The sequence below is a fragment of the Myotis daubentonii genome, chromosome X (genome assembly GCF_963259705.1).
Source record: "Myotis daubentonii chromosome X, mMyoDau2.1, whole genome shotgun sequence".
Lineage (NCBI taxonomy): Eukaryota > Metazoa > Chordata > Mammalia > Chiroptera > Vespertilionidae > Myotis > Myotis daubentonii.
Window position 1 is genome coordinate 59,340,136 of NC_081861.1, and position 129,201 is coordinate 59,469,336.

General features: G+C 40.8%; 1 protein-coding gene and 1 pseudogene across 7 annotated transcripts; both read left to right on the plus strand.

Annotated features, from left to right (window-relative positions):
- The first annotated feature begins 34,742 nt into the window (after window positions 1-34,742).
- SYTL4 (synaptotagmin like 4) lies at window positions 34,743-117,554 on the plus strand. Of its 7 annotated transcripts, none has more exons than XM_059680530.1 (17): window positions 34,743-34,896; window positions 68,740-68,919; window positions 70,027-70,242; window positions 70,376-70,485; window positions 70,712-70,814; window positions 84,696-84,797; window positions 85,308-85,383; window positions 90,754-90,844; window positions 90,960-91,067; window positions 91,574-91,674; window positions 92,810-92,988; window positions 93,207-93,309; window positions 106,456-106,617; window positions 110,573-110,681; window positions 112,884-112,983; window positions 113,825-114,033; window positions 115,982-117,554. In XM_059680530.1, the coding sequence occupies exons 2-17, from the start codon at window positions 68,810-68,812 to the stop codon at window positions 116,155-116,157; spliced, it is 2,055 nt and encodes a 684-aa protein (XP_059536513.1). In that variant the 5' UTR covers window positions 34,743-34,896; window positions 68,740-68,809; the 3' UTR covers window positions 116,158-117,554. The 7 variants fall into 7 exon arrangements, with proteins under 7 accessions (XP_059536513.1, XP_059536514.1, XP_059536510.1 ...); XM_059680531.1 differs by having other exon boundaries at window positions 91,577-91,674; XM_059680527.1 differs by having other exon boundaries at window positions 90,960-91,063; window positions 91,567-91,674.
- Window positions 101,009-102,280, plus strand: LOC132224248 (heterogeneous nuclear ribonucleoprotein A1-like; annotated as a pseudogene).
- Window positions 117,555-129,201: the final 11,647 nt, after the last annotated feature.

The following is a 129,201-nucleotide window of genomic DNA, read 5'->3' on the forward strand; positions in this document are numbered from 1 at the left end:
CCTGCTCTGTGTGTGACGGGGTAGAGCCATAACCTCCCCATCAGCCCTGCCCTGAGTGTGAGAGTGGCGGCGCCCCAACCCCCTGATCCGCCCTGCTCTGTGGGTGATAGAGGGCAGCACCCCAACCCCCTGATGGGCCCTGCTCTGTGCGTGACAGGGTACAGAGCCCCAACCCCCCTGATGGGCCCTGCTCTGTGTGTGACAGGGGGTTGCTCCACAACCTCCCCATCGACCCTGCCTTGAGTGTGACAGGGGGCGGCGCCCCAACTCCCCAATCAGCCCTGCTCTGAGCCCGACCAGGGGCTGCACCTAGGGATTGGGCCTGCCCTCTGCCACCCGGGAGCAGGCCTAAGCCAGCAGGTCGTTATCTCCCGAGGGGTCCCAGACTGCTAGAGGGCACAGGCCAGGCTGAGGGACCCCCCCTCCCCCCCCCCCCGAGTGCACAAATTTTTGTGCACCGGGCCTCTAGTATATATATAGATAGATATATAGATAGATAATTACTGGGTCATACAGTAACTCTATGTTTAACTTTTAAAAAATTTATATTTTTTATTGATTTCAGAGAGGGAGAGAGAGAGATAAAAACATCAATGGTGAGAGAAAAATCATTGATTGGCTACCTCCTGCACACCCCACCCTGGGGATCAAGCCATGTGCCCTGACCAGGAATTGAACCAGTGACATCCTAGTTCATAGGTCAATGTTCAACCACTGAGCCACGCCCGCCAGACATCTATGTTTAACTTTTTGAGGAACTGTCAGACTGTTTCCCATAGTGGCTGCACCATTTTATATACCCATCACCAGTGTATAAAGGTTTCAATTTATCTACATCCTCACCAGCACTTGATATTATCTGTTTGTTTGTTTTTTATTGTAGGTATCTCAGTGTGTGTGAAGTAGTAGCTCTTCATGATTTTGATTGGGATTTCCCTAATGACTAATGATATTGAATATTTATTCATGTGTTTGTTGACTATTTGTGTATCTTTTTGGAGAAATGTGTATTCATATTTTGTACCTATTTTTTAAGTTGTCTTTTTGTTGGTGAGTTGGAAGAGTTCTTTATATATTCTAGATACATGTCTTTTGTCAGAGTTAAGACTTGCAAATATTTTCTCTCATTCCATGGATTGTCTTTTTATTTTCTCAATATTGTCCTTTGAAGCACAAAGTTTTTACTTTTGATGAATTTTTATTTGTCTATTTTTTATTCCTTTTAGTGTCATATCCAAGAGATCATAACATGATCCTAGGTAATGAATATTTATGTCTATGTCTTCTTTGAACTTAAAAGTTTTAGTTCTTACATTTATATATTTGATTTATTTTGATAAATGGTATGAGGTAAGAAGTTGACTTCATGTTTTTGCATGTGGATATCCAATTGTACTATTACCATTACGTTTCCCAATACGTTTCCTTGACATTTGTTGGTTAAGTTTGTCTTTATGCCAGTATAATACTGCCTTGATTTTAAAGGTTAGTAATGAGTTTTAAAATCAGGAAATATGAGTCCTCCAAATTTGTTCTTTTCTAAGATTATTTTGGCTATGCTGAGTTTCTTGAATTTCCATATGAATTTCAGAATCAGCTTATCAATTTCTTCAAAGAAGGCACCTGGGATTTTGATAGAAATTGTATTGAATTTGTAGATCAATTTGGGAAGTGTTGATATATTAACAATATTAAGTCTTCTGATCCATGAACATGGATTGTTGCATTGGTTTCTTATTAGGTGTAACAAATTTCCACAAACATAGTGGCATAAAACAATGCAAATTTATTATCTTATAGTTCTGCAGGTCAGAAATTTGTAATGGGTTTAACTGGGTGAAAATAAAGATGTCTGTGTGTGGGAAATCTATTTCCTTGACTTTTTCAGATTCTAGAAGCCACCTCTATTCCTCATGGCTTTTGGCTCATGCCATCTTAAAAGCCAATAGTGTAGCATGTTTTAATTTCTCTAACTCTTATCCTTCTGCCTCCCTCTTAAAAGAAACAACAAATAACCAAGTGTTGCTCACTGGTTAGAGTATCGGCCTGTGCACCAAAGGATTGCAAGCTTGATTCCCGGTCAAGGGCATGTACCTTGGTTGCAGGTCAGATCCCAGACCTGGTTGGGCCCTGTGCTGGAAGTAGCCAATCAATGCATCTGTGTCTCGCTCACATCGATGTTTCTCTTTTCCCTTCCCTTTCCTTCCCTTTCCTTCCCTTTCCTTCCCTTTCCTTCCCTTCCCTTCCCTTCCCTTCCCTTCCCTTCCCTTCCCTTCCCTTTCCTTTTTCTTTCTTTCTTTCCTTCTCTCTCTCTCTCTCTCTCTCTCTCTCTCTCTCTCTAATAAATAAACAAAACTTCAGATCACATTGGGCCCATCCAAGGTAACTAGGATAATCTTCCCATCACAAGATCCTTAACAAATCACATCTGCAAAGTCTCTTTTGCTTTTTTTAATTTTTTAAAATTAAGTTTTTAAGAGAAAGGAAGGGAGAGAGGGAGAAAGGGAGAGAGATTTGTTGTTCCAGCTATTTGGTTGATTCTTTTATATGTCCTGACCTGGGATCGAATCCACAACCTTGGTGTATTAGGACAATGCTCTAACCAACTAAGCTACCTGGTGGCCATGTCAGCAAGGTGTCTTTTTCCATGTAAGGTAACATATTTACTGTTTTTTTGGATTAAGATGTTGACATCTTCGGAAGCCATTATTGTCTACCACAGATACTTTTCCATTTATTTAGATTGTATTTAATGTCTTTTCAAAATGTGTTATAGTTTTCAGAGAATAGGTTTTGCAATTCTTCTGTTAAATTCATTCCTAAATATTCTCTTGGTTGTTTTTGTAAATAGAATTGTTTTCTTAGTTTCAATTTCGAATAGTTCATTGCAGAAATACAATTGATTTTTGTATTTACAGAAATGCAATTGATTTTGTATATTGCTCTTGTATCCTGAAACCTTGGTGAGCCCATTTATTAGTTCTAGTAGTTCTTTTGTGGAACATCTGTAAGAAGAGGATGGGTGATGAACCATCAGAAAATTCAAGGTCCAGACACTGCTATAAAGTTTTGGGAGTCATTTGGTCAGGTAAGACACATATTGTTGCAAAAGCTGGGAATGATAAAGTGCAAGACTATCCAACCTCGGGTGTAAGGCTCTGTAAGGATTTAGGGATTTGGGAGTACTTTTATTTCCCACCTGGCATACTGCCTTTATCCCTTATAACACCTGGTAAAGAAAGGACATGTGTGGGCCTGGGAATGAGAGGTATCTCCATTGGTTAGAGCATTGTCCCATATGCCAAGGATGCGGGTTTGATCCCCGTCGAGGTAAATATGGGAGGCAACTTATCAATGTCTCTCTCATTTTTAAAAATCAATAAAAAAAATTTAAAGCAAGCTTCCTTTGAGAATATTAAAGCCCTGGGCATCTCTCAAGCAAGGCTACTATTTGAGTTAAATGTGTTTGTGACTCCAGAGTTAAGGGTCAGACACTGTGGTAGTGGCAACAGAAGGGAAAAGTAACCTTAAGATTTTGGTCTGCCAAAGGAGTCTGGGCCATCCACCAAAGTTCTTAACACGTCTGAGTTTAGCAAACTGATTATACTGCCCCCACTTACTGAACGTGAGGGTTGTAAATATGCCTTGGTTTGTGTAGACGCTGTGTCTGGTTTAATTCAAACTTTTCCAGTAATCAAGCAAACCAAGCTGCCACCATTACGGGATTAGAGAAGCTGAGTACCATATATGGTTACCCTTGTTCAAATAGACAGTAATTGGATGGAGGGGTATCACACAGGTTATGATATATAAGACTGGGCAAAAGAACAGGACACTGAATGAAGGTTCCATCTCCCCTCTAACCCACAAGCAGCAGGGTTGGTAGAAAGGAAAAATGGACTATTAAGGCAGCAGATTACATTACTAACAAGTAAAACATTACAAAATTACCACCGCAGGCTTTAATATATTTGAATAATCACCCAATAGGTCCTGTTGCTGCATATGCCAGACTGGGGACCCAAGTGGAGACACCCAACACCATGAAGGCATATGAAGGTGTGGAAGTTGCAAGACACAGTCATGGCTCTGATTCTCATTGTGGATCAATGTGTCATGCTGCTGAGAATGCCTAAAATCAGGAACATGGCAATGCTTTTGCTCTTACCACTTCTAATCAACACTGTATTGCAGATTCCAGCTAGGCCAATTCGAATAGACAAAGAAACAAAAAGTATACAGTTTAAAATAAAGAACTAAAACACTCTATTTGTAGGTGGAATAAGCTTGCAAATGTCTACAGAGTCCTGTAACAGAGGCAAGTCTTCACATGTTAACATCATGCCATCAATGTCATGAGTCCATTTTACTGATATGGAGAAGGAGAACAGGGACAGGTCTCAGGCTCCCATCCCATAAATCTCCTTGAAGATGAAGTACCTTGGGAGGAACACTTTTGTAAAAGCATCAGAGTAAAACAATAACTGTCTGCAAGTGACAGAAGACTTCAAAATGGCCATAAATACCTGGTTAGAGTTCACATATACACACAAAATGAGTCAATTGTCTTAGTTATGCTTTCCAATCTTAGCTTGACCACACATAACATTCCATTCTCAAGACTTCTTTTCTACAAACCTTCAGCAACTTCCACAAACCCTTTGCAATGTTCATATACAATTTAGCTTTCATCCTATATTTTTCCTTTTTATTTTGAAACAATAATTTTATTTTAGGGCAAAATTACTTTCTTTTCTTTACCAACCTCCTTCCCCTCATGTCCTTTATATATTTCCTTATTAGAAAAATACATTTTATTTTCCTTTTCCTCAACAAAAATGTATCTCCCTGTCAAGTGAAGGTTGTGCCAATTAAATGCCAGCAGGAATCCCCAATTTGCAATGAGGCAAAAAAGGAAACTTTACTCAGTGTAAACAGCTCAATTGTGAAAAAGCATGGCTGTGAGGCAGACCTGGGGCAAGGCAGCCCTGGAATAAGGCCCCTCTCCAGCTAGACAGTTCTTCTCTAGCCAGATGCATTCTTCAGTCTTTGGTGGAAAGGGAAAGTGTGCTCTGCTGTCTGAGCCAGATGGGAATTGACTTATATAAACTGAAGTTCCTGCCACTAGTCTCTGATTTGTCCATCCTCATGCACATGAGGACTCCAAATCCTTGCAGTTTGATTGGTTTAAAAAACACTGTCCTGATTGGTCAGAATGGGGCCACTCTGATTGGTTGGTGAAGATGCTAATTGGTCAGAGCTGCACTGCTCGGATTGGATGGGAAAAGCCTCAGTTCTATTGGTTGAAACAGAATTCCAGGAACTGCTTTATAATTACTGGCTCAGATGGCAGAAAAACAGTGTAGAAAGGCAGCTTTGCAATGTGGGCTTGTAATAAAATACCTTTTATTTCAAGCCATTTTTATCTTTGAATCTAAAGTATGCCTTCTATCCTAGACCTATTTTTTTTTTAATCCAGTCTGACAATCTCTGCCTTTCGATTAGATTGCTTAATACATTCACATTTAAAGTTATTAATGATATAGTTGGATTTATATCTGCCATTTGAAATTTTGTGTTCTCCAAATCTTGTGTTTTTTGTTTTTCTATTTTTCTTCCACTGTTTTCTTTTGTATTATGTGAATATTTCTAAAGGAATATTTTAATTCCTTTAATGAATTTTCTCTATATTCTTTGAGTTATTTTTCTCCATGATTGCACTAGAAGTTATCATATACATCTTAACTGATCAGAATCTATTTCAAACTTTTACTAAAAATTTGAGTGAGAATAGAAGCGTTACCCCTATATAACCCTATCTACTCTTCCCCCTTTATTATGTGATTCTTGTTGTATTATTACATATATACTGGTATGTTACCAACTCAGAGTACATTATTATAATTACTTTATATAATTTTATGTCTATTAAAGAAGCTGAGGAGAGCAAGCATGTATTTGTAGAATTTATGATATTAACCTTTTTATTTACCATTTCTTGTGGTCTTCACTTACTCTTGTAGATTTGAGTTACAGTTTATTGTCATTTCCTAACTCCAGTACCACTTTTCTCTCACCTACTTCTTTATGCTGTTATTATATATATTATATTACTGTATGTAATAGGCTAAACAATACAATTATATATTAATTGTTTTATATATTTCTTTTTATATAAGTCAATTATATAATAATTGTTTGATATATTTCTTTTTATATAACAAAGAAAGAAAGAAGAAATAAACAATTATACCATCTTTTAAAATGCATAATTGACTTAACCAGTAATGTTTTCTTTGAGTGGTTTTGAATTATCATCTGTTTTTATTGGCTTTTAGCTTGATGAACTTTCTTTAATATTTCTTAATTAATTAATTAACTAATTAATTAATGTCTGGGAGGGACTAGGTGTAATGGATTATGGAAAACTCTCAATTTTGTATTTATATATTTACTAGAGGCCCAGTGCACAAAATTCGTGCATTGGGGGGGGAGGGCTCAACCTGGCCTGCACCCTCTCACAATTTGGGACCCCTCAGGGGATGTCCGACTGCCAATTTAGGCCCAATCCCACAGGCAGGACCAGGCCTAAACCAGCAGTTGGACATCCCTCTCACAATCCGGGACCTGCTAGCTCCTAACCACTCGCCTGCCTGATCACCCCTAACCACTCACCTGCCTGCCTGATGCCCTTAACTGCTTGCCTGCCTGCCTAATCACCCCTAACCACTCTGCCTGCCTGCCTCATCGCCCCTAACCACTTGCCTTCCTGCCTGATCTCCCCTAATTGCCTCTTCCTCGGCCCTTGCCACAGCGGCTTCATCCAGAAGGATGTCTGGAATGATGTCTGGAAGGTCATTTGGCTGTACAGTCTAATTAGCATATTACACTTTTATTATTATAGATATTTGACTTGTTAAATGGTTGGTGGCACAAAAATAGCACCAGGTGTTAGACTGGTGGAGTCAGACCAGACCTCAGTACTTAAGTTCTGGCTAAGAAATAATTCAGAGCTAAGACTCAAACTATAAGAGAAAGTTTATTTAGAAAGTCATAGAGGTAGAAGAAGTGAGCTGTAGAAGGAATGGGTTCAGGAAACAAGTTACAGAAGCAAAAGAAGGGCCCTTATTGCTTAGGAGAGAGAAAGGTAAAGGTAATGTGCCTGAGGGGAAGAAGAGTGGGACAGGAAAGGTATGGGCATGCTCCAAGGAGGGAGAGTACCTCTTAAATATTTCTTTTTTTATTTTTTAAAATATATTTTATTGATTCTCCACAGAGAGGAAGGGAGAGGGATAGAGAGTCAGAAACACCGATGAGAGAGAAACATTGATCAGCTGCCTCCTGCACACTCCCCACTGGGAACGCGCCTGCAACCAAGGCACACGCCCCTGACTGGAATCAAACCCGGGACCCTTGTGTCCGCAGGTCAACGCTCCATCCACTGAGCCAAACCGGTCAGGGCTTAAATATTTCTTTTTTAAAAAATATATATTTTATTGATTTTTTAAAGAGAGGAAGGGAGAGGGATGGAGAGTTAGAAACATTGATGAGAGAGAAACATCAATCAGTTGCCTCCTGCACACTCCCCACTGGGTATGTGCCCGCAACCAAGGTACATGCCCTTGACTGGAATTGAACCTGGGAACCTTGAGTCCGCAGGCCAATGCTCTATCCACTGAGCCAAACCAGTTAGGGCTTTAATATTTCTTATAAGCTGCATCTACAGCTCTAAATTCTCCCAGTTCAAATTATCTTGGAATGTCTTTGTTTCATCATCATTTGAAAGATAGTTTTGCTGAGATATGTGATTCTTCTTGGGAGGATTTTTTTTTTCTTTCATTCAGCACTTGGAAATGTCATCCCACAGCATTTTGGCCTTCATTGTTTGATACTGGAAGTCAGCTCTTAATCTTATTGGGATTTCCTCATAAGTGATGAATTGTTTTTCTCTTGCAGCTTTTATGATTTCTCTCTCTCTCTCTCTCTCTCTCTCTCTCTCTCTCTCTCTCTCAGCATTTTTACTACATGAATTTTAGTGTAGGGTATTTTGTTTTGATTTTTTTTGCATTTATTCTATTGGAGTTCCCAGAGTCTTGGATATGTATATTAATGTTTTCATTAAATTTGGAAGGTTTCAGTCATTATTTCTTTTAATTTTGTCTGTTTTTTTAATCATATCCTCCCAGTATTTCCATTTTGTGTGTGTTGGTGTGTTTAGTGGTATCCCGCATTTCTCTTAGGCTCAGTATATTTTGCTCTATTCTTCAGATTAATATAATTGCTATCAACTAATCTTCAGGTTTTTTCATTCTTTCTTCTTCCAGTACAAACCTACTGTTGAACCCCTCTAGTGATTTTATTTTCATTTAGAATATTGTACTTTCAACTTCAGAATTTTTATTTGGTTGTTTTTGTATAATTTTGTATATTTAGTGATAGTCTCTATTTGATGCAATGTCATCATCACAACTTCATTTCTTTAAGTATGATTTACTTTTAATTTATTTAAATATATTTATGATGGTTAATTTGAAGTTTTTTTCCTGTTAAATTCAACATTTGATCAGTCTTTCAGGCACTCTCTTTTGCCTACATTTTCTTGTAGGCACTCTTTCCTGTTTTTATGCATGCCGTATAAATTTTTGTTGAAAACTGGACATTTTAGGTAAAATATTGTAGCATATCTAGATACTGATTATTCTCTCCTATACCTGTGGCTTATTTAATTTATTTTTTGATGTTTGTTTATCTGTTCAGATACTTGACTAGACTATTTTAGTGTATTTTCCATGCAGTGTGAAGCCTTTGACGTTACTCCTCAGAAAGTGCAGACTTGAGCATATATTTCAGCAGGGTTGCCTTTGAGTATATCTCTCCCTGTTTTCTCTGTTGTGTTGTCTACTTCTGTTGGTATTACACTCAGCTTTTAGGCTCCAATAATTTCTGGCTGATTGCTCTATTATTTTAGACAATGCCCTGGGCCTTCAATTGTTCCAGTTTGATCAAATTAAATTTGGGCCATTTTGTAGAGATAGTTTTTGAGGCACATGTTTTAGGTTGGTTCTGATCCCTATAGGGTTAGTATTAGCTTTCTATTTTCCTGGTTCTTTCTGATAAGTTTTTTGGTCTACAGCTTACCTTGTTGCTCTTTTTGGAGTTACTCTTCTTAATTGCTTACTACCAAAATGTGCATTGTTTCAAAGAACACCCTTACTCTTGAACTTCCCCACATATGGTTTCAAATTCAGTCAGTTCCTATGAAGAGAACTTTGGAATTCTCTTTATTATGTAACTAGTGGCCTGGTGTACGAAATTCATGCACATTAAAGGGGGATTAATTAGAGGAAATATTTTAATATTGCTATTTGCCCTTTCTCTATAATAGAAGTGTCAGAGATGAAATAAAATTAGTAAAATGTATATGAAAATCTTCCTCCTGTCAGAGTCTGGGGCACACCATGGGACCCAGAGCAAAGACCCTGCCCACCCACGTACACCTCAAAATAGCACGAGACCCAGATCTGGCCAGCCCCACCCCCATTGGGCTAGATCCAGACCCCACCGGTCCCACCCTTGTCAAGCCCCACTGGGCAGGGTTGCAGCCTCAGGTCCCTTGGCCTGGCGCTGGGCATGGGGCACAGCCTGAGGTCCCCTGTCAAGCCTCTCCAGGTGGTGGTGTGGCCTGAGGTCCCCCAGCCCAGCACTGGGGTGGGGGGCACAGCCTGAGGTCCCCTGCCCGGTGCCAGGGTGGGGTCACGGCCTAAGGTCCCCTGACCCGGTGCCAGGGGTGCACCTTGAGGTCCCCTGTCAGTCCCCACCAGGAAGGGGGCACGGCCTGAGGTCCCCCGGCCCAGCATTGGGGGGGGGGGGGTTGCGGCCTCAGGTCCCCCGGCCTGGCGCCAGGGCAGGGGGGCATGGCCTGAGGTCCCCCATCAAGCCCCACTGGGTGGGGGCTGCAGCCTGAGGTCCTCTGGCCAGGTGCCAGGGCAGGGGGCACAGCCTGAGGTCCCCCTTCAAGCCCCACCAGGGTGGGGGGCATGGTCTGAGGTCCCCCGTCAAGCCCCGCCAGGCAGGGAGCACAGCCTGAGGTCTCCCGGCCTGGCACCAGGGTGGGGGGCACAGCATGAGGTCTCCCATAAAGCCCCACCAGAGTCGGGGGGCATAGCCTGAGGTGCCCTGTTAAGCCCCATGGGGGCAGGGTGGGGGCGCAGCCTCAGGTCCCTGCTGATTGCTAGTTAAGGCTCATTACAGGAACTTGGCCTCCACTGTGGGTGCAGCCATCTTGTATTACAGAAACCCCATTTCTGCTGTGGGCACAGCCATCTTGTGTTACGAACCACCACCCCGTCCCCCCTACCTAAGCTGTGGGTGCTGCCATATTTGTGGCAGAGTGACAGTCAATTTGCATATTCTCTCTTTATTATATAGGATGCCTCTCCCTTGGGAAAAATCTCTGAGCCATTCTTTGGGCACACTGGATGCAGCAGCCTCTGGTCTTCTTTTGCTTCTATCATGGAGCCTTTACTTTTTTTAAATTTAAATTCTTTATTGTTTAAAGTATTACATAAGTCTCCTTTTTCCCCCATTGACCACTCCCTGGCCACCCCACCCCCCAGCACATGCCCTTACCGCCTTTCCACCCCCCCCACCCCGTCTGTGTCCATTGGTTATGCTCATATGCATGCATACAAGTCCTTTGGTTGATCTTTTACCCCCTCTCCCGCCACCTTCCCTCATAGGTTGGACAGTCTGTTCTATGCTTCTATGACTCTGGTTCTATTTTTGCTCATCAGTTTATGTTGTTTAGAGTGAGCTGGAGCAAGGGCAGTTGGTGCCGCAATATTCTGGTCTGCCATACCGGGTGCACAGCCTCTGCCCTGTGAGTGGGAGTGGGGTGAAGGAGCAGTGACCCAACTTTTTGGCCATATTCGCCAGATACTTAGTTTCTTCAACTTGGAATAAGAGGGAATGAGAAGTGCTGGTGGCTTGCCTCTCCCAATGAGATATGGTAACCTTGATTTAGAGCTGAGGGGTGAGAGAAACCTTTCTTTTTGTCCACATCCTCCTGGAGGGGAGCTTCCATTAAACCAATCTGGGAGGTGGGGAGGGAGGGAATTGGCTTTGCTGAACTGCTACATATTCTTGCTGATCTAATTGAATTTTAGTAGATATTCTTGAAGAAATGTTTCTGTATTTGCTGTTTGCCCTATGACAATTTCCAGGGACTTTAAATATTGTGGGGGTTTTTTAATGATTTCATCAGTTATGATTGTTTTACTTTGGAGTAGATCTACAATGTCCTCATATGTTATTATAAATGTGGAATTTATTTACCCCCACCTTTAACAACATGCTGCTCTTTCTGAGAAATTTTATTGTTTGGTGGATCTGATAGCACTCAGTTCATGAAGACAGGTTTGGACTGTATAGACATTTTGTGTCCGATCTATCAGGGCCCAGTAGTAAACCAGTAGCTAGTTTTCAAATGGAGAATTATTATCAAAAGAGGAGAGCATGGTCTTACTCATAATCCATAATGATGTTAACAGTGATTTTCTATCGGGGCTTGTCAGAGGTTTCATACTGCTTCTCTGCCTGCTACAAACATGACATTTTGAATAGCATTGGGTCTGCTGGGTCATAAGACCCAAGTGGCAAATCAGTTTCCACTGCAATTAGGACCTGCTCCAAAGCTGTTCCTGCTCTGAGATTCACTCAAAAGTGTAGCCTTATAAGGTTCCTGATAAATGGGACAGAACAGTATATCAAAATACAGTATGATAAATATTACCTTCAAAATCCAAAGAGGCTCACCAATCATTGTGCTTCTTTCTTCACGGTAATGATGCAATGCAGGGGTTTATATCCTATTTTATAAGGAATATTCAGATATGCCCCATACCACTTAGACACATCAACAATCTGGCAGGTCCTTGGACTTCTCCAAGTTTCATCCCCCCTCCTTTGGCATAGTGTGTATTGCTAAGGTATTTGTTTATTTGCTGTTTCCTATTCACTGGGTTCACTTAGCATAATGTCATAAATGTAATGAACCAGTGTGATGTTCTTTGAGATATAAAGACAATCAAGTATCCTCTGGACTATGTATGACAGTGAGCAGAAAAGTTAACATAGCTCTGGGGCAACAATAAAGGTATACTGCTATCCTGCTGTCCCTGCCCTGTAAATGTAAACTGTTTCTGATTTTGTTTATTGATAGAAATGATAAAGAATGCATTTTTCCAGATCAATAACTGCATAACAATAGAGATGTCACATATGGACCCTAAGCTGCAATTGGCCTCACTTGATTAAATTTCTGATAATTTTTCACAAACCATCTGACTTACAATGGCCAAACAGGTGTGTTAAATGAGGATCTGGTAGAAATTGCCTTTATAGCATCTTTCAATTTTTGATATGGCATTGATCTCTGCAGTTCCTCCAGGGACATAATATTGATTTTGGTTTAACTATCATGGTAAGTGTGGAGGAAGTTCCGGGGGCTCTCCACTTGTATTTTCCTCCTGTAATAGTTCTCACTCCATGGGTCAGAGAATCAATTTGGGTGTTCTGCCAGTGAATAAGTATATCTATTCCCACTATGTATTCTGAATCTTGGGAAATAACCATAGGCTGCATCCTTAGTCCCACCATAAAACATATTCAAGCCCAGACTCCATATAGCATCTAAAGTCCATATATTCCCTATTATCAGTGGATAATAGTAGTTATTTTGGTTGTTTAGGAAAAAGCATACCTTCACAGCCAGTATCTAACAATCTCCAGAAGGTCTGGGTATTTCCTTTTCTCAAGGACAGTTAACCTGATAAATTACCACAAGACCCTTGGAGGAAGATTCATGATACACATCTGTAGCTGCATTGCAGGGATCCTTCCTTGGTCAGGGGACTCTGTATCTGTGATCTGGCTTATGATTGTGAACTGGCATAGAAGCCATGAATTTTCTTTATGGTGACCAAAAGAAGTTAGGTTTCTTCCCAACAGACCTGTAATTTTCCCTCTTATATATGTCAAAAAGAACTTTGGTAGACTAACCGTATATTTCATTTCTAGGACTCCTATGATAAATTAGCTATTATCACAGATCCTTGAGGATCAAAATCCTCAGATTACCATTCAGTCCCTGTGTGTTATTGTGTTAATTATTGCCATTTTGTGATTAGACTGCCACCTGATATTTATAACTTTGTGATCCCATTAGGCCCCACCATTTGAAATCGGGGAATGCAATTTCACTGCAGTATTCCCCATCATCATCTCTGGACTTTAGAGTATGGCTAATACAGAGCTTGTCAAGGTTACAGGTGCTCCTCTTATCAATGCATATTTTAATGAATTTTTAATCAATCAAAAGTGTATAAAAAACTTATAGAAAAGTGGCAAATACAACTTTTTTCTTGGAATCTTTATAGAGTAAGTTGCCAACCTGCTGCCCCTCTACCCCGGAATACTATTTCCACAGATACTTAAGGGTGTACTTCTGATAAACAAAGACATCCTCCTCCATAACCACAAGACAATCATCAGTTTTAGGAGATTAACACTGATACATTATTACCATTGAATCCTTGGACCCCACTCAAGTTGTGTCAGTTGTTCATCAGAGCAAAGGGACTCAGGACAGAATTATGCATTATGTTAAATTGTAATGACATTTTAGTTTAGAATAATTCTTCAGTCTTTCCTTAAATTTCATGATCTTGAAACTTTAAAAAAATTCCCATTATGTTATGGACTATTCCTCAATTTCTATTATTCTGATATTTCCTCATGATTAGATTCATGTTATGTATCTCTGGTGACTTTGTCATTTGTCAACTGATTAAGGTAAACTGCATTTCCCCAAATTCCCTTTTATGTGTGTTTCTTGTTGAGATGGGCCACAAAAGAGATTCTTATGGGAGGTTCAGAGGGTGGAAATGAAGCAGCAACCATTTTGTAGTTACACACATTGTTGCTCATCTGTTGGCTTACCTTGTTGGTGTGGGGAACCACCTGGGCCTGCAAGTTTTCCACCTTAACCTAGATTATCCTTAAGCGTCCCCCAGGCCAGGTGTAGGTTTAGCGTTGTGACCCAGCTTCTGTGGGATACCCACACCACTATCAGCAGAGGCAACAATAACTGCTAGCTTGTGCTTGTGGGTTCCAGCTCGTCTTTGTTATCCTCTGTTTTTACATCTTTCTTACCTTCCCAGATGCCTGACCTGCGGACTGCAAGCTCCAGCATCAGATGCAAAGACAAGAGTCTTGCATATACTGCTTAACCACCTCCCACAATGTATAAAGGCAAATCTGTAACAAATTCCTTGTGGTTCTGTTTCTTTCATTGAACCATGACTAATAGAGCATCTTTAGCAGAAATATCACAGCAGTGATGCTGCATTCTTCTTATCACATCCTATCAGGTGGTAAATGATCTCTATTTGTTCTGTTACTAATGATGTTCACTTTGATTACTTGATCAACCAGCCTTCTCCATCGTAAAGTTACTCTTTTTATCTCTTGTAATAAATAAGTACTTTGTGAGGAGATACTTCAAAATGATGTAAATAACCCATTATTCACCAAAATTTAGTTTTATTTATTTACTTATCACTATGGACACATGTTTTCCAATTTTATTCAATAATTTGTTACTATCATTACTATGATGCTCAAATTGCCACTGACCAAAGGAAGTTAGGTTTCTTCCCAACAGACCTGTAATTTTCCTCTTATATATGTCAAACAGAACTTTAGTAGACTAAAGTATTCCTTTTAAACTGGCATAGTTGTCCTTTTGACATGCCACCATCATTCTCCATGCATTTCTTCGCTTCCTTGCTTTCTGGTACAAAAAAGTGCTCTAGGCCCATCTTATAATTTTCCTGGTCCAGCTCTGTAATAGGCCACTTCAGCAAGCAGCTCCGATTTCCTTTAGCAGATAATGGAATTTAGAAAATAAGATCTGAGTTCTGTGTGTGATAATTGCTATTGGATGTTATTGCTTCTAGGTCCTCTTAGTGGACAGAGCTAGAAAATATAGAGGTGTGTGTGTGTGTGTGTGTGTGTGTAGCTGTTTATCTAAATATGTATATATACATATACACACATTTACATCTACATTTATTTTAATTTTTTAAATTAGAGAGAGAGAGAGAGAGAGAGAGAGAGAGAGAGAGAGAGAGAGAGGGAAAGAGAAAAGGAGAGGAGAGAGAAAGAGGTGAGAGAGAAATACCAATTGGTTGGTTGTCTCTTCTGTGTTGGAGATGAAAGTTCTTTGTTTGCGCAAAGGACAGAACTGGTTTCTGAGTAACAAAAATGGTAGACTGTGCTAATTATTCTTTGCCCTACCCCCATCCAATTTCTATTCTTCCTAGCTCTCTTCTCTGTCCTAGGTTTACCCCTGCAGACTGTATATTCTTGGTTCCCTTGTCTGTTGGTTTATAGTTGGGCTTGATAAGGAGGTAGAAATGGTAAGAGAACTACTAATGGGAAGAGAGGGGGTCAGAGTACTTTTCCCCAGTCCCTTCCTGCTCTGGCACTGCGTCTGTGGCAGTAGCTGCATACCTGCTCAAGTAGAGCACCTACTGGGCTCTTCCTCCTTCATGGTTGTAGTATTCACTGGGCTCTGAAACTCTGTTGCTTTCCTTGACCCCTTAGCTCTAGGGATGGTAATGGTTTTCTACTCATACTTCACTAACCTTGTTATTTCCTATAACCCTGAACACTCACTATAAATAGTATTTTCACAAACTCTATTCATCTGAATCACTTGGAGTGAAGTATTTTCCTGCTGAGGCCCTGCTGATAAAGTCCGTTCATATCTTCATCCTTTGCCTTATCTCTCCATGATTTTAAAGAACAATAATGCTGGAACTGGAAAACTCCCCATTTGGGTGTTTTTCTGTACACTTTCTGGGCTGTTCTACAGTACTTGGAGATAGAGCACCAGGGAAATAAAAATGACTCATTGAGGAAGGTTACCTTTTAAAAAGAAGTTTAAAAATGTACACAAATAATGCATGGTCATGTAAAATATAGCAAACCACAAAGAGAAAATAAAATCCCATTACTTATCAGTAATCCCACTCTACATAAATAACCATTGTTAATATTTCTAAGTTGCATACTTCTTTAAAATATCCACAGTTCCTGAAGCAATGCCAGCTTGAAGTCTTGGGCTTCTAGAATTTTCACAATTGGCCCCATCTGTGGTAATGTGCACAAAGCAGGAGTAATTGAAGAAAAAAAGAAGCACAGGGGAGGAGGAAGCGGACCTTGGGTAGTTTCAGAGTTCAGTCCCTTTCTGGACTGTCATATTTGATGCACTGGATGGACCCCACCCACACTAAGTCCTGTTGTGCTGGGCTGGGCTTGTGTGCTCTCTGGGAGGGGCTGTCTTCTCCAGTTCTCACACTCAGAGGAATCTAAGCCAGAAGCATAGGTAAATAAGCCACAGTTGCATAGCTGGCTGCCCTGCACAAAGCTCCTTGGAATACTAAATGTAAACCTCGAGAGCCCAAGGCAGCTCAGAGAGAGAAGTTAAGACCCAATTAATTCTCCAGCAGTTCTGAAAAGGTTAATCCTAAATGGACTGAAGATACTTATGTATTTCCACAGGGCAGAATGTAATCTTATTGTGGGTAATAAATTCAGTCTTTGGAACTTATTTTTTAGATGCCAAGGTCATTTTGTTTTCCCTCAGAATCCTAAGAGCCAAAAATGTCTGCCATTTGATTCCTATGTCTCCTCAAAAGAGATTATACTATTATGTATGTGTAGAACATATTGTCCTTATCCTCTGTATTTGATTTTTCATTTTCCAGTGTTATGCTGAACTCAAATAATAAACCATTTTGACATAAATTTTATAAATTAAGCTGGGAAATAAATCCTAGAGAGGGGGAATCTGACAAGCAGAGATTTACATAGAGTGGAGGCTACTCTGAGCTGGCCGATCGGTGCCAGTATACAGTTTTTCTTCCTGAGGGATGTCCCATCTGATTATTTGTCTCACTAATTCAGAGAAATCAAAGCATGAACTTTCTACCAGTTTCTTCTCCTAGATAGTTACCAGTAGCAACAGAAGGATGGAATTTTGGATCATCCTTCAAGCTTGTTCTTTCTTTCTTGTTATATTATCCTTCAAGCACCTAGTGTCACTCTAATAAGATCCTGTTGTGAGGCTGCTTCTTAAAAAACATAAAGAAAGATATGTAAAGAAAGATATGTATGGATGGAACTGGAGAGCATTATGCTAAGTGAAATAAGCCAGTCAATGAAGGAAAAATACCACATGATCTCACTCATTCATGGATAATAGAGACCATTATAAACTTTTGAACAATAATAGATACAGAGGCAGAGCTGCCTCAAACAGATTGTCAAACTGCAGCGGGAAGGCCAGGGAGGGTTGGGGGGCAAGAGGGAGGGGGGATAAGAGATCAACCGAAGGACTTGTATGCATGCATATAAGCATAACCAATGGACATAAGACACTGGGGGGTAGGGGAGGCTAGGGGACTGTCAAGGGCAGGGGGGAAAAAAGGACACATATGTAATACCCTTTGTAATACTTTAAGCAATAAAAAAAAGAAAGATATGTGAAAATTTTGTTACAGGTCAATCATAGGACTTAGAGTACAGAGGAAAACAATATTCGTATTTTAAAAAGAAGACTGCTTTACACTTTAATTCTATTAGTCAAATGCTTTTCTTTTTGGAAATCTTGTTGCACCTTTTCAGTTCATGCTGAGGTGAGATAGTTTCAGATTTACTGAGCTTCAAAAGAAAGGTATCTGGGAAGGGTAGACTTCAATAGAGTTGTTTGTTAGCTCAAGATGAGTGCTAGGACTCAACAAATATGCTGAAGCTTCTTACTAACTGCCTGTACATTTCATTACAGTTAATTTTTGTTAGGCTTTATTCTCACATGCCTTCTTTGGCTACACATTAAGAATAGCCCCATGATTATCAAATAGAAGTTCAAGAAGAACCACAAAGAGACTTTTAGGAGAGGAGGCAGAGATTAAACCCAGGTGAAGAGATGTGCAGACAGTTCCTCCATGTAAGTCTGAAGAAGAAAATTTTAAACTGAATTATCAAAAAGAAATGGCAACAGCAAGATAGGTGGGAATGTGATTTCAAGGTCCCTGAAGACGATGCCTGTAATATTAGAGTAGGTATAAACAGAGTGCGGGAAGGGGACTAATGCAGGTTATGGTGTGCAATGGTCAGACTATGTGCCACAGCATCAACACAAACTGTTCTTTGCATTGAGGCAACTGTTGATGATTGAATAATTGAGGCATTGTAAGGTAGGCACAAGTCTATTACAATGACTACCACTCATTCCTATGAAGCATTACATATGGTGCCAGAGCAGTCTTTAATGGTGTTCTTAATAACAACGGAAAAATTGCATGATTCATGCTTTCATCTGATTCTGGCCCATGCAATAGTCACTGCTTGTAAAGGAAGGGTTCATTTAGTAATGGTATAACAGGTTACATAAAAAGAACTTCTATGATTGTCTTCTGGAGTATTGAGATTGTTTTCCACTCTGCAGAATAGGGGAAGGGGAATATTGAAGAGAAAGAATTCCAAGGGGATATAAACGATGAAAGCACTTTTGGAAAGTGGAAAAGGCAGACTGAATCCTAGGTTTTGGCTAGGGAGTGTGTCTGGTCTTGAGAAGGGAACTTGAAGTTGAATACAGTATTACAATGGCCTATGTGTGGGATATTTCACATCTATCATAGCCTGTTGTCATAATGAAACTTTATAATTTTGCAGGTAAGTTACAAAGGAATAGTGAGGTAAATATCCCAGTCAAGCCCTAACCAGTTTGGCTCAGTGGGTAGAGCGTCAGCCTGCGGACTCAAGGGTCCCAGGTTCGATCAAGGGCATGTACATTGGTTGCGGGCACATCCCCAGTAGGGAGTGTGCAGGAGGCAGCTGATCGATGTTTCTCTCTCATCGATGTTTCTAACTCTATCCCTCTCCCTTCATCTCTGTAAAAAAATCAATAAAATATATTTTAAAAATATCCCAGTCAAATTTTCAACTACATGTGATTAATTTAATGAATTCATATCTTTTGATTCCCAGCACAGGCATGATCCTATTAGACTATAGTGCCCCCGAATGGAAATGTACCAAAAGAAAATGGGTCCTACTCAAGTGTGAAGAAGCAAACAAAGGATCAACTCGACTTAGTGTGGATGCCAAAGTACTTTTTGTTTTTTAAGTTTGAAAGAGGCAAACAAAGTGTTGAAAGTATTAGAAGACATGTTCTGCCTTGAGAACTTGATTTTTATGTGCCTTGAACACTAAATCATCCTAGCATGGTGTAATAGAAAGACCTTGTATTTAAGTACTTATTTCTTCACTTAGTGTTAATGTTACAACAGTTTTCTCATCTGTAAAATGGAAAGAAAAACAGTGTTTAACTTATAGTGCTATTGTGAGAATTAAAAGAGATAATTCACGCAAAACACTTTTTACAGTGTTTGGCATATAAAAATAGCTCAAAAATGTTCATTAATATTTCCTTTTCTACGTATGCTTAGCTTGAGTAAAAAAATAATGGCTCTACAGAGTTATCTGAGTTCACATTTGTAGAATGGTCCATCTCTCTGTAATTGAGCATTTTCCCAAATATGGGTTTTAGCATATATTCAACTGTTTTTTGCTCATCTAGCAAAACCCCTGCCCACAAGAACTTTATCTTTATGACTCCTTTTTCCTCTTCCTTATTATCTTAGACCCAGAAGACAGGACTGAATTTCACAGGCAGCTCTGTAATTCAGCATGAAAATTCACCATAGTTGAGGGGTTTTGCTTGCCCTCAGGCAGGGTTTCTTAGCCTCTGCACTATTAATGTTTTCAGCTGGATACTTCTTTGTTATGTGTGCATGCGAGTGTGTGTGTGTGTGTGTGTGTGTGTGTGTGTGTGTGTGTTGCGGGGGGGGGGGGGGAGGGGCGCACTATGCTGTGCACTACAGGAGGTTTAGTAGCATCCCTGGCCTCTACAATCTAGTTGCCAGTAGCACCCCACTCTTTCCCTGAGTTGTCACAACCAAAAGTGTCTCCGGACATTGCCAAATGTCCCCTAAGGAAAGGAGCAACATTGCTCCTGGTTAAGAAGCAGTCCTAGGAGGAACAAATCTGCTAGCTATTTAGCATAAAAACATCCTGAAGGGGTATAGTAACGGAATCTTTAGGACCTGCTGTGTGCCAGGCCAGTTCAGCCAAGGGTTTGGTGAGCCTGAGCAGGGGTGGGGGTGGGGTGGGGAGTGGGGGGGTGAGGGGGCGGGGCGGGGGGAGGGTGCATAGAAGGATGTAGAAAAGACAGACAAAGAGAATAAGCTGGGTCTACTAGGTGGATCTTCCTGAGCCTGGCTGAGGCCACAGGGAGAGATCCAGACAGCAAGCTGAGCCTTTATTTTATAGCCAGAGGTAAACAAGGTAGTGGTCACCATAGTTACAAAAGTTCTTGTGAGTTTCACTTGTTTTGGCAGCACTTGCTACATCTCCCTCAGCCCATTAGCTACCCAGATAAGATCTAGGGAGAGTCATAAGGTCAAGCCTAATTATGCTAAGAGGGCTGTGCCCTCTAAGCTGGGACTTTTTGTGGCTTTGCCAACAGGTCAGTCGAGACTTAACCCTATAGCCGCTCTCTACACTACTGAAAATTTAAAGAATGAGGACGAGTGAGGAAAAGAAGAGTTCAGGCAGAGGAACTGACAGGATTTTGAAAGAGAACCTACTTTATACGCCAGGCCTTGTGGACACAGAGATTAATGGCAAAGATCCTGTTCTGGACATTTCAGTGGGAGGGCCAACCATGTGAACAATGAGAATGCAGTAGAGTTAAGTGCAATATCACAAATATATAAATGGTGCTAATGGACAATGGGAACACAGAGGAGGGGCACTGATCTTAGTGTGGTGCAGAGAAGCCTTTCCAGAAAAGATCACATCTGAGTTGGAGAATGAGTAAGGATTAGCCTGGAGAAGATAAGGGTAGGATAGATGAGACATAGAGAATTTGGAGTTTGGAGGGAAGTGCAAATAATTTAGATTGGCTGGGAGGGGAGTGCTAAAGAGCAAGGAGTTGTGAAAGAGACAGATTGTAAGATAGATAGGAAGCAGATCATGAAAGTCCTTCTAAGCGACATGAAAAAATTCTAAGAATTACAAGAGCTATTGAGTTCCTCCATAATCCTATTTGGATTTAGGGATGATTACTTCAGCAACAGTATAGAAAATAGATTAGAAGTAGGGTGACTAGTCAGGAGGCTATTATTGTAGTCCAGGTGATAGATGATTACATCTTGAGTTAGGGTAGTGGCAGTGAGAAAGCATTCAAGATCTATTTAGGTGATGAGAACAATAGGATATAGGGATTAGTTAGGTTTGGGGACAGTTTATAGCTTGTGCTACTTGTAGTGCTATTCATTAAGGATGAAATACATTGGAGTCAGAGAGGTTTGAAGGGAAGATTAAATTTGGAAAAGCTGAATTTGAGGTGGTTGTAATCGTTAAGGGGGGGGGCTATCTGATAGGCATTAAGTATATGAGTCTGAAGATCAGGAGAAAATTTAGAGTAGTAATACAAGATTGAGAGTCATCAGGGCAAATTGAAGCCTTGCAAATGGATGAAATCATCCAAAAAGATTCTGTATACTGCAAAGAGATGAAGGCTAAGGATAGTCCTATGGCTTGGTCTTCAATTATTTTGTGCCACATACTCTGAGATGTTTTCCTTGATTACCATATATAAAATATCACTCCTACCACTCTCTATTCCTTTACTGTGTTTTTTTTTTTGGTAACATGTCATCATCCCAGATTATGTTATGCAGTGTAACCTATTAGCTTTTTGGTTACTCTCAGATGTTTGTAATAGTTTAATTCATAGGCATTAAAATGTTCAACCATTTAAAATCAAATTTTTTTTATCTCATTCAATTTAAAGCTTCTCCTCTAGCTGCCAACCTCCAGTGCGGCTTGACCAGAGATCCCACAGATCTCTAGTAAAGGAAAGTGACTTGGTCTGTTCTTTCACTCTCCTTGCTTTACCTCCTCCCCTACTTGCTCTGCTGCTTCTGGCTCCTCCAACATTCAGGGGCGGGGTGGATAGGGAGAGGGAGTCTTAAAGGGACAGTGAGAGATTTAATTGACTGGGGCCAGTGTAATCTAGCTATCAATACCCTTCATATTTCTATACACCAATAGTGAACTTTCAGAAAGAGAGATTATAAAAACAATCCCATTTACCATCGCACCAAAAAAATTAAGCTACCTAGGAATAAACTTAAATAAGGAGGTAAAAGACCTCTACTCAGAAAACTACAGGATGTTGAAAAAAGAGATAGAGGAAGACATAAACAGATGGAAGAACATACCGTGTTCATGGATTGGTAGAATCAACATCATTAAAATGTCCATACTACCCAAAGCAATCTATAAATTCAACGCACTTCCCGTTAAAATGCCAATGGCATACTTCACAGATCTAGAACGAACTCTCCAAAAATTCATCTGGAATAAAAAAAGACCCCGAATAGCTGCAGCAATAAAAGTAGGTGGGATCTCAATACCAGATATCAAGATGTATTACAAAGCCACTGTTCTCAAAACTGCCTGGTACTGGCACAAGAACAGGCATATAGATCAATGGAATAGAATAGAGAGCCCAGAAATCGGCCCAAACCAATATGCTCAATTAATATTTGACAAAGGAGGCAAGAACATACAATGGGGCCAAGATAGTCTTTTCAATAAATGGTGTTGGGAAAATTGGACAGATATATGCAAGAAAATGAAACTGGATCACCAACTTACACCATACACAAAAATAAACTCAAAATGGATAAAGGACTTAAATGTACGACAGGAAACCATAAAAATTCTAGAAGAATCCAAAGGCAACAAAATCTCAGACATATGCCGAAGCAATTTCTTCACTGATACAGCTCCTAGGGCACTTGAAACTAAAGAGAAAATGAACAAATGGGACTACATCAAAATAAAAAGCTTCTGCACAGCAAAAGAAACCATCAACAAAACAACGAGAAGACCCACTGCGTGGGAAAACATATTTGCCAATGTCATATCTGATAAGGGCCTAATCTCCAAAATTTATAGGGAAATCATACAACTTAACAAAAAGAAGATAAACAATCCAATCAAAAAATGGGCAAAGGACCTAAATAGACACCTTTCAAAAGAAGACATTCAGAAAGCCAAGAGACATATGAAAACATGCTCAAAGTCACTAATCATCTGAGAGATGCAAATCAAAACAACAATGAGGTACCATCTCACACCTGTCAGACTGGCTATCATCAACAAATCACCAAAGACAAGTGCTGGAGAGGATGTGGAGAAAAAGGAACACTTGTGCACTGCTGGTGGGAATGCAGACTGGTGCAGCCACTATGGAACACAGTATGGAGTTTCCTCAAAAAACTGAAAATGGAACTCCCATTTGACCCTGTGATCCCACTTCTAGGAATATATCCCAAGAAACCAGAAACACCAATCAGAAAGGATATATGCACCCATATGTTCATAGCAGCACAATTCACCATAGCTAAGATCTGGAAACAGTCTAAGTGCCCATCAGTAGATGAATGGATTAGAAAACTGTGGTACATCTATATGATGGAATACTATGCTGCTGTAAAAAAGAAGGAACTCTTACCATTTGCAACGGCATGGATGGAGCTGGAGAGCATTATGCTAAGTGAAATAAGCCAGTCAATGAAGGAAAAATACCACATGATCTCACTCATTCATGGATAATAGAGACCATTATAAACTTTTGAACAATAGATACAGAGGCAGAGCTGCCTCAAACAGATTGTCAAACTGCAGCGGGAAGGCTGGGGAGGGTTGGGGGGCAGGAGGGAGGGGGGTAAGAGATCAACCGAAGGACTTGTATGCATGCATGTAAGCATAACCAATGGACATAAGAAACTGGGGGGTAGGGGCGGCCAGGGGATTGTTAAGGGTGTGTGTGGGGGGGGGAAAGGACACATATGTAATACCCTTTGTAATACTTTTAGCAATAAAAAAAAATAAAAAAAAATACCCTTCATGAGGGGGATGCCCAAATACTGCTTTTTGTGTGTGATATATTTTTGTGGTTTCTTCAGGGACCCCACTCACTCCCTATCCCCCTACTGGGGGCCTCTTCCCTGTACCATTCCTAATGTACCATCTGACAGTCTTCCCCCTTGGCTCTTACCAATACAACTTTCTTCTCATGGGATCCTCATTCTTCTGTTGGAGTTGCCAGGTACAGTCAGAGAAAACTACCTGGCCCATAGAAAATCTGGTACCTTAGAAGTTTAGACCTTTGCTCTGCCATTGTGAACAACTTCAACAAGCCTTCCGCCTTAGATTTCTTCAGGTTAAAGTCAAGCAAAAGTGTCTATCTTCTGTAGACACCAAAAGACACATGTGAGATTCTCCCATATCTTCCTGCTTCACTGGCAACACAGGCAAGAAACCTATCATTTTTTTCTGTAGTGCAGCAAGACTCCAGCCTGGGAGTAGGAAGCCAGTCTCCCCTCTTGTAAGGTTTAATTGGGGACTTTTTGCTTGGTTTGATCATGGGAACAATAGCACTCTATACTCTCATGAATTCTCATAAAAAATCCTTTCCCTTCCTCCAGCTGATCTCTAGAATTCTCTTATATAGACTGGAGTTGAATGGTGAGGAATGTTCATTGAAATACTAGTTTGGCTACCTCTTAGCAAGTACTAGTTGCTATATTTATTTATTTTTGACAGGCAACATAGAGAACTAATGAAGAACCTAAACTTTGGAGTCATAACTTCGGGCTTCAATTCCTGACTTAACCATTTGGCCTCTCTGTGTTTCAGTTTCTTTATTTGTAAAATGGGGATAATAATCGTATTTAGAATTTTTATGATAATAGTATCATAGAATTTTTGTGAAGACTAAATGTGTGTGTATCTTAGATTAATACCTTAAAACAGTATGTAGAATAATAGTGTTATATGTTTGCTATTATGTCAGTAGTGCTATTACTTATTTTTCATTGACTTAGAATGTAAGCTCTATGCATTCAAGGTCTTTTTTTTTTATTGACTGCTACATTTCCAGCTTTTAAAAACAGTGCATATAATAGGCATTAGTAAATGTTAGTGCCCTCAGACTTCTTCTGAATAAATTAATGAGGCATTTGAGCTTTAGAAGTTAGGTATGGGCAGGGAAAGTAGGGTCTGAGAAGATTAAGAAAGATAGCCAGGAAGCTTTGACATTTCAGAAATCACAGGAGAGGAGACTTTAACAAGGAAGGAATGGGAAACAGTGTCAAACATTGCTAGAGTGTTAAAGAAAAAATAAAATATGGTCATTGTGCTTTGTAATAAGGGGCCCCTATCTTTTTGTTTTCATATCCTGGCAAGTAAGGGTTTTCTTCCCCCCAGAGATTCTTTTATTAGAATGAATTACCACTCAGAATGAATCTTTGAATAGGTCTTAAAAGTTTTAACCATGCATTATTAACCTCCAAAGAACAAATCAGTCCTGCACTTACTTAGTTTTGGCCATAACCACAAAGGACCCATTCTTAATATGATTCAGTCCATTTTCCCTGCCCCAGGCTCTCATCCTGAATCAAACAGCAAAGATTGCTATTGACATGTCCATGCCAGTTCCCCACCTAAGAATTTTCTTCCCCCTTCTCCCACCCACTTTGCTTTTCAAGAGTATAAGTAGAATATATACAGAACTGTTATAGCTTAATAATAAAAGGACAATTTAAAATGTACAAAAAATTTGAATAGGCATTTCTTTAAAGGAGATACTAATGGCTAAACATATGTGAAAAGACAGTCAACATCATTAGTTGTTAGGGAAATGCAAATCAAAACTACAATGAGATACCATTTCACACCCACTGGGATGTATATAATAAAAACAAAACAAAAACAAAAGAAATGTTACCAAAGATATAGATAAATTGGAACCCTCATACATTGCTGATGAAAATGTAAAATGGTGCAGCCACTATGGTAAGCAGTCTGGCAATTCATCAAAAGGTTAAACATAGAGTTACTATATGACCCAGCTATTCCACTTCTAGGTACACACACAAGACATTTGAAAACATAGGTAAAAAAAAACAAAACCTGACACATGAATATTTATATCAGCATTATTCACAATAGTGAAAATGAGCAAACAACCCAAATGAATAAGCAAAATGTGGCATATTCATATAGTGGACTATTATCCTATATAATAAAAGCCCAATATGCTGAATGCCCGGTCAACCAGTCGGCCATTCAACCAATCAAAGCGTAATATGCTAATGATATGCTAAGGCCGCTCAACTGCTCACTATGACGTGCACTGACCACCAGGGGGCAGACGCTCCAACTGATAGGTTAGCTTGCTGCTGGGGTCCCTCCCCATCTGGCTAATGTCCCGTGTCTCTCCAGGCCCGATCATACACTGGTGGGATCCCTCAGCCTGACCTGCACCCTCTCGCAATCCGGGACCCCTTGGGGGATGTCGGAGATCCAGTTTCGGCCCAATCCCGCAGGCCAGGCTGAGGGACCCCATTGGTGCACGAATTCATGCACTGGCCCTCTAGTTTAGTCATAAAAAGAATGAAAAATGATTTGAATGATGTCACTAAAAATGATGGAGTAAAGGTCTCTTTGAAAGGCAGTAACTAATTACCTTGCTAAACATATTCTTTAACCTGGCTCACAAGGCCTCTGAAGTTCTAATCCTTACCCATCTGTTATAGGTGAAATTATGTGCCTTTCTAAAATTCATATGTTAAAGTCCTAAACCCAAGTACCTCAGGATGTGTCCTAATTTGAAAATAAGGTAATTACAGATGTAATTAGCTAAGATGAGATCATTAGGCTGGGCCCTAATACAATATGATTGCTATCTTTATAAAAAGGGGAAATTTGGACATTGGGACACATACACAGGGCAAATGCCATGTGGAGATGAAGGTAGAGAAGAGGGTGATGCTTCTATAATCCTAGAAATCACAAAGATTGCCAACAGACAATTAGAATCTAGAAGAGAACATGTTTGCAGGATTGTTTTGTTCTTTGGAAGTTTATAGTGCAGAGCTAAAAACTTTAATGATTTTCCTCATACCCCTCAGAAACAGCTAACTCTGCAGACACTTTGATCTCAGACTTCTAGCCTCCAGAACTGTGATACAGTAAATTTCTGTTGTTTATGCCACTAATACACCATCTTTATAGTCTCATCTGTGATTATTTTTTTCCTTATATGTTATGCTCCACCACCACCACCATCTTCCTTATATACTTCCTTTGGATAGGCCTTGTTCTAGCCTTTTGTTCTTGCTTATACTATTCTTCTGCCTGCAATGCCCTTTTGGTCAGCTAATTCCTATTTCTATTTTAAAATTACTTTTACAAGGGACCCTTCACTGACCACTTCCCACCAGGCTGGTGTAAGTAAATGGCCTTGCTAGGTACTCCCACATATTCTGTACATCTCCCCAGTTCTTCACTTTACACATTGTATTATAATTGTATGTTTATGGTTTGTCTGTCTCCACCTACCCCATGTAATAAATAGTGAACACTGTGAGGAAAGAGTCACTAAAATCCCAGTGTCTATCAAAGTATACTTTCCACATAGTATATGCTCAACACATCTTTGAATGAAAGGACTTTTAAAAATTTTCAGTGTCTATTCATCTGATTTCTTCCCATAGCACCTACTAAAGTGCTTTGCATATAATGGATGCTCAGTACATCTTGATGAATGGTTCTAAACTGAGAACATGTGGCAATAGCTGAAGACATTTTTGGTTGTCACTATTGGCATCTAGTGAGTAGATGTCATAGATTCTGCTAACCATCCTACAATGCACAGGATAGCCCCCAACATGTTAATAGTGTGGAGGTGGATAAACCCTGATCTTGACTGAATAAGAGACTAAATCTACTTTTTACCCCCTGAACTCACTAGACCACTAGTACACTAAGTATGCTTGGTCAAGAAGCCTTCTATTTTTTGTTCATTTTTTTTTCAAAAGTAAACTATTACTCAACAAGAAAGGGAGAGAAAGTGTCCCAGCATCCAGAAGTAAGATTTGGCAATTGAAAAGTACTTGATCAATAAGAGAACACATAAGATTACAATATTATTATGCTTGGAATGCTTTATAGCAGTGAAAATGAATTAGAGCTACATCTATCAACAGGGATAAAACTCATAAACATAATGTTGAGTGAGGAAAGTAAATTGCAGAAAGTACAAACAGTTATATTATTTATGTAAAGTAGTACATATTGTTTAGGAATAGATGCATATGTAGTAAATATATAAAGACACACATGGAAATGATCAAGATCAAATCTGGGAGAGTGAAAACCTTGGGATGGAGGTGTATACAGAAAGCTTGGATTGCAGTGGTAATGCCTTATTTCTTAAGCTGGGTAGTGGGAATATGTTGTTATATTATCCATTATACATGTATATATTTTTGAAATATATAATACTTTTCAAAAAAGAGCAATTGCTCAATATTGAGGCATCTTGTCACCTGGGGCTGAGGAAAAACTCCATCTTAACACTTTGTACTAGCCAGAACTCCTTCAAAGTGGTAAAACTGAAACATTCATTGAATCTAATCATTTACTATGGGACAGGAGTTTACATACTATAGATAGTATACTAATCCATAAGTTCCTGTTTACATTATTGCACAGGATGATATCTGGGTTTGCTTGCATTGAAGCCTTAACAATATGTGGCATAAGAATTTGAGCACAGAATCCTTGTGGCAAACATAGAGCATCAAACAGAAATGGACGGCAGTTTGCAAAGCATAGCCAGAATCTGTGGAAACAGGCCATTGAATAATTTTGTTTTGGTTCATTGTTTATGTTTGTCTCTGTATTTGCAGCTGGTTTAGTGATACTGTCTTAGAATAAATGAATCAGGTACACATCCTCTTTAAGGAGGTGGATCTTGGAGAATGAGAAATTGCACAGGTATAAAGAAGTAAAAAGTTGAAATAATAGCTGTGGAAATAGAAGATTGAACTGAATGTTTTCTGAAATCTCTTCTGGCTAAGGTATTTCCAACTCCTGCCAAGCACCGCCTACAAAGAAGGAGCAGAGAAGTGCTTGGTCTGAATTCCTGCAGACCAGGTTAAGAAGGTGAAAACAAGACAAAAAATCATCAAAGAAATAGCAATTCTAAACGACTTATTAGAACAGATGGAATTAATTGACATCTTCAGAATGTTTCACCCCAAAGCTACAGAATATACATTATTCTCAAGTACACATGGAACATTTTCAAAGATAGACCACATATTAGGGCACAGGCTAAGTCTGTACAAATTCAATAAGACTGAAATTATATCAAGCATCTTCTCAGATCACAATGATATGAAATTAGAAATCAACTATAATAAAAACAATAAAAAACAATCAAACACATGAAGGCTAAATAGCATGTTATTAAACAATGAATGGGTTAAAAAAGAGATCAAAGAAGAAATTTAAAAAAAAACATTCTGGAAACAAATGAAAATGAAAACACAACAATCCAAGATCTATGGGACACAATGAAAGCAAGTCCTGAGAGGGAAGTTCATAGCACTACAGGCCTACCTCAAAAAACAAGAAAAACTGGTAATAAGTTATCTAACCCTACAACTTAAAGAACTAGAAAGAGAGCAACAAGAAAAGCCCAAAGTAGGAGGAAGGAAATAATAAAGATCAGAGCAGAAATAAATGACATAGAGACCAGCAAACCATACAAAAGATCAATAGAACCAAGAGCTGGTTCTTTGAAAGGATAAACAAGATTGATGAACCTCTAGCCAGGCTCACCAAAAAACAAAGAGAGAGAACTCAAACAAAATCAGAAATGAAAGAGGTAAAGTAACAACCAACCCCACAGAAATACAAAGGATTGTAAAAAAAAATACTATGAACAACTCTATTCCAACAAACTGGACAATCTAGACAAAAATGGAGATATTCATAGAAAAATACAACCTTCTAAAACACAATCAGGAAGAATAAAAAACCTGAATAGGCTGATAACTACTGGCAAAATTGAAGCAGTAAACAAAACACTTCCAGCAAACAAAAGCCCTAGTCCAGACGGCTTCACAGGAGAGTTTTACCAAACATTCAAAGAAGAACTAACACTGGTCCTCCTCAGACTATTTCAAAAAAATCAAAAGGAAGGAACACTTCCAAGCTCTTTCTATGAATCCAGCATTACCCTAATCCCAAAACCAGATAAAGAAACTACAAAGAAAGAGAATTATAGGCCAGTATTCCTGATGAACATAGATACTAAAATCCACAAAAAATATTAGCAAATCGCATCCAGCATTACATTAGAAAGATCATACACCATGACCAAGTGGGATTTATTCTGGGGATCAAAGGCTGGTGCAATATCCACAAATCAATAAACGTAATGCATTACATAAAAATTGAAAGACAAAAACCATGTGATCATATCAATTGAAGCAGAAAAGCATTTGACAAATTCAAATACCCTTTTTTGATAAAAACGTTCAGCAAAGTGGGAATAAAGGGATCATACCTCAACATAATAAAAGCCCTATATGACAAACCTATAGCCAACATCATCCTCAATGAGCAAATACTAAATCCGTTTTCCCCTAAGAACAAGAACAAGACAGGGATGCCCACTTCCACCACTCCTGTTCAACATAGTACTGGAAATGCTAGCCATAGCAATCAGACAAGAAGAAGAAATAAAAGGCATCCAAATTGGAAAAGAAGTAAAACTGTCATTATTCACAGATGACATGATATTGTACATAGAAAACCCTAAAGACTCCATAAAAAAAAACTACTAGATTTAACAAATGAATTCAGCAATGTAGCAGGATACAAAATTAACACCCAGAAATCTAGGGTGTTTTTATACACCAATAATGAACTTACAGAAAGGGCAACTAAAAAAAAAAATCCATTTACCATCGCAACAAAAAAATTAAGATACCTAGGAATAAACTTAAGTAAGGAGGTAAATGACCTGTACTCAGAAAACTACAGGACATTAAAAAAGAGATAGAAGAAGATATAAACAAGTGGAAGAATATCCCATGTTTATGGATTGGTTGAATCAACATCATTAAAATGTCCATACTACCCAAAGCAATCTATACATTCAACGCAACTCCATTAAAATACCAACAGCATGTTTCACAAACTTGGAACAAACTCTTCAAAAATTTATATACTATATAATAAAAGGCTAATATGCAAATTGTCCCCTCAAGCAGGAGTTCGACTGGGAGTTCGACCAGGGGGCAGGGCCGGTGGCCAATGAACCGCAGCCCCTCCCCCCCATAGGCCCCGCCCCTGATCGGCCCACCCCACCCTGATCAGGGGTGGGGCTGGCTGGCCAACCACTTGTGGCCCCTCTTCCTGGCCAGCCCAGCCCAATTGGCTCCAATCGGGGTGGGCCAGCCAGACCCCACCTGTGCACAAATTTGTGCATCAGGCCTCTAGTGAAATAATGAAAAAACAACCCGAATAGCTGCAGCATTCCTGAGAAAAAAGAACAAAGTTGGAGAGATCACAATACCAGATATCAAACTATATAACAAAGCCATCGTTCTCAAAACTTCCTGGTACTGGCACAAGAACAGACATATAGACCAATGGCAGAGAATAGAGAACCCAGAAATCGACCCAAGCCATTATGCTCAATTAATATTTGACAAAGGAGGCAAAAGCAGACAATAGAGTCAAGACAGTCTTGTCAATAAATGGTGCTGGGAAAATTGGTCAAATACATGCAAAAAAATGAAACTAGACCACCAACTCACACCATACACAAAAATAAACTCAAAATGGATAAAGGACTTAAACGTAAGATGGGAAACCATAAAAATCTTAGAAGAATCCACAGGCAGCAAAATATCAGAGATATGTAATAGTAATATCTTTACCAATATAGCTCCTAGGGCAATGGAAACTAAGGAGAAAAAAAGCAAATGGGACTACATCAAAATAAAAAGCTTCTGTGCAGCAAAAGAAACCATCAACAAAACAACAAGAGAGTCCACTCCATGGGAGAACCTATTTGCCAATGTTATATCTGCTAAGAGTTTAATCTCCAACATTTATAGGGAACTCATACAACTTAACAAAAGGAAGATAAACAACCCAATCCAAAAAATGGGCAAAGAACCTAAATAGACACTTTTCAAAAGTGGACATATCGAAGGCCAAGAGACATTTGAAAAAATGCTCAAAGTCACTAATCATCTGAGAGATGCAAATCAAAACAACAATGAGGTATCATCTCACACCTGTCTGAATGGCTATCATCAAGAAATCAACAAAGGACAAGTGCTGGCAAGGCTGTGGAGAAACAGGAACCCTAGTACACTGCTGGTGGGAATTCAGACTGGTGCAGCCACTGTGGAAAACAGTATGGAGTTTCACCAAAATATTAAAAATGGAACTCCCATTTGACCCAGTGATCCCACTTCTAGGAATATATCTCAAGAAATCAGAAACACCAATCAGAAAGGATATATGCACCCCTATGTTCATAGCAGCACAATTTACCATAGCTAAGATTTGGAAACAGCCTAAGTGCCCATCAACAGATAAGTGGATTAAAAAATGGTGGTACATCTACACAATGGAATACTATTCTGCTGTAAAAAAGAAAGAACTCTTACCATTTGCAACATCATGGATGGATCTGGAGAGCATTATGCTAAGTAAAATAAGCCAGTTGGAGAAAGATAAATACCACATGATCTCACTCATTTATGGAATATAATGAGCAACATAAACTGATGAACAAGAATAGATACAGAGACATAGAAGCATTGAATAGACCATCAAACCTCAGAGGGAAGGCAGGGAAGTGAGAGGGAGGGGATAAGAGATCAACCAAAGGACTTGTATGCATGCATATAAGCATAATCCATGGACACAGATAGTAGGGGGGTGAGGGCATATGCTGGGGGGTGGGAGTGGCCAGGGAGAGGTCAATGGTGGAAAAAGGAGACATTGGTAATACTTTCAACAATAAATAATTTAAAAAAATTTTTTTGAAGAAAAAAAATAGGCGGAAACATGCAATGCCTAGTGTTGAGCAGAGAAGCCTTGAGGATGGAGTTGGGAAAGCTAGACAAAACAAAAGGTTTTTCTTTTTGAAATGGCTTCTTTGCACTTCAGGCTGTAGGCAGGGTATTGAAGAATTCAAGTATGTAAGAAAATACTTGGTAGACCCTGGGAGCTGAATTTTACTGTTTTGTCTTCTAGAAATAAAATGATTTTTTTCTTTCTCTATTAAAGAGTTTCAAAAAACATGTTTTATATTATCAAAGCTATACATGTTCATTATAAGAAAGTTGACAAATACAGAAAAGTAGGAGGAAAAGGAAAAATTCATTTAGTTCCAGCACCTAAGATGGCCACTATTAATATTTTGCATAATTCTTTCTAGCCTTTTTTTCATGAATATCTCCCCATTTCCATTAATTGTGATTATATTTTGTATTAAATGTTGTATCCTACTTTCAATTAATATTAGGCACAAGCATTTTCTTGAACTATGTGTGAACACAGTATTCCCCATTATCTGCCAATTTGCGTTCTATGATTTCAGTTACCTGAGGTCAACTGCAGTTGGAAAATATTAAATGGAAAATTCCAATAATAAACAATTCATAAGTTTTAAATTGTGTGCCATTCTGAGTAGTGTGATGAAATCTCATGCTTTCCTGCTCCAATCCATCCAGGATGTGAATCATCCCTTTGTTTAGTGTATCCATACTGTAAATACTATCTGGCCATTATTAATGTCTGGCTGTCTAGATTATCAGATCAACTGTCACAGTACTGCAGTGCTTGTGTTCAAGTAACCCTTATTGTACTTAATAATGGCCACAAAATGCAAGAGTAGTGATGCTGGCAATTTAAATATACCAAAGAGAAGCCATAAAGTGCTTCCTTTAAATGAAAAGGTATGTATAGGAAAAAAAATCATAGTATATATAGGGTTCAGTACTATTTGTGGTTTCTGGCATCCCCTGGGTGCATTAGAATATATCTCTCATGGACAAGGAGGGACTACTGTGCCAGTTTTACTGGCTATATAATATTCTGGGTCCCGTGGTGTGCCCAGACTCTGACAGGAGGAAGATTTTCAAACCTTTGCCAATCTCATTATTATTCCAATTCGCTCTTCTTTTATTATGCTGAGTTGAATGTACCAGTTGTGTCCCTGTGTGAATTTAGTCTTATGTCCTTTGCTCAAAATGTTTCTATTTTAGACAGACATTTTTCTTTGCCATAAAAGACGGAAAGTCAAATGATCAGAATGGTATCATATTTTATTTCCCCACATTATATGGTCTACTTTAGAGTCTTCATCTTCCTAAAAGAACACGACAAAAGTTTGATAACTTTTGGCTTAGTTGAGTGGCAGAGGCAGGTAATTTATCATCTGAGAGAGTGATCACAGATGGAAGTGAGAGCGGGGTCAGGTCTAGTCTTAGACCCTTATCTTTAGTCCTCAAGCGCCCTTTCCTAACCCGGGAGGACATCCGTCCAGTGCTTTAAGGCTTTGGCTCCAAGAGCTCTCCTTGGAGTGGCGCGATCCCCCACTAAGGAGCCCGGAGCCCTGTGCGGCCCCTTTAAGAGTCCAGCTCCTCCCCGCTCCAGGGAAAGTTGCAGCTTTTTCCGCCTCCCAGGAGGGTGAGAAGGGCCGGCCGCCTGAGCGAGATTGCAGTCTTCCCGGAGCTGTAGACCCTGTTCTGAAACGGACACTGGGACGTCTCGCCCTCTCGTGGCACCTGTTGCAGGTGACAGGTAGGTCCGCGGCCAGAGGCCGCCACTTCGCCGGGCCCCCACTCCTCCCGGGCCCCCAACCTCTTTTCGCTGCGCCCCCACCCCCATCTGAGGGACCTGCGCCCTTCCCAGTCTTTCCTGTCCCTTCCCCTGCCTGCCTCTCTGGACCTCACGCCCCAAGCCTTCACTCCTGTCTGCTTGGGGTGATCCCTCCCCGCCAGTTGGCTTTCTCCGGGGCCCCTTCCTTTCCCGGACGTCGCCAAGGCGGGCTGTGCCCCTCTGTGTACCCTGTCTCGCCTCGCGCGGAGTGGCTGGCTTTTCCCGCCTGCGGGAGCTGGGGCACGTCCCTGGGGCGGGGGTGGGGCCGAGTTCCTAGCGGGAGCTGCGCCCTCAGAGGCGTCGAGTCACCTTTCGCTGGGTCCTCTGGCAGCACCCAGCCTTTCCGCGTGGTCTCAGCCCCGCGCTTCTTCCGGACGGGCGGACGGGCCGGGCTGGGCCGGGCCGACGTCTGGTAGCGTCTGCGGCCGGCCTCAGGTAAAGGCTGCTGGCCCCAGTCCTGCCTTAGTGGGCTTCCTCAGTGCTTGGGGCCCGGACGCAGCTGTGTGCTCTGGAGCTGAACTGCTTTTTCTCACCACCCTTCAAGCAGGCTTCAAGGATTTGCTCCTGGAGGAGGGTCCCCAGAACTCCCAGAAAAGGCACAGAACACTTCTGTCTTCTGTGATGGTTTGTAAAGGGGTAGATGAACGCCTTCAGACCTTAATGTAGAGTGAAATGGTTGATTTTTTGGTGGGGAAATCATTTGATTAGAACAAGTGATTGAACAAATGATCTGTTTCTGATTAACTAACCTCTTCTTCCCCCAGTACCCTGCTTCTTCAGAACCAGAGGACCTAGCATTCTAGAATACAGCCTTTACCAGGGTTGGCCCTAGACCTTGAACATTTGTGGCAGAAATTAGTCTTCAGTACATCCTAGACCTCCTAGTTTTAATTGGCTTCTTTTCTGCTTTTTCAGGTTCCCACCTCCACCCTTCAATAAGTCCATTAATATTGTGGTATTATTGACCTAATGTGTTTACCTGCTGGTTTGTGGAGAGAACAATGTCTGATGCAAAGAATTGGGGCCCTGAGGAAGTATTTTGTTGTAGTTGACTTTTTTTTTTTTTTTTTAGCATCTGCTGGAATTCCTAGCAGGAAAAGACCACCAATTTGGTGTTTGAGACTTTTCCTGGCAGGGGGTGGACATTTCTGGTAACACAGCTTCCAGGTAATAGCTCTAGGTCAGAGTATGTTGAGGGATAATTGGTCTGTGAGCATATGTAGCATTCTGGATGATACTCTCTGAGCTTTTCCCCTTAAAGGCTGCTACTAATAATGGTTGTTAGAACCACCGAGCCAGGCACTTTGATAAATTCTTGACATAATTATCTCATATAATCCTCATAACTCTATGCAGTAGGCACTACAATTATAACTGTGTTGTGATGAAAAGGAGACTCAAAGGTTAAGTGCCTTGCCCCAAGTCACCCAATAGATGAGGGGCAGAGCTGGGTCATCTGACTGAACTGCTGTGTTCCTATCCCCTGTCATACCACCTCTGCTGTATTAGATGTTAGAAACACTAAATAGCTCACAAGTGAGGACAAGTGATTAAAAATTTCCCAAGCTGAAGCATACATAAGTTTTGGTCCTTGATTCCACCCTGGATGCACTGTGGAGACTTTGGACCATTTACCTCACTGGTGTCTTACTCACTTCACCATTTCACTTCCAATAGGGGTCCAGCCACCACATTGCCACCATAAGCACACAGCCCTGAATGTACCTAGCTGAACGAAACATCTGGGGCTCTTAGCTCAATAGTAATTGTCCTGAAGTTAGGAATGGGTAACTCTGGATTCTAGGGATATGTGTTCTTGACTCAACTTCTTCCTTTTTTTGCTGGCTAGGGGAGAAATGAGGATGTGGTATGTGAAAAGGATTCCCCAACAGCCAGTCCAGAGAGCCTGAGGGGGAGTGTTTGCTTGTTTTATGGTGGGATGGGAGGGGTACTTTAGGCAGGGACAGTCCAGTAGAAAATGTACTCCTTGATCTCACCTTTGGGCCTTTGTTCAAACTTCTCCTTTTTTCCCCCCTGAAAAGCTAACTTGCTACCCATACCACTCCCCTGCCATTAAATCCTATTCATCTTTCAAGATTTAGCTCTAAAGTCGCTCATTTTGTTTACACCTCAGGAAAGCCCTTAATCCCTGTCTTAATTGTTTTTTTCACCTGGAACATTGTAACCTCTTTAAGGGCAAGATCTGGATCATAGAGCTCCCTTTGTTTTAGGCACAAGAAATTAACAAATATCTGTGCTAGGAACTGGGGATACCAAGCCTTCAAGAGCCTGAGGTTTAGTGATGGTGGGGTTGAAGTACAAAAGAGGCACTTAAAATCCGACAGCTAGGAGTTTGTACTTAAATGTCATCTCCGTGGAACCTTCCCTAATTATGTTTAAACTTGCAACCCTTCCCTGAACATCCCATGTGCCCCTTCCTTACCTTATTACTATAATATATCATAGTGTGTATTTCATCCATTTTTCTTATTGTCTGTTCCTCTCCCCTCTCCATAATGTAAGTTCCATGTGGTTAGGGTTTTCTGTTTGTTTTATTCACCAGTGAACCACAGCATCCATAAGGGGGCCTGGCACATAGGTGCTTACTAATATTGTTAAATGAATTAATGCATGACATTACTGTTCTAGGAATCAGCACTTTTTTTTGTGGCCTCCGGGAACTGAAATCGAGGGAACCCTGGCTGTCACCCTACAGCTGTAAGGTTGCCCTGGGCCAGTTCTCACTGTTTTCCTTCTGAGTTTTGCTTTGAGATTGCATTCCTGATAACAACTTTGACCTAGTTGGAAGTACTTCCTCTCTCTTTTTTAAGGCATGAGTCTCTGAATGGAAACTTCAGAAGTTTAAAGTGGAAATGTAAAGATACTGTGCTTCAGGTGGATAGGGAGGGAGGCTGCACTGAGAGGATGGGGTGTGGATTGTCAGATGTCTTGAGGCATTGTAGGCATTTGGTGAGCTCAGTAGAAGCTGGAGAAAGTTACTGTGCAATAGGGAAGTGAACAGCTGAAAATAATAAAAGATGCCACAAATTAGGCATCTGGTCTCAAGTCAGTCACCTTTAGCCTTTTAGGCCTGAGGTAGTTACTGGATTATGAATGTATGGAAAAGCCATTGCTGAGCATTGTATAGTACTTGACTAGTTTTTTAAAATTGATTTTTAGAGAGGGAAGGAGGAAAGACACACACACACACACACACACACACACACACACAGAGAGAGAGAGAGAGAGAGAGAGAGAGAGAGAGAGAGAGAGAGAGAGAGAGAGAGATATCAAGAGATCAGTTGGTTGTGTCCCATATATGCCCTGACCAGGGATGTAACCTGCAACCTAGGTATGTGCCCTGATCGGGAAATCACACCCGTGACCTTCTGGTGTACAGGACGATGCTCCAACTAACTGAGTCACACTGGCCAGGGCAGTACTTGACTAATTTTATGTTAGAATTATACTGTGAGGAAACCATAGGAAACATAAAAGAATAAAAGTACTATTCTGTTTAAATGTGCTTTGAAATATTCAGAAAAAAGGGGCTAGAATCCCTTAAAAGACAAGCTTGCAAGGAATTTGGCCCTTGATATGGTGGTAAATATGTGATTCTTCACCATTTGATGTATGTTAACTTATTTGATACTCAAATTTGTACAGAAAACTTCTGCTTGCCCCCCCCCATTCTACTAAATTTAGCTCCCCAACATTTGAACATTGGATTGGCACAGGACTCAGTTCATGGACTTTTCACCATCCAAAATCTTCCTAGAAGCATTCATCCAGCCCTATGGCTTTAAATACCATGTATATATACACTCATCACTCAGAAATTTATGTCTCTCACCTAAGCCTTTTTTCGAAGCTACAGCCTCATGTATCCAATGGCCTTTTCGACGTCTCAAATGTAACATGGCCAAAACAGTACTCCTGATTCCTCTTACATCCCCAGCCCCTTCCCTCAACTTCCCCTATCTCAGTAAAATGGCACCAGCATCCATTCAGTTGCTCAAACTAAGAATCTGGGGTTACCTTTCATTCCTGTCTTTCTCTCAACCTCCCAACATCCAATTCATCAGCAAGTCCTGTTGACTGAACTTCTAAGTGTGTCATATATTCTGTCATATGTATCCATCTAATTTGCCTGTCACTCTAGTCTGAAGCATCACAATGCTGAAATAAATATCTTTGCACAATGCTCAAGGAGGGATATAGATATAAGATGCACACACATACAAATATTTATGTAGGATAACTTTCTATTAGGAGAATTGTTATGTCAAAGGATATATATTTTTAAAAATGTGAGTGGGCACTGCTGAAGTGACATCTAAGAAGGCTTATATTGTCACCATGGAAAGTGGCTTTTCTTATGTCCTTGCTAAGGATGGACTTTTTAATTTTTGCCCATCTGATAGGTGAAAAATAGTATATAACTGATTTATTTTGCATTTTTCTGATCACTATGGTTATATTTTAATGTATGTTAACTATTTGTATTTTTCCTGAGACTTGCTTCTTAATATCCTTTGCACATTTTTCTTTTGGCTTATATGTTTAATTTATTTGCAAGATCTCTGTGTTTATTAGGGATATTTACCCATTGCCTGTTATATAGTACAAGCTTTTTTTTCTCTCTAGTCTGTCATATGTCATACTTTGTTCATGATGTGTGTCACTCTTGTAATCAGATAAAACACACTATAAAACATTTAAAAACATGTTCATTAGATTTGGCAATTAGGAGGTCAATGACGACATCAGTGCAGCAGGAGGAGAGAAAGGCAGATTGTAGAGAGTTGGGGAGTGAGAACTGAGGACTGGTAAGGAATATGGTATACACTTTGAAGGGGCTTGGCTATTATGGGAAGGAGAGAGTGTTTCTTATAGACAGTCAAGAAGATGTTGTTAATTTTGTTTTGTTTTAAATATAGAAGAGGGGTGAGCCCACTTATGTGTAGATGGCACAAACCTTGATGATGTGAGGTTGTTGAGAAAGCAAGAGGATGGGGGCTCCGGATTGAAAGAGGTGAAAAGACTGGCCTTAGAGGAAGAGAGGTGGCTCTTCCATTGAGACAGGAGGGAAAGAGGGTGGTATTGGTGAGGCTGTGGAGAAGGAAGGAGCTGTAGAAGGACAGGATTTTGAGAGAGGTCCCATCTGATGAGAGTGGTGAAGAGTTGGAAAGGCATTTGAGAGGGATGGAAAGAGGAGCCCATTAGAGGCATATCATCCAGATTGCCACATCATAGCAACCCAAGAAAGTTTTGGATAACTTGAATGTGTTTCTGCCCCAAGTCACAGAACCCTATATCCATTCTCTCCAGCACTCACCAGCCTAAGTGTAGAAACAGAGTCTAGACAGTCTAGTTTGGGGGATTTTTCTGGGTGGCTGTGACAGAAATTTAAGAAGGCATGAGATTGTACACTGCTGGCAGAATAGTTGAAATGATGGACCACTGTGGCTTTCATATCTGTGACTATCTAAATCTACCTTGAACTTAAGTAATTCTTAAGACCTGGGAAATTTCCATGGCATCTACACTGTTTCTTGTTTGTAGTTCTATCAATTCAGGTATCAGAATAGCTTTAGTATCAATGTCTTTAAACTACTGCTTGCAACTTTTAAGAAAACATGAGTTGATTTACTGAGGGCCTACAATATGCCAGTTTCTAGGCTAGGTGCTTAAGATGTAGTGGAGAAGAAGATAGATGATGGCTTTTTTTTTTTAAAAAATTATTGTTATTACATATGTGTCCTTATCCCCACATTATCCCCCCATCCCCCCCACTCATGCCCTCATCCCCCTGTTGTCTGTGTCCATTGGTTAGGCCTATATGTTTGCATATAAGTCCTTTGGTTGAGCTTTTAAATCAGAGGTTCTCAACCTGTGGGTCGCGACCCCTTTGGGGGTTGAACGACCCTTTCACAGGGGTTGCCTAAGACCATTGGAAAACACATATATAATTACATATTGTTTTTGTGATTAATCACTATGCTTTAATTATGTTCAATTTATAACAATGAAAATACATCCTGCATATCAGATATTTTTTTGCATATCTGATATTTACATTACAATTCATAATAGTAGCAAAATTATAGTTATGAAGTAGCAACGAAAATAATTTTATGGTTGGGGGTCACCACAACATGAGGAACTGTATTAAAGGGTCACGGCATTAGGAAGGTTGAGAACCACTGTTTTAAATGGAACATATTTTAGCAGGGGAAATATGTGTTAAACAATGTATCACATAATCAATAATTTAATCACAATTGTGATAGTTCTCTGAAGTTCAGTTTTTTTTAGAAATCAATTGTTACATTACTTACTCTAACAGGTTTTACCAATTTACATTTTATTTATTAATTTATTATTGACACTATTACAGATGTCCCCTGCCCCCTCACCCCCCTTTGCCCATCTCTACATAGTCCCCCCTCCTACACTGAACATTGCCCACCTCTACGCAGTCTGTCACCACATTGTTGTCTGTGTCCATGTGCTATGCATATATGCATATACTTTCTTTGGTTAACCTCTTCCCACCACCACCCTTCCCTCTGAGATCTGTTAGTCTTTTCCATGCTTCCATGTCTCTGGACCTATTTAGTTTGTCAGTTTATTTTGTTCATTAGATTCCACATATAAGTGAGATTATATGGTATTTGTCTTTCTCTGGCTGACTTATTTCACTTAGAATAATAATCTCCAGGTCTATCCATGCTGTTGCAAATGGTATGAGTTCCTTTTTTTTTTTTTTTACAGCTGTGTAGTATTCCATTGTGTAAATATACCACAGCTTTTTTATCCATTCCTCTACTGATGGACACTTGGGATCAATGTCACCAATTTATACTTGCAAACAAAGTATTAGAGTACCTCCTACATCTTCCTTCTTTAAAATTGAATATTGTCTTTTTAAAAATTTGCTGAATTGATAGGTAAATAAAAAAATGTTATTACTATTAAGAGTTAAACTTTTACTTTTTTATATCTATTGGTCATTTGATCTTCCTCCTTCAAGAATTATCTGTTCATTCTCTTTGTGTATTGGATACATATCTCTCCTTGTTTTTAGTGTATCTCTCTTTCCATGTTTGAAATCATTAATCACCCTTCTCTTTCTCCTCCCTTAGCTTTGGAAACACTAAAATAGATTTCACCCAGTCTCTTAGGCCATTCCCTTTCTAGCTCCTTTGAACTTCTTTCTTAATTATTTTGGAAATGTTGGTGTGCTTATGGAATGACTATATTTTTATTACTTGACCCCAAAAAGATAACATAAATCTTCTGTTCTCCTCTCCACATTCCACTCCCTAGAGGTAACAATATTAAATGTGTATTTCTTTCCATTTATATATGACTATATAAACATTTCTTTCCTTCCTTCCTTCCTTCCTTCCTTCCTTCCTTCCTTCCTTCCTTCCTTCCTTCCTGCCAGTATGCACATAAATGTTAAAAAAATACAAATGGAATAATAATATATGTTTTACAGTGTATTGTTTCCTTAATATTTATGACAAGTTTTCAATGTCAGTATATATAGAACTACATCTGTCTTTTTAACAGTGACATAGTATTCCATTATATGTATGTACCATACTTTTTTAATCAGTTCCCTATTGGTAGATGTTTAAATTATTGTGGTTTTTTTTTTCTGGTTCAAACATTGAGCATTCTTATGATATATATTTGTGAATCTACTTGAATATCAGTAGGATAAGTTTTTCAAGATGGAATGGCTCCATCAAAAACTGGTCAGTGGTGCTAAAGATTCAGAGAGGTCTAGGAAGATAAAGACTGATTATTGTCCATTGGATTTAGAAGGTTCTTGGTGACCTTAGAGTAATTTCAGGGGAGTAGGGGGGATGGAATTCTAGACTTTGGTAGGTTGAGAAATGATTGGGATATGAAGGAGTAGAGGCAGTGAACATGGATCATTCCTTAGAGAAATTTGGCTCTGAAGAGCAGAGAGAGGGTGGTAGTAGGGGAAGGGTTGAGATCGGGGGAAGTTTTTTTCCCCCCTTTTTTTAAGTTTAGAAGGGACTTACTAGTAGATGTCTTTAAAAGCTGATGGTAAGGAAGGGATAATTGATAGAGCAAAAACCTCACAGGGCAGAGTCCTTATGCCAGATGGAAAAGGATCCAGAATGAGGTGGAGGGATTACCCTTAAATAAAAGGAAGGTCATTAGTGTTGGGGAAAACAAAAGTGAATATAGACAAAAACAAGTTTATAGATTTGACAGAAGGAACTTACCTGAGAGCATTTTTATTTCTTGATGATATAAGAGAAAAGCTCATCCTTTTAGAGCAGTGGTTGGAGTGGAGCAAAGTTTGGGTTGGAGATTTGAGTTACTTGAGGAAGGTTTGAAATAGTTATCATGGTGACCAGGAGAGCAAATTAGGATCAGGGAAGCATACTTTGAGTGTCAGGCAGTGTTGAGGTGAGCCTAGTGTCTAAGAATTGATATTGATAATAATCCACCAGATTGTGATTATTTTCTGCAGTAGATCTCAGGAGTCCTAGTCATAAAAGCACAACAGTTGGGCTCTTCTAGGGCTATATTTTTTTAATCAGATATTTGCAATGAAAATATGGGTTATTGAGGATATTGACAAGAGTGCAGTTGAAACAACAGAATGCAAACTGTCTAGGAAAGGAAGAGAAGACAGGAAGGAGCTGACAGGGTAAATGTAGAAGGGTCTATGGAAAGACGAACCCTCCCCTATGGGGTCTAAGAACCAGTGGGAGCAGTTTAGAAGGATAGGGGATTGTAATTGGAGTGAAGTATTTGAATTAATGATATCAAAAGTGGAGACATTCTGGGTTATAAACTCCTAGGTGTGGCTGGGTATGATATATGGTATTTTTGATATCAGCTTATTCATTCAACAAATATTTATTGTGTGCACAGTATGTGGCAGACAGTGCTCTTGGCACTGAAGGTATAGAGATGAATAAAACAAAGTCCCTTCTCTCACACAGCTTACTACCTAGTGCAGGAAATTATTCATTTTTATAAAATAAAAGGGAATCTTCACTGATATGCTGATTATTGAATGTGTAGTTCTGTTTAGAAATAATAATAATAATGTCAAGGTCAAATATTTACATATATGGGGCTAGGAGTTCCAGCTTGACATTTTGAGTTCCTTACTTTATTGTACCTTACATTAACTGAATTATGAAAATTCCTACTTCCTCCTCCTTTAAAACATTTAAAGGTACTTTCATATGTTATGTCAGAATTGAAGATAAAACAAATATATACACATGTAATTTATAATTTTAGTACTTTAGTATTTTCTAATGTTAGGACATTGCTTCTAGCTATTGACCAGATGTTGACAATGCATGTACTAATCTTGTTCTAGGGATTTGATGTAATGTGTAAAGTAATTTTGGTTAAGAAGGCAGTTTAGTAGGGAAAGAGGGCTTACCGTATGTTAATATTTTACCTTTATTTTTTATGTTCTAATATATATCAACTCCTTTGTGTATGTATACTCATGTATGTATTTATTAATATTTTATTTGAAATAAACTAGTATTTATTTTATGTCTTATTGGCCTTAAATAACACGTTAAAATTATCTGCCATGTATACAGTTCAATTTAAGTTCAACTACAGGTTGGTTGATTGTGTTTAAGGTTTCTGTGGCCATAGCTAGATCACAGCATCCCTAAAATTAAAAAAGAAACCAAATGCGTGAAATCACAGTTATGTGTGAACATGGGTTGGATTAGTCACGAACCATCATGATTTCTCGTTTAAGGGGACTGTGTGGGTGATTTCTAGGTGACGTGGCCTGCAAGAAAGAATTAGATGGTAGCTACAGTTCAGTTTAGAAATCCCCGCCATCTGTGATCCTGGCAAGGAGAAGAGGGTCTTCTCTGTGGGGGCTGCGGGTTTATCAAAGCTTGTTGACTAAGGAAAGATAATGGTGTTTCACAGTGATGAGGCTTATCATTGAAAAATGACATGTCAGGTGTCACCAGACTTGAAAAAATATTTTATGCATATAAATGACCTGGATTTTTAAACAGTCTGTTCTTTTAGTTGGGGATTTTTTATCTTTTTAAGCTTTGACGCTATTAAGGAAAGGGACTTTGGCAGAGGAGAGGATGAACCTGCCATCCTTCACCTACCGACTTCATGGGGCCCTTGTCAATCCACTTGGCTCATGTGAGAGGAAGCTTCAAGTGTAAGTCTTGCAAGCTGAAACACCAAATGGGATTTGTCTTAATATGCATTTACCCTGCCGGAGGGGGGGGGGAGGCATGTATTTGCATTCATGGTTCCCTTCTTATAATATTTTCTACTTCTATGTACCATGTTTATGGAAATATGCGTCTAGGATTGGTGGTAGGTTTAAGGTATCTGGAATTGCTGAGGAGCAGGAAAAAATGTGAAATATGAAAATAAGGCCACATTTCCATGTATTCAAGTAACCACTCTGCAGGAGAAATTTATAAACATACACATACACACACACACACACACATAGGTGGGGCAAAAGTAGGTTTATAGTTGTTCGTATGAAAATAATACAATAATTAATAAATAATAATACAACAATAAATTCTGTTTCACATACAACTGTAAACCTATTTTTGCATATATATATATATATATATATATATATATATATATATATATATATTCCCTCTGGGATTCACTGTAGAGAAGTATATATTATTTTCAGTGGGAATTTCTTCAAGCCATTTTTTAACAGAATTTGGTGGTATGGAAAGGTAACTTGAAATATTGGGGGGATCACTTTATAAAGTATGATTATCTAACCACTATGATGTATAACCAAAACTAATAGAAAATAAGATTGAATATCAACTGTAATTGAAAAATTAAGTTAAAAAAGGTAGCCTTGTGGATTCAATCTATAGGAACTTGTACACTCTTATGATTCTGAGGACTAACAAAGGAGTTTATATTTTAGTTACTCCCCCACCCCCATATTCTCCTATCATCCTTGAGAAGGAATTTCCTGGATGAGGAGAATGGATCCTTTCCCATGCGTAGAGTTAATCTGAACCTGCTATACATGGGAAGGTCAGAGAACTGAGAAAGTAAGCTGGACCAAGGGCCTCTCAAATGTTCATCTGTTATTAGCTGAGGACTTTTAAAAAAAAACGATGCCTCTAGTTCTAGGTAGGATGTCCCCTTTCCCAAATATCACCATGTATGAACAATATTATCAGAATACAAAGACACTGTTTACCATAGTGGTTAAGAGCTCAGACTCTGGAACTAGACTGACTGGGTTCAAAAACTAGAATATCGTCACAGGGCATATGACCTTGGGCAAGTTACTTGCTCTATGTGTTCCTCACTTTCCTCAATTGTAAGACATGATAATATAGTACCTACCTCATAATATGATTGTGAGAACTAAATGATTTCATATATGTAAAGTGCTTAGAAATTTCTTGGTACATAGTGAACATTATGGAAACGTTATCTGCTTTCTTCTTACCCTCCCCCACCCCTCCTCTTCCTTTTCCATCCCCATCATCATCACTATTATTTTAAAAGGAGCTAAAACTGCAAAATACCTCAGTATATGCAAACTCCACTTTTGTAGAGCCTGTGTTGAAAAGGATTGTGGGGGCAAAAGAAAGTGAAAAACCAAAATCAGAATTTTGTAAAATTGAGAGCTAGTTACAAACATTTTGTTGTTTGAGGGGAAAAAAACTTGGCTACCATAATACTTTTGAGAATGGACCCTGTGTGGGCAGGCCTAGGTATGTTGTCTGAGGCATGGGTGTGCTCCATGGGTCAGCTTGCTAGAGTCTAAAACTCAGATGACCACTGGGAAGCCTCATTTGCCCTTTGGTTTTAGAGCCTGAATTCTGACTCTACTTTGTGTTCCTACACTTGTTTTTTTTTTCTTCTTTTTGATCCTATTTTTAAAATTTATGCTATTTTGTTATGTTTTATGTATTTTAGTAAGTCACTTTAAATCCTGTCTGGAACAGTGTATAAATAAGTACCTTTTAAACTGATCATATCTAATTACTAACATTTGCTTAATATTTATGCTTGTCAGCCTGCTTCTGTACAGAGAGGTACGGTAGCTTTCCATCTGGGCAAGAATACTGATTAGATTTCTCAAATTTCATAGTAAGATGTCAAAAGAGCCATATGCTAATATATTTTCCAAAGCATATGGTTAATATAATAATTCAAATTAAATAGCTACCAACATTGGGTGCTTATTCTAGACCAGGCTCTATTTTATGCCTTTAATGATGATGTATACTTGAATCATCATAGCCTTAGGCAGGAGCTCTTGTTATTAACCACTGTTTTTACAGCTGTGGAAGATGAGACTCAGGGAGGTGGAATAACTTGCCCATGGTCACACAGCTAAAAAGTCGTGAAGCTATGATTTGAACCCAGGCACCCTGACCACAGATCCAGTGTTCACCTGCGCTAGTCCATGCTATACTACTCTTAATAAGAAATCCAGCACATCAGAACTCTAAGTCTTAGTAGAAACGGCTTTTCTGTGTTAGAAAACATTCACAGGTTCTGCACATTTTAACTCTGTGTTATGTCTTCAATATGCCCCTTTCCATCTCTGCTACCAATGTCCAGTACTTGGGGCTTTCACCATCTTTCCCTCACATGTACAGCCACTCCAAATCTATATTCTGCATAACTGTCACAGTGATCTAACAAGTCCTTGCCTTATCTAAAATACTTCAATGGTTCCCATTGTCTAAGGCTGATTAGCCATGTTGCTGAGCATAGCCTATCAAGATCTTCTGACCATGTGATATGATTCCCACCTGTCTCTCCCACATCCTGCCTTACAATTTACTATGCAGTATCACTGCACTGCTTGCCCACACCATGTTGCATTGTGACTCCATACTTTTATAAATGCTGTGCACGCTACCTGGTTAACCTACTGGTACACATTATTTACAATCAGTTCATATGCTATTGCTGGTATCTCTTTCTAGTCCCCTTCCTCCAAGTTGGAGTAGGTGCCCTACTTTGATATTCTCATAATACCTTGTACTCATGTTTCTTTGATTGCCATGCTCTTTTTATGATTATTTAAGTATCTCCTTTGATAGACTGTGTGCTCTTTGTGGGCAGGGTTTATTCATTATTCCTTTTGCTGCTGTTGTTAATCCTCACCTGAGGATATTTTTCCATTGATTTTTTTAAGAAAGAGGGGATGGGAGGGAGGGAGGGGGAGAGAGAGAGAGAGAGAGAGAGAGAGAGAGAGAGAGAGAGAGAGACATTGATGAGAGAGAGACACATCGATTGGCTGCCTCCTGCACGTGTGCCGATCAGGGCTGGGGATCAAACCTGCAACCCAGGTACATGCCCTTGACTGGGAATTGAACCCGGGACCCTCCAGTGTGTGGGTCGATGTTCTAACCACTGAGAACACTAGCCAGGGCTATATATTATTCTTTTATCCTTAGCCAACTAGCGCAACACTTAGCACATAGTTGGCCCTTCTAACTAATGAGCATTGTGTAAACAGTGCAAAATACAGAACTTCAGGTCAGTGAAAGAAGTAGGGTTTTGAAGGCCTGAAACCACATGCAGAGATAACTGCAAGGACAGCAGAGGGAGGTTTTACAGAAGAATCTTTGAGGCCAGATGCATTTACATTATTTAATCCAGGAGCTGGAAGTGGCTTGGGATGATGGAAGGGGGTCCGTATCCAAAGAGAACTTGGCTAGATCTGAGAAACCAGATAGTAGCTTTGTAATTAGAATCTACATTAAATTTGTCTGAGTGACCTTCATTAGAAATCTAAGATAGACACATTTTAATAAACATATTTAGAATTGTTTTTTGGAAGGACACCACCTTAATATTTAAATGAAGAATTGACAAAATAACCAACATAGTTTTCAATGTCAATTTTATTGACTATAGCAATGTTGCATGCTTACTCAGCTGTCACCAACCAAAAAGATATCAGTCCTGGCCTGTATACTCAGTGGTTAGAGTATCAGCCCACACATCAAAGGGTCGCTGAGTCCCTGGTTCAATTCCCAGTCAAGGGCACATACCTGGGTTGCAGGTTTGATCCTTAGCCGCAGCTGGGGGCATGTGTGGAAGGCAGCCATCCGTGTGTCTCTCTCATATTTATTTCTTTCTCTCTCTCTCTCTCTCTCTCTCTCTCTCTCTCTCTCTCTCTCTCTCGTATCCTTGGGTGAGGATTAACAATAAATAAATAAATAAACAAATAGATGAATAAATAAATAAGATGTTATTAGTGGATACCTTTGTGCATAGGTGACTGGATCCAAACAAGGGTATTCAGGGAATATTGCATCCCTGGAAACTTTCTTTTCTTTTTCTAAATTTTTAAACATTTTAAATTTTTTTTATTGAATTTATTGGGGTAACATTGGTTAATAAAATGATATCAGTTTCAGGTATACAATTCTACAATACATCATCTGTATTTGTACTGCGTGTTCACTACTCAAAGTCAAGTCTTCTTCCATTACCATTTATCCCCCTTCTCCGTCTCCTACCTTCTCCCAACCCCCTTTCCCTCTAATAATCATCATACTGTTGTGTGTGCTTATGAGGTGTTTTTTTTTTTCCTGAGTGACCTTCACCCTTTTCGCCTAGCCACCAACACCCCTCCCCTCTGACAGCTGTCATTCTGTTCTCTGTATCTATGAGTGTTTCTATTTTTTGTTTGTTAGTTTATTTTGTTCATTAGATTCCACATATGAATGAAATCATATGGTATTTGTCTTTCTCTTACTGACTTATTTCATTTAGCATAATAATCCCCAGGTCCATCCATGCTGTAGCAAAAGGTAAAATTTCCTTCTTTTTTTAATGGCTGAGTAGCATTCCATTGTGTAAATGTACCACAGCTTTTTTATCTACTCATCTAGGGATGGGCACTTGGACTGCTTCCAAATCTTGGTTGTTATACATAGCTATGTAATGAATGTAGGGGTGCATATATTCTTTTTAATCAGTGTTTTGAGTTTCTTCAGAGATATTTCCAGAAGTGGAATTGCTGGTTCATAAGGCAGTTCCATTTTCAATTTTTTGAGGTAACTCCATACTGCTTTCCATAGTGGCTGCACCAATCTGCATTTCCAACAGTGCACAAGAGTTCCCTTTTCTCCCCATCCTCGTTGACACTTGTTGCTTGTTGATTTATTGATGATAGCCATTCTGACATATGTGAAGTGATATTTCATTGTGATTTTAATTTGATGATTAGTGACATTGAGCATATTTTCCTGTCTATTGGCCATCTGTATGTCTTCTTTGGAAAAGTGTTTATTCATGTCCTTTGCCCATTTTTTAAAAATATTTTTTATTGATTTCAGAGAGGAAGGGAGAGGAAGAGAGAGATAGAAACATCAATGATGAAATTCATTGATCGGCTGCCTTCTGCACACCCACCACTGGGGATCGAGCCCGCAACCTGGACATGTGCCATTGACTGGAATTGAACTCAGGACTCTTCAGTTTGCAGGCTGACACTCTATCTATACACTAAGCCAAGCCAGCTAGGGCTCCGTTGCTCATTTTTAATTGGATTGTTTGTTTTTGGTGTTGAGCTCTCTGAGTTCTTTATAAATTTTGGATATTAACCCCTTATCAGATGCATCATTGGCGAATATGTTCCCCCATTCAGTAGGTTGTCTTTTCCTGTTGTTGATGGTTTCCTATGTTGTGCAAAACCTTTTTAGTCTGATGTAGTCTCATTTGTTTGTTTTTTCTTTTGTTCCCCTTGCCCGAAGTGATATATAAAAATGTCAGAGATTTTACTGCCTACGTTTTCTTCTAGGATGTTTATGTCCTAGAAACTTTTTTTCTACATGGAAACTGTTTTTTTTTTAAGTTTGGCAGACACATAGTTTGTATTTTGTCTTGGTTTTCCATGCTTTAAAATCCACTCTTTTTTAGGGTAAAGGAGGAATAAATGGTGATGGAAGGAGGCTTGAATTGGGGTGGTAAATACACAGTGCAATATATAGGTGATGTATTGTAGAATTGTACACTTGAAACCTATATAATTTTATTAACCAATAGACCCCCCCCCAATAAATTCAAAATTAAAGAAAAAATTGGTTTTCAAATAATTAGTTTTTCCCCCAAAGGGAGCTGGATTTTACTAGCCTTTAGTGCTATGCTTTACCCATGTTTTGGAAACTCAGATACATAATAGGTATTAATTCTGACAGTACTTTAGATTGGTCTGCTTCAGATCCTGCAATTGCCTTGGTCACAATTAGTTAATAGAGTCCACTTTGGAATGTACCTTATGGCAGCACAAATCCTTATTCATTATCCTGCTCTACTTGCATTAGGGCAACTCCATTACAGTCATCAGAATGATTTATTCTTTCCTAATTGACATACATTATAACTTTAGGCAAGCAGAATCATGATAACATATGGCAATTTGTAAGAATGGTTTGTTTCCTTTCACCTTCCTTTAAGCAAAGGGTTTCCCAACTTTTTGATCACTCTCCCTTACCTCCAAAAATTTTGATCAACCCAAATATACATAGGTTTATTTTTAAACTATATATTTATCGCTGTGGTAATAGTATATATTATAAAGCATTCACAAAAATGAAATAAAAAGGATGAAAGATGAAATGAATACTATATACAATTAATTTTAATATTCATTAATATTATAATAACTTTGGGGTCTCATTTCAATTACAGCAGTGACATTGCATGCTTCATTTAAACAATACCTTGGTTTATGATAGAGCTCTTTGAAGGTCTGATTCTAAGTTCTGTTTATTTTTATACTTTATTCTAATGACTGTCGTAGCTGAGAAAGATACCTTGCAAAACATATCCTCCTATCTAATAAAAGAGAAACATGGTAATTAGCGTATGACTGCTACGCTTCCCATTGGCTAATCAGGGCAATATGCAAATTAACTGCCAGCCAAGATGGTGGCCGGCAGCCCCGCAGCTTAAAACGAACATGAGGCTTGCTTGCTTCAGTGACAGAGGACTCCAACGTTCCCCGCCTGCCACTGCAGGCCTCTGAGCTGCAACTCTAAGCAACTATGTTACAAATATAGAAGCTAAACAAAACCCCAGAAACCTGCTTTAGTCCACTCGGCTTCAGCCAGCAGGATCGCAGTATTGTTTCAAATACAGAAGGTAAACAAAGGCCAGAAACCTGCTTTCAGCAGCAGAGGCCTAAGAGCTGGAGCCAAGCCTCAAAGCTAAAGCTGGCCCAGAATAAAAAAAGAAAAAAGGAAAAAAAGGAGTGGTTGCGAGCTTCAGTCACCTGCCAGCCTGAAAACAGCCCTCAGCCCCTCACCTAGACTGGCCAGGCACCCCAGTGGGGACCCCCACCCTGAAGGGTGTGTAACCAGCTGCAAACAGCCATCATCCCCTCACCCAGGCTGGCCAGGCACCCCAGTGAGGACCCCCACCCTGATCCAGGACACCCTTCAGGGCAAACCAGCCGGCCCCCACCTGTGCACCAGGCCTCTATCCTATATAGTAAAAGGGTAATATGCCTCCCAGCACCGGGATCAGTGGAGCAGAGAGGCCTCCTGGCACCGGGATCAGCGTGACAAGGGGCAGCGCCCAAACCCCCTGATCGCCCTGCGGCTCTGTGTGTGACAGGGGGTGGGGTCACAACCTCCCTATCCGCCCAGCTCTGTGCATGACAGAGTACAGAGCCCCAACCCCCCTGATGGGCCCTGCTCTGTGCATAGCAGGGGGCAGCACCCCAACTCCCTGATTGGCCCTGCTCTGTGTGTGACAGGGTGTGGCACCGCAACCTCCCCATCGACCCTGCCTTGAGTGTGACAGGCAGCGGTGCCCCAACCCCCCAATCAGCCCTACCCTGAGCGTGACTGAGGGTGGCATCGCAACCTCCCAATCCGCCCTGCTCTGTGCATGACAGGGGGCGGCGCCCCAACTCCCCAGTCAGCCCCGCTCTGAGCCCGACCAGGGGCTGCACCTAGGGATTGGGCCTGCCCTCTGCAGCAGGCCTAAGCCAGCAGGGCATTATCTCCTGAAGGGTCCCAGACTGCGAGAGGGCACAGGCCGGGCTGAAGGATGCCCCCTCCCCCCCGAGTGCACAAATTTTTGTGCACCAGGCCTCTAGTACATCTATAAATAAAAGAAATGCATTTTTGGATGTACTCACTAAATAAAATTGTACTCATATTATAGTTCCAGGAAATAATTAGACATTTTGGTGCTGTTCCATCTTCCTGCTCTTTCACATTTTAAACAAATGGTTGAAAACTCTCTGAAATTGCTCATTTGGAAGAATGGGAAAATAAAACACATATTTAGGCAACAAAATTAAGTAATAATGGAAACTTTTTTTTAGATTATCCAGGTAAGTGAGATCATACAGTATTTGTCTTTCTTTGTCTGATTTATTTCACTCAGCATAAAAAACCAAGGTCACAGATATGGAAAACAGATTGGTGATTGCCAGAGGTAGAGGATGGGTGTAGGCAAAATGGGTGAAGGGAATAAAAAAGTACAAACTCCAGTTATAAGCCAGGGGATGTAATGTACAGCATGGCTACTATAGTTAAGTTATACTGTATTGCATATCTGAAAGTTGTAAATCTTAGAAATTCTCATCACAAGAAAACCATTTTATAATTATGTATAGTGACAGATAATAACGACTTTTTGTGGTGATCATTTTGCAATCTATACAAATATTGAATCATTAGGGTGTATACCTGGAACTAATATAATGTTTGTTAATTATATCTCAATTAAAATAATAATGGAAATATTTTCAAATCTACTCTGCTTTAGTTATTATCTATGGAAGAAAACCCATCTTTGACATAAAACAACATTTTATTTGTTGAACTGCCTTATAGGTATTCTGAGATTATAAAACTTCTGATTACAATAATGATTAGTTACATTTAATCTGAGTTTAAAAAACAATTAATTGAGGTATAATTTACATACAATAAACTGTGTATAATGAAAGTATACAATTTTATAAATTTTGTCATCTGTATATACCACGAAACCATCACCAACATCAAGGTAGTGAAAATATCCATCCCCTTCAAAAGGTTCCTTGAGCCATTCCTTTCCTTCCTGGCCCTCTGTACTATATCCTCCTGCAACCATTGATCTGCTTTCTGTCACTGTAAATTAGTTTGAATTTTCTAGAGTTTTATATAAATGAAATTATGTAGTATGTGTTCTTTTTGTCTTTTTTTTCAGTCAGCATAATTATTTTGAGATACAGCCATTATTGCTGTGTGTCAGTAGTTCACTCCCTTCTGTTGCTGAGAAGTATTCCATTGTATTGAAATACAACAAATATACCACAGTGGTTTTTTACATCCATTTACCACTTGATGGGCATTTAAGTTGTTTCCAGTTTTGGGCTATTACAAATAATGCTATTATTAGTGTTTATATGCAAGTCTTTGCATAGACATGTGCTTTTGCTGTCCTTGAGTAAATTCCTAAAAGTGAGAAGGCTGAGTCATATGAGAGATGTATGTTTAACTTTTTTTAGAAAGTACCAAACTGCTTTTCAGTATGGTTGTAGCATTTTTACATTTCCACTGCAGTGTCTGAGAGTTCCAGTTGCTCTAAATCCTGGCTAATATTTGGTATATTTTAAAATTTAGCCATTCTAATAAAGTGTAGAAATATCTCATTGTGGTTTTAGTTTGCTTTTCTCTAATGATTAGTGATGTTGATGATTAGTGATGTTGACCATCTTTTTTATGTGATTATTTTGCTATTAACATATCTTTTGTTGATGTAATTGTTCAAATCTTTTGTCCACTTTTAAAATCTGCTTTTTTAAAGTTATAGAGTTTTTATTGTTGTTAATCCTCACTGGAGGATATTTTTTCCATTAATTTTTTTAGAGAAGTAGAAGGGGAGAGAGAGAGAGAGAGAGAGAGAGAGAGAGAGAGAGAGAGATGAGAGAGAGAGAGAGAGAGAGAGAGAGAGAGAGAGAGAGAGAGAGAGAGAGGTGAGAGAGACGGAGAGAGATGTGAGAAAGATATGAGAGACACATTGATTGGTTACCTCCTGCATGTGCCTGACCAGGACCGGGGATCAGGGATTGAATCTGCACCTCAGGTATGTGCACTTGGTGCAGAATCAAACCTGCAACCTTTCAGTGTGCAGGGCAATACTCTAACCATTGAGCTACTGGCCACTGTGTAAATTAATAGAGTTTCTAGAGTTCTTTATATATTCTGCATATAGGTCCTTATCAGATATACTATTTGCAAATATTTTCTTCGACCTTATGGCTTATCTTTTTATTTATTTTTATCATCTTTCAAAGAGTACAAGTTTTTAATTTTAATTAAGTCCAATTTATCCAGTTCTGGATCATGTTTTAAGTGACATATTAGGAAGTGTTTACATTTATTTGCATATGGATATCCATTTTTTCTAGCACCATTTGAAAATACTGTCATTTCTCCACACTACTGAATTCCCTTGTACCTTTATGAAAAATGAAGTGACTATAAACATGATGATTTACTTCTGGATTCTATTCTGTTCCATTGATTTATTTGTCTATCTGTATGTCAATACCATACTCACTTGACAACTGTAGATTTAGAAAAATCTTAAAATTAGGTTTTGTAAATTTTCAAACTTGGTTCTACATATGTTTTGAATCTCAAAATATGTTATTTAAATATCCTTTAAGATATAATAGACTGCTTAGAACAAAAAATGCTTTTATACATATAATTAACATTCCATGTGTTCTTCATTCTTTTTTGTAGACCCATATTTCTACCTGGTGTTATTTTTCTTTTGCCCGAAGTACTTCCTTTAATATTTTTATAGTATGGGTCTGCTGGTAATTAACTATTTCAACTTTTGCATGTTTGAAAAGTCTGTATTTTACCTTGGTTTTTAAATATTTCACTGGCCTTAGAATTCTAGGTCGATAGTTGTTTTTTCCTTTCAGTATTTTAGAGGTGTTCCACTGTCTTCTCATTTGCATTGTTTTCAGTGATAAATTTGCTTTATTCAGTATCTTTGTTCCACTTTATGTAACGTCCTCCTCCCCTGGGGTTCCTTTTATGTTTTTCTCATTATCTTTGGTTTTAAGCAATTTGACTATTATGTGCCATATGGTGTAGTTTCCTTTATAGTTTTGTGCATGAAGTTGATTGAGCTGCTGGATCTGTGAGTTTATAATGTTCATCAAATTTAGAAAAATTTTGGCCATTATTTACTCAAATATTTTTTCAGTCTCCCCATTTCCTTTGGTGACTCAATTACATGCACATTATGCAGCTTAAAGTTGTTACACAGCTCATTAGTGCTCTGATCTCTTTTTTCAGTCTTTTTTCTTTCTGTTTTATGGATAGTTTTTACAGGGTGTTCCCAAAAATGTGTACACACTTTGAATAATTATTAATTCCATTAGGTTAAATCTGAAAAGAAGCATCAATTGAACTGTTACGTGTGTATACATTTTTTGAGACACCTATATTGCTATGTCTCCAAATTCACTAATCTTTCCTACTATTATGTGTAATCTGATGTTAATCTCATCCTGTGTATTTTTTTAATTAAAATTTTTTCTTGTTAATCCTAACCCAAGGATATTTTTCCATTGATTTTTTTAGAGAGAGTGTAAAGGAGGGGGATAGACACACAGAGAGAAACATCTGTGTGACAGAGACACATCGATGGTTGCCTCCTGCATGAGCCCCGAACAGGGCCAGGGATCAAGCCTGGAAAGGAGGTATGTGCCCTTGACTAGAATTAAACCCAGGACCCGTAATCCACGAGCTGGCACTCTATCCACTGACCCACCCAGCCAGGGCTCATTCTGTGTATTTTTCCTCAGTTTTTAATCTCTGTGTCTGATTTGGGGCTTTTAGAATATTTTTCATGTCTTTATTATTTTGAAATATGGAATGCAGTAATAATATTTTAATGACTTTGTTTGCTAATTCTAACATTTGTGTCAGTTACTGGTCAGTTTTTTATTACTTTTTCTCCTCATCATGGACTGTACTTTTCTGCATACCTGTTAATTTTTTATTGGGTACCAGATATTTTACCTCACTGGGTGCTATATATTTTTATATTACTATACATATTCTTGAGCTCTGTTCTGGGATGCACTTGACTTACCTGGAAACAGATTGATCCTTTCACGCTTTGCTGTTTAGATTTGTTAAGTAGGACCAGAGCAGTGCAGTTTAGGGCTAATTATTTCCCATTACCTAGGCAAGACCCTTCTGAGTACTCTGCCCAGTGCCCTGTGAATCATGAGGTTTTCCAGTTTGGCTGGTGGAAAGGCACTAATCTTGGACCTGTGTGACAGGCTCTGTTTTTTGAGTCATTTTAACTGGTTCTTTCCCTGGTACAGGGTAATATCCTCACAGGCATGCCATGCACTGATCAGTACTTTGCTGAATACTTGAGGGAGACCTCTGCAGCTCTCTGAAGATTTCTTTGTGTGGCTGTCATTCTCCTATGAACTGTAGCCACCTGAGTTTTCCTATACTCTCAGCTCTGTCACCTCAACTCATGGAGTTCTCCAGGCTCTGCCAACACTCCTCCCTGCATAATGGCCTGTAAACTGTCTCAAGACAGTGAGCCTGGAAAATTAAGAGGGCTCACCCTATTTGTTTTCTGTTTCTCAGGGATCACATTCCTTTATTGTCTGATGTCCAGTGTCTTGGAAGCCACCAGTTTCATGTATTTTATCCATTTTGTGGGGAGAGGGGGAAAAGTCTTGTTCCCTGCAGGGTGGAAATCCATTCTTTTTTGCTCCATTGTGGCCAGAAGTAGAAGTCCATTGACATTTTATAATCCCAAATTTTCATGACCAGTCATAATTTGTAGTCCAATTTCAATTTTAATCTTTCAAAATTGTGGACACCATCAGGCTTCTTGACATGGCTTGACCAGTTCTAAATATCTATATTCAAATGTATACAAAATCTGACACCCAGCAGTATTTATCTTCACACATCACTCATCAGTTTGTATGTAAAACATAGTATCATTTGCTTAACAATAACAGTTTAATTCAGGGCTTCTTGGTTAAATGAATATCCTTTGAAAGACTCTAGTTCAAATTTTCATGTTCAGTGAGGTGTACATTTTACCAAAATTATCCATTGTCCTTTGTCCTTGGCCCAAACAGTAAAATGCTTTTATCACATCACTGTTGTGGGATATAACTGATAATTCAGTAGAATTTATATGCAAAACAATCACATAATTACTACTTCTAAGTTTAGCAGAGTAATTTAATACATCTTCAGTTGTTTTACTCTTGAGCATGGGTCACTTTTACTGAAATTCTTCTGTTATCTCTAAAATTGTCTAAAGCTTAGATTTTCACTTAAAAAAATTCCCGAAACTTTAGATGGTGTCTAGATGCAGTTACTCACAATTCATCTGTATTCTTTAAAAGGAAATAAATGTCATTATGCAAGACCCAGTTAAGTCTTAAAGTGCAAATGCACATATAAAAGCTGACAAAATAAAAATATCAGTAGCTAACATTTAGCTTTCTCTGTATTCACATTACTCTAAGAACTTTACATATTTTTTTAAATATATTTTATTGATTTTTTACAGAGAGGAAGGGAGAGGGATAGTGAATTAGAAACATCGATGAGAGAGAAACATCGATCAGCTGCCTCCTGCACACCCCCAACTGGGGATGTACCCACAACCAAGGTACATGCCCTTGACCGGAATCGAACCTGGGACCCTTCAGTCCGCAGGCCGACACTCTATCCACGGAGCCAAACCTGGTAGGGCAGAACTTTACATATTTTTAAAACGCATTTAATTTTTATAACAAGCCCATGTTATTATTTTTATCTTATAAATGAGAAATTTGAGGCATTGGAAGGTTTAGTAATTTGCCTAAGGTCACACAGTTAGTAAATGGCAAAGTTGGGGTTCAAATTCAAGCAGTCTGGCTCCAGAGTCCATGCTCATAACACCTGAGGAAAACAAAGCCACCTTTCCCTCAGCTCTATTACCGCTCTTCAGATTCTGTGAGTTTTAAGTTTAAACATATAAATAAAAATACACATCTGGGTAGACATTCAGAAAACATTAATTGAATTCATGCTGTATTTCAGACACTCTGCTAAATAAGCTCCTGGGAGTATGAAGTCCAGATACAGTGGCTGCCCTCAAGGAGGTCACATCTGGTAGAAGATTCTAGTTTGAGATAAATATCACCATTTTCACATGTATATGTGTACTGCATGTTTGGAAAAGGGGGGTACCCATGTGTGCAACAAATTAAACACAGCAAAATCTGTATTATTTGCTACCCAGTGCAAGAACATTATTTGGTGGTGTTTTGTTTTTTGTTTTTTTAGAGGTAGGGAGAGGGAGAGAGAAACACTAATGTGAGAGAGAAACATCAATCGGTTGCCTCCTGTATGCGTCCCTACTAGGGATCAAACCCGCAACCTGGTATGTACCCTGACCTGGAATTGAACCTGCAACCCTTTGGTGCATGGGACAATGCTCCAACCAACTGAGCCATACCAGCCAGGGCTATTTGGTGTTTTTCTGATTCAGATCAGTTTCCATTTTGAGAGCACCAACAATTATTTCAAAGTTAAGTACTATTCTTAAAAGGAATTCCATATTCTATATATTCTATATTCTGTATCTAATATTTTTTATATTCTAGGTCCTTGCCCAAGGTCATATAACTAATAAATAGAAGAGCTAGGATTTGAACCCAAGTCTGTTTTACACTTCTGTATTCATTAATTCACGTTTCCGATCAGTTTGGCTCAGCTTTTCATTTTAAAAACTGGTCTTCAGAATTTAAAATAATTTGAGATATCTCTCCCCACCCCTTCATGAAAACTAGCTGTGTTAGTGTTAGTGTTAATGCTCATTTATTATTATTATCTCCTAATCTATAGGATTAGGTTATAAATGGGACATATCCACTTGAATATATAATTCTACATATTTTCATTGTATCAAGCTTATTGTTTTGTTCAACTTGTTTATATATTTGCAACTTTTTATCTGGTTGTATGATCAGTAATTAAGTAGGGTATGTTAACCTCCCATTCTGATGGTATATTTTTCAGTTCCCCCTTTCTTTTGTAAGTATTTGCATTAAAATATTATCCTGAAGTTTTAGAAATAGATGTATGTAATTTTCTAACTAAACAAACCACCTTTTCTAAAGTATCTTTTTGTGGGCATGAAATCCCACAAGGATGCAATATTGAGATATTTCATCTGAATCTTGTCACCCTACCATTAACATGGAACAAATTGTCCATCAGAGCTCAGGTTCGGACACGTGTAATTTGAGCTGTGGTTTTCTCAGTAGATAATCCTTGCCCTTTTATATTTTTCTGTTTTTTTTTTAATTTATTGAATTTGTTGGGGTAACATTGGTCAATAAAATTATAGTTTCCAGGTGTGCGATTCTATAATACATCATCTGTATATTATATTGTGTGTTCACACACCCCAACTCAAGTCTTCTTCCATCACCATGTATCCCCTCTTTACCCTCTTCTATCTGCTCCTACGCCCCTTTCCCTCTGGTAATCACCATACTGTTGTCTGTGTCTATGAGTTTTATACACACACACACACACACACACATATTGTTTAAAGTATTACGCATGACTCCTTTTTCCCCGATTGACTCCCCCCCCAAGACAAGCCCCCACTGCCCCAGTATCCGTGTCTATTGGTTATGCTAATATGCATGCATATGAGGTTTTTGTGTGTGTATTTTTTTGCTTAATCCCTTCACCCTTCTACCCCAGCCCCCAACTCCCATCTCTCTGACAGCTGTCAGTGTATTCTCTGTATCTATGAGTCTGTTTCTATTATGTTTGTTTATTTTATTCATAATCCTTGCCCTTTTTACTATACACCTGTGATTAAATTTCAGTGAAGGGCCTTAACAAGTTTTCTTGGGCTTTAGTTTTTCTACTAAACTCTAGTGTCAATCAATTGGGAAAATATGAATGATCACAAGTTTTCTCATTTCAAATCTGCCTGGTTTTCTTATTTGTGCTTCCCTTCTTATTCTGAGTTATATATTTTTAAATGTGATGTACCATTTACCATAAAAATATATCACATAACTCACTGCATGTGAAAGCATTATTATTTTTTAATGTTTTTATTGATTTTAGAGAGAGAGGAAAGGAGAGGGAGAGAGAGAAAAACATCAATGTAAGAGAGAAACATTGATAGGCTGCCTCCTGCACAGCCCCTGTTGGAAATAAAGCCAGCAACTCAGGCATATGCCCTGATCTGGAATCAATTCGCCAACCTTCTGGTGCATGGGATGATGCTCAGCCAACCAAGCCATACTGGCCAGAGTGAAAGCATTATTTTCTATATTTTCCTTTTTTAATTTCTAGAAAATATTCTATCCTGTGGTAAAGGGGTGATGAGGGTGGTGAGGCAGGCAGCAGGTTTCTTTTTGAAGATGTTAATGATAGATTTAGTACAATTATGATTTGTGTTTAAATTTCCAAAATGTATTGGAATTATATTATATGGGATTAAAAATTATATTATATGGGATTAAAAATATATTTTATTATCGAATTCATATTTAATTTCCTTGAGGTCAAAGACTCTGGTCTGTAAGAAAATGATTTCTTTGAAATTACCAAGACTTGCATTATAACCTAATACAATGGTCATTTGGGGGGAATAAATGTTCCATATGTGCTTGATAAGAATGCAGTTCTCCAACTAGATATAGAATTCTACATATGCCCATTAAATCAAGCTTATTTTGTTCAGCTTTTCTATTGCTGGGACTCCTCACACGGGGCACCACCTTGCCAGGGCTGACCAGTAGCCCCTGAGCGATGGATGAACAGATTACTCTGACACAGTTTCACTGTGAAAGAGAAGGCTAAAGGGTTGCCTGGCTCAAGGGACCAAGCAGTCTCAATTGCCTGCCTCATTAGGCTTTTATTGTACCAGCAGTTTAAGATGAAGTTTATCTTTTAGATACAATCAGCAGGGTAAGTAATATTGGGAGGACACATATGTTTGCAATGTCCTTTAAGCAAGGACACCCAAAGATTAGGTATAAGGATTCCAGTAAACACCCAGCAGTCTGCTAGTGCACAGACTTGTTTGGAAAGGTCAAGGAATAATTAGGAGCACCACCTTCGACACTCCCTTAAGTCTCCCCTAAGTTGAAATTCCGATAAACAGGGCAGGTGGCCTTCCACACACTTTCCTTTTCTAAGAATGTCCTCCTTACAAACTTTCCACCCAAGTCTTGTGTGCTCCCCAACAGACTATAGCAGGAGTGGGCAACCTTTTTGTGAGTGCGTGTCAAAACCAGCAAAATCTCTGACTCAAAATTCTTCTGCGTGCCAACCCTAATTTTTTGAGACCATGTTATGCCTACTTGATATCTCTTAAGGTGTACGTATGTGAAGAACCTTGAAGAAATAATAAAATTCATTTGAGTGACAAAAACACAGTATATGATGAAAAATACATTTATTTTTTAATGTATACATGTACACTGATAGTCCAACAGAAAACTTTATGACTCTGTTTGATATTATCAGTGGGACTTTTGCTGCTACATCACTGATGACAGAGATTTTACATCAGGTTTATATTTCGTGACCTTCAGAGATATGCATGAACTACTACTTTCATTCGTCAGGCTACTCCTATTACGAGACTTAACAAAATTCATCACTGAGAACAAAGATTCACAAGCGTTTGTAGATGAAAACATGGAGAGTAACGCTGTTGCAAAGTTTTTTAAACAGAAAAACTTTTCTGGAATGGCATTCCAAGTCCTCAATAGTTCGTTTTCAACACTTCTCTCTGGTACTCCTGTCTCTAATCGCTTTTTTTCAATGTTTTCCAAGTCAACTCTAAGGTCAATAAACTTCTGCTTCCAAATTGAGATACTCTGAAATTCAATCAACTGCATTTCAAAGTCAGCCATGTCTATCCATGAAAACACTTGTAAGTTTAGTTCCTCCAGCTTCATGCTGTCTCATGAATTTTGCTGTCGCTTCGTTCTCTGAATTTCGCAAATCTTGAGAAGAACTGCTCAATAGTTGACTCGATGGTGTTTAAAAACAGCTTTTGAAGGCTTTGACAGTCTTTTCTGTCATCTTTTGGGAGGTCTTTGATGTGCCTCTTGAGATTTGGGAAATATCTAAATCTCTCACCATCCACATCCCTCTTAAAGACTTCCAGTTTCTTTTCAAAAGCCTTTATGTAACCAAACATAACATCAAGTGTCTTGCCAGTTCCTTGTAATTTAACATTTAAGTCATTCAAATTGTAAATGGAAGATTATAAGAAGAAAGGGTTTCGCGTGCCAGCAAAAGTTACTGGCGTGCCATGTTTGGCACGCGTGCCAGGGGTTGCCCACCCCTGGTCTATAGGCTTACTAATTTTTTATCTGATTGTACTAGCAATACAGTCATGCAATGCATAATGTTTCAGTGAATGACAGACTGCGGTGGTATACCATAGCCTAGGTGTGTAATAGACTCTCCATGTAGGTTTGTGTAAGTACACTATATGATGTTCAAATAATGACAAAATCGCCTAGTGACACATTTCTCAGAATGTATCCATCATTAAGTGATGCATACTATAACTGAAAGAGGTATGTTTATCTCCCATTTTGATGGTCGATTTTTCAATTTCTCTCTCTAGTTGTACATAGTCTTCTTTTATATATTTGGAGGTGTTCTATTAGTGCATATGAGTTTATTTACTCTATGTAGTGATCTTCTTTATCCTTTGTAATGCCTTTGTCTCAAAGTTTTATTTTTTAGATATTAATATATCTAACTCAATTTTCTTTTGGTTAGCATTTACCTTATATATATTTTCCCATCTTTTTTCCTTTTAATCTTTCCTTGTCCTTATGTTTTAGATGTGTTTCTTATAAAATGGCACCATAGCTGACTTTTAAAATTGTATAGAGTGTGTTAATCTCTGTATTTTATAGGGTAAATTTTGGTAACTTATGCTTTTCAAGTTTATTTGTATATTGAAATTTGTTTTTACCTTCTCACTTTTTGCTTTCTATTTGTCTAATTTTTTCTATGCTTTCCTTTTTCTGCTTGCCTTCAATATTGTGTTTTCTTCTCCCCACTACTGATTCTGTAAGATCTCTTCTCAAGTTAGTTGGCTGTAAAAGGATTAATGTTGGAAATCTCAGCAACCCATAGTTGAAGGTAGGGCTGGGGATGGGACGTGGATTTTCTGAAAGATTTGCAAGTGATGGGGTGATGGGGGAGAAGAGACAGGGAGATGATGGAGGTAATGGATGACTGAAGCTAATATATATATATATATATATATAGCAATTGTGAGATAAGGATGTCTGATAGGACTTGAGGAATGGGAAGTGTGAGGAGTGTGAGATGAAGCCTTAAAATAGAACCTGGCCCATCTGGTGTGGCTCAGTGGTTGGGTGTCGACCTATGAAGCAGGAGGTCACTGTTTGATTCCCGTTCAGGGCACATACCCAGGTTGTGGACTCGGTCCGGTCCCTGGTGTGGGGCGAGTGGGAGGCAGCTGATCGGTGATTCTCTCTCTTCATTGATGTTTCTATCTCTCCCTCTCCCTTCCTCTCTGAAATCAATAAAATAAAATAAGGAATTAGGTAAGGGAACTGAACTAAAAGCTAGTAAAAAGATAATGAGGGTCCAGCTGAGTTTGGAGATCAGGAAATTGATGATACCTGTGTAATCCAGGAGCTGCTGATTTGTTGACCAGTGCTTCTGCCATAATCACACATATGATAATTCATTTCCACAATGCATTTGATTGCTCTGTTCAATATTTTATAATTGCTTTGGCCATTATCCTGCCTGATTCAAGCCAGTAAAGCACTAGCTCTAGAATCGGAATGCCTGGGCTTGAATCCCAGCAACTTCACTTACTTGCTGTTTATTTATGGGAAAATTAACCTAAGCTCTCCTGAGTCCTCATTTATAAAATGAAGATTATAGTACCTCACTCTCGGAGTTGCTATGAAGATTAAATTAGTTAACATGTGTAAAGTACTTGCTTCTTGAAATATCGTAAATTCTCAATAAATGGAACTGTTGGGGTGATGACAACAATGATGATCAGTAATAGTGGTGCATGTGCAATGCTTTGTGCCAAGTTTTGTGTTAGGTTCTGGTCCAGATACATAGAATAAAATTGACAAAGTCCTTGTTCTCATGAAGAGTTTATATTTTCCTTGGGGATAAGAACTAAGATGATTTCCTCAAAACTATCTAAGAAAGGGCCTAGGAAAGAGGCTGTTGTATAGTTCAATAAAGACTAAGAAATAGCCAAGTTGAGGAAATGTTAAGGTTTCAGGAACTTGTATAGCTTTGCTGTCTTTTATATTTCTACTAGGGGCTCAGTGCACGAATTCGTGAACCTTGAAAGGAACTGTGGGCCACGAGGCTGTGGTAGGAACAGGAGCGGGTCTCGGCCCATCCTCCGAGCCCATGTCTGGCCCCCAGTCACCTGTCTGCTGGCAGCCCTGCTCCTGCTGCTGCTCCCATGCTCTGACGGTGCTGGCCCCACTCACACCCGCTGAAGGCGCAAAGCCATTGGGGCCAGCACTAGCAGTGGGTGTGAGTGACAGCTGCTGCCCTGATCGCCCCTCCACAGCAGGGGGAGATGGAGAAGCCCTCAGGGGTGATCAGGGTCGGTAGCTGTTGCTCACACCCACTGATGGTTCCAAGTGATCAGGACTGGTGTCAGGCACCGGCAGTGGGTGCAAGCTGTGGCTCCGGTGCCGGCTGTGGGTGCGATTGGGGCCGGGGCTGGCAGTGGGTGTGAGCGGGGCCATTGCTGGCAGCAAGAGCGAGAGGTGGCTGCCAGCCCTGATCTCCCTCAGGAGCAGGGGGAGATGGAGAAGCCCTGAGGGGTCATTGGGGCCGACAGCAGCCGGCTGACGGCACCGAGCGACTGGCGCTCCATCTTGGTCTGATGCCTCAGCTCACCTATTATCCCACTGTGGCTGACACCTGCCATGCTCCACGCACACCCTCTGGTGGTCAGTGCATGTCATAGCAACCGGTTCCGGTTGTTCCACCATTCAGTCTATTTGCATAATAGCCTTTTATTATATAGGATTATCCAGTAGGTAATTAGTAAAAAAACACACCTTAAGTTTAAAAGGGTTTGTTGTCTAGTTTTAAGGGAGAGCAGAGAAGGTAAGTATGAACCTCATATCTCCCTCCTGGGCTCTGACTCACATGACTACCAAATATATATTTTCAGATATAGTCTCTCTTTGTAACGTTCAACTCTGTGCCTTCAACATCCTGTGTCTAATTACCTGAATATGCTGTATGCAGCACAAACTCAATATGACTAAAACTATGCTTCTTGCCTTACTTCTAAACCCATTTCTTCTCTTATAGCATATACAAATGTTTAGATAAATACTTTACCAAAAAAAGATCATTCAATATTTTCCTGCAACTACTTCTTTTCCACTCAGGGATGTATTTTCATATAGACCTACCACATTTTTTTAAAATATATATTTTTATTGATTTTTTTACAGAGAGGAAGGGAGAGGGAGAGAGAGTTAGAAACATCAATGAGAGAGAAACATAGATCACCCGCCCCCTGCACACTCCCCACTGGGGATGTGCCCGCAACCAAGGCACATGCCCTTGACCAGAATCGAACCCGGGACCCTTCAGTCCCCAGGTCGGCGCTCTATCCACTGAGCCAAACTGGCCAGGGCTAGACCTACCACATTTTATTTATTTTATTTTTTATTTTTTTTAATATATTTTATTAATTTTTTTTTACAGAGAGGAAGGGAGAGAGATAGAGAGTTAGAAACATCGATGAGAGAGAAACATCGATCAGCTGCCTCCTGCACATCTCTCACTGGGGATATGCCTGCAACCCAGGTACATGCCCTTGACCGGAATTGAACCCGGGACCCCCCAGTCCGCAGGCCGACGCTCTATCCACTGAGCCAAACTGGTTTCGGCTAGACCTACCACATTTTAAATGGCACATAGTATGTTGTTATATGGAAGTAGTATTTGGTTTAATGATCCATTTGTTATAGAACTTTTTTCTCTTGCAAATAATGTTGCAGTAACATTCTTGTACATATACCCTTGCATTCACATTTGTGTGAATATTTCTATTAGGTAGAGTCTTAGAAGTGGTATTGCTTGACTAAGAAGTATGCATATTTTACAATGTGTTATGTACTACCAAATTGCACTTCAGTCTGTCCTAAAATCAGTCTTTTATATTATAGCTAATTGATCTCTGTAAAATCACTTTGATCATGTGACTTCCCAATATAAGAAACAAAGCAGCAACAAAGATGTTTGATGGATTCCTATTGTCTATATAATGAATTTTAAAATTCTTAATTTTTAAGAGTATTTGAGATTTATATAATCTCACCCTGACCTATCTCTCCTACCATTGTCCCCTACTGGCAAACATATACTCTGTTGTATAAGACAAAATTCACCTCTTCTGTAAAGCCTTCCATGTATGCAGTGCTCTCTTTTCCCTCTCTATGTAAGTTAGAATTATTTACTTCCTTCTCTAAGTTCCATAGCATTTAATTTATGATCCCTCTGATAGAACTTAGTACATTGTACTGTATTCTTATGTATTTGTTTGCCCTACTATGCTGTGAACTTAAAGCAGGAACTGTTTTACAGATCTCTCTATTTCTCACACTTTGCACAATGGTTGTCAGAGTGGGTGCTCAACAAATGTGCATGGAGTGGGTAAAGATATCCTCGAGGTAGTGTTAGCAATAAGAGATCAACCAAAGGACTTGTATACATGCATATAAAGATAACCAATGGATGAAGACACGGGGCAGGGGGTGAGGGCATGTGCGGGGGCGGGGGTAGGTTAGAGGGGCCGGTGGGAGGTCAATGGTGAAAAAAAGAGACATATGTACTACTGTTTGTAATACTTTAAACAATAAAATAAAATTAAAAAACGAACTTTGGGAGATAGAGTAGGTTATGGAAGTTTTGAAATGTAGCAGAAAGCTGAGTGAATCCTGGGAACATGGAAGTTGGTTAGGAAAGGAAAAATGGGCTTCAAATAGCAGGAATCCTCATGTGGTTTTCTCTTCTACTACAGAGACCAGGTATCTGATTTTTTTGCATTAATAGACTTGGGGCTTGAGAACATTTAATGTATTGAAAATTGGATGATTAAGGATTTGCTTGGTGGAGGAGAAGTTTGACTCATTTGGTCTGAGCTCTTTCCTGACCAAGAAGAAAGACCCAACCCTTTCCCAGAGCCATGGATAAGTTTTTCTACTTGAAAAATCAAAGCCTCTTAATGTTAAATCAAAGCTCCATCTTTGATTCAGGTGAGGTAGGAATGGTAAATAAGTCAGATAATTCTACATTATCTCTTTTTAAAAAAATATGTTTTTATTGCTTTCAGAGAGGAAGGGAGAGAGAGATTGAATCATCAATGATGAGAGAGAATCATTGATTGGCTGCCTCCTGCACACCCCACACTGGGGATTGAGCCCACAACCCGGGCATGTGCCCTGACCAGGAATTGAACCATGACCTCCTGGCTCATAGGTTGATGCTCAACCACTGAGCCACACCAGCTGGGCTGCATTGATTGCCTCTTTAGCCTGACTCAAGGGGAAAGTGGTCTACTAAAAGCCTCTAGAGCTGGGGGCCTATTCTGGAGTAAATTATCTGTGTGAAATTAATTCTTCACTTATTTCAGGCAACTCTGGTAGCTCTCCTATGCTGGTTGCTTTGAAGAAAGAAGAATTGAAGGAAAAATAGAGAAAGTCATGTCGGAGATGCTTGACCTCTCTTTTCTGTCTGAGGTGGAAAGGGATTTGATCATTAGTGTTCTACAACGAGATGAGGAACTCCGAAAAGCAGATGAGAGAAGGATTAGGTAAGAGTTCCAGAAAAAGCATGGGTTCCCAGGCTTTTGACCAATGATATCCAGACTTCTTCTTTTTATATATATATATATATATTTTATTGATTTTTTACAGAGAGGAAGGGAGAGAGATAGAGAGTTAGAAACATCGATGAGAGAGAAATATCAATCAGCTGCCTCCTGCACATCTCCTACTGGGGATGTGCCCGCAACCCAGGTACATGCCCTTGACCGGAATCGAACCTGGGACCCTTCAGTCCGCAAGCCGACGCTCTATCCACTGAGCCAAACTGGTTTCGGCTAGACTTCTTCTTATAACTCTCACTAGAAGCCCGGTGCACAAAATTCGTGCATGGGTGTATGTGTGTGTGTGTGTGTGTCCCTCAGCCCAGCCTGCACCCTCTCCAATCTGGGACTCCTTGAGGGATGTCCGACTGCCCAGGCAGTTGGACATCCCTCTCACAATCCAGGACTGCTGGCTCCCAACTGCTTGCCTGCATGCCTGCCTGATTGCCTCTAACCACTTCTACCTACCAGCCTGACCACCCTCTAACCACTCCCCTGCCAGCCTGATCAACGCTTAACTGCTCCCCTGCTGGCCCGATTGCCCCTAGCTGCCCTCCCCTGCCTGCCTGGTCTCCCCCAACTGCCCTTCCCTGCTGGCCTGGTTGCCCCCAATTGACCTCCCCTGCAGGCCTGATCACTCACAACTGCCCTCCCCTTCTGGCCTGATGGCCCACAACTGCCCTCCCCTGCAGGCCTGGTCACCCCTAACTGCCCTCCCTTGCCAGCCTGGCCCCTCCCAACTTCCCTCCCTGCTGGCCATCTTGTGGTGGCCATCTTGTGTCCACATGGGGGTGGCCATCTTTGATCACATGGGGGTGGCCATCTTTGTGTTGGAGTGATGGTCAATTTGCATATTACCTCTTTATTATATAGGATATGACTTTCAGAGGAACTTGTGTATGACGTTTACAACTCTTCATTGGATTAGGTTGGGCTCTGAGGTGATTGCTTTCATAGAACTAATTAGTTTTACTGTCTCTACTCCACAACCCCTCTCTCTCTAACCTGTGCAGATCCTGAATCAACTTGTACTTCTTTTTTGGGTCTCGGCAGGCGATTGAAGAATGAATTACTGGAAATAAAAAGGAAAGGGGCCAAGAGGGGCAGCCAACACTATAGTGATCGGACCTGTGCCCGGTGCCAGGAGAACCTGGGCCGTTTGACTCCTAAGACCAACACTTGTCGGGGTTGTAATCACCTGGTGTGCCGAGACTGCCGTATTCATGAAAGCAATGGTACCTGGAGGTGCAAGGTGTGCGCCAAGGAAATGTGAGTGTCACTTAGGGCTGAGTAGAGAGAGGAAATGAGGCCCTAGCTGTGATGAGACTTTCTCCTCTCAGCCTTCATTGGTTGAATGACAAGAACCATTATCTATCTGCCATTTTCTTATATTCCTTCCCAGAGAGCTGAAGAAGGCAACTGGAGACTGGTTTTATGACCAGAAAGTGAATCGCTTTGCTTATCGCACAGGCAGTGAGATAATCAGGATGTCCCTGCGTCGCAAACCTGCAGGTACAGGATCTTTCTGGAGGTGGTTCCTTAAGGTGTTTGACCTCAAGTCATAGATTCTCTGGTGTGAAATCCTCATGTATTCTTATTGGTGGTATCTTACCTTCATGGGCTCAACCTGATTGTGGGGGAACATAAAGATTATATTGCTATCCCTTTTGCAAGTATAATGTGTTTCCCTTTCCCCCCTCATCACCACCACTCTGCCATGTTTTTGTTTGTTTTGAAGTGAATAAAAGAGAGACTGTGGGACAGTCCCTCCATCATCAGTCACAAATGGGTGATGTCTGGCCAGGAAGAAAGATCATTCAGGAGCAACAGAAGGATCCCAGGTAATAACCGATCATTTCAAGAACTGCTACACATCTCTTTAATTCTATTATTCTTTACTTTGTTCTGTCTCTAAAATAATAGATATTCATTGTAGGAAAATTGGGAAAGTACAGAAAATAAAGAAGGAGGGAAAAAGCCCTGGTCAATGTGGCTGTTAGTTGGATATTGGCCCATGCACCAAAAGGTTGCTGGTTTGATTCCTGGTTAGGGTACATGCCCGGGTTGCAGGCGCAATCTCCAGCAGGGGTCGTGAAGGAGGAAGCCAATCGATGTTTCCCTCTCACATCGATGTTTTTCCTTCTCTCTCCCTCTTCTTTCCTATCTCTCTAAAAATCAATGAAAATATTTTTAAGGGAATAAAACAATATTCCTAATCCTACTACCCATATGTAAACATTAATACTTTGGCATATTTACTTTATAAGGACAATTTAAAGATAAATACAAATAACATATACTCATTATTGAAAATTTAATCAATATCTATATATATAAAATCTTAACACATTGTATGCAGGAAACGTATTTATACGTTTTACTTATACATTTTACGTTGACTGGTAGTAGAGCACGGGACACGTATTAATATGTTTTTTATAGACTAGCGGTAGAATGCGGGTAACGTATAAATACGTAAACTAAAGTTATCGTAATTTTACTGAACGTTGCCATTTGTGCAAAAAATTAGCAAAAATGGCCTGCGCCACCTGTTAGCGCACGATAAAAACTACCCGCAAACAATGTGTTAAGTGACCGTTCAACTGCTCAACCAGTAGCCATGATGTGCACTGACCACCAGGTGGCAGACTTTCAATGCACAGGCATGGAAACATGGAACAGACTGATGAATCTTAGAGGGAAGGGGGAGGGGAGAGGGCGGGAAGAGATTAACCAAAGATCATATGCATACTAGAGGCCCTGGTGCATGGATTTGTGCATCAGGCCTCTAGTAGGAAATAATAAAGAAAGCAACAAATCACCCAAATTCCTTTTTCAGGGTTCACATTATATGAAAATTATTTCATATATCTTTTTTGCATATCTAGACATAGAGGGAAGGGTGAATGGGTACATAGAAAATCTTTGTAATATAGGATTATAATAAATTTAAAACATTTTGTTTAATTTTACTTGAATTTATCAGACTAAAATACTTAAGTAAAGTTGAAGAATTGCTAATCTTCAGACAAATGTGTTTTTTTAACCATCCTATATAATAAAAGGCTAATATGCAAATTGACCAAACAGCAAAATGACCAGTCACTATGACACACACTGACCACCAGGGGCAGATGCTCAATGCAGGAGCTGTCCCCTGGTAGTCAGTGTGCTCCCACAGGGGGAGCGCCACTCAGCCAGAAGCTGGGCTCATGGCTGGCTAATGCAGCAGCGGTGGTGGGAGCCTCTCCCACCTCTGTGGCAGCACTAAGGATGTCCAACTGATGGCTTAGGCCCACTCCCTATGGGGGACATCCCCTGAGGGTTCACAGACTGCAAGAGGGTGCAGTCCGGGCTGAGGGACCCCCCCACTCGGAGTGCATGAATTTCGTGCACCGGGCCTCTAGTAAAATATACCAGTCATTAACATCCCTCTAAGGCTAAGAAAAAATATTATGAAAACATTGAACAGTTATTAATTTTTTTCTAATGTCTTTTTGTTAAGGAACCTTTCGAGATAAAATTCACATACCATACAGTTAATCCACTTATAGTGTACAATGCAGTGGATTTTAGTATATTTACAGAATTGTGCAACCATTACCCCAATCCATTATAGAACTTTTCATCACCTTAAAAAGAAACCCTATATCTTATAGCTATCATTCCCCGCAGCCTCCCTATCCTTCCCCATCCCTAAGCAATCACTGATCTATTTCTATCCTATATAATAAAGAGCTAATATGCAAATGGTCATCAAGCCTTCGCGCCCGCGCCCTCGCGCCCTTGCACCAGGACCAGGGGAACTGAAGCCAGGCGGGGGGACCTGAGGCCGCGTCCCCCACCCCGGCACCAGGGCCAGGGGACTTGAGGCTGTGCCCCCACCCAGTGGGGCTTGATGGGGGACCTGAGGCTGTGCCCCCAACCCTGCAGGGCTTGATGGGTGGGGCCAGCTGGGTCTGGGTCTCACGCAATTTCAAGGTGCGCACGGGTGGTTGGGGACTTGACTCTGGGACCTGCGGTGCACCCCAGACTCTGACAGGAGGGAGATTTTCATATACATTTTACTAATTGTCTTTTATCTCTGACACTTCTATTATAGAGAAAGGGCAAATATCAATATTAAAATATTTCCTCTAATACTTCCCTTTTAATGTGCACAAATTTTGTGCACTGGGCCACTAGTTTTTATATATTTACCTATTCAGAATGTTTCATTTAAATGGAATCATACAATATGTGGTCCTTTGTGACCATCTTTTCTCATTTAACATTATGTTTTTAAGGTTCATCTATGTGGTGGCATGTATCAGTACTTCATTTCTTTTTATTGCCAAATAATATCCCATTATATGTAGATATCACATTTGTTTATCCATTCATCTGTTGATGGATATGTGGGTTGGTTTCACTTTCTGGCTTTTGTGAGTAATGCTGTTATGAACATTCATTACGAGTTTTTGTTTGCACATATGATTTAATTTCTCTTAGGTAGATAGATACCTAGATGTGGAGTTTCTGGGTCAAATAGTCATTTAGTCATTTTTTAAAATCTACCTATTTCAATATTGCACATTATAAGTGGACTGTCTGCTATGAAAGAGGAGATTAGGTTTCGTACACTCCCTCACAACTTTTTCCCCTACTCCCAATTTTTATTACTCAAATTATTATGGCATTTACATTCTGTTATGCTATCATAAATCATCTGTTAGTTTTATCTTTTTTATTTTTAGTTAATATTTAAAATGATCGTATGCTTATAACCATGCATGGTACCATGACTTCTCTGCATTTCTGAGTTCTTTACTTTGATTTATTTCTTAGTTACCTGCATTTTTTCATTAAGAAATTCCTTCAAGAAGGGCTTGTGGGTGCTATTTTTATTTCATTCTTTCATGTTGAGAGTGTCTGTCTAGTGCCTTTATACTTGAATGATATGTTGGCTGGATATTATATTCTTGGGTCACACTTTCTTTCCCTCAGAATGTTGTAGACATTATTGTCTTCTGCCACTGGATGTAACTGTGAAGAAGTCTGAGGCTAGCTAGCTAGTTCTTATTTTTCTCCCTTGTAGGTAACTCATTGTGTGTGTGTGTAAACAAATTCCTTTTATTTTTCTTTTAAAAATATTTTTTTATTGATTTCAGAGAGGGAGGGAGGGAGGGAGGGAGGGAGGGAGGGAGAAAGAGAGAGAGAGAGAGAGAGAGAGAGAGAGAGAGAGAGAGAGAGAGAGAAATATTGATGAGAGAAAATCACTAATCGGCTGCCTCTTGCATGCCCCCTACTGGGAATCAAATCATGACCTCCTGGTTCATAGGTCGATGCTCAACCACTGAGCCACACCAGCCGGGCTAGTTTTCTTGAAGTTTAGTAACTTAGCAAGGATATGTCTCAGTGGTGTATCACTTTTCCCTAACATGTGGTATACCCTTGATGAGTTCTTTCTTCACTGCTGGACAAATTTTTTGTACTATATACTCTGAACTTTTTTCTTTTTTAATTAGTTAAGTTCTCCACCTCAGGGACATTGGATTTCCTTGTTCTCCATTTCTGTCCTTTTCTTTTATTATTAAATGCAAGATGAATAGTAATTAAGCATGATTAGCCCAACCCTTTCCTCTGTGCTATTACTTTGATTTTCAGCCAGTTTTCTCTTCCCCTCCTTCCCTTATTTCCTCCCTCCCTTCCTTTTTGCTTTTCTAATTATTTGAATGGATTATCTTATTTAGGTTTTAATTTGTTCTCTCATTTCAATCTTCCTTTTCCTCTAATTTTGTTACTTTAATAGCTAGTATTTGAACTCTTGCATTTTATCAAATCTATATTCTTATTCAATTCCTGTGCAATGTAAAAGATTCACAAGAAACCTACTTATTTCCTAGGGCTATATTATTCTCCAGAATGGGTTCTTTGTTAATTTTTCAAGTTATTTCTCCCCCCCCCCTGCACACCTAATGGCATATTTACATATTTGCAAGATCATTTCTTTTCATTTTACTCATGCTTAACATGGGAAGTTCTGCCTATATATTTTTTTTGCTCTGATATAATGTGTGAATTCTTCTTGACAGGCTTCTCACCTCAACTTGAAACAATTTATCTCTTCCCACTCCCCACTACATATTGATTTAAGGGTAAAATATTGCTTTCTATATACTTCTTTTTTTTTTTGTAACCCTAAGGGAGGGGCAAAAGGCAAGTTGGGGGTTGAGCATTACAGTCTCCTAAAATTATCTTAAATATCCCAGCTCATTCAGCCCAGTTACAGATGTGTCCTCTAGCTCATACCAGTGCCCTGAGAGATGACATATGCCGGTGGTCTTGTCTGCCTCAGTTGGGGTTCCCCAGGGATATCTGGGACTACAAATATTAAAGACTCTGTTTTCCTTGACTTATTCCAGGACTGCTTAGCCACTCATTCAGTTTGCACATCTCCATATTGGAAGTTTTACTGAGCTATATCTTTCTTCTGTTTTCTTAGCCATGATCTTTTGAACTTTATGAGTTGAGACTTTACTCCTTTCCTCACTTGGTTGCGGCTGGTGAATTTTTGGCTTTTTATTTGTGCTTTATTTCTAACTTTCCCTCAGCCAAAGACAAATAACTCTCTCACATTTTATATGGTTGTTGAAAAGCAATATGGAAATATATTAAATGTGTAACCACACCGCTTCTGCCCCAGACAAGAGTTGTTAATAATTTTGGTATATGGACTATCAGACTGTCTAAATGTACACATATGGGATAGATTCTTAAAAAAAATTTTGGTTTTATTTTTAAATTACAGTTTACATTCAATATTATTTTATATTAGTTTCAGGTGTATAACATAGGTAAGACAGTCATATACTTTACAAAGTATTCCCCCTGATAGTGCCAGTATGTACCTGGCACCACACAAAGCTATTAAAATATTATTGACTACATTTTCTATGCTGTATTTACATACTCATGACTATTTTATAACTACCAATTTGTACTTCTTTTTTCTAATATGTACTTCTTAATCCCTTCACCTTTTCCACTCAGTCCCCCAAGCCCCTCTTCTCTGATAACCATCAGTCTGTTCTCTGTATCTATGAGTCTGTTTCTATTTTGTTCATTTATATTGTTATTTAGATTCCACATGTAAGTGAAATAATGTGGTATTTGTCTTTCTCTGGCTGACTTATCTTACCTTTAGTGACAGTATGGATGGACCAAGACGGTTTCTTAAATTTTTAATTTACTTTTTAAAATGTTATTCTAAATGCACATTACGTGAACAAGGAAGAACTTTAAAAACTCAATAGTACAGATAATTCGATAGAAAATGGACAAAAGATTCGAACAGACATTTCACTAAAGACAATATACAGGTGTGCAATAAGCACTTTAAAAGATGCTCAACATCATTAGTTAGTACAGAAATGCAAATTAAGATTATAGTAAGATGCTACCATGTACTCACTATAATGGCTAAAATGAAAAATACTGAGCATTCCAATTGTCTGTAATGATGTAGAGCAACTGGAATACTCATACACTGCTGGTGTAAATGTACAATAGTCAAGCCACTTTGAAAAGCAGTTTAGTAGTGCCTTAGCAAGTTAAATGTACACCTATTTTGTGATTCAATCATTCCATTCCTAGGTATTTACTCAAGAGAAGTGATAGCATATGTCCATATAAAGACTTATACATGAATGTTCATAGCAGCTTTATTTGTAATATTCAAAACCTAGAAACATCCCAAAGGGATAAATTGGCATTTGTTTATACAGTGGAATACTACTCAGCAATGAAAAGGAATGGACTACTGATACATGCAGCAACATGGATGAATCTCAGAATAATCATGGTGAGTGAAAGAATCCAAATAAAAAAGACACACTGTATGATTCTGTTTCTATAAAATTCTAGCAAATGCAAACTAAATTTGAGTGACAGAAAGGTGGAAGGATTACCAAGGGGCACAGGGAAGTTTGGGTAGTAATATATGTGTTCACTAACTTAATTGTGGTAATGGTTTCACGAGTGTACATACATGTCAAAACTCATCAAATTGCACACTTAAACATGCAGTTTATGTCAGTTATAATTCAAGTTGTAAAAAGGAAAAAATATATAGGATAATATAACCTTGATATCTTTCTATGTCAGCACCAAGGGTCTACATCATGCATTTTGCTATCTGTGTAGTATTTCCTTGTATGTATATACAACAAATCCTTAAATAACATTTTTTCATTCAATGTCATTTCCTTATAATGTTGATGACAAAAAACTTGATTCCAGGCCAAGGCTACTGTCTGTGTGGCAGTTGCATGTTCTCCCCATGTCTGTGCGTGTTTTCTCTGGATACTCCAGTTTCCTCCCACATCCCAAACCTGTGTATGTTAGGTTAAGTGGTGTATAAATTATCCCAGTGAGAGTGTGAGTGAATGTAGCTGGGTGTGAGTGTGCCCTGTGATGGAAGGGCATCCTGTCCAGTGCAGGTTTCTGTCCTGCACCCTGAGCTGAGTCTCTGGCCACCAGTGACCATGAACTGGAATAAGCAGGTTGAAAAATAATTATCTTACTTGTTCTTTTTAATTTTTCTTAAATGTATGTATAGCTCACATTTAATATTAGAAGTGCTGTGGGTTTTTATTTAGAAGTTTGGTGGTGTTTTTTTGTGATCAGAAATATGCCATAAGTACTTAACCGTTGTTTATATCAATTAGCCTTTGATAAAATTGGTTTTGTTATACGTCGTTTCACTTAAAGTCACAGTTTCCAAGAACCTATGGATGACACAAAGTGAGGAGTTACTGTATGTAGTGTGATTTTATCCACACAGCCTTGGGTGGGTGACTCAGCTGTTTTAGGTGATGAGGCCCCTTTTTCCTTTGTGGATAAGGATAAGAATGGCTTTATTTCCTGAACTTGATTAACACATCTGACATCATCGGTTAGAATGTAATTTCTGAATCCTATTGCTTCTGGCTGTCTATGACTTTTTGTCTCATTGGATCCAGAAAACTCTTATTTATTCTAAACATGAAAACAGATTAAGTGGCCATAAATGATCTTTTCCATAAAATTATGGCACTTAAGAGATAATCTAATTCAACCCCCTTATTTTTTTTACAGAAAAGAGGGCAGGATAAGTGATTTACTTAAGATCATAAAGATAGTTAGAGCCCAGGACTCCCGTCTCTTTATTTTTTTTTACTGCACAGATGTCAAATAATTGCTTTTTACCCCTAGGGTTGTTTGTATTAGCTCTGGATCTGTATGTATTAATCTTTAGGGAAAAATACAAGCAGAAAATACTCTCCATGGACCATTGTTAAACTACCTCTCTGGAGGAATGGTTTTACTTTGGGTTATTTATTCTGTGGAGCAAAGGGGGAAAAAGAATATTTCCAAAGTAAAAGTAAAATCAAGCTCCCTGCTGTGTCTTGGACTTTAAAAATGACTGCTGTTTCACTTCTTGCATTCCCTAGGATTTCAACCAATCCTGTTTTCATACAACTACCTTAAACACCAGTTGATAACTTGGAAACTTTATTGCTTACTGCCTAAGACATAGATTTTGCTTACTTCAGTCTTTGTTCATTTACTGTTTAGTTTATTTGTTAATAAATACCCATGAATGCCTACTATTTGCCAGGCATTGTTTTAAGCAGTGTGACACACTGATGAATACAACAAAGTCCCTTCCTTGTTGTATTCAAGGAAACTTAAATTTGGGGGTAAAAAACACAGACAATAAATAATCAAGTAAATATATTGTATACTAGAGGTCTGGTGCACAAAAATTTGTACACTCGGGGGGAAGAGGGGGTCCCTCAGCTCGGCCTGTGCCCTCTCAGAGTCTGGGACCCCTCGGGAGATAATGACCTGCTGGCTTAGGCCTGCTCCCGGGTGGCAGAGGGCAGGCCCAATCCCTAGGTGTAGCCCCTGGTCGGGCTCAGAGCAGGGCTGATTGGGGAGTTGGGGCACCGCCCCTGTCATGCACAGAGCAGGGCGGATCAGGAGGTTGCGATGCCACCCTCAGTCATGCTCAGGGTAGGGCCGATTAGGGGGTTGGGGCACCGCCCCCTGTCACACTCAAGGCAGGGTCGATGGGCAGGTTGCGGCACCACCCCCTGTCACGCACAGAGCAGGGCCAATCAGACGATTGGGGAGCTCCCCCCTGTCACACACAGAGCAGGGTCAATCAGGGGGTTGGGGAGCTCCCCCCTGTCACGAACAGAGCAGGGCCCATCAGGGGGTTGGGGCTCCGTACCCTGTCACGCACAGAGCAGGGTCGATCAGGGGGTTGGGGAGCTCCCCCCTGTCACGCACAGAGCAGGGCCGATCAGGGGTTGGGGAGCTACCCCTGTCACTCACAGAGTAGGGCCGATAGGGGAGTTGGGGCGCCGCCACTGTCACACTCAGGGCAGGGACGATGGGGAGGTTATGGCTCTACCCTGTCACACACAGAGCAGGGCCCGTTGGGGGGCGTTGGGGTGCTGCACCCTGTCACACACAGAGCCGCAGGGCAATCAGGGGGTTGGGGAGCTCCCCCCTATCAGGCACAGAGCAGGGCTGATCAGAGGGTTGGAGTGCCTTCCCCTGTCACGAATAGACCAGGGCCGATAGGGAGGTTGTGGCCCCGCCCCCTGTCACAGAGCCGCAGGGCGATAAGGGGGTTTGGGCGTTGCCCCCTGTCACGCTGATCCCAGTGCCAGGAGGCCTCTCGGCTCCGCTGATCCCGGTGCTGGGAGGCATATTACTATATAGAATAGAGGCCTGGTGTATGGGTGGGGGCTGGCTGGTTTTCCCTGAAGGGTGTCCTGGATCAGGGTGGGGGTCCCCATTGGGGTGCCTGGCCAGCCTGGGTGAGGGAATGATGGCTGTTTGCAGCTGGTCACACACCCTTCAGGTGGGGGTCCCCACTGGGTTGCCTGGCCAATCTGGATGAGGGGCTGAGGGCTGTTTTCAGGCTGGTGAGTGACTGAAGCTCCCAACCACTCCTTTTTTTCTTTTTTTTTAAATTCTGGGCCAGCTTTAGCTCTGGCTCCAGCTCTTAGGCCTCCGCTGCTGAAAGCAGGTTTCTGGCCTTTGTTTACCTTCTGTATTTGAAACAATGTTGCGATCCTGCTGGCTGAAGCCCGGTGACTAAAGCAGGTTTCTGGGTTTTTGTTTAGCTTCTATATTTGTAACATAGTTGCTTAGAGTTGCAACTCAGAGGCCGGCAGCGGCAGGCAGGGAACGTTGGAGTCCTCCATCACTGAAGCAAGCAAGTCTCATGTTCGCTTTAAGCTGCCTGGCTGCCGGCTGCCATCTTGGCTGGCAGTTAATTTGCATATTGCCCTGATTAGCCAATAGGAAGGGTAGTGGTTGTACGCTAATTACTATGTTTCTCTTCTATTAGATAGGACTAGAGGCCCGGTGCACAAAAATTTGTACACTCGGGGGGAAGAGGGGGTCCCTCAGCCCAGCTTGTTCCCTCTCGCAGTCGGGGACCCCTTGGGAGATAACGCCCTGCTGGCTTAGGCCTGCTCCCGGGTGGCAGAGGGCAGGCCCAATCCCTAGGTGCAGCCCCTGGTCGGGCTCAGAGCAGGGCCGATTGGGGAGTTGGGGCACCGCCCCCTGTCATACACAGAGCAGGGTGGATTGGGAGGTTGCGATGCCACCCTCAGTCACGCTCAGGGTAGGGCTGATTGGGGGGTTGGGGCACCGCCCCCTGTCAAACTCAAGGCAGGGTCAATGGGGAGGTTGCGGTGCCACCCCCTGTCATGCACAGAGCAGGGCCAATCAGGGGGTTGGGGCGCTGCCCCCTGTCACGCACAGAGCAGGGCCCATCAGGGGGGTTGGGGCTCCGTACCCTGTCACGCACAGAGCAGGGTCGATCAGGGGGTTGGGGAGCATCCTCCTGTCAGTCACAGAGCAGGGCCCATCAGGGGGTTGAGGAGCTCCCCCCTGTCACTCACAGAGTAGGGCCGATAGGGGAGTTGGGGCACCACCCCTGTAACACACAGAGCAGGGCGGATCAGGGGGTTGGGGCGCCGCCCTCTATCACCCACAGAGCCAGGCTGATGAGGGGGTTGGGGTGCCGCCATTCTCACACTCAGGGCAGGGCCAATGAGGAGGTCATGGTTCTACCCCATCACACACAGAGCAGGGCCCGTGGGGGGGGGGGTTGGGGCACCGCCTTCTATCACCCACAGAGCAGGACTGATCAGGGGGTTGGGGCACCGCCACTCTCACACTCAGGGCAGGGACGATGGGGAGGTTATGGCTCTACCCTGTCACACACAGAGCAGGGCCCATGGGGGGGGGGTGGTTGGGGCGCCGCACCCTGTCACACACAGAGCTTCAGGGTGATCAGGGGGTTGGGGAGCTCTCCCGTATCAGGCACAGAGCAGGGCTGATCAGGGGGTTGGGGCGCCTTCCCCTGTCACGAACAGAGCAGGGCGGATAGGGAGGTTGTGGCCCCGCCCCCTGTCACACACAGAGCCGCAGGGCGATCAGGGGGTTTGGGCGCTGCCCCCTGTTACGCTGATCCCGGTTCTGGGAGGCCTCTCAGCTCCGCTGATCCCGGTGAGGGTGGGCCTCGCGGCTCCGCTGATCCTGGTGCTGGGAGACATATTACCCTTTTACTATATACGGTAGAGGCCTGGTGCATGGGTGGGGCTGGCTGGTTTTCCCTGAAGGGTGTCCTGGATCAGGGTGGGGGTCCCCACTGGGGTGCCTGGCCAGCCTGGGTGAGGGGATGATGGCTGTTTGCAGCTGGTCACACACCCTTCAGGGTGGGGGTCCCCACTGGGGTGCCTGGCCAGTCTGGGTCAGGGGCTGATGGCTGAAGCTCCCAACTGCTCCTTTTTTTCTTTTTTCTTTTATTCTGGCCCAGCTTTAGCTCTGGCTCCAGCTCTGAGGCCTTTGATGCTGAAAGCAGATATCTGGTTTGTTTGGGTTCTATAATCGAAACAATGTATAACTCCAGCTCTGAGATCCCGGCTCGCTGAAAGCAGGTTTCTGGGGTTTTGTTTAGCTTCTATATTTGTTACAATGTTTCAAACTGCAGGCTCAGAGGCCGGCAAGGCAGGTGGGGGAACGTTGGTTTCCTCCATCACTGAAGCAAGCAAGCCTCATGTTAGTTTCAAGCTTCCTGGCTGCCGGCCGCCATCTTGGCTGGCAGTTAATTTGCATATATCGCCCTGATTAGCCAATTGGAAGGGTAGCGGTCATACGCTAATTACCATGTTTCTCTTTTATTAGATAGGATAAGATGTTGACAAGTGCTATGGAGAAAATGAAGTAGACCAAAAGGATATGGGGTGCCAGGAAAGCATGTGTGTACATATACTGTTTTATTAAGGACATCCAGGGAAAAGTCTTAATAAGGTCACATTTGAACAAAGATGTGAAGCAAATGAGGGAGCAAACCCTGAGAGTATCTGGGGGAAAAGCATTCTAAGCAGAGAAAGCAAAAGATATAAAGACCTAAGGTGAGGTTGTGTTTTGCATGTTAGAGTAGTCTGGAACTGCATTAGAAGGGGGGAAGGGTAGGATATGAAGACAGAGATAGGGTGAAAAACAGATCATGTAAGACTTTGTTGATACTGTAAGGACTCTGTCTTTTACTCCAAGTGAGATGGAGGGCTCTGAATGACTGATACTATTTTTTTCTTTTTCTAAATTGAAGTAAAATTCACGTAGTATAAAATTAATAACTTTAACATTTTAAAAGTATGTATTTTAGAACATTTTCATCAATCCAAGAAGAAACCCTGGACCTATTAAGCAGTCATTCCACATTTCTCCAAGCCCCTAACCTGCTTTCATTCTCTATGTATTTGTCTATTCTGGACATTTTGTATAAATGGAGTCAATGAAATGTGGCCATTTATGGCTGGCTTCTTTAAATTAACATAATTTTTCAATGTTCATCCATGTATTAGAACTTCATTCCTTCTTACTGTTGATAATATTTCAATTTATATATAGACCACATTTCATTTATCCATTCATCCATTGATGGACATTTGGGCTGTTGGCTATTGGGAATAATGCTGCTATAAGCATTTGTGAACAGGTTTTTTTATGGAAACATGTTTTCATTTCTCTTGAGCGTATACCTAAGAGTGGGATTGCTGGGTCATATGGTAATTCTATATTGGATTTATATTTTAAAAGCTCATTTTAGCTGTTGAGTTGAGGATACATTGTGGGGGATAAGGGCACACGTAGGGAGTTTGGTTAGAAGGCTATTGCAGCCATCCAGGAGCTAGATGATGGTGGTTTGGACTAGGGTAATAGCAGTGGAGGGGGTGAGAACTGGTTAGATTTTAGACATACATTGAAGATATAGCCCAGAAAATTTGCTAACACATTGGTTTTGTATTGTGAAAAAACAATGGGAATCAAGGATGATTCTTAAAAATTTTGACCTGAGAAATGAAAGGAGGGAGTTGCCATTTGATGAGATTGAGAGAAGAGCGGGTTTGGGGGAGGATTAGGGCTTTGGTTTCAGACTTGCTATGTTTGAACATCCAAGCAGTCAATTAGGCTCTTGGGAATATAAGTCTGGCATTTGATTGAGATATAGATTTAGGAGTTATTAATTTACTAACATACAAAGAATATGAGATTAGATAAGATCACATAGGAATAATTCCAGGTAGTGAAGAGAAGCAGTCCAAGGAATAAGCCTGGACACATCCAAAGATTAGAGGTCTAGAACATGAGGAAGGACCAGCACAGGAGATTGAGAATGAGTAGCCAGTGAGGTCAGAGGACCAGGAGAGTTTGGAGTTCTGGCAGCCAAATGATATTACTTCAGATCCTTGAGGGGGAAAAAAATTTTTTCTTGCTACTCTCACAAATTCCTAAAAGTAAGGGGTCTAGGAATTGTGCTCTTTCCTTTAGAGATGAGGATTGCTCTTTTGAATGACTTGGTCATTTTCATTAAGCTGAAAAAGAATTCTGGTCTTCTGAATACTGTCTTCAAACTATATTACTTATTTGTGTATATACTTTAAGCCCCACTGAGGGCATTTAGTCAAGAATGTAGTCAACAAATATGTGAGTGCCCACTCTATGCTAGTTTCTCTTCTAGGCATTGGGAACACAACAGTGAACAGGATGCATGCTCACTGATCTCACAGAACTTAGGCTAATGGAGAAAGACATTAAACAAAGCATTTGTTTAAATTATTGAACAAATTAAATAATTTCTTTAAAAGACATAAATAATTAGATATGTGATGACTGTTACCAAGAAATCAGGATGCTTTAAGAGCACATAGGAAGGTTACTAATGCAGACTTAGAGCAGCTTAGCCAGAGAGATATGGGAGGATTAACATATAAGGAGAGACCTGAAGGAGTAGATTTAGCCAGATGAAGAAAAATGGCCATTGTGAAAAGAATATCCACGGCAGAGAAAAGAGGGAGATTGTTGTTATATTAGGGGAACCAAAAGAGCCTCATCATTCTGGAATGTAAAGTATAAGGTGAAGTGGAGGGTAAAAGATGAGTCTGGAGAGGTGAGCAGGGGTCAAGTCATAAGGATTTTCTTGACATGCTGAGTTTGAACTCAATCCCAGTATCAGTGGGGAACTGCTGAACAATTTTAAAAGTATACTCAGATAATTATTCTAGAAAGGTCACTTAGGCTACCATTGTGAATAGGTTGGAAGGAAGGCTGATACTCATCAGGAGAGCCCACTTCCTTTATATCTTGGCTCTTGGGTTTTATTCTAGTGTACCAATCGAAGTGCCCAAGCCGAAAAGTGGAAAGAGTGCACTGGAGGCTGAGAGTGAGAGTCTGGATAGCTACACGGCTGACTCAGATAGCACATCCAGGTGAGATCCCTGCAAATCCCTGCACATCTGTTCAACCAAACTTCCCATTTTGTTCTCTAGCATCAGAATGCAAGGCTCCTATGCCTTCATTGTTCCTGACTTCTCTTCAGCAAGTTGAATGAAATCTTGTCTCTGACCTTGCTACAAGTCTTTCATTAGCACTTCAAGTGTTGTCTCCAATCACAGCCTTCAGGAGCACACTAACTTCCACAGGCTACAGTGCCTTGGAGGAGTGTTCCTGGACCAGCAGCAACAGATGCTGCTGTCCTTTAGGAATTGGTGTGTGTGTGTGTGTGTGTGTGTGTGTGTGTGTGTGTGTGTGCGCGCGCGCGCGCGCGCTCGCAAAGTTGCTTATCTGATCATCTGCATTACTTCAAGGAAAATCTGATGTGAAGTTTATCTTATGGATTTGGTGAGAGCAAGCCAGTTGCTTTCATTCCCTAGAGCTTGGGTCCTTAGAAGAGGAAAGGGAGGAGGTGGTTTTGTTATAACTTCTGTATCTACCTACAGGAGAGACTCTCTGGACAAATCTGGCCTCTTTCCAGAATGGAAGAAGATGTCTGCTCCAAAATCTCAACTTGAAAAGGTAATCTCCCTCCCTCTCTCCCTCCCTCCCATATTCCCTCTCTCTCTCCCTCTGTCTCTGCTCTTTCATTTCTCAGGAAGAATTTAAAGAAAAAATTCAACTAAAAAAGTTTAGTTCTGATTCACTTGGGAACATTTTCTAAGGTTTTGCTTGAAACATTTGAGAAATTAGGTTTTGTACTACTTCCTAGGATTAAATTAAATTCCTAAGATTAAGCTTTTCTTTATGTTTGTAATAGTTTAGTGAAACTCTGAGCCTTATTCTTTTTTATTTTTATTATTAATTTTTTTTCAATTACAGTTTACATTCAATATTATTTTGTTTTAGTTTCAGGTGTACAACATAGTGGTTACATAATCATGTACTTTGCAATGTGATCTCCTCAATATTTCTAGTAGCCACCTGCCACCATTAATAGTTATTACAATATTATTGACTATATTCTCTATGCTGTAATTTACATCTCTGTGACTATTCTGTAACTGCCAATTTATACTTCTTAATCGCTTTACCTTTTTCACTCAACCCTCAAACCCCTCCCCTGTGGCAACCATCAGTCTGTTCTCTATATCTGTGGGTCTATTTCTACTTTGTTTGTTCTCTTTTTTTTTGTCCTTTAGATTCCACATTTAAGTAAAATCATATGGTATTTTTCTTTTGGTATCTCACTTATTTCACTTAGCATAATATCATCTAGGTCCATCTATATTGTTACAAATGGTGAGACTTCATTCTTTTTTATGGCCAAGTAATATATATATACTGAGTGGCCAGATTATTATGACCACCCCATCAGTACTTTGTTGGGCCACCTTTTGCCTTCAATACTGCAGCGATTCTTCTTGGCATTGACTCCACGAGATGTTGAAAGGTGATGTGAGGAATCTGACACCATGCCTGATGAATAGCACTGTCCAGTTCTGTGAGATTTGATGGTTGTGGAACAAGTTGCCTGATGGCTCTTTTAACTTCATCCCACAAATGCTCAATTGGATTGAGATATGGTGGTTGTGGGGGCCACCTAAGAAAGGTAAAGTCTCCCTCATGTGCTTGAAACCACTCCTACACAATACGAGCACCGTGGCATGGCGCATTGTCTTGTTGGAAGAAGCCATCTCCATTGGGATACGCCATCAACATGATAGGATGAACTTGATCAGCAACGATACTTAGGTACGTTGTGCTATTCAGGCATTGTTCCACATGAATTAAAGGGCTCAAATCATGCCCCAAACCATAACACTGCCCCCTCCAGCTTGAAGGGTTGCACTCATGCATGTGGGGTGCATGCTTTCACGCTGTTTCTGCCAAATTCTCACTCTGCCATCTGCATGATGCACTGGAAACGCGATTCATCGGACCACATGACTTTTTTCCAACGCTCAACTGTCCAATTCTTGTGTTCCTGTGCGAATTGGAGACGTTTTATCTTGGTAACTGCAGACAGCAAAGGTGTTCAAACAGGCCTTCGGCTTCCATATCCCATACGATGCAGTGTACGGCTAATTTGCCTACAAACGTCAGGTGGACATAATAATCTGGCCACTCAATACCACTACTTACTTATCCACTCTTCTGTAGATGAGCACTCAGGTTGCTTATATATATTTCCTGTTGTAAATAACACTGAAATAAACATAGGGGTGCATATATTCTTTCAAATTACTATTTTCGGTTTCTTTAGATAAATCCCCAGAAGTGGAATCGCTGGGTCATAAGGAAGTTCCATTGTTTTGTTTTGTTAATCCTCACCCAAAGATTTCCACCCCCCCAATGATTTTTAGAGAGAGAAAGGGAGGGAGGGAAAGGGGAGGGGGGAGAGAGAGAGAGAGAGAGAGAGAGAGAGAGAGAGAGAGAAACATCGATGTGAGAGAGACACATTGATTGGTTGCCTCCTACATGTGCTCTGACTGTGCCCTTGTAACACAGGTATGTGCCCTTGACTGGAAGGGAACTCGTGACCCTGCAGTACATGAGTTGATGCTCCAACCATTGAGCCACACTGACCAGGGAGGAAATTCCATTTTTTATTTTAAATTTTTGAGGAACTTCCACAATGTTTTCCAAAATGGATGCACCACCAACAGTGCACGAGGGTTCCCTTTTTTTCCACATCTTTGCCAACACTTTTTATTTGTTGATGATTTATTGATGATAGCCATTCTGACAAGTGTGAGGTGATAGCTCTTTGTGGTTTTAATTTGCATCTCTCTGATGATTAGTGACATTGAACATCTTTTCATATGTCTTTTGAGCATCTGATGTCCTCTTTGGAGAAGTGTCTATTCAGGTCCTTTGCCCATTTTCTGTGTTCTTTGTTTTGTTGTTGTTGTTGCTGAGTTGTATATATATTTTTTATATTAATCCTTTATCAGATGTGTCATTAGCTAATATTTTCTCCCATTCAGTAGATATTCTTTTCATTTTGTTGATTGTTTCCTATGCTTTACAAAACCTTTTTAATTTGGTGAGTGCCATTTGCTTGTGTTTTCTTTTGTTTCCTTTTCCTGAGGAGATATATCAGAAAAAATATTATTAAGAACAATGTCAGACAGTTTACTGCCTATGTTTTCTTCTAGGAATTTTATGGTTTCCAGTCTTTCCCTTAAGTCTTTAAACCATTTTGAGTTTATTCTTGTATGTGGTATAAGAAGGTGGTCTAGTTTCATTTTTTATTTTATTTTTTTGCATTTATCTGCCCAATTTTTTCAGCACCATTTATTGACCAGACTGTCTTTACCCGTTCTTGCCTCCTTTATTAATTGACCATATAGTTGTAGGTTTATTTCTGGGCTCTCTATTCTGTTCCACTGGTGTGTGTTTTTAAGACAGTACTATGCTGGTTTGATTACTATGGCCTTGAGGTAATGGTTTATATCAGGTAGTGTGATAGGTCTAACTTTGTTCTTCTTTCTCAAGATTGCTGAGGCTATTATGGGTCTTTTGTGGTTCCATAGAAATTGTTGGATTATTTGTTTTAGTTCCGTGAAATGTACCATTATTATTTTTATACTAATTGCATTGAAACTATAGATTGATTTAGGTAGTATGGACATTTTAATGATGTTAATTCCTCCTGAGTATGGCATATGCTTCCATTTATTTGTGTGTTCTTCAATTTATTTCTTTAGTGTTTTATAATTTTCTGAGTACAGGTCTTTTATCTCTTTGGTTAAATTAATTCCTAGGTATTTTATTTTTGATGTAATTGTAAACGGTATTGTTTTCTTAGTTTCCCTTTCTGATATTTCATTATTGGTGTGTAAAAATGCAACCAATCTTGAATATTTATTTTGTATCCTGCTACTTTACTGAATTCATTTATCAGTTCTTATAGTTTTTTTTTTTTGATGGAATCTTTAGGGTTCTCTATATATAGTATTATGTCATCTTCAAATAATGACAGTTTTACTTCTTCATTTCCAATTTGAATGTGTTTTATTTTTTCTTCTAGTCTGATTGCTGTAGCTAGGACTTCCAGTACTATGTTGGATATAAATGATGGCAGCAGACATTCCTGTTCTTGTTCTTAGTGGAAATAATTTTCGTCTTTGCCCATTGAATATGATGTTGGCTGTTGGTTTGTCATATATGGCCTTTATTATGTTGAGGTATATTCCCTGTGTGCCTCTGGTACCCCTAAGCTTGCCTGGAATTCCTCAAAAGTTTTTGAAGGAAGACTATAATGCAGGTTCAGGCTGGTCGCCACCAGCAGATCCCACAATCTTTTGTGAACTTGTTTGGGTGGGGCTTCAGGGAGTTGGCAGGGTTGGGCTAACATAGTTCTTCAGGCTGATGCTGAGGTGAGGTTTTGGGGACCCAACACAGCAACAGTCGTACCAGTAAGGCATGTGGGACTGGGGGGAAGTTGGCCCTAGCCCTAAAGCCACACAACTCAGTCTCTCCCTGTGTGTTTCTGGCACTTCCTGAGGTTGCCCTGAATTCCTTGAGAGTTTTTTTTTTTTTAAGAAAGACTGTAATTCAGGCCCAGACTGGTTGCTGCCAGCAAAGCCCACAGCTGAGTGCGAGCTTGGCAGGGTGGTGCCTAAAGAAGTTGGCAGGGTGGGATTTGTGTAGTTCTCTCCTGGCTAATGCCATATGGAGTGGAGTGCTTGACCCAGGATCAGATGGCATCTGTGTGCAGTGTGGGAGAGGGACTCAACACAGGGACATTGGTGGTTTTCCCTCTAGCCCTGTTCCTGAAAACACACAATTCAGTTTCTCCCTGCATGATGTCAGTATCCTATAAGTTGCCATCCCTCCACTAAGTGAGTGCCTGCAAGTGAGATTTTGTCACTTCTTTTTTTCAGAGGGTGCCTGGGTTTCCCAGTCTCTCATCTCACCTGGGTGGACAGAATCCCCGCTAATTTTCAAAACCAGATGTTATGTGTACTGGTGCCCTGGTCTGGGAAACCTGACATGGGGTTGAGACCTCTCGCTCCTCAGGGGGGAAACTCTGAAGCTGAGCTATCCTTCTAGATTCTCAACCATGGGTACAGGAGCAGCCCTTTTTGTATCTCCACTCTTCCTACCAGTTTTGAAGTAGCTTTTTCTGTAAATCTTTAGTTATAAGACTTCTGTTCAGCTAGTCTTAAGATGGTTATCCAGGTTGATTGTTTTATAATCCTATATAATAAAGAGGTAATATGCAAATTGACCCTCATGCCCTCACAAAGATGGATGCCTACGACCAGGCCGGCAGGGCGGTTAGTGAGGGACAACCAAATGACTGAACAAGCAGGCTGTGTGGGGCAACTAGGTCGGCAGGGGAGTTAGTGAGGGACAACCAAACGACTGAACAAACAGGCTGCGTGGGGTGACCAGGCTGGTGGGGGGAGGCTGTAAGGGGCAACCAGACCAGTGGTGGGGGGGAGTTAGGGGTGACCAGGCCAGCAGGGGGGGCAGTTGGGGGCGATCAGGCTGGCTTGGGAGGGCAGTTGGGGGTGATTGGGCCGGCAAGGGAGCACTTAGGTGACAATCAGGCTGGAAGGGGAGTGGTTAGGGGGCAATCAGGCTGGCAGGCAGAAGTGATTACGGGCAATCAGGCAGGCAGGCAGGTGAGCAGTTAAGAGCCAGCTGTCCCAGGATCGGGCCTAAACTGGCAGTTGGACATCCTCCAAGGGGTCCCAGATTAGAGAGGGTGCAGCATGGGCTGAGGAGATCCCCCCACTGCATGAATTTCATGTACCAGGCCTCTAGTTTAATTATAATTTTGATGTGGCCCTGGGAGGAGGTGAGTCTAACTTCCATCTACTCTGCCATCTTGGATCAGTTCCCTGAGCCTTATTCTTTATGAGGTTATTCTTCCTTACTCCATCCTTTAACTTATCCAACTGTCCTTTTCCATTTCCTTGCCCTATTCTTTCCTAGGAAACTCAATCTGGAGGTCAAAATGTGGTATCTGTCAATGAGGGTGAAATGATATTCAAGAAGAACACCAGAAAAATCTTCAGGCCTTCAGGTAGCCGTCTTTCTTTCATGGCCTTTTGAGATTGAAATTCTGAGTGCCCTTGATGGGTTCTTAGTATGGAGAATAGTATGTCTCTTTTGATTTGGTATTTCGGTCTTCCACTTAGAATATACTAAATCTGTGATTGATCTTCGCCCGGAAGATGTGGGGCATGAATGTGGCTCCTTGGGAGACAGAAGCAAATCTGTCCCTGGACTCAGTATGGATATGGTAAGTATCTTTCTATTTCACATGGTCACTAGGTGAAATTTTATATATCTAGAATAGACTTTAGTACCTGATAATCTCAACTAACCTGTTTAATTATTTAGGAAAAGGCAACATGAATCTTTATTTTCCCAAATTACTAAAGTAAATCTGGTTGCTGAATTGCTTAAAGAAAGACTGTCTTCACTGTCTCTTTTATCTTCTAATACATTGTTTGATATATGGTTGGGTGCTCAAATAAATACTTATTTTTTATTAAAATGTAAACGGATGGCTGGATTGGGGCAGTCAAATGGGAAAGAGATATTCTTATTCTTTGATATTTGAGAATGATGGAATATAGCTTGGAAGCTTGAAATGGGGGGACAAAAATAAGGATATGTGCATACATGTTCACATGACACCTCAGGGCTTAGCAACAATTATGGCTTCCACTAAAGGAAGAATATTAGTTTTTGAGATATTTCTTATTTTTATTAACTCTGAATTTATACTTATTGCTTTAGGAAGAAGAAGAAGAAGAGGAAGAAGAGGAAGAAGAAGACATTGACCACCTGGTGAAGTTGCATCGCCAGAAACTAGCCAGAAGCAGCCTGCGAAGTGGCTCCTCCATGGTAAGTTCTATTAGTTCTTTGACTGTAGACATGTTTGGATACCAGGAAGGAAGAAAGTGCCACCTTGGAGCAGAGTCAGGACCTGGGGAAACATTCTAGTCACTCTTTCTAGGTAACCTAGAAAGGTGTTGTCAGGGGAGGCTAGTTGGGGGTGATCAGGCCGGCAGGGGAGCAGTTAGGCGTCAACTTAGACTAACTGTTCCTGTCCTCAATTTAGATCGTAGTTGCTTACTGCACAGCGAGGTGACTTCCTCAGCCTCTGTCATAGAGATTAATATGTCACGTAAGAATTAGGGATAGAGACGTGTTTCATCAGCTTTTTGAACAGCAACCCTTAGCTTCTTTCTTAAAGAGTTACTCAGGCCATGAAGTGAGCAAGATCAGATTTCTTTATCAGAACCCAACCCAAATCTCACATTCAAGGATAGTGAGTATCATGAGAAGGGCCCTGGCAGTATTAATTGGCATTAGGGTGTGATTAAGGAGCAACAGTACCAATCATAATCATGAAGTTAAAAGAACGTTTAAGAATTAGGGCCTAGTTACATCATAAGTATGAAGATTGATGTTTAGGAGGAACAAGAGTCAGGAACCAGAGTGATTAGAGTTTGTTCCTGCTCACACACAGGAAGAGAATAGCAGGCTTGCAGAGTTTATCACAACCTGAGAAGATGTATTTTTACCTCAGGTGGGATTTTGATCCTTCACTTTTTTTCTGTAGCCTTTGATAGGAATAAGATAGGGAAAAGAAACACACAGATAATTAAGGCACTTTGTTTTAAGTAGTAACTGTCCCCTTATAGCGAGTGTTTTATCATATATAACAAATACCAGAAGTGAGATTATGTCTTGTATGCCTTGCCCACCTTCTAAGGCAGGTGAAAATTAGCAATAAAATATGTAAAAATAGGGGAAGAGGAGAAACTAAGAACCTATAAGAGTCATGAGCTGAAGTGAGAGTGCTACTAGATGTCTCTTATACTCTGAGTACGAGTGTTGGTATACTGGCTTGTTGTAGGAACTTTGGAAATTTTTGTTTTATTCAGTGACTGTGGTTGTACCATGAGGAAAGATGTGAGCCATGTGGATGGGGGAGTATGCCTTCACCAGATGTTTGTGGGTGCTTTATCTTCAGAGTACAATAGGCAGCACAATGAGCATCTATAGTGAAGCTGGTGATTTCGGGAACATCTCTGTGACTGGCAAGATTGCCTTTTCCCTGAAGTATGAGCAGCAAACACAGACTTTGGTCATCCATGTGAAGGAGTGCCACCAGCTGGCTTATGCTGATGAAGCTAAGAAGCGCTCTAATCCGTGAGTGTTTCTAGAACTTGACTAATGCTCTGAAATGAGTGCTCAGACCCTGTCATCTATCTGGGAACTCTTGAACTGAAATTATCCCTTCCTGGACGAATAGGAATGTGTGATTGAGAGTGGTTAGGAGAGATGTGGGAAAGGGACCATGATCGGGAAAATGCAAGAATGGCATATCTAAGAGGGTTTGATATGACATTTTAATTTCTGGTTTCCAGATATGTGAAGACTTATCTTCTGCCTGACAAGTCCAGGCAAGGAAAAAGAAAAACCAGCATCAAGAGGGACACCATCAATCCACTATATGATGAGACCTTCAGAGTAAGTATCCAGATCCAGAGGGAAGGGGAACATGTTCTATCTTGTGCACTAAATAAGCTGTAGCTGTTCTCCTGCTACATGGCTGGTTGACATGGTTTTCAGTGGCCATGTCTGTGTCTAGGAATACATTATGGGCATCTGTTCACATCCTGGCCTCCAGAGAAGAGAACAAAGGTGATCTGGCTTTCATGGATTGTTGTGAAGATAGATATTCACATGGCCACAAATCTCCATTTAAGAAGTCATTTGGAGGATCAAAGATGGTGGCAGAGTAGATAGAAGTTACACTTACCTTCTCCTAGGACCATAGCAAAATTACAACTAAACTACAGAACAATCAATCTGAATACCCAACTGAAGACTAGCTGAACAGAAGTCATAACTAAGGATATACAGAAGGCACGTTGAGACTGGTAGGAGGGGCAGAGACATGAAAAGGACTGACCCTGTACATACTTGCTGTGGTTTAGAACTTGAAGGGATATTTCTGCTGAAGAGGTTCTCTTGCCGGAACCGGTTTGGCTCAGTGGATAGAGCGTTGGCCTGCGGACTGAAAGGTCCCAGGTTCGATTCCGGCCAAGGGCATGTACCTGGGTTGCGGACACATTCCCAGTAGGGGATGTGCAGGAGGCAGCTGATCGATGTTTCTCTCTCATCGATGTTTCTAACTCTCTATCTCTCTCCCTTCCTCTCTGTAAAAAATCAATAAAATATATTAAAAAAAAGAGGTTCCCTCATAGGAGCAAGGGACCTCAACTACATGCCAGACTCCCTAGCCCAGAGTACCCTAGTTGGGAAAAGGAGCTCACATGATATCTGGCTGTGAAAATCAGCAGGGAATCCATCCACCAAGGTGTGATGGGAGACTGCTGGAAACCCAGGAATCCTCTTAAAGAACCAGTACACAAAATCTCACTTTCAGGCACTCACCCTGGGCTCTATGGAAGGGATGATGGCTCGAAGGAGGGAGGAGACTGGTTTCATACAGGAAGAGATTTGATTGAATGACTTGGGGAAAGGGCTGGAGGGATAGCCACCAATGTACTTGTGCTGGGTCTGTCTTTTATACTGCCCATTAATGCCATCTTTCCTGGGTCAAGCACTTCCATCCATACAGCATTAGCCAGGAGAGATGCACTGGCCTCTCCTCACTGAGTACCTGAGGCCTGCTCTGCCAAGAAAACTCCAATGGAGATATATGCTCAAGGCCTCCAGCCTGGACCTGCATTGCAGTCTTTCTTGAAAAACTCTCAAGGAAATTCAGAAAAACTCATGGAATGCCAGAGACACACAGGGAGAAACTGAGTTGTGTAGCTTTGGGGTGAGGGCCCATTTTTCCCACATGCACAAGGAGGCACCACCATTCCTGTGTTTGGCCAGTTTCCACGATCACACAGCATGAGCCTAGGGAGAGGCATTAACCCCTCTCTGCCAATTCCCTCAGGGCCCACCCCACTGCAAAGGTCTGCAGGCCTCAGGCAGGTAGCAGCTGGCCTTGGCATACCCTGAGACTTTTGCTGAGTGGCCTTAGACCCAGCACTGGTGCCTACTTTGTATAAAATACGCACCCCTACCGGGTAACTCACTGAGAACCTGCCTCATGCAACTCATGTACTGCCAGAGGCTCTTTTAGAGACTGAGTCTAATAGGCAGCCAGCAGGTGGTGATGAGTTTTGGGGTGCCTTGGGACTTTTGGTGACCTGCCCCAGACTCAGTACTGGTGTCAGCCAGCCTTGATGCACAGCTTGGCCCCTCCAGTAAGAACTCAGGCCATGCAAGAGCAGTTACCAACTGTGGATTTCCTTGTGGCGCCTAACAGGTAACCTGGGACCAGCTACAGACTGTCTAAATTGATGAGCACTGGAGTCCCTTCCAAGAGGCCTCAGAACCAACACATTGTTGGCTAGCTTGAGACAATATCAGAACATGGCACACAGAAAGGAGGTCTGGGCATGTAACAGAACCTGCAGGTGCAAGTTCCACCTCAGGGGTCAGCAGCTCATATACTGTGGTTGGGGTCAATTCTCACAGGCTGAGCCTTCCTGAGGGTCAACTCCACTCACTATTGGGCCAACATCATTAAAGACTCAAATGCAACAGGAAGGATCACATAACCCACACAAGACACACTCCTAAAGCACCCAGCTCAGGTATCATAAAACTGCACTGCTAAGACCCACAGAACACCAACTACATAAGACCACTCTACAAAACCTGGGAGAAATAGCATATCTACCAAATACTTAGAAACAATCACAGAGAGCCAGCCAAAATTGGAAGATAAAGACACATGTCCCAAATAAAAGAATAGAAGAATTCTCCAGGAAAAGAAATAAATGGAATGGAGGCAAACAATAAAGTGATACAGAGTTCCAAGTAATGGTTATAAGGATGCTGAAGGAACTTAGAGGAAGACTGGATGAACTCAGTGAGAATTTCAGAAAAAGAGCTAGTAAGCATAAGAAAGGACATAGAAGCCATAAAAAACAGTCAAAATGAGTAATACAAATCTAAAATGAAGAATAAACTGTCAGAAATCAATAGCAAAGTAGGTGAAGAGGATTGCATCAGTGATTTGGAATACGATGTAGCAGAAAACACACAATCAGAGCATTGAAAGGAAAAAAGAATTTAAAGAAAATGAAGATTCAGGGACCTCTGTGAAGACATTAAGTTTAACAACATCCATATCATCTGGGAACTAGAAGGAGAAGAGAGAGTAAGGGATTGAAAACCTATTTGAAAAAATAATGACTGAAAACTTTCCTACCCTGATGAATGAATAGGACACACAGGTCCAGGAAGTGCAGAGTCCTAAACAAGATGAACCCAAACAGAACCACACCAGTACACATCATAATTAAATGGCAAAGGTTAAAGACAAAGAGAAAATCATAAAATAAGCAAGAGAAAGACAGTTACCTGCAAAGGTACCCCCATAAGACTGTGAGCTGATTCCTCAACAGAAACTTTTCAGGCCAGAAGTGACTGACATGAAATATTCAAAGTGGTGATAAATAAAGACCTAGAACCAAGATTACTCTACCTGGCAAGGCTACCATTTCAAACTGAAGGAAAATAAAGAGCTTCTCAGAGAAGAAAAAGCTAAAGGTGTTCATCACCACCAAACTGGTATTACAAGATAGGTTCAAGGGAGTTAAAGAAAAAAGAAAGTAAAAACAGAAAAATAAATATGAATAAAAATAGCAATAAATAGGTACCTATAAATAATCACTTTATATTTAAATGGATTAGATGCTCCAATTAAAAGACATAGGGTAGCTGAATGGATAAGAAAGTAAGATCTTGCCAAAACCGGTTTGGCTCAGTGGATAGAGCATCGGACTGCGGACTGAAGGGTCCCAGGTTCGATTCCGGTCAAGGGCATGTACCTGGGTTGCGGGCACATCTCCCAGTGGGAGGTGTGCAGGAGGCAGCTGATCGATGTTTCTCGCTCATCGATGTTTCTAACTATCTCTCTCCCTTCCTCTCTGTAAAAAATCAATAAAATATATTTAAAAAAAAGAAAGTAAGATCCTGCTGTCTAAAAGAGGTCTACTTCATATAAAAAGACATACAGACTGAAGTAAAGGATGGAAAACAATATTTCATGCAAATAGAATATAAAAAAAGGCTGGGATATCAGTACTTATATCAGACAAAGTAGATTTTAAAGGCTATTAAAAGACAAAGAAGGACATTACATAAAAATAATTGGATCAATCCAACAAGAGGCTATAACCCTTGTTAACATTTATGCACCCAACACAGGAGCATATAAATATATAAAGGAAATATTGATGGACATAAAGGGAGAGGTCAAGAGTAATACAGTCATAGCAGACTACCTTAACACCCTTTGACATTAATGGATAGATCTTCCAGATGAAAAATCAACAAGGAAACGGCAGCCTTAAATGACACATTAGACCAGATGGATTTAATTAATGTTTTCAGATCATTTTACTCCAAAATGGCAGAATATACATTCTTTTCAAGTGGACATGGAACTGACCCAGATTTGGAAGATACTCCCTTATGGGACTAGGAAAGAGAACTCTCCTCTCCCACTCCAATGATTGGCTGATACCAGGCATTCATAGGGTCCTTGAATTGGGAGGAGAAAAAAATTACATCTTTATTTTTATTACTCTCTAACTCAATTTTAGCGTTCCCTTTGAATATGAATGTAAGCAACAAATCATAGTAAACCTAGGAACCAAGATGGCGGCATAGGTTAACGCCGGAGTTTGCTGCTTTGAACAACTACTTCAAAAGTGAAACCAAAAAACGGAAGGGACATCACCCAGAACCCCAGGAACGCTGGCTGAGTGGAAGTCCTACAACTAGGAGGAAAGAGAAACGCACACGGACACTCAGAGGAGGCGCAGTGCTGAAGTCAAATTCTGAGGTGCGGAGTGCGCGGAGCGGGCTGGCGGCGGAGGGCGCGGTTGTTGTTTTCAATCGGGAGGGAGTCGCAGACTCTGAGCACCAGATACAGGCGAGTCTTTAGGGACCCAGACTCAAACAGGAGAAGCAGGACTGTCTGGCTTCGGTCAGAGCGAGTGCAGCTTTCTCTCCGAGCTTTGCAGCGGGTCCTGGGACTCAGAGAGGCAGAGCCCCTGGGGACAGGACTGAGAGCCGCCATAACTGCTCTCTCCGGCCCACCCTGTTGATCCTGTGCGACCCGCCCCGCCCAAGCCCTGCACACAGGCATTTGCCGGATAGCCTCAGGCAAAGGCTAGATTAGCACCTCCCTAGAGGACAGAAGTTCTCTCACTGCTGACACAGCTGATTCTCATAGCCACTTGGCCTGGAGGTCAAACCCTCCCTGGAATTAGCTACAACAATCAAGATTTAACTATAAGACTGCAAACAAAGACCACTAGGGGGTGCACCAAGGAAGCATAACAAAATGCGGAGACAAAGAAACAGGACAAAATTGTCAAAGGAAGATATAGAGTTCAGAACCACACTTTTAAGGTCTCTCAAGAACTGTTTAGAAGCTGCCGATAAACTTAATGAGATCTACACGAAAACTAATAAGACCATCGATCTTATATTGGGGAACCAACTAGAAATTAAGCATACACGGACTGAAATAACGAATATTATACAGACGCCCGACAGCAGACCAGAGGAGCGCAAGAATCAAGTCAATGATTTGAAATGCGAGGAAGCAAAAAACATCCAACCGGAAAAGCAAAATGAAAAAAGAATCCAAAAATGCGAGGATAGTGTAAGGAGCCTCTGGGACAGCTTCAAGCGTACCAACATCAGAATTATAGGGGTGCCAGAAGATGAGAGAGAGCAAGATATTGAAAACCTATTTGAAGAAATAATGACAGAAAACTTCCCCCACCTGGTGAAAGAAATGGACTTACAGGTCCAAGAAGCGCGGAGAACCCCAAACAAAAGGAATCCAAAGAGGACCACACCAAGACACATCATAATTAAAATGCCAAGAGCAAAAGATAAAGAAAGAATCTTAAAAACAGCAAGAGAAAGAAACTCAGTTACCTACAAGGGAATACCCATACGACTGTCAGCTGATTTCTCAACAGAAACTTTGCAGGCCAGAAGGGAATGGCAAGAAATATTCAAAGTGATGAATACCAAGAACCTACAACCAAGATTACTTTATCCAGCAAAGCTATCATTCAGAACTGAAGGTCAGATAAAGAGCTTCACAGATAAGGAAAAGCTAAAGGAGTTCATCACCACCAAACCAGGATTATATGAAATGCTGAAAGGTATCCTTTAAGAAGAGGAAGAGGAAGAAAAAGGTAAAGATACAAATTATGAACAACAAATATGCATCTACCAACAAGTGAATCTAAGAATCAAGTGAATAAATAATCTGATGAACAGAATGAACTGTTGATTATAATAGAATCAGGGACATAGAAAGGGAATGGACTGATTATTCTTGGGGGGGAAAGGGGTGTGGGAGATGTGGGAAGAGACTGGACAAAAATCCTGGACCTATGGATGAGGACAGTGGGTGGGGAGTGAGGGCGGAGGGTGGGGCGGGAACTGGGAGGAGGGGAGTTATGGGGGGAAAAAAAAAAAAGAGGAACAAATGTAATAATCTGAACAATAAAGATTTAATTAAAAAAAAAAAGAAAAAAAAAACAAATCATAGTAAACCTAGTATATCTAAGACTCACAAACATTTTCATATTACATTATAATAGTTGTAGGAATTCCAAAATATTGTTTACTCTTATCATTGCTGTGAAATTGTAGTTGTTAGACCTATTGCTACATCTTGGTTTTTAGCATGTTAATAAAGAAACGCATATATTAACTGTTAAAAAAAAAAAAAGTGGACATGGAACTTTTTTGCAAAATAGACCACATGTAAAAACATCTCAATAAATTTAAGAAGATTGAAGTCATATCAAGTATCTTCTCCAATCACAATCTTTTGAAACTAGAAATCAATTACAAGAAAAGATGAAAAACACACAAACACATAGAGGTTAAATAACATATTACGAAACAATAAATTGATTAACAACAAGATCAAGGAAGAATTCAAAAGATACCTTGAGATAAATAAAAATGAAAACACAACAACCCAAAATTTATGAGACACAGGGAAAGCAGTCTCAATTGGGAAATTCATAGTAATACAGGCCTACCTCAAGAAAAATCTCAATACTGCACAAGAGTTCCCTTTTCTCCGCATCCTCGCCAATACTTGTCACTTGTTGATTTGTTGATGATAGCCATTTTTACAGGTGTGAAGTGCTACCTCGTTGTCGTTTTGATTTGCATCTCTCAGATGATCAGTGACTTTGAGCACATTTTCATATGCCCTTTGGCCTTCTGTATGTCCATTTTGGAGAATGCAGACTGGTGCAGCCTCTGTGGAAAACAGTTTGGAGTATCCTCAAAAAATTGAAAATGGAACGCTCATTTGACCCAGTGATCCCACTTCTAGGAATATATCCCAAGAGATCAGAAACACCAATCAGAAAGAATATATGCACCCCTATGTTCATAGCAGCACAATTTACAATAGCTAAGATTTGGAAATAGCTTAAGTGTCCATCAGCAGATGAGTGGATTAAAAAACTGTGGTACATCTACACAATGGAATACTATGCTGCTGTAAAAAAAAAGAAGGAACTCCTACCATTTGCAACAGCATGAATGGAACTGGAGAGCATTATGCTAAGTGAAATAAGCCAGTCAGAGAAAGATAAATATCACATGATCTCATTCATGTGGAATCTAATGACCAACATAAACTGATGAACAAAAATAGATCCAGAGACATAGAAACATCGAACAAACTGTCGAATCTCAGAGGGAAGGCAGAGGAGGGTGGAGGGGGGAAGATATCAATCAATGAACTCATATGCATATATGCATAACCCAAGGACACAGACAGAGGGTGGTGAAGGATTGGGGTGGGGGGTGGGAGAGTGCAATGGAGGAATAAAAGGGACATATGTGATACTTTCAACAACAAAGATCTATTTTTTTTAAAAAATCTCAAATAAACAATCTAACCTTACACCTAAAGGAACCAGAAAAAGAACAACAAACAAAGTCCAAGTTGAGTAGAAGGAAGGAAATAATAATAGCAGAAATAAATAAAATAGAGATTAAAATAAACAACACAGCTTTCTGCCAGTAGACGCCAATGAGTAAGCATCATTAAAGTCCCCCCCACCCCGCAGTCCTCATGTCTATGTCAGAATCTCCCCAAAAGCCTGAACAGATGCAGAAGCTCTTTAACAGAGGTTTGGGCTTTGGAACAACCATTGAGAGTCTGAGGAGTGAATATGAGCAATGGGGAATGTTCACAGACTGTGTGGTGATGAGAGATCCAAACACCAAGCACTCCAGAGGCTTTGGGTCTGTCATTTATGCCACTGTGGAGGAGGTGGATGCAGCCATGAATGCAAGATCACACAAGGTGGCTGGAAGAGTTGTGGAACTAAAGAATGCTGTCTCAAGAGAAGATTCTCAAAGACCTGATGGCCACTTAATTGTGAAAAATATTTTTGTCAGTGGTATTAAAGAAGACATTGAAGAACATCACCTAAGGGATTATTTTGAACAGTATGAGAAAATTGAACTGATTGAAATCATGACTGACTGAGGCAGTGGCAAGAAGAGAGGTTTGCTTTTGTAACCTTTAATGACCATAACTCTGTAGACAAGACTGTCATTCATAAATACCATAATGTGAATGGCCATAACTGTGAATTAAGGAAACACTATCTAAACAAGAGGTGGCTAGTGCTTCATCCTGCCAAAAAGGTCAAAGTGGTTCTGGATACTTTGGTAATGGTTGCAGAGGTGGCTTTGGTGGGAATAACAACTTTGGTTGTGGAGGAAACTTCAGTGGTCGAGGTAGCTTTGGTGGTAACCATGTTAGTGGTAGATATGGTGGTAGCTGGGATGGCTATCATGTATTTGGTAGTGATGGAAGCAATTTTGGAGGTGGTTGAAGCTACAATTATTTTGGCAATTACTGGTACAACAATCAATCTTTAAAGTTTGGACCCATGAAATGAGGAAACTTGGAGGCAGAAACTCTGGCCCCTATGGTGGTGAAGACCAATCCTTTGCCAACCCATGAAACCAAGGAATCTATGGTGGTTCTAGCAGCAGAAGAAGGTTTTAATTACTGACAGGAAACAAAGCTTAGCAGGGGAGGAGAGTCTGGGAACTGATAGGAAAGGTACAGGTTACAAGAGATTTGTGAACTCAGCCAAGCACAGTGGAGGCAGGACCTAGCTACTACCAAGAAGATGTGTTTTAGACAATAATAATGTGTATGGGCAAAAGAAACCATCAACAAAATGAAAAAGAAATACACTGAATGAGAGAACATATTTGCCAATGATACATATAATAAGAGGTTAATTTCCAAAATATATAAAGAACTTATACTACTCAACACCAAGAAGACAGACAACCCAATTAAAAACTGGCCAAAGGAAAATCCTCAACAAAATTCTATCAAATCAGATTCAGCATTACATCAGAAAGAGCATACACCATGACCAAGTAGAATTTATACCGGGGATGGAAAGATGGTACAATATCCACAAATCAATAAACGTAATACATCACATAAACAAATTGAGAGATAAAAATCACATAGTCATATTAATTGATGCAGAAAAAGCATTTGGCAAAATCCAACACCCTTTCTTGATAAAAATCCTCAGCAAAGTGGGAATAGAGGGATCATACCTCAACATAATAAAAGCCTTATATAACAAACCTACAGGCAACATCATACTCAGTGGGCAAAAACTAAAACCATTTCACCTAAATACAGGGAGACAGGGATGCCCACTTTCACCACTCCTGTTCGACATAGTTCTGGAAGTGCTAGCCAAAGCAATTAGACAAGAAGAAGAAATAAATGGTATCCACATTGGAAAAGAAGGTGTAAAACTGTCATTATTTGCAGATGACATGATACTATACATAGAAAACGCTAAAGACTCCATCAAAAAATTATTAGACTTAATAAATGAATTCCGCAATGTAGCAGGATACAAAATTAACGCCAAGAAATCTATGGCATTTCTATACACCAATAGTGAACTTACAGAAAGAGCGACTAAAAAACAATCCTATTTACCATCTCACCAAAAAATTAAGATACCTATGAATATACTTAACTAAGGAGTTAAAAGACCTGTACTTGGAAAACTACAGGACACTGAAAAAAGAGATAGAGGAAGACATAAAAAGATGGAAGAACATACCATGTTCATGGGTTGGTAGAATCAACATCATTAAAATGTCCATACTACCCAAAAAAACTATAGATTCAATGCACTCCCCATTAAAATACCAATGGCACATTTCACAGACCTAGAACGAACTCTCTAAAAATTCATCTGGAATAAAAAAAATAGCTGCAGCAATTCTAAGAAAGAAGAACAAAGTAGGAGTGATGTCAATACCAGATATCAAGCTGTATTACAAATCCACTGTTCTCAAAACTGCCTGGTACTGGCTTAAGAACAGACATATAGATCAATGAAATAGAATAGAGATCCCAGAAATCGACCCAAACCACTATGCTAAATTAATATTTGACAAAGGAGGCAAGGACATACAATGGAGTCAAGACAGTCTCTTCAATAAATGATGTTGGGAAAATTGGACAGATACATGCAAAAAAATGAAAGACCACCAACACCATACACAAAAATAAACTCAAAATAGATAAAGGACTTACACATAAGATGGGAAATCATAAAAATATTATAGGAATTCACAGGCAGCAAAATCTCAGACATATGCCGAAGCAATTTCTTCACCAATACAGCTTCTAGGGCAATGGAAATTAAAGAGAAAATAAACAAATGGGACTGCATCAAAATAAAAAGCTTTTGTACTACAAAAGAAACCAATAAAACAACAAGAAAGCCTACTGCATGGGAGAGAGAACATATTTGCCAATGTTATCACCGATAAGGGTTTAATCCCCAACATTTACAGGGAACTCATACAACTTAACAAAAGGAAGATAAACAATCCAATCAAAAAATGGGCAACGGACCTAAATAGATACTTTTCGAAAGAAGACATAAGGAAGGCCAAGAGACATATGAAAACATGCTCTAAGTCACTAATCATCTAAGAGATGCAAATCGAAACAACAGTGCGGTACCATCTCACACCTGTCAGAGTGGCTGTCATCAACAAATCAAAAAATGACAAGTGCTGGCGAGGATGTGGAGAAAAAGGAACCCTCATGCACTGCTGGTGGGAATGCAGACTGGTGCAGCCACTGTGGAGAACAGTTTGGAGTTTCCTCAAAAAATTAAAAATGGAACTCCTATTTGACCCAGTGATCCCACTTCTAGGAATATATCCCAAGAAACTAGAAACACCAATCAGAAAGGATATATGCACCCCTATGTTCATAGCAGCACAATTCATTATAGCTAAGATTCGGAAACAGCCTAAGTGCCCATCAGTAGATGAGTGGATTAAAAAACTGTGGTACATCTACACAATGGAATAATACACTGTGGTGAAAAAAAGAAGGAATTCTTACCATTTGCAACAGCATGGATGGAACTGGAGAGCATTATGCTAAGTGAAATAAGCCAGCCAGAGAAAGATAAATATCACATGATCACACTCATTTGTGGAATATAATGAACAACATAAACTGATGAACAAAAACAGATCCAGACACTGAGAAGCATCAATCAGACCATCAAACCTCAGAGGGAAGGTAGGAGAGGGTGGGGGTAAGGGAGAGAGATCAACCAAAGGATTTGTATGCATGCATATAAGCCTAACCAATGGACACAGACACCAGGGGGGGTGGGGGCATGAGTGGGGGTGTGAGGACAATGGGGGGATAAGGACACATATCTAATACCTTAATCAATAAAGAAAAAATTTAAAAAATAAAAGTGGGCAAAGGACCTGCATAGACACTTTTCCAAAGAGGACATACAGATTGCCAATATACATGAAAAGATGCTCCACATCACTAATCATCAAAGATATGCAAATTGAAACCACACCGAGATATCACCTCATGCCTGTCAGATGGCTCATCAATAAATTAACAAGTGCTAGTGAGGATGTGGAGAAAAGGAGTTCCTGGGGAACTGCTGGTAGGAATGCAGACTAGTACAGGCACTGTGGAAAACAGTAAGCAATTTCTTCAAAAAACTAAAAATGGAACTACTTTCTGACCCAGTGATCCCACTTCTAGGAATATATCCAAAGAAACACAAATTTGTAGCAGGTTAAGAGCCCTTGAGTGACCTCAGTTTCCCCAGCAGCCTCATTCAAAGAGCCCAAACTGAATGAAGCATCAGTTTAGGAAAGTGAGAAGGCTGGATGCCTGATTCCAAATCCAGTGCTCTTTCAGCCATAGTAGAATTGCCTGGAGAAGGATCAGGACCTAGTAGGTGCTAGTGAGAGAAGACAGTCAAGACTAGGATCAGGGAGATTGGGTAGATTATTCCAGTGGGGGAAATACATGGGTTTCAACTAGAGTTAAAAAGAAGAAGAATAAAATAAACAAAATAGAAACAGACTTACAGGTACAGAGAACACAGTGATGGGTGCCAGAAAGGAGGGAGGGTAGGGGGAGCTGGGTAAAAAAGGTGAAGGGATTAAGAAGTACTAGTTGGGCCCTAGCCGGTTTGACTCAGTGGATAAAGCATCAGCCCATGGACTGAAGGGTCACAGGATTCATTCTGATCAAGGGCACAAACCTCCGTTGCAGGCTCAATCCCCAATTGGGGCACATGCAGGAGACAAGCAATCAATGTGTCTCTCACACATGGATGTTTCTCTCTTTGTTTCGCCCCCTCCCTTCCACTCTCTCTAAAAATCAATGGGAAAATGTCCTCAGGTGAGGGTTAACAACAATAAAAAGAAGTACTAATTGGTAATTACAAAATAGTCATGGGGATGTAAGGTACAGCACAGAGATTATAGTGAACAATATTGTAATAACTTATGTATGGTGCCAGGTGGGTACTTGAAATGTTGGGGGGGGCACTTTGTAAAACTTATCATTATCTAACTACTATGCATATACCGGAAAGTGATACCAAATAATGTTGAATATAATCTGTAATTGTAAAGCAAAATTTAAAAAGCATCATTTGGGATCAAGAGTCTCTGGACAATTTTTTTAATGCTCCAGTATTCTCTTACCCACTCAAGGAAAATTAATTTCCAGGTTCTCCCATGGAATATGGTAGTTTTTTGTCAAATGGGGTAAGTGGAGGCTTTGAGTGAGGAAACTCATAGTGCTCAGGGACTAGAGCAGTGATGGCGAACCTATGACATACGTGTCAGAGGTGACACGCGAACTCATTTTTTTGGTTGATTTTTCTTTGTTAAATGGCATTTAAATATATAAAATAAATGTCAAAAATATAAATCTTTGTTTTACTGTGGTTGCAAAGATAAAAAAATTCCTATATGTGACACAGCACCAGAGTTAAGTTAGGGTTTTTCAAAATGCTGACACGCCAAGCTCAAAAGGTTCGCCATCACTGGGCTAGCGTAATGTGATGTTTGAGACTATGGACTTTGGGTATGGTTGCTCAGATTTTGGAGTAATCTTTGCTGAGGAATTATCACTAATTATCTTGGTTTTCTCCTTGTTTTTCACAGTATGAGATCCCAGAATCTCTCCTGGCCCAAAGGACATTGCAGTTCTCAGTTTGGCATCATGGTCGTTTTGGTAGAAACACTTTTCTTGGAGAGGCAGATGTCCAGATGGATTCCTGGAAGCTTGATAAGAAACTGGAACATTGCCTTCCTTTGCATGGAAAGGTAGTCTGTCTGCTTTTACAACTCAGGCAATTTGCATCTGAGGTGGAATTGTTTGCAGTGTCCTCTGCTGGTACTTGTTGGTAACGTCTTTGAATGTAGTATGCTGTATAGTTCTAGCGCACTCTGCTGGAGTTTCTGAGTTTGACAGTAATTTCAGATGCACTTGTATGACCAGCAGATGAAGCCATAGTTTTCTTTGAAAAGTCTTTCATATGTGTGCCACGCTTTTCCTCCTAAACTTCCAGAGTATGGCTATATCCTAACATCCTAAATTGCACCTCGTCCCCAAGCTAACCTTTTCGGCGTATCCTAATCTGCGCTCCTTTCCCAAGCTAGCTTTTTCATTAAAGAAGTGGGAAGTAAAACAATTAATGGAGTTCCAATTATTGTGCTCTTGGTAACGCAAGCAATGGAAATGGAGATGGCACCTCAGGTAAGAGTTTATCAGTGTGTATAATAGTGGCTAAGATTTGAGTGCCGACCTAGATTTGAATCCTGGTCCTGCTATTTGCCATGTAGTTAAGTCATCTAATTTATAAAATAACTTAGGTAAGTCATCTAACTTCTGTGAACCTTAGTTTTTTTCATCTATAAAATGAAGGTAATAATATTCCTCTTTTGCAGGATTATATACAAAGTACCAATTAATGCCCGGTACATAATGGACATTCAATAGGTTGCTGTCATTCTGGTTAAGATGAAGTTGCTAAAACAGAGTCAGGACTTCTTGATTATCATAACTGTTCAATTTTAAGGTCTTTCTGTAACACTTTTTTATACTAGCATTTTAATTGCTAAAAATAGGACATTGCACATAGAATATTTCTGGAAAGATAGACAAGAAACTAGTAGTAGTGGCTGCCTCCAGGAAGAGAGACTGAGGTGGGAGGGTAATTTACTTTTCTCTACACTGAGTGGCCAGATTATTATGACCAGCCAGATTATTATGACCACTCCATCAGTACAATGAATTGAATTAGTTATGCAAATAATAATAATAATAAAACCTTGAGAGTATTTGCTTAGAAAGTTTTCAATATTCAGTATTTTTGGAAGTGTCAATGAAGTACTAATGAGGTGGTCATAATTATCTGGCCGGTCATAATAATCTGGCCACTCAGTGTATATGCCCTTTTAAAGTGTTTGAACTTTTTACCGTGTGTGTGTGTGTAATAACACTCATTTAACAATTAAGAATTTATATGTACATGGTTAAAAATTAAAACAACATAGACATGTATAAGAAGAAAAGTAGGTTCCATTCCCTAGAAATAATCACTGTTTATCAACTACTTGGATAACTTTATAGAAATTTTAAGCAGCACTAATGTGCACATATGGATTTATATTTTTTTCCTTTTTATACAAATGGCTCATACAAAACTCATTGTTTATAAATATCTTGATTTTTTATTTAACAATTTGTCATTTATTGGACATCTTTCTCTGCCATCACTTACAGATCTATCTCATTTTTATTGCTGTATAATATTCTTTCATGTGCCTATATTATAATTTATTTACCATTCCCCCACTGATATACATTTAAATTGTTGCTTTTTTTGCTGTTAAACCTTTGCTGTAATATATGTGACTATAGGAGAAATTTCTGGTGATGGAACTGCTGAGTCAAAGGAAATGTACATATATTTTGATAGCTTTTGCCCTCCAAAACACCCAAAACCATCAGTAAAAATTAAATTTGCCCCTTTAAATACTAGTAAAAACAGGAAATAAATTATCACAAAACTATAGCATATTGTTAGAAATTTAGAATTTCTTAAGCATTTGGCACACAAGTCGTTCTCTCAAGGGCCTACTACAGTTGATACAATTATACTGGAAATGGTAGTACAAACCATCATGAACTACTGCCAATAAAAATGCTTCACATCAATTTAAAGCTGTATTAAAATGGAGGTATTTGCTCTTTGCAATTATTTGGAACCAGAATGAAGATATATTACTGAAACAAACATGCCAACTTCCAACTAAGGCTAAATCCAATTCTTAACAGTCCACTGAAATTCACAATTTAGAAATTTAAATTTTGTAGACATTTTATAAACAATACAAAGACCATTTCAATATTACATATCTATTTAACTTAAAACATTCTACATTTATTGTCCCTAGTTTGTTTGTTCCCCCCCCCCCCCCAGTAATCTTTTTGCCTTCCGATCAATATTCTCTTCCAGGCATCCACCACCTTTATTATTTTTTACATTGAATTTATTGGGGTAACATTGGTTAACAACATTATACAAATTTCATGTGTACAACTTTATAATACGACATCTGTGTACTCTATTGTGTTCTCACCACCTGAAGTCTAGTTTTCTTCCATCACCTTGCATTTGACCCCTTTAATCTCTATGTCCTCCCCCCAACCCCCTTTCCCTCTGGTAACCACTATTACCTCCTTTTCCTTTCTCTCACCCATACACTAAACTTTGTGCATTCTGGGTATGTGGTACATTTTTCTAAAGTTATAAATATTATGCCCTCCTGGCATTGATGTCTTCAATGATGAGGACCTCATTTAGAGGAGCCCTGGTGAACACAGGCAGGTGAAAGGGCATTTCTAGTGTGCATCAGCTCATGCTCTAGGTACTAAAGCATAAAGAGCAGAGGCATGCTGAAAGAGCCAATAGAGTGAAGCAGTTCTGCTACCCACAGCCCAAGATGAAAGGCCACTTGCTGTTCATCCCGGACATTCATTCATTCACTTTTGCATTCATTCAGTCAATATTTGTGGAGCATGTACATGCCAGGAACTTTGCTAAGTGTTGGGCATACTAGGATGAACAGGCTTGATTCCTGTACTTCTGGCATTTAGATTCTAGTGACAGAGACGGTCATTAATCAAAAGTAACATAAATTTGAAATAAAAAATTGCTACATATTCAAGTCCTTGTAACAGAGTTCCATCTAGCCCTCAATTTTTTATGAGAAGCTTTCTTTAAGAAAATGTTTCTTTGAAGATCATTCAAGTGGTACATGCTATTCTCTATATAGACATATACAGAATAAAATGTGAAAGCCCTCTTTTCTTTCACCATTCCCTTCCTTACAAGAAATAAGTGTTAAGTTTGTCTTTATCCTTTGGGGGTTTTCTATGCAGTATAGTAGAGTGGTTAATATCTGAATTTGAATCCTGTCTCTGCAAATTACTGTGTGTACTTGGGTAAATTACTTAACCTCTCTGTTCCCCTGTTCCATAATCTGTAAAATGGGAACAATAGTAACTATTTAATAGGGACTGTTTTGAGGATTAAACAAAATGATATACTTAGAGTACTTATAACAGTGCCTGGCACAGAGTAAGTACTATTTAGGTGATAATGATAATAATCATTTCTTACATACATATATACACATTACATATATAAAAATATTAATATATTTTAATATAAATGGGATACTTTTCTGCATCTTGCTTTAGTAACTTAACATGTTGGATATCTTTCCATGTCAGTGTGTACAGATTCACCACATTCTTTTGATGATTGCATGCCATATGCCATATGAGGGCATTAAAAACACTCATTTAACCTTTCCTATATTGATTGACATGTAAGTTGTTTCCATGGCTTTTACTAACAATACTCATAGCTAAATCCTTCATCATGGTGTCAGTCCCCTATGAGTTTGTGTGACAAGCATGTTGGAAGACCTGTGAGAGTATTTGAAATCTAGTAGGTGTATCACCAAGTAGTAAAATAGTGGGCATTGCAGAATACTTTTGTTGGTTCTTCTGCATCTCCTTCTGAAGAAATTACCTTAGAAACCTGTGGCTGCCATGGCCTAGGGACCCTGGATTATATTCATAAGGAGAAGGATCCTCATGCTGTGGAGCTGTTTGGGGGGATAATTTTAGAATCTCCTCAGCAAGAGGTCCCAACAACTCCTGAAAAGCTCAGCTTGACGTTGTGTTTGTTTCCCTGTGTTTCAGATCAGTGCTGAGTCCCCGACTGGCTTGTCATCACACAAAGGCGAGTTGGTGGTTTCATTGAAATACATCCCAGCCTCCAAACTCCCTGTTGGAGGTGACCGGAAAAAGAGTAAGTTTTCTTTGGGGCCCTGGGTTTAGCCCTTATCTTCTGTAAAGGATCTGTATGAGGTGGCTACCACTGTTGGAGAGACCAGATTGAGATGAGCCCTGGATCATCTTCTAGGGAAGATTCATTTACTTACTAAGTAAGCCTTTTCTGCATTTTTTTTAACCAGAAGGGAATGCCTCAGGGTCGGCATTTAATTTTTTAGGTTATTAAACTAACTTGGTCTTGGTCCAGCTGTGGCAAGCTACAGAACAGAAACCTTGGGGCTTAGAAAGGATGGTTGGAAGGGGTGGTGAAGAATGAGGGACAGGAAGTTGAAGTCTGAGGAAGAGTGAATCAACATACCAGCCACTGTGCTAGTGACTATGGATATGTAGATGAATGAGACATGATATTTGTCCCCCTTGAGAAGCTTAGTTTAGCAAGAAAGACAGTCATATGCAAAAAGAATACAGATGCAGGAGTGATAAATTCTTTCTGGTTAAATTTGGGATAGCTTTAAAGAGAAAGTAATGATGAAACTGGACTTAAGACTATCAGGCAGAAAAGGAAGAGGATAGGGTGAGAAGAGCATTTCCAGAAGAGAAAATAACATGATCATGGTAAATGTGGGGTGTATGTGAGTGTGAAGGAATGAAATCCTTTTTCAGTGGGGCTAGAGTTATAGGATATAGATATGGGAGTAGAACTGGAATTGTTGGTGAGGCTGGAGTCCCACCAAAAAGGGCCTTGAACCTAATAATGAGTTGAAATTCATCTATTGGCAATAGAAACCCAAAGTTCTTAAAAAAGATACCTACATCAAAGTCTCACTGTAGGATGTGGGGAATCAATGATATCCCCAAGGAGGTTTTGCAAAATGACTAGAGAAGAGAGGCAAGGATAGAGCCATGGGAAATGTCACCATTATAAAGGTTGAAGAGAGAAAGAAAAGCCAGTGAGATAGGGGGTTATCAGGAGAGAGCAATGCCATGATAGAGCTTGAAGAAGGGAGTGGGGCTTGTCAACAGTACTGACATTACTACTGGGAGGTCGGACCCAATGAGGACTGAGAAGACATGGCTTATGGGTGTTAAAGCAGAAACCAGATTTCACTCGAAACTGGGCAGAGTGAATGAGGCAAAAGAAATAGAGGTACTGAGTGTGGACTCTTTTTTTCAGGATAATTGATGGCAAAAGAAAGGAGGGACATAGAGAATAGCCTGAAAATGAGACAAGGTTGAAAGGCAATTTTCTTAAAATATATTTTTACAAGGAGAGATGAGATTAGCAGATATTTAGACTGAAGGGAAGGGACCAGTGAAAAAACAGATATTAAAAATGGGAGATGGGGGTTGAAATTGGTGATGCCTGATGAATCCTGTGAAGTGGGAGTAGAATCAAGAACACAGTGGAGGAGTCCTCTTTTTTTAGTCATTCAACTAATATTAGGCAACTTTATTTCTCTAAGGCTCAATTTTCTCACCTATAAAATGAGGACAATAATAGTATTGTTGTAGATAACTAGAGGCCTGGTGCATGAAATTTGTGCATTGGAGGGTGGGATCCCTCAGCCCAGCCTGTACCCTCTCCAATCTGGGACCCCTCGGAGTATGTCCAACTGCTGGTTTAGGCCTGATTTCACAGGGATTGCCTGCCTGCCTGTCTGATTGCCCATAACCACTCCCCTACCAGCCTGATCGATCCCTAAATGCTATCCTGCCGGCCTGATTGCCCCCAACTGCCCCCCCCTGCTGGCCTGGACACCCCCAACTGCCCTCCCCTGCTGGCCATCTTGTGGCTGCCTGTCTGATTGCCCCTAACCACTCCCCTACCAGCCTGATTGATTCCTAACTGTGACCACATGGGGGTGGCCATCTTGTGTCCAAATGGGTGTGGCCATCTTGTGCGAGGGTGTGATGGTCAATTTGCATATCACCTCTTTATTATATAGGATAGGGTTATTTTAATAATGAAATGCTTAACATAGAATCTGACACACAGCAAGATTTCTATAAGCATTTATTGCTGTTGTTTTTCTTAATTGAGAGTTTATTGCTTACTGTCAAGCACTCTGCTAGGTACTGAAAATCCAGGCCAGGGCAGTCCAGTTATGGAACTTGCTGCCTTCAGGAGCAAGGGAAGGAAATGCTATGTAGATAAAGCTCAAGAGAAATCTGGAGGTGTGGGGGCTCACTTATTTGCTATGGCTGACATCCCTTACAGGTAAAGGTGGGGAAGGGGGAGAGCTCCAGGTATGGATCAAAGAAGCCAAGAACCTGACGGCCGCCAAATCAGGAGGGACTTCAGACAGCTTTGTCAAGGGGTGAGTCGCTGGACCAGCATGAAATTAACCAATTTTAGGATAAGAGAGCTAAGGGAGAAGCCCAATTTAACCTTTCTCTGTGGATATTATATTTGTGTGTTCTACCACCTCCAGCAACCAACTTTTTTTCCTGAAATTTATGGCAAAACCACCACTACAACATTTGCACTGGTCTAAGCTCAGTTTGTACTGGATTGTAGTGCTGATTGCCAAAGAGAAGGGTGGTAGACAGATAGGTTTGGCTTTTCCTTTGTTATAGACATACTATTAATTAATCCTTAATAATAATAATAATAATAATAATAATAATAATAAACCTCTGTCTCCTGACAGTTAAGATTTGAGGGCTCATTACTTTGTTCCCTACAATATTTAAGCAATGCTAGCTTTCCCCAAATTATAGATCACCCCCTGAATTAAGCTCTCAAGTAAATCATGTTTGGCTATGTCAATAGTTACTAACATTGGTTTTATTTAAAGAGGACCTAGCCCAAAAGAAATGTAACCAAATATTTAAAACCCATTTAAATATAATATAATATAATATAATATAATATAATATAATATAATATAATATAATATAATATATATAATATAATATAATATTTTAAATAGAATAACATTATATTACTTTTCTCTCCTGGTTGAAGGAATTGAATCAGATGAATGATCTAGTGGGGTTAGTAGGAACTCTGCTTCGGATTCAAAGGCAGGAATATTTATATTAGGATTTGAGAGTTTGCACACATCCCTGAGCTAGGCCTGTAGTAGTGGAAAGGAGAATTTAGATACATATTGCCAGACTTGAGTAGGTTGTTGATTACTCCCTGCCCTCTGCCAGATACCTCCTTCCTGCAAGGAACAAGGCCAGTAAGCGTAAAACTCCTGTGATGAAGAAGACCCTGAATCCCCACTACAACCATACATTTGTCTACAATGGTGTGAGGCTGGAAGATCTACAACACATGTGCCTGGAACTGACTGTGTGGGACCGGGAGCCCCTGGCCAGCAATGACTTCCTGGGAGGGGTCAGGCTGGGTGTTGGCACTGGTGAGAGCTTCTCCCCTTCCTCACTACCTTAAAGGCCTTTCATACATTTCACTCCCAATATAACTAACTTCCTCGCTACAAAGCTTCTTTATGACAGGAGTTTTCTTCTTTGAGTTAATGTTCAACCAATATTTATTGAGTACCTACTACGTGCAGGCCTAGAGGAATACAGCTCATGTACTCTTTCTTATGTGTACAGATAAATGTGACCCTGATTGCCAGGAACACCATCATCTTCCCACCACAAAAAAATCTGAAAACCTACTTATATCTGTACCTATAATTTCGATCTTCCATCCTGTCATAATGAAAGAAGGGCCCTTTCTAGCAAAGGTCAATCTTTTTCCAAATATTCTGAATCATATCCTCACCTCTCAATGACCTCACTTCTGGAATCTCCTATCTCTCCTGACTGATCAGTTTCATTCTCTCTGCCTCTCTACTGGAGGCGAAAACAGATATGCTCTGGTATTTCTGATTTTGAAAAACATAAATAAACCTCCCCTTGATCCTACAACTCACTTCTAACTTATTAAAAATAATTATCTCCACTCCCTCCCCTCTTTTTTAGTCTTCAATCCACTGTGAGCTGACTTCTGTCCCATTACTCCACTGAGCAATTGCTTCTGCCAAAGTTTTGTTTTACTCTTACTAGAATTTTAAGTGCTATCCAACATAGCCGATCACTTCCTTTTTCTTGAAATACTTAGCTTTTAATCAAGACATTATACTCCCTTTTAACTCACTGCTCACCTTCTCAATGTTCTTTGTAGTTTCCTCATTCTATACACAAACTCTAAATGTTGGTGTTTCTTAAGGCATAGTCTTAGATCCTTTTCTTTTCTCTATAGTCTCTGCATTCCTGTGGCCTTAAATAGTAATTGTATATTAATAACTCATACAAGGCATTTAACACAAAGCATCTAGGATGATGTTTTTACAAATATAAGCCAATTCATGTCAGTTTCTGCTTAAAAACCTTCAGTGGCTTCCTATTGCACTTAGAACAAAGTTCTCAGCATGCCTACAGGCCCCATATGATCTAGACCTTCTCTGTTGCTTTATGATCCATCTCTGCATCTCTCCTGCTTACTCACTATGCTCCAACCACAATGACTTTCTTTCTGTTCTCCAACTATCTCAATCTTATTTCCACTCTATAACCTAAGCAATTAGTATTCTCCCTGTCTGGAAAGGCTGGTACCTTCCTATCCTTCAGATCTTGACTCAAGTGTCTCCTTTTCATAGAGGCCCTCGGACCACTCCATCTAAAGGATGTCCTGCTCTAGGCACTACAAATCACCTTGTTTACTAACTTAATGACATTTACCTCATTATCTGAATTACTTTTGTTGATTTACTTGGATATTTTCTGTCTTTCCTATTCAAATGTAAGCCACCTACAGGCCAGACTTTTTCTGCTTTGTTCATCACTATATTCCCTAGAGCCTAGAAGAGTATTGGCAAATAGTCGGCACTCAATAAATGTTTATTGAATGAATGTACAAGAGAATAGGAATGAGGCCATGTACAATCCTAACTTCAGGCCTGGAGTTTACAGCTAGAGAAAAAAGGTGTTCAGCTTCTTTATTAAAAAAAAAACACACAACACCACACAAAACATTTAAGTCAAGTTGGCAATACCAGAAGGGCAATAGGTCTGGCATGAGGTGAGTTGTCAGACACCAGAGCTCCACACAAGCCTCAAAATAAGAGGCCTCTAACTATTGGTGTCCCAGTTGGAGGCCCATTTCATTAATCAGAAGCCTCTTGACAGAGTCTCAGGAATAGAATCATCAGGGAATACTTCCCAGACTGCTGTCCCTATTAGCCCATCTACATAGCACACTGTCATGTATGGGGTGGCTGGCTGTCCTTGTAAGCCCGTATTTTCTGGTGAGCTAAGGGGTGGGATCCCTGTTCAGGATCCTCTGGTGTTTCTTTTCAGGGATCAGTAATGGGGAAGTGGTGGACTGGATGGACTCGACTGGGGAAGAAGTGAGCTTGTGGCAGAAGATGCGACAGTACCCAGGGTCTTGGGCAGAAGGGACTCTGCAACTTCGTTCCTCGATGGCCAAGCAGAAGCCGGTTTATGAGTTGGCCAGAGAAAGTCAGAGGAAGTGAAGAAACCAAGAGTAAAGATTTATAATTTAATATGTGTATTATGTCTATGTGTATACAAATATGTATTTCTATAAATCTCACTGTGCTAGACTTGCTCCCCTTTTGAAAACAGGTTCAAGAATAAGGGTCTCTTTAATGTTTTTATTTGTGCAGAAGCTAATATACTTGCAAAGTCCATTCTTATATCTCTGAGTTTTAATTAACTTCTAAAATGTTTTAAAATAAGTTTTTATCTCCTGTCTTACTATCCTTGTTCCTACTTCCCTAGGAAGCCCTGGCTGCCTTTGGCATTAGTAAGAATCTATGTTTAAATGTGTTCCTGGTCTGAGGTCAAGGATCTGGGAAGCAGGGTTGGGTTACTAAAGACAGGAGAAGATGGTAGAAAGGTGAGTAGGTCCTCTCCTTCCTCTCTAATTTATGCTTTTAATGCCTTTTCTACCTTGACAAATTTCTAGAACTTTGCTTTTAACTCCTCTTGTTTTTTAAGCAATTTCCACCTTGCTTGAGTCTAATGGTTTTTGTGAAAATGGTAAAGAAAATTATTCAGTTCCTTCTGGTTCTAGACACCTTCACTATAACTTATAATGGGGCTGCTTTTAAAAAAAGCACTTTAATTAAATAATAGCCTTTAGACCAAGTCATGGACATGATGGACATGAGCAGCAAGTAGTTCTTGGAGGTTCCAGTGGACCAGGGTGACTGAGGCTGAAGTGTTTTCCAGTCTGTGTTGAATTCTTTGCATTTAAACTGTTACAGTGGTTGTTGGAGAGCTCATTTCTCTAATGAAAGGCAAGACATCTTCATTCTCAACATGTACCACATCTTTCTTAGTGTTTGTGTCCAAAATGTATTACCACACAGAATATGGTCTACATATCATTTTGTCCACCAGAATAGCCAAGTACTCTGTAAACTGGTCCAGTGTTTCTCCAGGCTGGGCACTGTTAGTGCTCTGAGATAATGTATTCTGAATTCTTTCTTGAAATGGTTTCAGATCTTATTTTTTTTCTACTGTTTCCTAATCTTGACCTAGATGTAAGATGTAACAGGGGAGTGATATGTTGAGACCTTTCTAAGAAGGATTTTAATGACCTAAGGTTCGTTTTCTAAAACTTACTGTTCCAAACTGACCTTTTTATTCTTCCATGTGTATCTACACAGTCATTTGTGAAGGAAGTCTATACCGGAGAAGAAATACCTGTCAGGGTAGTCATGTGCTCACTCACTGATTCTCCTATATATATGAACTGAATGGAGGAGTGTTTTTAAAAGGTTTATTTGGTGTGGGTTGGTATTGTAATGGAAGGCAAACTTGGGATACTGTGCTGTAACTTGCTCCTTTGTTCTCCACCCCCTGAAATATACTTGTTCTTCAATAAAGTGTTCTCACTTGTTAAGTGTTTGCATTTGTTGGTTCTATGGATGCTTTTGTCTTTGATGTCCTGACTTCCTGTTGTTGCTTTTCAGGTGGCTTTAAGGATAAGGATAAGGACAGATGCCCTTCCCTAACCCTTGTGAACAGATTCATAGAAAATTTCCCTTTCCCCACATTGCTTCCCGATGCCTCCATTGAGCTCTGATCCATTGTATGTAGGGAAAGAACTGAGAAGCCATCTTAAAAGTGGTACCACTTTTCTCTCTCTCAGGTACCAAGAGAACTCCCCCTTTAGCTTTGTGCCCCCCACCACCACATGCTGGAGGGGTGTACACAGGGGAGATGTTCCAAGCTGTCTTTCTTTCTTTCTTTTTATTTTGTTTTATTGCTTATAGTATTACAAAGAGTATTACATATGTCTCCTTTTTTTTTTCTCCCCTTGACCTTCCCCCGGCCTCCCCTACCCCCCCAGTATCTTGTGTCCATTGGTTATGCTTATGTGCATGCACAACCAGTTGATATCTTATCCCCGCCCCCCCAACCCTTCCCAGCCTTCCCCCTGTAGTTTGACTAATAGTCTGTTCGATGCTGCTCTGCCTCTGTATCTATTTTTGTTCATCAGTTTATAATGGTCTCTATTATCCATAAATGAGTGAGATCATGTGGTATTTATCTTTCTCTGACTGGCTTATTTCACTTAGCATAATGCTCTCCAGTTCCATCCATGGTGTTGCAAATTGTAAGAATTCCTTCTTTTTTACAGCAGCATAGTATTCCATTGTGTAGATGTACCACAGTTTTCTAATCCATTCATCTGCTGTGGGCACTTAGGCTATTTCTAAATACTTCACTAGGAGGTATAGAGCCTTTTCCCTTCACTCCTACTGCTATTATTTTGTTTTGAGAGATAAATAACACATATGCTAAGTAACCCATCTGAGAAATAAAGCTCTGGGTTTCTAGGTAGGTCCAAGTGACTTTTGACCCCTTGTGTAAAAAGGGCATCCTATCTAATAATAGACAAACATGGTAATTAACCGTACCTCCAACATGCTTCCCATAAGGCTAATCAGGGCGATATGCAAATTAACTGCCAACCAAGATGGCGGCTGGCAGCCAGGCAGCTGAAGCGAACAGGAGGCTTGCTTGCTCCAGTGATGGAGGAAGCCAAGGTTCCCCGCCTGCCGCTGCCCAGCTCTGAGCTGCACTCTAAACAACTATGTTGCAATTATAGAAGCTAAACAATCCCCAGAAACCTGCTTTCAGCCAGCCGGGCCTCAGAGCTGGAGTTGCAACAGTGTTTCAATTATAGAAGCCAAACAAACCGAGGTCTCAGAGCTGGAGCCGAGCCTCAGAGCTAAAGCCAGCTCTCAGCTCCAGTGACAGCCATAGAGGGTAAATAAATCCCAGAATAAAAAAGAAAAAAAGGAGAGGTTGGGAGTTTCAGTCACCTGCCAGCCTGAAAACGGCCCTCAGCCCCTCACCCAGACTGGCCAGGCACCCCAGTGGGGACCCCCACCCTGAAGGGGGTGTGACCAGCTGCAAACAGCCATCCCCTCATCTAGGCTGGCCAGGCACCCAAGCGGGACCCCCACCCTGATCCGGGACACCCTTGAAGGCAAACCAGCCAGCTCCCACCTGTGCACCAGGCTTCTATCCTATATAGTAAAAGGGTAATATGCAAACTGACCCTAGCAGCAGAAGGACTGGGAATGACTGGTCACTATGACACACACTGACCACTAGCGGGCAGACACTCAATGCAGCAACTGCCCTCTGGTGGTCAGGGTGCTCTCACATGGGAGGAGCTCTGCTCAGCCACAAGCCAGGCTGATGGCTGCCAGTACAGCGGTGTTGGTGGGAGCCTCTCCTGCCTCCTCAGCAGTGCTAAGGATGTCCTACTGCAGTTTAGGCCTGCTCCCCGCTGGCAAGTGGACATCCCCTGAGGGCTGCCAGGCTGCCAGAGGGATGTCTGATTGCCATCTTAGGCCCAATCCCCTGGGGAGCAGGCCTAAGCCAGCAGGTGGTCATCCCCTGAGGGGTCCCAGACTGCGAGAGGGCACAGGTCGGGCTGAGGGACTTCCCCTCCCCCCCAAGTGCACAAATTTTTGTGCACCGGGCCTCTAGTCTATAATAATAAAAGTGTAATATGCAAGTCAACCGCAGCAGAACGACCATCCAGATAACTGTCTGGATGACCTTCTGGACGACCACACTATGACACACACTGGCGCCAAGCCAGCCAAGGCAGATGTGATGCGATTGGTCAGGGGCCTGGCCATCACCCCATGATCGCCCTGCAGAGGGAGGCCCAGGCCACTGACCAGCGGGCTGTGGCAGGTGGGCGGGGTCTACCTCTTTGGGGCGATCTATCGATCATGGGGCTCCCAAACTGTGAGAGGGCACAGGACAGGCTGAGGGAATCCTCCCCCCCCCCATGCATGATTTTGTACACCAGACCTCTAGTTAGTATATGTTTAATAACTTCTGTATAGAAGACTTTATGCTAGATATATTACATATTATTGCTTCAATTTCTCCAGGAACCTTGCGAAGTAGGAAAATTTACCTTTTTATAGAGGAAAGTCAAGGCAAGAGTTAGTATTTGAATCAAGGTCTGACTCTATACTACCATGCTGCTTCCTGCAAGGATGAAGATTCCAAGGAAGGAATGCTTCCTCTCTTCTAAAATATCCCAAAGAAATAAGTTTAGTTTACAAAATAGGGCAATCAGAATGCTTTGGAAGTTACCTAGCCAGCTGACAGACTGAATAGTTAGGAGGAGAGTGGCAGAGAAGGGAACAGAGAACAGAAGCAGAGGTATGGACAGGGTCAGGGTGGAGCTAGCCCCTTGGGGCCTGGCAGTGGGCCTAATTCTGCTCTTTTCTTTCCCTACTTAAAAAACTGAGATTTCATCAATCATAATTCAAAGGAGGTTACAGTGAAATTACCTAAAGAAAGCAAGACTGACTTGCCTTAATTATTGTAAAACAAAACAAAAACTTCAATTTTTTAAAGCACTTATATGTGAGAGTCAGGCCCAGATGGGAACTCTGTTCAGGAGGCAGTATGTTATCATTGGGCCTTTGACTGCTCATATGCGCTGGCTTGCCATTTGTCATCCTATATAATAAAGAGGGAATATACAAATTGACTGTCACTTTGCCACAAAGATGGTGGTGTCTACAGAAGAGGCAGGGGATTCTGTAACACAAGATGGCTGCACCCACAGTGAAGGCAGAGATCCCGTAATGAGCCTTAACAAGCAATCAGCAGGGACCTGAGGCTGTGCTCCCCCCCACCCCCATGGGGCTTTACAGGGGACCTCAGGCTGTGCCCTCAACCCTGGCACCAGGCCAGGGGACCTCAGGCCATGCCCCCCACCTGGTAGGGCTTGACGGGGGACCTCAGGCTATGCCCCCCGCCCCAGCACCGGGCCAGGGGGCCTGAGGCTGCACCCCCCGCCCTGGTGCCGGGCCAGGGGATCTGAGGCTGCTCCCCTGTCTGGTGGGGCTTGACAGGGCACCTCAGGCCACACCCCCTGCCCAGCGGGGCTTGACGGGACACCTCAAGGTGCGACTCCCCACCCCAGTGCTGGGCCAGGGGACCTCAGGCTGCTCCCCTAGCCCTGGGCTGGGTGACCTCAGGCCATGTCTCCTCCCAGCGGGGCTTGATTGGGGACCTAAGGCTGTTCCCCCCCTCCTGGTGGGGCTTGATGGGGAACCTGAGGCTGCACCCCCTGCCTGGCGGGGCTTGACGGGGGACCTCAAGGTGTGCCCCCTGCCCTCGCCTGGGTTGGGGGACCTCAAGCCACATCCCCCACCCTGGTGCCGGGCCAGGGGGCCTGAGGCTGTGCCCCCTGCCCAGCGGGGCTTAACAAGGGTGGGATCGGCCAGGTCTGGATCTAGCCAATGGCGGGGCAGGCCAGCTAGGCCTGGGTCTCATGCAATTTTGAGGCACATGTGGGTGGGTGGAAACTTGACTTTGGGTCCCATGGTGTGCCCCAGACTCTGACAGGAGGAAGATTTTCATACACATTTTACTAATTTTCTTTCATCTTTGACACTTCTATTATAGAGAAAGGGCAAATAGCAATATTAAAATATTTCCTCTAATTAATCCCCTTTTAATGTGCACAAATTTCATGCACCAGGCCACTAGTATTAATGATAAAGGTAAGGAATGGCATTCATTTTCCTTTAGAATCATAGACTCTATCTGACTGGAGACTTCCGACATTAACTCATCGTATTTTTCCTTTTGCTCATAACTTCCCTCCTTCCTTTCACAACTCCTATACTTCCCTGGAGGGAAGAGGAAGAAAGGGACCTTTTTGGTCCAAGTTTGATCATTTCTTCCATGTCTAATTCCACTCAGCAACTGCCTAACTTTTGATTTTGCATTTTTAAAAGAAGATTTCCACTAAATCTCCTAAGCATTTCTATGACTTATCACTGCCCCCACATGTTCTGGGCTCATGATTTATGTCCCATTGCCCTGCTTTGGGAAATGAATTTTCACAACTTAAGAGCCTTTTATATCCCTCTCCTCCTGGGTCCACTCTGAAGTCTTCTGTCTGAGCAAGATTATATATAGAAGGTGAAATATTTCTCCTTGCTTAGAGCTGTCAGCTGTCTTTAAATGAAAAGTAGAAAAAGAGGTAGAGGCAGTATAGCATAATGTTTAAGAACATTGACTCTGGAGCCAGAATACTGTTGTCTAAATCCTGACTCTGCCACTACTAGCTGTCTCGTCTTAGGCAAGTTGCCCAACTCCTCTGTGCTTCAGTTTCCTCATCTGAAAAATGGGAATAATAATAGTGCCTATCTTATAAGTTTCTTGTGAACATTTCAGAGTCAATCAATAGAATGTTTAGAATGGCACCTGGCATATAGTGAATGCTCAAACATTATAAGCTCTGCCTCTCTACCCACCATGATTCCTTTTATCTAATTTTTCACTGATGACCCCCTGGGTAGAGCTAAATCAGAAAGTGTGCTGGGTCTTAACCATGATACTGGGTCCTTTCCATGAGTGTGGAACAGAAGGTTCTCTGTAGCACATAGAAGAACACTTTTCTTTAAAACACTGACAGACTGAAGCCAGAGCAGGGGTCTGAGTATAGCCCCACGTCCCAATAGCCCTGCCTTAAATTTACTTTCATGCCTGGCCCCTAAGACTAGACTTTGTGCTGCTGTAGCTCCCACCTGCTCTATGCTCATCTCTTAAAAGTGATTATCTGATGAACTTAATAAATTAGGCTATCTTTTTTTTTTTTTGCCTTTTCTATTGTTTAGTTTTACTGAGACTTGCAGTGGTGCTTTCAAGTGTTCCTAGATCATGAGCTTGGAGCTCCTCTGATGAAGGGACAGCTTTGACTACCTTTTACTATGGGACTGGAGGCTCAGTAAGAAGAGACTGGAGGGGCCAAAGAAAGCATTCTGCTCTGGCCTGATTTTTCTTCCTAAGCTCCCACACCCAGTAGCATTTTCCCAACTCTTAGATGAAGCAATAGTAAACATAGCACTTGTAGACTAATGCCCTAAAAGGTGAAATGATAAGTCCAAGAATGTTTTGAAGCTTCTCCCACCACCAATGACACAGTTAACCTATGAGGAAAATTCAGCTACACTTGCTAAGGTGTCCTGTTTGTTGTGATGGTGCTGCCCTCTGCTGTCACCTCAGGGTAGAGGAACCATTTAAAACAGGGTTGGTTATTGGTGATCCCATCCAGAGACATGTTTGTTTTGAGGGCAGTGTACCAACAACAAGGAATGGCATTCCACAGACAAGCTAAATTGGCATTCAAGAGCCAGGCTCCTGGCTTTGAGTTCAAGATGGTGGAGTAGGAAGATCCTGAGCTTACCTCCTCTCATTGACACAAAAACTACAACTACATATAGAACAGCTATCTCTGACAATGGCCTATAGACTAGCAGAAAAGATTTTCTACAACTACGGATATAAAGAAAAAGGCACACTGAAATGTGTAGGAGGGGTACAGTCTAAGTCTAGTCACGACCTATCCTATCCTCCACTCTCCATGTGGTGACTCACAAGTGGGAGGGGTATCTCAACAGTGGAGGTTGTCCTAGAAGAGTGAGGGGTCCAAGCCCTAGCCTAAGAACTGCACTAAGAAAAGGAACCACCATAACAACTGGCTTTGAAAAATCTAGGCTAGGTGCTTATGTCTTGGAGAGCCAAAGGGCTGTAGGAAACGCAGGTTGTGCTCTTTCTGAGTCCTTGCACAGAGGCAGAAGTTTGAAAAGCACCTATGTCATATATAAAGGTGATACACTGAGACTAATTTTAGGGTATGTACTGGAGGGACACGGCTCTGTTGGAACTTTCTCCTGAGTTAGAGTTGCTGGTAGGTGACAGTTTCCCCCGTTTCTTTGGTCAGACATGGCAGGCACTATTTCTCCATTAAGTTTGCTAACACTGTTCACCCCTCCTTGGCATGAGAACCCACCCAGGCTAGCACTCTTTGAAATAGCTCCTGATATGCTACACCCAGTGGGGTAGGTAAATGTGGTACTCGCTGCCTCCCACAACCACATCAAAATTACAACTAAAATACAGAAGAGCCATCATTCAGAACCACCTGAAATCTGGCTGAATGGAAGACCTACAACTAGAGAATTAAAGAAGAAAGCACACTGAGACTGGTAGGAGAGGTGGAGGCTGAAATGGGCTGGTCTGACAACCACATGTGGTGTTTTTTTAATTGGGAGGGATATCTTGGCTGTAGATATCCCAGCCACACACCAGACCCTCAGCCCAGAGTTATAAGTGCTGGAAAGAGAAGTCCCTGTAACTTCAGGATATAAAAACCAGCAGGGATTGTGGCTGAGTGACACAGAAGTTGCTGGAGACCCAGACAGTTCCTCTTAAAGGGCCAGCACTTGGACTCACTCCTTTTGAGCTCCAGCGCTTGGGCAGTAGCTTGAAAGGATCTAGGGACATATGGGGAGGAACTAAATTGTCTGCCATCAGGGCAAGAACTCAGGGGCAGCTTTCTCCCAGACAAAAGTTCTTGCAGAGGTCGTTGTTTGTATGCTGAAACTTTCTCCACCACAGAGCTGAGTGGCAAACACCATATCTGAGTCTCCATCATCTGCCTCACACTGTTTGCCCTGCCCTGGTGATTCCCTGAGACCCTGCCTCACCCAATTTGCTTCCCTATCCAAGCTGTTTGCAGTGGCTTTTCCATATGAATGGACAGTCATGGTTCAGGTTTCAGACTTCCCTAAATCTCTCAAACAAGTAGCAGCTGGACTCAGTATGCCCCATATCACTTGATAAGCAGTCCAAGGCCCAGCAATAGCAGAAGCCTGCCTTGGTTCACAGTTTGGCCTCTCCTGGTCACCTCCAAGCCCAACAGAGGTAGAAACCAAATGCAGATCACTCTGTGGCTTGTGCAGGGCACAGGCAGTGGCTGACTTTGAACCTCTAGGAAGCCCCAGAGCCAGTACACCTGGTGGACAGCTTCAGATCATGCCAGATTACAACTCTACACATCCACAAGCGACACACTCAAGGGGCAGACTTAGTTAGCACCAAAGCCCCACTGAAGCAAGTCCTGATCCATAGGGGTATCTCCTGCACAGCAGCTCTTTTGCTGTAGTCACAGTTGGTCCTCACTGCCAATTTTCCTGGACGTAAATCCCTTCCATTGATGCCAACAACAATCAAGGCTCAACTATAACAAGACAGTGCACACAGCCCACACAAGGGCATACCTAGAGGGCCCAGCTCAGGTGACTGGGGAGGCTGAGCCACTGGGCCCTACAGGACAACTATTACACAAGGCCACTCTACCAATTCCAGGAGACATAGAAACTCTAACTAATGCATAGAAACAAACATAGGGAAGCAGCCAAAATGCAGAGACAAAGAAACATGTCACAAATGAAAGAAGAGAAGAAATTTCTAAAAAAAGAATTTAATGAAATGGAAGCAAGCAAACTCCTAGATACAGAGTTCAAAAACAATGGTTAGAAGGATGCTCAAGAACTTAATGAGAGCTTCAAGGGACTTAGTGAGAATTTCAAAGACATTAAAAAGAATCAGTCAGAAATGAAGGATACAGTAACTGAAATAAAGAATAATTTATAGGGAATCAACAGTAGAGGATGCAGAGAATCAAATCAGCAACTTGGAATATGAGGAAGCAAAACACACACACACACATACACACACACACAATCAGATGAACAAAAAGAAAAAAAAAGACTAAAAAAATATGAAGACAGTGTAAGAAGCCTCTGAGACAACTTTAAACATATCAATATTTGTATCATGAGGTTGCCAGAAGGAGAAGAGAGAGCAAGCAAGATATTGAAAATATATTTGAAGATATAATGACAGAACACTTCCCCTACCTAGTGAAAGAAATAGAATTACAAGTCCAGGAAGCGTAGAAAGTCCCAAACAAGTTGAATCCAAGGAGACCCAGACCAAGACACATTATAATTACACTAGAGGCCCAGTACATGAACTTCGTGCATGGGGGGGGGGAGGGGTCCCTCAGCCTGGCCTGCTCCCTCGCCAATCGGGATCCCTCTAGCAATCCAGAACCACTGGCTCCTAACCACTCATCTGCCTGCCTGCATGATTGCCCCTAACCACTTCTGCCTGCCTGCCTGATGCCCTCATCTGCTCCCTGCCGACCCAATCATCCCTAACTGCTCCCCCCTGCTGGCCCCATCCCCCTAACTGCCTAACTGCTCTCCCCTCCTGGCCTGACCCACTCCCCCCTAACTGCCTAATTTCTCTCCCTGGCCTGATCCCCCTAACTTTCTAACTGCTCTCCCCTCCTGGCCTGATCCCCCTAACTGCCTGACTACTCTCCCCTGCTGGCCTGACCCCCTCCCCCCTAACTGCCTAATTTCTCTCCTTTCCTGGCCTGATTCCCCTAACTTTCTAACTGCTCTCCTCTCCTGGCCTGATGCCCCTAACTGCCTGACTGCTCTTCCCTGCTGGCCTGAACCCCCTAACTGCTCTCCCCTCCTGGCCTGATTCCCCTAACTGCTCTCCCCTCCTGGCCTGATCCCCCTAACTGCCTAACTGTCACCTTCTTCTCTCTTCTCCCTTCTCCCACAGTGCTGGCCTTTTCCCTTCTGCCTTCTCCTGCAGCACTGGCCTTCTCCCTTCTCCCTTCTTGTGCATGGCACTGGCCTTCTCCCTTCTGCCTTCTTGTGCATGGCACTGGCCTTCTCCCTTCTGCCTTCTTCCACGGTCTCTGCAAAAGGAACCACGGCACTGGACCAACCCTCGGCCCTCACAGCTGCCGCAGCTGCCGGCCCTTGGTCCTTGCAGCTGCTGTGGATTTGTCTGGAAGGACATCCAGAAGGACGTCCAGAAGATGTTCATCGTAATTAGCATATTACCCTTTTATTAGTATAGATTGTTAAACATTAAAGAGAATTTTAAAAGCAGCAAGAGAAAAATAACAAGTACTTTCAAAGGAATGCCCATAAGACTATCAGCTGACTTTCAACAGAAAGTTTGCAGGCCAGAGGGCGTGGCACAATGTGTTCAACACAATGAAAGGACAAAACCTACAACCAAGAATTCTCTAACCAGCAAGGTTATCATTCACAATTGAAGGAAAGATGAAAATTTTCCCAAACATGCAACAGCTAAAGGAGTTCATCACCACTAAACTGGCATTATAGGAAATGTTAACGGGAATTCTTTAAGTGGAAAAGAAAGCCAAACTAGAAATTCTATATAATGAAAGTGTAATATGCAAATCGACCAAACGACGGAACAACTGGTCACTATGACGTACACTGACCACCAGGGGGCAGATGCTCAATGCAGGAGCTGCCCCCTGGTGGTCAGTTCACTCCCACAGGGGGAGCACCACTCAGCCAGAAGCCGGGCTCACAGCTGGCGAGCACAGCGGTGGTGGCGGGAGCCTCTCCTGCCTCCGCTGCTGCAGGCAGACATCCCCGAAAGGGTCCCAGACTGTGAGAGGGCACAGACCAGGCTGAGGGGCTGCCCCCAGTGCACATTTCTTGTGCACCGAGCCTCTAGTAAGGAAATGAATGAAAGAAAAAAAAATATCACTGGGAAAGATAAAGATTATTTCCAATAGCCAAGATATGGAAGAAACCTAGGTGTTCATCAGCAGATGAATGGATAAACAAGTTAATATATATGTGTATGCACACAAACATCCAACTCAGACACACTGGAATATTTACTCAGTCATGAAAAAGAATGAAATCTTGCCACTTGTGACAACATGGATAGACCTAGAGGATATTATGCTAAGTGAAATAAGTCAGAGAAAAACAAATACTATATCATTTCACTTTTGTGTGGAATTTAAACTAAACAAATAAACAAACAAAACAGATTCATAGATACAAAAAACCTGATAGTTGCCTGAGGGTTGGGTGGTGGGGGTATGGGCAAAAGGTAAAGGGATTAAGAGATACAAACTTATAAATAAGTCATGGGGATGTAAAGTACAGCATAGGGAATACAATCAATAATATCACAATAACTTTTTTATGGTGATACTAGAGGCCCAGTGCATGAAATTCATGCACGGGGAGGGCGTCTCCTCAGTCCAGCCTGCACCCTCTCTAATCTGGGACCCCTCGGGGGATGTCTGACAGCCGGTTGAGGCCCAATCCTAGGGATCAGGCCTCAACCGGCAGTCAGACATCCCTCTCACAATCCTGGACCTTTGGCTCCTAATTGTTCACCTGCATGCTTGCCTGGTCACCCTTAACCTTACTCCTCCCCTTCCCCCCCCCCGCTGGCCTGATCACCCCTCACTGCCTCTGTGTGCTGGCCTGATTGCCCCCAACTGCCTCCCTCTGCCAGCCTGGTCGCCCCAACTACCCCCCCCCACTGGCCTAGTCATCCATCACTGCCCCCCTGCCAGCCTAATTGCCCCCAACTGCCCCCATGCTGGCCTGGTGGCCCCAAACTGCAACCCCCTCTGCCAGCCTGGTTGCCCCTAACTGACCCCCCCCCCCGCCAGCCTGGTTGCCTCTTACTGCCCCCCCCCTGCTGGCCTGGTCACCCCATGCAGCCTGCTGTTCAGTTGTTTGGTTGTCCCTCACTAACCCCCCTGCCGGCCTGATCGCCCCATGCAGCCTGCTGTTCAGTTGTTTGATCATCCCTTACTAACCCCCTGACAACCTGGTCATAGGCAGCCATCTTGTGAGGGCATGAAGGTTAATTTGCATATTACCTCTTTATTATATAGGATAGTTAGTGGACTTTTTGTGGTGATCACTTTGTAAGGTGAATAAATGTGAAATCTAACTATGTTATACACCTAAAACTAATATTATATTGTATATCAATTATACTTTAATTAAAAAGATTTTACATTCCAGAAGAAAAATTAGACATGAAGCCAATGTTTTGTTTGCTCTCTTTTAAAAAGTGCTGTAAAATACCCAAGGTTGTTTATACTTAATTTCAGAGAGAAGAATCCCATGCCATAAAAAATTTACAATCTGAATTTGGAACAAAGTAACTGGGAACTGACTGGGGCTGGGACATTACCCAGATCTTGTCCATGAGCTTGTTCATTTCCTTGAACAAAAAGAAGGAAAAACCCATTATAGAGCGGCTTTGTTCCTTCAGGACAGGAAGAAATTGCTGTGGTTTGACTATACCGGTTGAAAATAAAGCCT

Coding starts and splice junctions, on each gene's coding strand:
- SYTL4 (XM_059680527.1), top strand. CDS start 68,810: ATGTCGGAGATGCTTGACCTCTCTTTTCTGTCTGAGGTGGAAAGGGAT. Junction 91,675..92,809: donor TGCGAAGTGGCTCCTCCATG/GTAAGTTCTATT, acceptor CTTTATCTTCAG/AGTACAATAGGCAGCACAAT. Junction 93,310..106,455: donor TATATGATGAGACCTTCAGA/GTAAGTATCCAG, acceptor TGTTTTTCACAG/TATGAGATCCCAGAATCTCT.